At 32.8% G+C, this 141,146-nt stretch overlaps 1 protein-coding gene across 4 annotated transcripts; it reads right to left on the bottom strand.

Annotated features, from left to right (window-relative positions):
* Positions 1 to 28,732: 28,732 nt before the first annotated feature.
* Positions 28,733 to 138,713, bottom strand: LOC143249717 (lachesin-like). Of its 4 annotated transcripts, none has more exons than XM_076500031.1 (10): positions 138,499 to 138,713; positions 63,538 to 63,647; positions 47,020 to 47,227; positions 45,262 to 45,432; positions 43,134 to 43,262; positions 42,133 to 42,420; positions 39,943 to 40,014; positions 34,298 to 34,399; positions 30,932 to 31,021; positions 28,733 to 29,120 (listed from the first exon to the last, which is right to left on the bottom strand). In XM_076500031.1, the coding sequence occupies exons 1-10, from the start codon at positions 138,560 to 138,562 to the stop codon at positions 29,035 to 29,037; spliced, it is 1,320 nt and encodes a 439-aa protein (XP_076356146.1). In that variant the 5' UTR covers positions 138,563 to 138,713; the 3' UTR covers positions 28,733 to 29,034. The 4 variants fall into 4 exon arrangements, with proteins under 4 accessions (XP_076356146.1, XP_076356145.1, XP_076356147.1 ...); XM_076500030.1 differs by lacking the exon at positions 30,932 to 31,021 and adding an exon at positions 29,804 to 29,882; XM_076500032.1 differs by lacking the exons at positions 30,932 to 31,021; positions 138,499 to 138,713 and adding exons at positions 29,804 to 29,882; positions 94,624 to 94,741.
* Between the last annotated feature and the right edge of the window lie 2,433 nt (positions 138,714 to 141,146).

Here is a 141,146-nt window from a genome sequence, read left to right as displayed (position 1 = left end):
AAATACACATTTAGTAAAAATTACTTTTCTCTTATAAGCTGCTCTGTTAATATTTAATTAAAACTTTCAAATATGTGTACCAGACATCACCTTTAAAACATTTCATTAATTTTTGTTTTGTCATAAATAGTTATATTTAAGTTATATTGTAAAAATAAACTTAGTGTTCGTGTTCGGTATATAATTTCAGATAATGTGCTACTAAACTGTCTCCTCGAAATTTATCCATTTAATCATAATTAATTTTAGCTTACGTTTTATGCTCATTTGTGTTCAAAGGCATTAATATTGTCAAATAACTACAAAAACATTGTATAGTTACATTGGGATATATTATTTAAACATGCTTACTCACACTGCCATCTTATAATGATATTACCAGCAGCTATTATTTTCACAGTCCGTTATCCTTATCATACCTATGCTCCACAAACTGCATTTCTTTCTATCCTAGGTAGTAGATAATTTGAATGCATTCTATATACTATCATCTAGCGGAGTTAATCTAACAGTGTTAAACTACTTGTGCATTAATCTATGTTTATCGAATTAGTATTTGATACTGTTTGAGCTCTTAAAACCGAATATGTTTTTAACAGTCTGGAATAGAAATAGTTATTGGTAAAAACATTATTTTTATCCCGCTTCCCTGTAGACCAGAGGTAGATATGACGCAGAAACCTTATTGTATAGTTTTAAACTAAAAGTCAACAACAATAAAACAAAACTTTAAAATAAAATAAAAGAAACTTTGATGGAAAACAGTAGAAATGTATTGTACTATCTCACAAAATAATTGGATTGCTGCAAAGAATATACCTGCCATGTGAACTTGTTATCATTTGACTGACAAGTGGTGTAAGTTTAGTATGAAAGAAATATCATATAAGATGTTGTAAGCACTTATATCATTGTTTAGGAAGCTTAGACTTAAGCTAGGTCGTGGAGGAGTGTATTCATTATCATAAACAATTAAAATATTTAATTAGAGATGCTAATAAATAAAGATATTATTCTGTGAAAATTGCGACAGCAGTAAGTGTTTGTATTTATAGTTCTAAAATCAGGAGCTCGATTCCCTTCGGTGAACACAGCAGATAGCCCGATGTGGTTTTGCTGTAATAAAACACATATATTGTGAAAATTAATAGTAACTTCTTACATTTTTGCACACATACTATATATTATTTACATTTTTCCACACATACTATCTATTAATTACATGTTTTCACACATACGATCTATTAGTTACATGTTTTTATACATACTATGTATTAGTTATATGTTTCCACACATACTATCTATTAGTTACATGTTTCCACACGTACTATCTATTAGTTACGTTTCCACACACATTATCTATTAGTTACATGTTTCCACACATACTATCTATTAGTTACATGTTTCCACACATATTATCTATTAGTTACATGTTTTCACACATATTATCTATCAGTTACACGTTTCCACACACATTATATATTAGTTACATGTTTTCACACATACTATATACTAGTTACATGTTTCCACACATACTATCTATTAGTTACATGTTTCCACACATTCTATCTATTAGTTACATGCTTCCACACATACTATATATTAGTTACATGATTCCACATATACTATATACTAGTTACATGTTTCCACACATACTATCTATTAGTTACATGTTTCCACACATACTATCTATTAGTTACATGTTTCTACACATACTATCTATTAGTTACATGTTTCCACACATACTATCTATTGATATACAAAGTTGTAACATTTTACTACTCCCACTATAGCTATGGAACTTATATAACTCATACTTTACATCCGAAAAAGAATTGAAATCAAAATTAGCAACACAACTGGTTACTGCACTGAAATCATTATATTAGATAAGAATTGTACAACAAATATTCATTCATCAGTCAGCCAAGCCACGTTTTTTGTTCATTATGTTGGGTAAAGCAAAATACACACCTAAGTGTTTGTTTTTTTTATTATATACCAATAATACAAGTAAGAGAGTGACATTCGATAGTAACCTGTATTAGCTTCAGTATCACATCCCAATTTTTTGGAACAGACCTATACTTTACAGAACCAACCAGATCCTTTAAGTCGGCCCGGCATAACCTAACGTGTTAAGGCGTGCGACCCGTAATCTAAGGGTCGTGGGTTCGCATCCCCGTCGTGTCAAACATGCTTGCCTTCCCAGCCGTGGGGGTGTTATAATGTGACGGTCAATCCCACTATTCGTTGGTAAAAGAGTAGCCCAAGAGTTGGCGGTGGGTGATGATGACTAGCTGCCTTCCCTCTAGTCTTACACTGCTAAATTAGGGACGGCTAGCACAGATAGCCCTCGAGTAGCTTTGTGCGAAATTCCAAAACAAACAAACAAATATTCATCCATTTCGGACTTAAACTGTGGGTGGTGTTTTACGGACAGATAAGCATTAGCCTCTTTTATATATACATCGATGGACAGGTTAATAAATAAAAGACATACAAAATAATTTCAGTCTTCAAAGTTGTTAACTTTCTGTGTTAATTAGCGTTTTGCAAGAATTAAAACCTTCTTTTAATCTAATTAACGTATAGGTATCAGTTTTATTGAAGAAAAATATTTTCATACGAAATTTAAACTTGAGAACTGAACATGAACATAGTTGTACCTCATGATCTCCGGTACTGTTTGTAAAATAAATAATCAGTAGATTGATCGATGTTCTAGGAGAGGAATTGTGCAATATTGTTAAACAAGTATTTGAACGATTATGAAAAGACAGCGTGACAAGTTAAATATATCGACCAGAAAGATAAAAAAAATAATACATTAATATTTCATTAGACACATAAAAAGCTACTTCTTGTAATATCATATAAACTAAAAACATCAAAACTTATTGACTAACATTGTTTCAGTAACTCTGGTTTAACATTATATAATTCATACCTTATTGTCATGCAGTAGAATTATCTGAGACTAAATATCAATAATAATGATTTATCTTACAAACACAAATTTAAAAAACAGTGTTGCACTACGTCGTTATTAACCAAATTCCCAAAAGTTTATTGTATTCTTATTGCAAAATAATGATTTTGGATATTTTTACGATATTCTAACAGGGCTTACAAATATGTAGATTTTTGCAATGATCTACACCAATTTCTGAAATGTTTCATAAAGTTGATGTGTAAAAATAATTAATAATGGCTCAAAGGGATTAAGACTCAGTGATGAGAAGGTGCTAGTGTTTTAATTATTGATGAACTAGAAAAGAAACACTCAATAACAGCTGCTGAAATTACAACACATCGTCTCCACTAGATGAACACCAGGTAATAACAACAATGACTATTGCACTAGCTGACTCTATATGAACATGTTATCTAATTCCATCTGAAATAAGTAATTATGAGAAACGTTTGTCCTCGCTCAATCATACAATTACATACTGACAGACAGATTTTGTCACATTTTCCAAAATTCTACTAGGGCCAATTTATGACATAACCAATCTCAACAATAAAAAATAAATATAACAACAGTCTAGTTTATAACTGACAAATACTATGATCACGATATTGTGCTATACATTTTGATTCAGATTAGAAATTAAACCTAGATGAAGCAATTAGCGACAAAATGTAAATAAAATAAAGCTTTATAATTCTAACGCTAGATGGATATGTAGTTGATGCTATAAAATTACGAAATTTTGAGCAGTCATATATTTATTTTGATAAGATTTTCAAGTCTGAAGTCTGAAGTTACTATTTGTTTCACAGATTTGCACAAAACTACACAAACACTCTTTGTGCTGACAAGTAATGATTTTGAATTGATAAGATAAATGAAGGATAGCTAGTCATCAGTGCCCATCGTCAACTGCTAAACTTCTCTTGTCTTATCGAAATGTGAAATTTACATCCAAGGTTTCAAAGTGCTGAACGAGTTTTGTGAAAAGCCAGTCGCGAACTATGAATTTTCAGTTCACAGTCCAGAAAAATAAATCAGCACGCTTCGCCTTATCTCCGAAGCTATAGAAGAAACATTATTGAATCTGATCTCACCCTTGGGATCCACAGTTTCATCAAAGCAAATTAAAAGCGCATTTTAAAATGTCCTTAACTAAGTCTATTACGATTTCCTTTCGCTCTACACGTTTTAACAATGTATTTGTTCATACGTGACATCTCCCTGTTTATTTAATTTTTGTATGCGACGATTGTAAATTCATTTTTATATATGCTTCATTTCTAGTTAACAGTGTTATTTTGTCTACATCACTGTCTTAATTCTGTCTAATTTAAGCTAGTTTTTCGAATTCTGAAATTAATTTTAAAATTTTTTGTTAACGTAAAGGAATTCGGGGGCCCGGCATGGCCTTGCGCGTTAGGCGTGCGACTCCTAATCCGAGGGTCGCGGGTTCGCGCCCGCGTCGCGCCAAACTTAATCGCCCTCCCAGCCGTGGGGCGTTATAATGTAACGGTCAATCCCACATTCGTTGGTAAAAGAGTAGCCCAAGAGTTGGCGGTGAATGGTGATGACTAGCTGCCTTCCCTCTAGTCTTACACTGCTAAATTAGGGACGGCTCAGTGCAGTGGGCTAACAACCTACTCACTTAAATACTTGTTGAAGAATCCGCAAGCGATTGCGGCCCTGTGTTTCTAGATGGAATCTAATGGTGATAACTAACTAAAGAAATTCGTTCAAATATTTCTGACATTATCTGTATTAGACTAACAATTAAAAAAATATTTCAGTTTGAAAAACCTGTTTCAGTATAACCTGAATATAGTATTGTCGACAGTACGAAATTTTTATTGACTTGAGATATTTTAAATTATTTTTTAAAGTACTAAAAGTATATGTGATCACACTTTTATCCTCTTGTTTAGTAAACAATTACCTAATGAAAGAATTGTTTTACCATGTGATCACACTCTTATTATCTGGTTTAGTAAACAATTACCTAATGAAAGAATTGTTTTACCATGTGATCACACTTTTATTATCTGGTTTAGTAAACAATTACCTAATGAAAGAATTGTTTTACCATGTGATCACACTCTTATTATCTGGTTTAGTAAACAATTACCTAATGAAAGAATTGTTTTACCATGTGATCACACTTTTATTCTCTGGTTTAGTAAACAATTACCTTATGAAAAAGTTGTTCCACCATGTGATCACACTCTTATTCACTGGTTTAGTAAACAATTACCTAATGAAAGAATTGTTTTACCATGTGATCACACTTTTATTATCTGATTTAGTAAACAATTATCTAATGAAAGAATTGTTTTACCATGTGATCACACTCTTATTATCTGGTTTAGTAAACAATTACCTAATGAAAGAATTGTTTTACCATGTGATCACACTTTTATTCTCTGGTTTAGTAAACAATTACCTTATGAAAAAGTTGTTCCACCATGTGATCACACTCTTATTCACTGGTTTAGTAAACAATTACCTAATGAAAGAATTGTTTTACCATGTGATCACACTTTTATTCTCTGGTTTAGTAAACAATTACCTTATGAAAAAGTTGTTCCACCATGTGATCACACTCTTATTCACTGGTTTAGTAAACAATTACCTAATGAAAGAATTGTTTTACCATGTGATCACACTCTTATTATCTGGTTTAGTAAACAATTACCTAATGAAAGAATTGTTTTACCATGTGATCACACTTTTATTCTCTGGTTTAGTAAACAATTACCTTATGAAAAGTTGTTCCACCATGTGATCACACTCTTATTCACTGGTTTAGTAAACAATTACCTTATAAAAAAGTTGTTCCACCATGTGATCACATCCAAGAAGTTTCTGTTCATATATTTTGCCATAGAGTAAAGTTATACAACTAGAACGATGTCAAGATGAACATGGTTTAAGGATGATTTATATGATTATAAGTGTGACTGATATTGCATGTTAAACTTTGACCTTTACAAACAGATGAAGAGAATAAGCCAAGAAAATACCTCATTCTAAATACTGTATATTCTCTAAATGTATTACCGATTCAAGCAAAAATAAAACTGAGAAAAGTCGTTCGGATATTTTGAATGATAACATTCTTTCAAACTAAAGTGCTTGCGTTTATTATTTAGCATGTCCGATATAACCTGAAATGCTAAAAATTGAATAACCTATTCTTATTTTTGGGGATGATAGCTTATTCATCTCGACGACTTTAATGTTAATTCGACTGCAAAGTATTCAAATAAGTTTATATTAAATACGAAATGCAAATAGGCTATATATTAAGGGAATATATTTAAATGCTATGAACTTGCAGCTTATAGAACCCATAAAACATCGCAAGCAATAAAAGTAGGACGAGTTAACTCTGTAAGAAAACAACAAATGTCAGCATGTTCAACGATGGTTGATGAATTGGTTTGTTTGGAATTCAGCACAACACTACTTGAGTACTATTTGCGCTAATTTAGTAGTGATACATCACCCACAACTAACTCTTGGGTTACGGTTTTATCAAGGAATAGTAGCATTGACAATCTTACTATAATGTCCCCATGGCAGAAAGGAAAGCATTTCCAGGTGATGGGGACTCTAAACCGCAATCTTTAAGTTACGAGTCGAGCGCCCTAACCGCCACGCTATACAATAGTAGTTAGTGAAACAAATAAAGTATGTTTTGCCAATTGCAAAAGTATGGGTTTGGTGTACAAAATTCCTCTGAAAGGTTTTTGTGTTAAACTGTAAATGATACACATATATATATATAATATTAAAAGTCACCTTTTTGAGATAAAACACGACCGTAAAACTTATGCTTTGTTAAGGAGCTGACAAGTGAATATACACACATACATATATATATTCTTCCATTTCAAAAGAGATAATTTTTTAAACTACAACGTACAAAAATGGAATGTTATTTTTAGTTTATCTGTAGTACAGATGATATGATTGTTTCACGTTATAAAATGCATGGACGGTGAACAGAAAAGTAGCGGCACTTATTCCCATAATCAACCTCAAGCAACAGCTCAGAGTCACGCAATCGTATTGATTTTCCAATCTCTTCCTTATAATAATGTGATTCTACGATTTGGAAGCAAGGTCTTATATTTTACTTACTTCTTTGATCATGAAGAACTTTTTTGTTACGTTCTTTGGAATGCTGTACAACCAAAAGTTTCTTGGTAAAGTTTAAAATGGTTGATTCCTTTCAGTAAACCCTTAGAGATAATTTATACATTGATATTATATTGTCAAGTTTAGGCTTAGAGCCTCTTTAAATGGCATGCCTGTATTATGTTTTGATAGAAATAAAAAATACCACTCAAATATTGTGATTTCAATTAAATTAATAATACCTAAAACCCATACTAATTAACTCAATGTTAAATGTAATCCATGAGTGGAATTTAGATTTCATAATGACCTTTTATATATACACATAGGCTAGTTTTACTCTCAGGGTGCTGTTTAACAAATGCAATGCAATTGTTCATTACCAAGTACTTTCTAAATTGCTTCATACGTTTCTCAAATCATCGCTCATTAGTTTCTTTAAATAAAACCAGATTCGCATTATGTGCTACAAGAACTGTCCTATAAACTATCAACATAAAGAGCATATTGCATAATATTATTTATATTTTCTATTTCTTTAAATAGATCAAAACATGTTTTAGGGATTTATAACAGTGCACATCTAGTTAATCTTGAAAGTTATAATTGTTAAATATCTGACAGTGTATTCAGGTTATCAAAAATATTTTGATTTTCACACGTTTAAAGACTCATCTCACATTAATTCCGAGTATCTTGATTTTCAATCCTCTAACAGTGTCTCTCATGTTAACCTTTTTTTACGTTCATTTTCGTGCCTCTAGAAGCGTATCTCGGTTTAATAGTGACTATGTTCATTTTCGCACTTCTAACTGTGCATTGCATGTTGACGTCTATCATATTGATATTCACACTTTTAACTGTGCATTGCATTTTGACGTCTATCATATTGATATTCACACTTCTAACAGTGCATTGCATGTTGACGTCTATCATATTGATATTCACACTTCTAAGAGTGCATTGCATGTTGACGTCTGTCATATTGATATTCACACTTCTAACAGTGCATTGCATGTTGACGTCTATCATATTGATATTTACACTTTTAACTGTGCATTGCATGTTGACGTCTATCATATTGATATTCACACTTCTAACAGTGCATTGCATGTTGATGTCTATCATATTGATATTCACACTTCTAAGAGTGCATTGCATGTTGACGTCTGTCATATTGATATTCACACTTCTAACTGTGCATTGCATGTTGACGTCTATCATATTGATATTCACACTTTTAACTGTGCATTGCATGTTGACGTCTATCATATTGATATTCACACCTCTGACAATTCACCTCACGGCATACCTCTGGCAATGTACCTCATAATAATCCCGGATGTATTGATTTTCATTTCTTTAACAATGTAAACTAGGTTAATCTTGATAATGTTTATTTTATTACCTTCAATAGAACGCTTTAGATTAACGACAAGTGTCTCTAACACTGCACCTTAGGTTAAATCTAATTATGTTATTATTTTTTCAGTTACTACTTCATGTCAGTTCGAAATATCCTAAGTTTTACACTTCTAACAGTATACCCAATTTTAAATATCTTAAGTTTTACACTCGTAACAATATACCTCATTTTAAGTATCTTGAGTTTTACACTTGTAACACTGTACCTCATTTAAATCATGTAAATAGTTAGGGTATAACCTAGACACAGGCTCTGACTGGCTTCCTCGGGAGGAACAGGTAGAAATTATGATGTTATATAGACAGTAGAGACTATGACGTAACAGTTCCATAAAGTGGAATCAGATGACACTGTTGCCATGATTGGTGGAAACTGTCCAGGTAGTGTGTTGATAAAGTCATGTTATTAAGCCACCATGACAGGCGGAATTCTTTCAAAAGCGTGTTGTCAGTTCCACAAAGTGTAGCCAGAGAGCGCATTGCTAGGCTGCCATTGTAGTCTCTTCATTGAGTGTCTGAACACGTTATTAATCTCTAGATTTAATTATATCACAAGTAAAACTATTATTCTAACGACGCAAGCATAAAATCACTGTTACAAGTCAGTATTTATCACAAATCATATGAATGAGGCAAATACTATAGCTAGTAATTTACTTTATATATTTTTTTCACAATTATCTGTCATTTTATGTATAAAACACTTCACCACTTTTCATGTTTTAATTTCTATTTAAAAGCACTTTCGCTCTTTCTAGAGTGCATACAACATACTGATATAAGTAAACAAATTAACTAACTTAATCTTATCAACTTCATGATTTTCTCTTAAATACGTGTTATAAAGGCGGATGGAGTTTATATAGAGAAACAGGCTTATAAAGATTCTAGAAGTGAATACTATTACTGTAGGCAGGTGGTATTACTGGTTTAATTATGTATGTTTTATTAAAGCCCTTAGGATTGATTACAGGTTTCAACTATGTTTATAGTTTCATTTTCATATTATAGGTTTTTTATAGAGAAATAATGTAACAAAGGATATTGTTACCATAAATCGTAGAATCATAGATTCATCAATGGTATTTGAACTTATTTGCTTAGCATACTTTCTACAATAATCCATCGCTTTATGTATAAGTCATTTAACTAATTCATTAGTTTTAAAGTTTGTGCTTCTATATTTAATCATACTCCTTTAGAACTGAATAATGTACTTTTTCCATTGAAAGTACTGATTATAGTTGCTAAATTTGTATCTAGTCATACCTTTTTTCCATTTCTCAACAGAATGTTTATTTAAATCTCTAAATATCATGTAGTGGTTTAACATACAATCATACTTTTTCACTATCTTGGCTTCATGTTTTAACTATAGTACTCGTGTAAGTATAATTATTCTTAGCAAAATTATGCATTTCGCACATTTTATAGTTTTCACCCACATATGTTTTACAAAGGCTGATCGTGTTTCTGTTGGTAGACTGTACTGTTATTACAATGTTTTACCGAGATTTTACAGCTGCATTGTCTCACTAGGCATATTACATGGGTTTTACAAAGGCGGATGATGCTACCATAGACCTGTAGAGATGCATACAGATTTCATCTTTTTCTCATCTTACGTTCATAGTTTTTATTTATATATTACAAGAATTTTACAAAGGTGGATGATGCTTTTATTAATAGATAGTCTTGTTTCAGTTTAAGTTATATTTTTGTATTTACGTATTTAATAGTATTACATGTGTTTTACAAATGCGGATGGCGTTACTAGGTAGATTTGTTACATAGATTTTATATGTGCAATGTGTTACTAAGGCATAGCTTGTTTCACAACGTGTCTCAACTTGCAATTACGTAATCATATTTAGATTTCATTTTATCCTAAAAATTACAAGTAAAAACTGTTATTTTAACGCCTGACTTACTGTTAAGATAGTTTAGCTTTATACCATCCATATAACTATAATTTTTATTGTTCTAGAAAAATATTTTATTTTGTACCTGTTACTTTATAGTTTTTTTTACTTGCATATATTTTACAAAATTGGATAGTGCTATTAGGCGGATGTTCTTACTAAAGTTCTATATTTATGCATTGTTTTACTAAGAGGCATTTTGTTGCCAACATGTCATCAATGTGTAGATTTATATAATGTTACGGTCAATTCCACTATTCGTTGGTAAAAGAGTAGCCCAAGAGTTGGCGGTGGGTGGTGATGACTAGCTGCCTTCCCTCTAGTCTCACACTGCTAAATTAAGGATGGTTAGCGCAGATAGCCCTCTTGTAGCTTTGCGCGAAATTCAAACACAAACAAACAAAAAATTAACATACTTTGTTTTTTTTATTTTAGCTAATTAGTTTAGCTTGGACTAAACTTTACTATACATAACAAAGACATTAAATTAACTTATAATATTATTCTTGGACTCACGTCAGACGTTTTTTAAAACTTTGATAAGCTTTTAATATGTTGTTTATTTGTTGTACAAAATTCACACTAACATTTATTTATATCCACCATTTGCTTACATCAGTTGAAATGAAGTGCGCTGGCATTTTTAGGACAGACAAAAACTTGAGTATTATTATAATAGAGTAGCATCGTTACTTGGCGTCGCCCTGGTTTTAAAAAAAAATCTACTTTCTTTGTTTCCCTGGCCCCTTCGGTGGGCTGAGCAGATAGCCCGATGTGGCTTTGCTATAAGAAAAAACACATTCCCTGGCCCATATTTCGATAGCTAGACAAATATTTTGTGAATTCATGGAAAAACTAACAACTGTAAGTTTGATTTTTGAAAACAAACTACAAGCTTATTTTTAATTAAGGTTCCCTTTCAAACGAATTTTTTGCTTTCCTTCACTGGCAAGGATATATAGGCCCTTTTGGAAAACATTTAGATTATATAATACACGTATGATTCCAGTAAACAAGATAAGCTTAGCTCTATTACCGTTATCCCTCCTCAAAAATTAAAATTCGAGACATAAATATGTATGTAATATTATGTTGAATTTGTTCTAATGTAAGTTTAATATATTTTTATGAATCCAATAATGTATTCACATTATGAGATTGATAAACTGAATATACTACAAAAGAAATGCAATTCTGTACTTTATAGTATATCAAAAGAAAACAATCCACTTACGAGTATCAAAAAACCCGGAGGAAAAAGGTAAAATAGATACGTTCCCTGTCTTGACTTTAATCTCATATTACACAGTATTATTACAATGTAAGCTCCACTTTATTCAAGTAGTGTATTTCATCGTACACAGCATAATTTTATTTTATAAGCTGGGCGTGTTATTTGTTCTTTTTCGCACACGAACTCCTAATGCTGCATGTTTTTCTTTTGTGTGTGAGATTAAATATACATGATGTATTAGGGGACGTACAGTTAATAATCTATAACAAAATGAGCCGACATGCTATATTATAAATTAAAAGTTAACTCTAATTTAACAAGTTTTGTTTGTTTGTTTGTTTGTTTGTTTTGAATTTTCGCACAAAGCTACTCGAGGGCTATCTGTGATAGCCGTCCCTAATTTAGCAGTGTAAGACTAGAGGGAAGGCAGCTAGTCATCACCACCCACCGCCAACTCTTGGGCTACTCTTTTACCAACGAATAGTGGGATTGACCGTCACTTTATTACGCCCCCACGGTTGAAAGGGCGAGCACGTTTAGCGCGATGGGGATGCGAACCCGCGACCCTCAAATTACGAGTCGCACGCCTTAACACGCTTGTCCATGCCGGGCCCCTAATTTAACAAGAAAAAACGTCAAGTCTGCATAGAAATTATTTATGTAATGTATATGTTGACAATAAAATTACCGTTTGTGCTAGAGTAGTTCAAAAGTTGGCGGGGGGTGGTGATGACTAGCTGCCTTCCCTCTAATCTAACACTGCTAAATTAGGGACGGCTAACGCAGATAGCCCTCGTGTAGCGTTGCGTGAAATTCAAAACAAACAAACAAGCAAACAACTTTTCTGACGATTCTTTGTAATACTCTGTAGTTTTCCCTCAGAGTAGTATGCAAAAGTGTTAAGAAAAATTCAAAGATTAAATTTCAGACAATGTTAAAAAAACCATGAAAGGTGAATCACAAACAAAACATCAACATTTCATTAATCTTCATATTTAGTACAGCAGATACTCAGTTGAAGTTCTTGAGTTTAGTAAACTGTTAATATTTTATGTATTCTTCTTTTTGCTTTAATAACTGTAGACAGTCTTTTATGCATTGTTACAACATATTTAATCAAAGTGTTTTTTTTTATATTTTACTCCTTATGTTTCTAGTACACCTACATAAGGTTTCTTTGGAAGTAACTTTTGATTTTTCAAGTTTTTCATTCAAAAAAATCCTAGATCTGCTCAATTGGATTGAGACTGGAGCTCTGTGAGGACCATTCCATCATTTCTATGACTCCAGCAGCTTCTAATTCAGCTACGTAATTTCTGCATAGGTTAGATAAGCGTTTAGTGTCATTATCTTCTTAGTAGTAGAATCTTTAGTCAATAACACACAAACCACTGGGTATACCATGACGGATCGGTATCTGATGGTACTTCTGCTAGTCCATGATTACATCTATTTTACAAATATCTTCTGTCGCTTCTGCAGAAATAACACTCCAAACCATTACGCTGCCTCTCTCATGGTAGGTGTTATACATTTAGTATCTTTCACCTTTTTTCCACCGGACGTGCAATCTACTCTTTGAATCAAATATTTAAAACTTGTACTCATCCGTCCATAACACCCTTCTCAAGTAATGAACAGTCCAGTTAGTGAACGTTTTAGCAAATTTCGGTCTTTCACAATATTTAGAGATCGAAATAAATGTTTCTTAACTTCTAGATGACCAAATATTGGATTCTTATTGAGTCTTCTTTATGTTGGAGATCTGTACACTTTTCTGTTATTTAGTACATGGTTTTTTTATCTCATGCTTGAGATCAGTATTTTTATCTCTCTTCTGTTTCGATGGTTCCATAAACGAAGATACTTAATAACAGTATCATTGTTCTACCTTTTCTATTTGTTAATGTAAGCTCTTTGTTCTACTAACAATTCTTTACGCTTTTGGACCGTAGCATGACAACGGAACTAATATATAGTATTAAAAATTGTTTTTATGAAGGTTTATTTGTGGAGTACAATTAAATTGATTTCTTTCCGGTATCATATGCCAGCTCCTTGCCAGCTAGCCGCTATCTGTACAGTTAAGAAACTGCATAGAATATCATGACAAGTATATCATACCCTAAATTTGATCAGTATGTTCATTCAAGGAAAACCCAAGTACATGGGAATTTTTAAAAAGTGATAAAAAGGTTGAGAAAAGTATTCTCAACCTGGGTCATTCAGTTGTCAACAGGGATCAGTGAAGCATTACCATAATGTTGAAATTTACATTCTGTAATAGCATGGAAGAATTAGCATCATAAAAGGAAAGATTGACAATATATTCTTTTGTCCTAACACTTTTGCACAGTACTATATGCTTAACAACTATCAGAAAATTATCAGCTATCGTATATGAAATGTCGGATTTTTAAAGAAAAATGTGAAACAAGTACATTTCTTGTTGTTTAATTTATTTAATAAAAAATAAGCTTCTTTAGACTCAATACACTTCTGCCAAAGAGTTGTAAGTTTATAAATACCATATTTAAAGAATTGGATACCCTTTGATACAAGAAGTTCGTCGAAGACACTTACAAATGACCCTTGATTTGCGAAATATTTTTTTTTCCTTTAAAAATATCCAGGTGTTTAAAAAATGATAATCCATAGGGAAAAGATCTGATGAATATGGTGGATAAGGAAAAGTGTCAAACTGAAGCTCGTTTAGTGTTTGTACAGTAACACGTGAAACATGAGGTCAGGCGTTATCAGCAGACTATTGCTTGATATTTTCATGACAACTTTTGATGCATAATTTGAAGTTCCCAACAATATTTCTCTGCTGTGATTGTTTCTCCTGGGTTTAAGAATATATAATAGATCACACCTGCTGAAGACCGCCAAACACTGCCCATAAGCTTCCTAGGGTGAAGTTCTCGCGTGGTTTGGCATATGTTTCGGTACCACTTCATAGTCTTGCACTGTCCGAATCATCGTAGATTGTTGTAAAGAATACATTTTTCATCATAGGTGAGAATTCTATGGAGAAAAGAATCGTTTTTGTTGCGAGTAAGGATGATGAACAAATTTCGACTCGTCTTGGTTGATAGTTTCCAATCAATTCACCAACTACTTCAAGATGTCGGAAAACTGTTGAATAATGAATAATATGTTTATCGGCAAGTTTCCTTAAGGTTTGGCGTGGGTCTGACTGAGGCCTTCAGTTCTTCTTCATTAATGGCTGTCTTACGGCGGCCCCGAGGCTCATTTTCAAAGTTTGTGCCACCAAGTGAAATCTCCTAAACCAATGCCGTGCTGTGCGCTCATAAGCTGTGCTATCACCAAATGCATGATTGATACTATGAGGTGCCGTCGATGCAATGTGACCAAACTTGAACTCGTACAAGAAAATTGCACGGATATCAATTTGTATCCGTGGTAACAAAAATCAATATAAATATAATTTAGTTTCTGAAATAAAGAAATAAAGTGAGCTTGAAATAAACCTGGCAATATATTATATTATTCTGACAAATGTACAATAATGCTTTTATTTCAACTACTAAACATCGAGTTTGAAATTAGCAAATGAATATCTGACATTTCATATGCAGAGCATGATATATTCAGTTCTATCGAGTTTATCGAGTTCATTGTTATTTGTGGGTACTTAAAGTTAGCTTACTACCTTCTTTACAGTTTCTTATATAACACTTCATAATTGTTAAATTCTACTGATTATGATTTGTACATCTTAATACATCCACTTATAGTCTTTATATGTTAAAGTAGATGTAGTTTTAAAATACGGTGACTTAGTATTTATGGTTTATGTTTTTTATGAATGAAGAATATAAATAAATCGGTAAACAATTCTAAATTACATACAAATACCAAATGTGCATTCATTTATAGCTAGATAATAATCAGAAAATATTTCTAATCTTAAAAACTACGCTAAAAAGAGAAGATGAAAAAGAGTACGAACCTCATAACTTCACCGAATAAAGGTTAAGGTAACTCCTAATAATGACACACATGGATTGCACAGGATTTTGGATATTCTAATTTTGAACTAGCTCAGTAATAATGTACTACGTTGGTGAATTCAAACAATTATATCAGTTTACTAAAACGTATAATTCTGTAATAAAATACAAGCACTTATCATGGTAGATTAAAAGAGCGTTCGTATTTTCGATATGTGCTAATTAAACTAATCATGACTTCTTGTTTCTTAAAATACCAAAGACGTGTGTTTTGCCTTTGGATGAAAGAGACAAAGGTTCTTAACCGTGTTGAAATGCAGATAAAATATTTCATCCTACTCATGGTTGGCGAATGTTTGAAACATTTGCACGGACATTATTACAGTCAAAACAGAGCTCTGCATATAACTATGTGTAATCGCTTTTACAGCGGTTACTGATAGTTATTAACTATTGTGTGTGTTTTTTTTTACTATTTTTAAGCACGAGACACTGTTTGCAATTATTTTGACTGTAAAACACTACAATAACAACGAGAGAATATAGGCTCTTACGACATAACTACTTACGATCCAATAAAAAATAATTGCGTTTTTAAAATACAGTTGGAGTGATCCATAACTGAAGAATTAGACTATATTATTAAATGAATAATGATTACGTCGAATAAATAATTAAGTAAATAAAATATGAAAAACAACATTGTTTCTATTATAGAAGAATTTTGAATCTAAGGAATTTTATGGAACATAATTACCTAAATATTATTATTTTTTTAATCCTTTGTAGATGATTTATCTGCTTACTTCCACATATTATCGGTGAATTTTACAGCAAGTTTCATTATGAGCAGAAAGTTAACTGGATTACCGACTAAGAACCCCACTTTGAAATAAAACGTCAGTTTTCTCGGGCCCTGCATGGCCAAGTGGTTGAGGCACTCGACTCGTAATCAGAGGATCACGGGCTCGAATCCCTATCACACCAAACATTCTCACCCTATCAACCGTGGGGGCGTTATATGCGACGATGAATCCCACTATTCATTGGTAAAAGAGTAGCCCAAGAGTTTGCGGTGGGTGGTGTTGACTAGCTGCCTTCTCTTTAGTCTTACACTGCTAAATTATGAACGACTATCTCATATAGTTCTCGTGTAGCTTTGCGCAAAATTTAAAACACATAAAACCAAACTAATGTATCTCTTTTAATTTAGGGACGGCCAACGCAAATACCTTCGAATAGTATTGTGCGTAATTCAACAAACAAACATACATTACTCTTACGTAAGGAAAGTTTTACAACTTAAAAGCTTTATACCTTAAGACTTGTCTTCTTATAAATAACCGAATATATAACATCATGACGAAAATATTTTCGCTGTTGCCGTTGACCAGTGGTCTTGCCTCCCGCTAGTACAGCGGTATGTCTCCGAATTTACAACGTTAAAATCAGGGGTTCGATTCCCCTCGGTGAGCTCAGCAGGTAGCCCGAGGTAGCTTTGCTATAAGAAAATACCCAGTGGTCTTATAAACTCAAAATCGAGAGAGTCTCTAATATAGTTTTTGCAAGAAATTCTTAGAGAAACAAGTTCTGCCGGCTTGAAAACTATGTTAGTGAACAAAATGGCTCGCTAACAGTGACATACGACAAACATCTAATGCACGTCTTTTAGTAAAACTTGAATAATTTAAAACTTAGGACTATTAAATTATTATAGGTGTTATTCTCATGTCAGATTGCACTTACATTACCACTAAATATAACCAAAGTTGAATCTTAACATCCTTAGATTAGGTAGGTTTAATATAATATCAAATCTCACTAAAGTTTTATTGATTTGTTCAGATATCTATGGATTGTCACATTAACAGGTTCTGATCTAAACTCCTATTCTCTATGATAGTATATTGATCAGTATTTTACATTTTAAAGATTTTTCATTGAATTACATACATTTTTTATTGTAAACCGACTGGCAAGGTATTTATTACTTAACAAACTAAATAGAAAACAAAATTCTTCTATTTTACAATTGTTGGTATGTTGTGAAGGCAATCAAATAATTGGAATAATATTATAATTTGTTTTATCAAAATTATCCACTGCTAAGAAAGTAATGAATTTATTTTTATCAGTTTGAGCTAGTAAAAAAAGGTTTTAAATTATCCAGGTATTCGGGGATTACCTATTTAATAGGCACATAAAAACACGAATTTTTGATGTACTTGAATTATTAACAAAGGTTTTTATTTTTCTGGTTATATTTGACAAGCGCACGAGTGCTTTATGAGTTCGTGTTATTTAATTGTAGAGATTGTCTCTTATTTTTCTACTTGAATTTGAAAAGCAATAAAAAAGTGCTTTGCAGAATCATTCTCTTTAATTTTTCAGACAACCCTCTACATTTTTATGGTTATCTTTGGCAGTGAAATATGAACTCAACCTTGTCATTCTTGGTTTATTCATTTTAGCGCAGCGCTACATAATAGACTCCCAGTGCTGTGTTTCTCACGGAGATCTAACCCTAACCTATAAGTCCTGAATCTTAACGTTAAATCACTAAATGAACATTGATAATCTAAGCTATGATTTTCGATTATACTTACCTTCTTTTAAAAATGGACTTGATTGTTTGGTGCAACTTCAAAAAATTAAAACAATTTTCAAACAACTTGAGAAATAAAAATTATAATTTTCCAGGAATGAGTGAAATAACAGAAAAAGGATGAAAATTTAGAAAACAAACTTTTAAGTGAACAATCATACGGTATGAAAAAGAATGTCAAGGAATTTCCGTATCCAAGAACGGCTGTTGTGGGTATCAACGCTTTTATTGATAAGCAGAGAACAACGTTTTTCCCAGATCATCTTCAGGATTTCTAAACTTCCTTAAGACATTACTGAATGTATTGAAAATAACGACAAGGAGTTTGATTGTTATAAGATCACCAACAGAGGTTTCCGTTACAATTTTTTTTAGAGAGTGTGTGTGTTTTTTTTTCTTATAGCAAAGCTGCAACGGGCTATCTGCTGAGCCCACCGAAGGGAATCGAACCCTGATTTTAGAGTTGTAAATTCGTAGACATACCGCTGTACTGGCGGGGCCTTTTTTACAGCTTTATCATGAAAATCATTTACTGAGGGGTATATAAAATATTATATATGTGATAAATGTAATTAAAATATAAATAACTACTCATTGCTCATTTTTTTCTGTTACCAGGTAGGACTGAATGTATATATTTTTATATTTGTTACTAGACAATAATAACTGTACTTATTTACCTCTCTTTTCCTCATATAGTTGTTGTCAGATATTGTTAACAAAACAAATTGTTTATCTTATTACCAAAGATAGTTAGTGCACGCATGTTATTATTCAATCACGAGACCATGCTTACTGTACGTAAATTTAATTTTGTTTCAGTTACTTGAGGTCTCAGCATGAGCAGATGGTTAAGGTGATCGATTCGTAATCTGAAAGTCGCAGATTCGAATCTCCGTCGCACCAAACATGCTCGCCCTTTCAGCTGTAGGGCCATTATAATGGTACGATCAATCCCACTATTCGTTGGTAAAAGAGTAGCCCAAGAGTTGGTTGTGGGTGGTGATGACTAGCTGTCGTCCCTCTAATTTTAAACTAAAAAATCAGGGACGGCTGGTGCAGATAGCCCTCGTGTAACTTTGCGCGAAATTAAAAAAACAAACAAACAAAAAACAGTTACCTGACGGATGATATTTCGTACGTTGACTTTGTAACAAAGTACAGTTGGTTGTACGTATTTACGTGCTTGCTTACTTTTTCTTTTCTTACAAGGCTATTGTTTTTGTTGTTTGTAGTTAAGCACAAAGCTACGTAGAGTTATCTGTGCTCTGCAAACCAGGGGTATTAAAATCATGTTCCTAGCGCTATAAGGTTACAGCCATTTCTTTTCCATTTCCTGATAGTGTTATAGTTCCCTTCTTTTACTAGACAGTGCTAGCGGTATGTATGTTTAATATATTACCAAAAAGTACTGAAAGTTTGTGTTTCTTGTGGTTGTTTCTTTTTTTACTATTTTTTATATTGTTATTACAGTCCTGGTTGTACATATATTTATTTCCTTATCAAACAGTGCTAAGTGTGCATTTTGTTTTCCCTTTTCCTATCATATACTGCTGGCCGCATGCGTTTCTTTCTTTTTTACCAGAGAGCGCTAACTGGATGTATTTTTATTCTTTCTTTAGATACCACTGAATCAATGTATTTTTTAGTTTATTACCATATTGAGCTACCTGCACGTTATTTTTCATTCTGTTACCAGACAGTCCTATCAGTGCGTGTTATTTCTCTTATTTGTTTGTTTAGTTTGTTTGAGTTTCTTGCAAAAGCCTAATTCAGCAGTGTGAGTCTGGAGGGTTTTGTTTGGTTTGGTTTGGTTTGGTTTGTTTTGAATTTTGCGCAAAGCTATATGAGGGCTATCTGCGTTAGTCGTCCCTAATTTAGTAGTGTAAGACTAGAGAGAAGGCAGCTAGTCATCACCACCTACCACCAACTCTTAGACTACTTTTTTACTCACGAATAGTTTGATTGATGGTCACATTATAACGCCCTCACAGCTGAAAGGACGAGCATGTTTGGTGTGACGGGGATTCGAATCCTCGACTCTCAGATTGCAAGTCGAGTGTCCGAACCACTTGGCCATGCCGGGACGGTTCTTTTGTGACCAGAAATTACTGGCTGTACGCTTTTCTTTTCCATTTTCAGATGGTGGTCTGTATTTTTCCTTCTTTCGCGAGAAAGTGTTTGTGTATATAGTTTATTCAGTTACAAGGGTGAGCTGCTTGTGTATATAATTTATCCAGTTACAAGAGTGAACTAAGATTACATTTTTTATTCTGTTGCGAAACAGAACTTACTGTACTATTTTTTCATTCTGTAATCAGACTATGATCTCTAATTAGAATATAATCTGTGATCAGACTATGATGTCTGTATGTATTTTTTCTTCTGTTGTGAGCTTAACGTATTACTTCTTTTGTTACCATGCTTTACTGACTTCATATATTTGTATACTGTTACCAGAAAGCACTGGCAGTACTAGTGTCCATTCTGTTACGAGTGTTCACTTTCATATTTCTATTCTTTCCAAAGAGTACCTTCTCCACGTATATTTTCTTGTCTTACTTCATAGAGCTGACCGTACACATTATTTCATTTGTTATAAGGAAGTCCTGGCTATATATATATTTCTTTTCTATATACAGGTAACACTGATTTCTATTTTCTTTCCTCTCTACCAGAAAATAATAGGAATTTTTAATTTGTTATCAGAACGTACTAGGGATACATGTTCTTAGCCTATTAGGGAGAGATCTGACTGTACATTTATTTTTCGTCCGCTATCAGATTGTACAATATGTTCGTTTTTTTAATTGTGTTATTTTCCCTATTACCAGGCTATGATGACTGTATTTATATTTATTCTGTTACCAGACAGCGCTAATTGTATGTATTTCTTCTATTACATGTTTTTTATTTCTATAATTAGACAACGCAAGTTTAACACAGTTTTCTTCTGTTACGAGGCTCTACTGATGAACGTAGTTTTATTCTCGTACCAAACGTGCTAATTGTAAGCATTTCTTTATTCTTTTACCAGTCTACTAACAGTCTACTATTTTTATGTATGTATATTTTTCTGTTTCCAGATAATACTGATTTTATTGATTTTTTCTGTCACCAGGCACTTCTCTCGTTAATAATGTGTTTCTCTTTTACAGCCATTCGCTGTTAAACATTGTAAAAATGAGAAATTACAGGGAAATGTATTATAACCACTGGAAAAGCGCCACCTATGATGTTAAAAAACAAGTTATCAATTCCAGACTGCTTAAGCGGTAACTTGTCTACTATGTAATAAGTCTCTTGTATGTAAATATATAAAAATGTTTTATACATAATTTAAACTTATGTTTTATTAACACAAATTTGCACAAGTACTTATTTAACTCAATTCGTTAAAGCTCGTGTTAACGACATTCTGGATTATTAGAAACAAAACTGGATTATTATGCTTGCAGTCATCTCATGTTTAAATTATTTACACTTTACACATATGATAAAAAGGAATATGTTCAGTTATCTCATTCTATAGTCGGACAGATAACCATTTAAGAATCATTATTATTTGACCTAATACTTTCTCTTAACATTTTCAATTTCAGAGATAGATAATAAAATATATTGATTCTGAAAACAACCTCATAAAATACTTCAACTTTTATATTTGATTTGCGTGTTTAAAGAGGTTTCATGTATTTTATAACACCTGTGAAAAGCATCCAATCGTGAGGTTAATGCATTATAGTGATAGTGTATCATGTGAAACAATATATGCGGAAACAGAACTACAAAAATATCAATACCTTCAGTAACTCAGTATATTGTCAAGCCTCGGTTAGTATAAACTTACTGTATCGTTATTTTAGTATTTCTGTATAATTATATAATAAATAAATAAATATGCAAAATGAAAGATAGACCAAACGTATAGCAAACTTATACTCTCCCCTACGGTTCCAGCAAATTTAGAACTCCCAATAAGCCTTTCTCTATTTGTTTGATTTTTACTACCGATTAGTTTTATTTTTTAGAACTAATTGGATTTTCGACATATTTTTAGCATGTACATAACAATTAATAACTGACAACCATTAATGAGAAAAAAATAATTATCTTCTAACTCATCAAGCGTCAAGTAGTGGTAGATTAGTTTGTTGTGCTGTATTTCGCGCAAAGCTACTATAGAGAGCTATGTAAACTAATTATGACCTGATAAATTAGTGAGAAGATAACTAGCTGGTTATCACTTCTCGTCACCAAACTCTTGGACTACTTTAATCAGACCAAAGAGTTGGAGTCTACAGCCACTCTTCTAACATCCGCAACTCTAAAGTGTGATTTTGTTTTTGTCAGTAATGGAACTATAACGTAGAACGTCAATTGGATTTGACAGTCACTCTTCTAACATCCGGAGCCCGTGATTTTGTTTCTGTCGTTAATAGAACTAAAACATAGAACTTCAAGTCAACTACTGAGTTGCGATCGACCCAACAGCAGTATAAAAACCATAATTAGCATGAGCTTACTTACATTTGATTGCAAAATAATCATAACCATGAAATATGATACACCAGAACTAACAACAACACGTTTTTTTTAAATAAGAAACGTTGTTACCTGCTTAGGTGAACGGGTCTTCCGCTAGTACAACGGTAAGTCTAGGTAATTACAACGCTAACATCAGGAGTTTGATTTCCCTCGGTGGACTCAGCAGATAGCCCAATGTGGCTTTGCTATACAAAACACACACACACGTAGGTGAGCGGTTCAGAATTAGAGAAGTATCGTTACCTAGTCTGCACCATTGCAAACGTGTTACGACAGGACTCCACATTAGTGAGAGGGATAATCTGTGTTTTAGTCAGTACTAATAGTTTGGAGCGTGTAAATAAATAACTTTAATTTACTCTCTACGTGTAACTTCTCCTGGGAAAATGTTTCAAATCAATTTTTACTAATTAAATATAGATTATGAATTTTATTGTGTTTTGTTGTTCATCCATGAAAATCCTTGATAATTAATTTTAAAATTGCCCGACTTCTGGGTCCCCCTTTTAACGATATACATTATATATTCTTCTATTCAGAGCAGAGCATATTACATACCGAAAAATTTCAAAAAACAACAGCATTGAACAGTTTTGTTAGCAAAATAAACCAGTCTCTAAACTTACTGTTTCCTTAAACTTATTATTTCAGAAAAGAACTCATTAAAATGATACTTCCATATATATACATTTTTAAAATGTTTTTTTTTTTATTTCTTGGTAACTTTCCAGTTCTATTGGATCCTCCAATAACACAGTCTTATTACATTAAGCCTTCATATAGCCGGAAGCATCACACAGCGTTCGATAATCATTCTATGCCTAGTACCATCACATTTTTTATCATTTGATTCCATTCTGTCTCATTTCGAATAAGAAACGCCAAGTGAAATCATAGTAAATTTGCCGCTACTTGGATATATTAATGGGCTTACTTTAACTATCTTGCTGTTGCAGAAACTAACGCGTACAATTCATCAGAACTGATGGCAAGATCCTGACACAACTTTCAATTTTCTCTTCAATTCAGATGGAGTCGACTGGTGGCCTTTCCACATTCTATCATTTTCGGCGATCGACTATATCAGGCACAGACATAATAAGAGACTTCTTCTTATTGAGTTTCCGATAAAACTACTGCAGGCTAGGCGTGCCTTCACTGCTGTAGGAACGGGTATGCAGAACATGACTGGGATCGAAGATTCTACTTTATAGACGTATATCCAAAAGCACGAGAATGAGCAATCTAACACAATCACATAGCCTAACGTCAGCTGGTGACTAGCCACTCATTTGTTTTTGTAGTTGCGTGACAAGTTGGAGAGCTGCTTTCATTTGTCACACACTTTTCTTGATGACTTTCCGTAGAATATTTCTCTGCTTCTGTAACAAGCCAGGAAGTAGCGTCAAAACTTATTTCAATATAATGGAGTGAATATAGACTGCTTCTTTCTCGTTGTTGTTGTTGTTCCTTTTAGTACTCAGCTGCACACCATTAAAAAAATGCAAAGGAATGAGATGGGAAAGTTATATTTCTGAAAATAAAATTGTTTGGGTGTAAAAGCAAACAAATTATTCTTACACTTTCAAAATATAGAATAAACTATATTGTTAACATTTTAAAAAGTATTATACCAGGCTCAGTATGTTCTTTTAAATTTCAGAATTTCCGAACAAAGTTACACAAAAAGCTATTTATGTAATCTATTCTCATCCTCTTGCCGATAAACTCGAAGTTCAGCACCGTTTGCTAAGTGTCCTCTCGATATAGGAGGGAGTTTAACTTTTTTTTATATATATGTGCGCATATTCTTACTCATCTAGTTGATAGCAACACCACTTATTCTGCCAGTTCTTAGACTGCTGTTTTCAGATCGAATAATGAGATTTAACCGTCACTCTTATAACGCGCTTGAACTCTCAAATTGCAGAACGCGTTTCTGCAGTAAAAGGTCTCGAACCAGGAATTGACAGGTTCACCTTTCTAGTTCTCTAATATTAGGCCACGTTCAGTTCCTCTCAGTTAGAAGCTTATGTTTCCCACTGAGGTTTTATTGTATATTATATATATAAACCCGACACTGAAAGAAACGCTTGTGTGTAAATATGGCAGTAAAAATACATTAAGAATTACTTTCTCTGCCCAGCAAAGTTTTGGAAGTTGTTAAATTATTTTACGGAGCAAAGTAAAATGTCTAGGGATAACAAACGACTTCAATTCATCACAATGATTTCTATATCCAGATGGTCTACTGTTTTCAATTATAAAATGTAATTAATAGGCATAAAGTGTAATAGGTATTTACAACACATTGAACATTTTATTTCAAACTGATTAATTGTTCATATATATTTATGAATCTTATGCATGAATCTTAATCACTTATCTTCAGTAGAGGTTCCAACTTGAGAACATTTTGATTCTTGATTTTTCTCGTACAACTTAGTGTTTATCGTGCTTTAACTTTTGTTAATTGAATAACTTCCAGCAATTTGTTTTTCTCCCTTAGCTTTTACTATGCTATGCTTACATGTAACTTCTACCCAAACAGCTCGGATCTGGTAAGGATCCAAGTCGTAATTTAAACCTAAAAATGCGACTTTGAAATTATGCTGACAGTGTAAGGCAGTTCTTGCAAAAACCAAAAGCAACAGTATACGACTTTTACTGGAAATAATTCGTTTGTAGTAAACAGATGAACCTCACGCGCATTCTAAGCTTCAACGCACACATACCAGTTAAATGGTAATAACAACTGGAAGGTTTTGTTGAACTGAAGAGATTAAGAGTTTCTGAGAAGTTCAGTAGAAATGTGCTTGGACGACAGTTGAATGTCTCTACTTTACTGACTATACATAATTATACATTAGTACAATAACTCACGTAAACAAGTACCCCAAACATACTGCAGTGATATTGTTAACATAGTATTTGCCGAAATACTGTTAGCAAATTTTTGCAACGAGTAGCTAAAGTCTGAAACGAAATAACACTGAAAGAAAATAACAAAATCACCTTAAATTACTATCAAGAGAAATTGTTTTTGTTATATTTTTTTAACTACAAGAGATCGACTGAACTTCACATTTGACACGATATATAAATACAAGCATACAATGTACATCAGCAGTATCTGGACTAGGGAAATACAAAGTATATTTCACTCATATCAGGTATTTAGTATAGAGAGCATTAAAACATATAGCACGTGGATTAATTTTATGATAAATAGACAAAGTACAAAAAGCACATTCATATATATATATATACATAAAAAAATATACTAAAGCATAGAGACAAATAATTTTAAATATCAGGTGTAAATTACAAAGCCAGCCATATCCCAAGGACAAATAAAATCTATTTAGTTAAAGCAAACTATGTTGAAACGTAAATATTTGTATTTATATGCAACTAAAGAAATAAAACTGACGTCTTATTTTTCTTGTCTGTATTCATACAGCCAAACAAATTACAATAGAAACATGCTTTTCTAGAGCTATATTCTACGAAACTAAGTCGTTTACTGTTAACTCAATGTCTAGTTTTCTGTATCCGTGTTGTATTGTTATATCCAATTGTATTTGTTTTACAATATCTATATTTTCTGCGGCTCAAATAACAAGTATTAAGACTTTCTTCACTTGATACAGATGGAAGATCATATAGTCATGTCCTTCTTTATTTTATTTATAATATTGGACAATTCCAGAGGTATTTAAAACGCGATGACAAATTTGTTTTCTACTTTATCTGAATAAACGAACGTCACAGCTTTGTTTCTTTTATTGATGTTTCTGGATCTCACAGAGTAAAGACACTAATATTTTTATACTGCATCATAAATGAAACTACGAATATCAGCTATTTTTGTGTTTAGTTTATCTGTAATCCTTGACGCTGGAATCAGTGACGTAAGCATGCTGCTGTAACCCCCACAGTTTCTGGAAGCCAAAGCCAAAAAAGTGTTGGAAAACCTAAAAAATAATTGCAGACAAGAGAAGAGACTAAAAGCAGTTACACTAGTCTGTTGTGTTAATAATATCAGTAAACTAGAATTTTAACTACAATTATAAAGAAATAAATATAGTGAACCCAGTTACTTTTTATGTGAAAAAATAACGTTTATCGATATTGCCTTGTTTTTATCTTTACATACGTAACTGAAACAAGAAACTCCAGTGTTGTTATTTTCCTTTTCCTATATCCCATAAACCTTAAACTACGGATACCAGTGTTGTTCTATTTAATTTGGTTGTGTTCTGTGCAATTTAAGTGGCAAATACCAGTGTTATTGTTGTTACTTTACATATAACCAATATAAATGTTTTAACAATCTTTATACTGTTTGTCCCTGATGGAAAATAAAACCAATCCCTTCTTTAGATTACCAATATCTTATGTAGATTGATTATTGTTTATTTACAACATCAAACATCAAGTGTTTCGTTTTATATAATTATTAGAATATATGTTTGTTCCAGTGTAACTACTCTATCATAATATGTGCTTTTGCCCTATTTTAATTAGTTTACACAAACGAAAAACTTTATTTTCACTGCAAAGTAAACATACAAAATCACAATATTTGTTAAAATAGTTCTTACACCGCTTATTTACTATGTGTACTCATGTGATGAAAATAAATAAAATTCTAGCCGTTAAGCAAATTAATAAACGCATTTTATTTTACTTATCATTGCTTTGCATATTATTTTCAATATTATAGAATATCTGAACATTCACTGAATTATTTAGCTCAGTGAGAAAACTTAACTGCAGTTTATGGAGTTCAGAAAAAGTTTTCAAATTAACAAATAGACATAATTATACTTCATTTAAATCATTATAAATGTGCAGTCACGATAATTAACTCATTGTTTTAATGCCCAACGCACTGTTATCTAACGTACTCTACACAGCGACACAGTCATGATCATCTATGATAATAAAGATGTTTCTTTCGACAATTTGCACAAAATCAGCTTACTCCTTATCGGTGGCTGAGGATAACATGGATATGTTAGAAGTTTCGATTATAAGGCGATAGATAGTATGTAACACGATAACTAGCGCTACAGCTGGAATCACGACTTCTCTGTTGTACCATGTTCAGTTTATTACATATTTACATAAGCATTTCAAACAACAATAGAGAAGACGGTAAGAAAAGGAAAATTGAAATTACAAATTGTTTTATCCCAGCATACTCCAGACACAGGTTACTCTTCCTTGTTTAGTTTCTCTAAACTCATTTTATTTGTTCACTCACTACAGCTTTTTTATCCATATTACTTTCGTAAACAGGAAGCCTGACATATATACATTTCGAAAGTAAATCTTCCAACAGAATGTGTTTTAATTTTATAATCATAAACCTTTTTCATTTTGTTTTTCTATGCTTAAAGTCTGATATCTCTGTAGGAATTTCTGGGAAATGTTCCTTATTATTTGGAAGCAATTCTATAATCTAACGGTAAAGTGTAAAGTTGAATTAAATGCAATGACACAATAATATATTGGTTTAATACATCAAATATATGAAGTGAATTATCAGTTAAAGCCCATAGCTTTTTTTTATTCTATTTCTCTGTTCCTTGATATTTTTAAAAAACTGTGTTGTTCTCAGAATGCGGAATGAGTCACTGTAATACTCACCTTAAATCAAATCTAATAATTAAAACTGGATTTACACAGACTTTTAGTTTTGCATATCCTACAACAGGCTCTAGTCACCTAATACACTTGTACATATCACACATATTTACATATTTCTTCTTAATTTATGTTTCCAAATTATTTTAACTCCTTTGAAGAAGCTTAAGTTACGCACAATTTGAAATTAAAATAGTAATGAAATTAGAAATCCTACACCATAATATTTATTTGCTATTTCTGGCAACATACGAATAATAATGAATTTTATTTGGCTAAACTATTTTGTTTTTACTTAAGTTTCAAACCATTAAATTAAGTGGTTATATAAGTTTATAATTGGCACGTTAGAATGTTATAACCAGTGGCTTGAATTTGCACAGTACGTTTTTTTGTCCTCACGAGGAATATCTTCAGTGAAATTGTTATGTTCATCTTTTTAAAATGCGTTCTGATACTGAAAGTATGTCGTAGTCAATCTCATAATGGCCTAAGCCACTTTTAATGTCTGGTCCAGCATTTTCCTGCTGGTAACGTTCACAAAAAAGATTTCAGCAGCAAACTTGTACCAAGACTGCATTGACGATGAAAGACAGCCACTGTACAGTAGAGGTTTGTAGGTGAAATCGTGTAGCACCTAAAGCAAAAATACATTATACATGTTATACAAGTAGTTAACGTGTATAAGAGAAGCAGAGCTCTCCCTAAGATTTCTTTTCAACTACACAAATATATTTTAATTTCATTTTTAATACATGACGCCCTATTTCACCATATATATAGGCCTAGTTATAAATGAGTCAACAAAATGAAAAAATACTCCAGTAAATACACTTATTAATCAACTCTGGAATGGAATTTTATGATCTTAAATGTATTTTTTCAAACATTTATCCATATGAAGTTACTTCTGTAGATTCATTTTCAATTGCACAAATATTTTTACGGTTGCACAATTTGTGATCAACTGCATGCTAGAAAAATCCTTAGAAAGAAACATAACTAAACTGGCTAAGAACTTTTATATTCTCTAAAGCATGGTTTCATTTGTTTCACATAGAGCTTAACATTAATGGAAGTTAGTGCCGAAAATTATACTTACAATTTCAGAAAACACCCTTAAAATATAATTTTCAATACATAACGTTAAGAGAGTCTAGAAATGTAGCAGCAATCAAAACGTTATGAAGAGAAGAGACGGGTATGCAAAGCTGTACAATATATACTTACGTTTGCATAAGGTTATTATTGACAAATTTTATTACATTGAGCTCTAATGTTTTACAGGTACCTAAATAATCTATGGCCTACTTTTCTTACCATGCTAAACATCTAATATATTCTCCGAGTTTTCGTGTTATTACTTTCGAGAAATTGACTTCTCGCTTCTGTTTCCATTCTAAAAGAAAAATAAACTTAAATAGATCAAATCAATAGTAGTGGTTCACCCGTTAAAGTTTTCTCCTGATGACAAAAAGCTGTCCAAATCAACTAGTTTGTGGCTCTTCTGCTGAGTCCTCCTTATGGTGAAAACACGCTCTCCAATTCAAATAATATGGGTTTCTTCTATTGAGGTTTCTCTCCAGATGGTATAATACGTAGCTCTAATACTGAAGTGTCTTTTAGGTAACAATAATTTCTACAGATAAAATAATTTGTGGCTCTCCCACTGAGGCTTCCTTATGATGACACCATAATCTGAAGAGTCCATAATTTTAGTTTTCCTACTAAGTGTCACCTTTATAGCGATGACAATTCTCTTAAGGTAAAACAATGTTAATCTTCTTCTGAGGCTTCCTTATGGTGACACCGTAATCTGAAGAGTCCTTAATTTATAGTTTTCCTACTAAGTGTCCTTTATAGCTATAACAATTCTATTAAGGTAAAACAATATTAATTTTCTACTGAAGTTTCCCTAAAAACATTTCCTGAGGCTTCTGGACAATTTGTTTTTTGGGGCTTTCCTCCTAAGAATACAATCAAGTATTCACAGTCATTTCATATAGTTTTAACACAAACGTCAGATTATGACGTCTGTGCATGTTTTTCGGGTCTGAAAGTTATATAAATTGACAAATATATAATACATAAGATTTTACGAAACGTAAATATTTTCACTGTAGAGGTATCAAAGAGTGATTAATAAATACTTAGTTTACTAAGAACAGAAGATATTTTTCCTGAATATGTTCATAAAAATGCTCAACACGCTGTAATACGTGAAACAATAAAAGATATCTTATTTATTACATGAATTAGTATGGTCTTGAGTGTTAATAACCGTAGTGTTACAAAGAAATTATCAAACCTTTTAACAACTTAGCCTCTAGAATTTAGTCTTAATCATGTAATCGGAAAAAGCTAAAGTTATTGATATGGTTTAACTGGTTTGTGAAAAAAAAAATATCACGAGTGAAAGAAAAATAAATCCCAATGTTTCTTACGTACAAGAAGTATTATTCGATTTAGATCTATGTAGAGATCTTTCTTTCGTTCGGCCATTTTGATTCTTCTGTGAATTCTCAAAACGAGTGTGTTCTAAATCGAATAAGAATATATATATATATATAAATAGATATAATGTCATAACAAATTGCTACCAGCTTAATTTTTCATAAAAGCTCATCAATAATATTCACTTTATCTCAGCTCAATTTCTTTGTGTAAAAAAATATTTCATCTGACAATGACAAAGCAGACATCTATAAATATCTGTATGAAAATGCTACTCTAACTTTCACTACTGATACTGATATTTAAAAACGAATGCATTCTAGAAACTATCCTATATTTGTAAGACTATCCCACAGAATTGTAAAAACAGATGAAACAAAATATATTTTGTTAATTTTTATTCATAATACCATGTAATAGTGTGATACAAAGGTAAAAGATAAAAAATATATATCTTTTAACCATTGTTTTAATTAGCACAGTGCTTCTAGGAATGACCTCCTGGAGATTTACTAAGAAATAAATGAGATTTTCTAAATCTAAATCTAGTAACCAGAAAATTAGGAAAAATAAAATAAACATTTCTAGCGGTTAGGTTCAGTCCATCATAGTTTCTGATATATTGACAAAATATGCATCACGGACTTATTTTAAGTTTACATAATAGTATGTTTTTTGATATATAAAAGTATATATAGAATATTGTCTTCTAGAAAGATAAAGACCGAGATTTGTAGTTTTAAAGGCATACAGTAACTTATAATGTATAAACAAAAATGTTAATAGTAGATAAATAAATAATGCTGTGAAATGTAATCTACCATTGAATTTAGTTTGACTCTTACAAAACAATATCAGATTTGTATTGAATACAAGTTTTGAAAGTATCCACATAAATTTGTTGTTGTTCCGTAATACTGGATTAATTTCTTTTATTTCTTAATCGTTTTCATGTTCTACTTTATTAACATGTTAATATGAACAAACTGTGTTGTTTGTTTGTTTTTGAATTTCGCACAAAGCTACTCGAGGACTATCTGTGCTAGCCGTCCCTAATTTAGCATTGTAAGACTAGAGGGAATGCAGCTAGTCATCACCACCCATCGCCAACTCTTGGGCTACTCTTTTACCAACGAATTGACCGTTACATTATAACGCCCCCACGGCTGGGAGAACGAACATGTTTAGCGCGACGCTAAACGAGTCGCACGCCTTACGCGCTGGGCCATGCCAGGGTTTGAACAAACTGTAGAAAGTACCAAGAAATCAAATATTTAAAGGTTAGATTGTTATATCATCAAAAAAGTGTTAAAATAAAACACGACATAATTTTCTTTTATTTTGCAGATACTGTCTTATCTAAATGAGAATACAAATATAAAACAGAAAGTTTATTGTTTCATTCTGGAACATACGACTCAGAATCGTTTTATTTTTCTATTTCCAGTTTTGTTTTAGGTATTAACGGGTGACAAATAGAACTGAAGTTCAAATAATAATGTTACACAAAGCAACGGGAAGATTTGATAAAAAATATTTTTTGAATTTGTTAATTTTATAATATTAAAAGCTGCAAGTACTGTGCAAAAGTATTAGGACAAAGTCAAAAATTAGATTTCAGGTTTATTTGAAAGAACAATGGAAGTTAAATCACAGGCGAAACATCAAAACTATATTAATATTCATATTTAGCACAACAGAAAGTTAGTGGAAGTTCTTGAGTTCAGTAAACAGTTAATATTTATGTAACTCCCTTTACATAATAACTGCTTTAATAACTGCAGACAGTCTTTCAGGCATTGTTTCAATATATTTAAATGAAGTGTACTTTGGAATTTTAGTCAAGACGTCTTTAATACACTCACATAAAGTTTCTTTGGAAATAGCTTTTGATTTGTTAAGTTTTTCATCTATCATATTCCAGATCTATTCAAATGGGTTCAGATCGGAGCCCTGTGTGAACCATTCCATTATTTGAATTACTCCAGTAGTATCTTTCTTAGCTAAATAATTTCTGTTTAGGTTGGACGAGTGTTTGAAGTCATTATCTTCATGGTAGTAAAATCACTTACCAATACGCAAACCACTGGTTATACCACGACGGATCAGTATCCGATGGCACTTGTGCTGGTTCATTATTACATCTTTTTTCCAAATATTTCCAGTCGCTTCGGCTACACCCAAACCATCACACTGCCTTCGTGTAGCTTTTCGCGAAATTCGGAACAAAAAGTTTTGTATTTTTTAGCAAATTTCAGTCTATTATCAATATTTGGAGATGAAGTAAAAGTGTTTTAACTGCTACACAACCAAATACTTCATTATGGTTACGTCTTCTTGATACTGTAGATCTGGACACTCCTGTTACTTGGTACATGGTCGTTTATCTCATGCTTGAGATCAGTGGCAGTCTCCCTTCTTTCCGAAAGTTACATAAGCGAAGATACTTAACATCAGTATGATTTAGTTTAGGTGTTTTGCCTCTTTCTTTCCTATTTTCAAATTTACTTGTCTTGGTCTCACAATGTTAACAGTGATTTGGGAGCAATTTTCGGAGAGTTCGACTAGCATCACGAAAGGTTTCATGCAAACTCTCTGCTCGACTGACAATTCTCTGCGCTTTTTTGGGCCGTGACATGACAATGAAGCTTAATGTACAATGTTAAACACTCTTCTAATCCAGGTTTATTTGTCTAGTAGTATTAAATTGATTTATTCTAACATATACCAGCACCATATACTAGCATCTTTCTGTAAAGTTGAGACACTACATGGGTTAGTATGACAGCTATTTCAGACCCTAAGTTTGATCAGCATGTTTTTTAAACCGAAACATTTATAACATGCCCTTGGTACAAGTATATATACGGGAATTCTAAAGAACAAGTATTCTCACCTTGGTTCATTCAGTTGTCAACAGGGATCAGTGAATAATTATCATAGTGTTTGGATTTACATTCTCTAACAACATGGAAGCATTAGCTCCGTAAAATATGGAGACTGACAAAATATTCTCTTGTCCTAACACTTTTACACAGCTATGCATTTCACTACGGTAGTGTCCCGCGGCATAGCTTTGTGCTCAATTAAAAACACTTCAAATTGTTTTAAGAAATACACAACATAACCCTTCAAATTTATTCTTAAATTTCTTGAATCAAATAATACTAGATAATAGCAGCTTTATGCATTATTCCACCATGACATCTTCACACAGTAGCCACATCTCTCACAGTTTTGATATTCTATAGAAAGGTAAGCCAATGACAAACTAATAGTGAGACAGCTGTTTGATTATAAATAAATTGCTCAAAAACTAAATTAGTTATATATGAACATTAAGGCAATAATTGTATTTACCTGCCCGAAGGTCTTTGTAATCATCCATTAAGGAGTTACTGGTTGGATTTCCATAGCGTAATCTTGGGGTAAGTGTACTGTCATTATCATCGATGTGGGGTTCTGATTTCAAGCAAAGAAAAAAGAAAACGGTATCGAAGTTTCGCCTATTTTTATATAGTTCTTTATTTATACCACTGTTTTACATATTCACTTATGACACATCACAAACTACGTAGATGTGGTTAAATTGTATCATTTATATCTGCAGCCCACTTTCTTACTTTATTTGTATTATTTTAATGACTCCAAGAACTAGAGTACTTAAACATGCTTTCTAAATAGCTTATGCGTTAAATAAACTTAAGATATAAACAAAATAATGAAAATAATACGTATAATCCATATTTCAATCAGCCCCACTAACCATTGTCAGAAGTATCTTACTTATTACTGTCAGAAGTATCTTACTTACCTTATCACTGTCAGAAGTATCTTACTTATTACTGTCAGAAGTATCTTACTTACCACTGTCAGAAGTATCTTACTTATCACTGTCAGAAGTATCTTACTTATCACTGTCAGAAGTATCTTACTTATCACTGTCAGAAGTATCTTACTTACATGATGTATTAGAAAAATGAGCGACTCCGTATATTTTCTTTGGATTATGTTTTTATAGTAAACAATGTAATAGAAAAGACATAAGATTACTCATTATGAATTAATACACGAACCTTACTGGTTTTAAAAACAAGACGGTAATTTCAACATTCATACCTTTTTATTCAATACACTGTTTTTGTTTGTTTTGGTAAATTACTTGAAACATCACCATATTAAATAACTTTATAGTTTAATAAATATAATTGTTTACTTGTTTAAATTGCTGCAATGTAAGTAACATATTATTTTAATTACTTTTACAGAATTTATCAGATACTTCAATGCAAAAATAAGAGAATTTTGTGATGTATACACAGATATTCGCGAGATACACTGAATTACTAAATCTAGGTATTTAAAATACGCCATACATACCAATCATTTGGATTTCATAATAAGCAAAAATCATATTCTTAACAAAGTAGACTCAAATGAACATTGTGTAACCCTGAAACGACGCCAATAAATTCGACGTAATATTTACGATTGTTTTCAATAAGGAAATTTCCCAATCAAATTTGAGTATCGCATTTAGATGCTTATTCGTCTAAACATTAATTTTATCCAATTTATGTAGAGATTAAAACAAGCTATAAGGTCGAGTAGCACAGTTTAATCTCTATGACTTGAATATATCAGACAGCTATAATATTTATTATATTATTTATTAATGAAACGACGATAAATCGGTTATTTCAATAAATACGATAAATAATGCCAGGGGACGCTGATCTTGAATTTACCTAGTCGATATCTTAACGATGTTCAACATTATCAATATTTAAATTCACTGCTGCTTGAATTCGTGAGAATACATTATTCACCACCGAAGAATACTACGCGATTTCTAACGATTACGCTTAGTATCCTATAGAACCTTCACGTGTCTGAAGGTAACTGATGGGTTAGGGTATTATAACGTATCTTCCGAATCAAAAATAAGCGATTTATACATTGTGGGTAGGTGAACTTCTCTTTTGTGGAATGTAGAAATGACATCTTTGGTTTTACTTTTATTTCATCCTCCATTATAAAAATTTTACGTTCAATAAGATATTTGGTGAAAAATATTTTGACACAGAGATCGTCTTTCCCCGAATCTCATTCTTCTGTCTAAGAAATATTACAAGTCACTCTTCATAATAACTTTGGATATTACATATTAAAAGCATAATCTACATAAACATTTAAATCGCTTAATTACTTAATATTATTTAACAAAGTATTGAAATATAAATAGCTTTCAATTCTAATTTTCTGTATAGTTAAAATATTCATCCTCAAAAAGCATTTCGTAAACGACGAACGTGAGCTTTATGAGCAATACAATCTCAGAAGTGATGAATAATAACATGTATTCAGCGTTACGAACTACACACATTCCATTTCCAGCTAATTTCCACAGTAGCGCACCCTACAGTTCTTTTTATAATCTGGATATTCGATAAAAGTTTATCTACTACAATAAAAGTTTTAATGGCAACGGTTAACTTCAAAATGGAGGTGAATTGTAAAAACACCATTAAGTGAACTTGGATATAATACAGTTTCACATTAAATGAATTCGTAAAGGTATCTATACATATCTAGTGTGAAGTCTGTAGTTAGACTATGTTTAACTCACCAGAAGGTGAGTTAGTAGTCAAAATTCTGTTTAGTAAGTAAACTCTATTTAATGGAACGTTCCAAGTATATGCGGCTAGCAACTAAAACCTTAAAAATCAGTTGACGAAATTTTATGTATAGTGCTTTGACTTTTCTGTATGAATAGAAAAGTTGTTGGGAGACAAATCTTAAAGGATGATGGGTATCACAGGAAACCTTCTTTGTTCATGGATATGTGCTGTTAAAAGGCGTGAGGTTTTAACTGTGGAGGTAACTTTGTATGTACCACATGTGTGTGAGTAAATGATCCAAGAAAGAAGTTAGATCGGTATGTAGTCTTTTACATGGAAAGATGTTTTATCTGATATGTTTATTTAAAGACAATTTTCAGTTGTGTGCAGTATTTATGTAAAAGTATTATGAGCTGATTAAGAGTTAAGTTCCGTTTACCTAAGTAAGGAAACCACATATCTCGATGAAATTTAGTTGAATGGATGGCAACTGCCTGCTGTAAAAACACAAGTATAGAAAACAACGTTTCAAAAGCCTTCCACCTTTCGCCTTCAGATCAATGTATGCTAAGCTAAGCAAAAATTTTGGCAGTTATTTCAGGTTTATTAGAAAACCTGGAAGCAACCAAAAGTTCACGCCATTCCTCTTCGCTTTCTTTTCTGACTTTCGATAATTTTTACTGGTTAATAGTGGTTTCTCTGGACAGTTGGTTTTTCCTGGATCAAACGTGAAAAGAAGCAGCGAAGGTGATCATAATGGCAGTTATTTGTTTTTTTAATAATTTGAAGCTACTAGCTGAATGATCAACTAGAGATCCACAGTATGAGGGCTAGCGCAACCCCTCTCAGAGAAGGCGCAAGAGCAGAACCAGAGTTTATTGCATCAGAATGGAAACCTACATATTACAGTTTTACAAACAATCATTTGCTTAGAAGTTAACTTTACACACTTACATAATTTACGAAATGATCTGTCTATACAGCTCATAAACATAAAATATAAATTATACACTTATTGAAAACACTGAATACATCAAACGTATTTTTAAACCACAGAACATAACCACACTTTGAATGACTTATACGTTATACATATGAATTTTAAGAATAAATCAGGTCAAGTGTTCATTCCAGTCGGTGGCCTGAAAAATAAATGAGGTAGGCGCAAGGTAAAACGATCACGGTTATTTTGGAATGAGTGCTGTTTGTTCTGTGATGTGATTTAGGGTACAGATGAACTTGGTCCATGAGGCGGGTGTTTCTACAATATTGACGAGTTCTGTGAACAGTTAATTCGTTGGTGTTGGCGAGAGGGTGCTGCTAAAATTGTTTTTACGAAACATACTGCTCTGAATTTCTAGATTCAACTGAGGTTAGTGTATGTATGGTGTTGTCGGTCTTTATAGTATTCTGGTGGATTATGGAGGGTGTATTATGATTGGTTGGTTTATCCCTGTTCGATGATTGGTGAAGAGACTTCCTATAGATTCATCCAATTCCACAGCTTGTATTGGAAGTAACTAAAGCAATTCATCTACAATCAGCTTAATCGTAATACAACGAGCATTTTTACGAAGAAGCAGACGGTTTAGATAAGGGATAACCACTCCAATCATAACATGTATTTTCATGGACGACTTTGTAAAAAAAAAGTCCTCTCATCCATGCAACTAAAACAAGGTATCTACAGACAATATGTTGACGACACTTTCATTATCTACAGGTTTTCAGGTAAAGAGATAGAGAGAAAATATATATTTAGTACGTAATTAGGTAGATGAAGCTACCATAACATGTTTTCGTTGTCACAAGGGATGGAATGTTGTGAAAAGGCTATTTTTATGTCTCTTATTTTAAAATAATGCCATATATCTTGTTGAGAAGACAACGATTTTGTGTAGTACTTATGCAACAATTTAGTAAATTGACTATTTTTTTGGCTCAATACATAGTTTTCTATAGGGTCACTTTAACCAGATCTTAGCTAACGCCATTCTTTGTTATTATTAGTAACCATGGTTTGCCAATTAGTTGAGATGGTTAAATATGGTTATATTGCATTCTAAAGATCATGTACTAACATTTCCAAATTATATAAACTCGTTTCACTCAACATTAATTTTTACTTGTGAAACAGAAGACAGCCACACATTATTTTTCTTAAAAATTGTGATGGTAACATTTCTTTCTGCATCTACTTACCTCAAGAAAATCTTCAATGGCTTATACACCTGCTTCGATAGTTTCTCTCCCTCTAACTACAAACGTAACATGATCACTTCTTCACTTATTAAAGTTTTTAACATTTATTCTTTTTAAATCTCTTTATAACTTTTTCTTCAGAACAATTGGTGTCCTAGGCAAACTATATAAGTCATCACTTGTGACTCTTTCAACGGGAAACTTCATCCTTTTAGCAATATCAAAATAAGGACTACAGTAAACTGTCTTTAAATCAACGTATCAGATGAAACATTTTACGTATAAAATGCTATGTTCAAATCCCACTTCGTTCATAAATTATTTATTAATATACATGTAGTAAGTGAAAAGCTACTTATATTAGCAAAATCAAACACCATTATTCAACTCTAATAATCCATGCACACATAGGAATTTCAAATAAAAACGGTCACCATTATCATCCAGCTTTCTCTTCTATCCACACACTTTTAAACTATTGGACAAAAAATCTCCTCAACTGATTTTTAGGTTTCAGCTCATAGACTTAACTTTTCATTAAGGAAATTCTACATATTAAATGAAACCTCCCCAGTCTGAATAATAAGTTAGCTTTTCTTTCAGGTTTGTTTTCATTTTCTCTCACTAGATATGAAAATACATTTTCGAATTAATTTAGGATGAATGAAATGTAATATTTATATTTATTAATTGTCTTTTGCAGACCCTAAATTTTTATATTTAACATTCCTTATTATAGTAGATAAACTTTTATTTAATATTCAGATGATTATTTGTAATTATAGTTTTATATTTAGTGTAGGAATTAGTTGGAGATAGAATATGTATGTTCTAGAACGTTCAATAAATGTATATTATTCGTCACTTATGAGGTTCTATTGTTAATTATTAAAACCATTTCTAATTACAGTTTAATTTATCAATATGCATCACAATATAGTCCAAGCTTTATAAAAATACGTGCCTTAAAATGTATCTGTGATATACATACGTATTGTATTTAAACAGTATAAACCAAAACACTGTAGCACTAAGTTAAGCGAAAAAGTGGTTCGGAATATAAATTATGAGAAAAAAGTGCTGTCCTAAAAATATGAAAAAAAACAAATATATTCCCTAAATAATATTTCCAGAATAGAATTACCAAAGTTTATATTAAGAAAACAATGTATTAATACTCACCTTCTGGGAACGGGATGGGCGCCATGAATGTAGATCTTAGCATGTATGGTTTTGTCGTCGATAAAATTTCCTCTGAAAAATTCCCATTACAGATGTTTCGAGGAACAATATAAGATGCTAAATATTATTTCTATCAATGCTATCGTCGGTGTACATTGACAACATGCTGAGAAATGTACGTAACCGAGACGACTTCCAACATGTTTTAATAGAATACATCTATGAGGTTGTTGTTGTATTTTGAAAATCTGAACACTTTGATTCTTAGACACTATATTCGTCTTTAAACACAATGCGATTTTTTATTTGTGCATTTTAAGGTGTGCAGTGTATCAACAAATAACGCTTACGTAATGGATAATCTTTTGATCATATTTTATAATTTTAATTAAACTCTTTTGTTAGCATGAGTAATGGATAATCTTTTGGTCATATGTTACAATTTTAGTTAATCCCTTTTGTTAACTTGCGTAATGGATAATCTTTTGATCATATTTTATAACTTTAGTTAAATCCTTTTATTAGCTTACGTAATGGATAATCTTTTGTTCATATTTTAATATTCCTTTTTCTCGAATGTTAAAATCCATTACCTCACAACCTATTGTTCTGTAATAACGTTACAGGATAGTTTCAAATATAGTTTAAAGAGACAATCACTCAATCACTGCATATTTGCAATTGCCAAGCTATAAAAAGTAAATACATTTGTTACACTTCCGTAAAAACATTGAATGCTTTAAGTATTCTCATTTTCATGTGGAAAACAGTTTAATAGTATAATTTTAGTTAAACCCTTTTGTTAGCTTAATTAATGGATAATCTTTTGATCATATTTTATAACTTTAGTTAAACCCTTTTGTTAGCTTAAGTAATGAATAATCTTTTGGTCATATTTTACTATTTTAGTTAAACCCTTTTGTTAGCTTACGTAATGGATAATCTTTTGATCATATTTTATAACTTTAGTTAAGCCCTTTCTTTAGCTTACCTTATGAATAATCTTTTGATCATATTTTATAACTTTAGTTAAGCTCTTTCTTTAGCTTACGCAATGAATAATCTTTTGATCATATTTTATAATTTTAGTTAAACCCTTTTGTTAGCTTACGTAATGGATAATCTTTTGATCATATTTTATAACTTTAGTTAAATACTCTTATTAGTTTACGTAATGAATAATCTTTTGATCATATTTTATAATTTTAGTTAAACCATTTTATTAGCTTACGTAATGAATGATCTTTTGATCATATTTTATAATTTTAGTTAAACCCTTTGGTTAGCTTACGTAATGAATAATCTTTTCATAATATTTTATAATATTAGCTAAGCCTTTTTTTCAGCTTACGTAATGGATAATCTTTTGATTATATTTTATAACTTTAGTTCAATCCTTTTATTAGCTTACGTAATGGATAATCTTTTGATCATATTTTAATATTCGTTTTTCTCGGATGTTAAAATCCATTACCTTACAACCTGTTGTTCTGTAATAATGTTACAGGATAGTTACAAATATAGTTTAAAGAGACAAGCCTCCTCAAGTACAGAGGGAATGTCTCCGAATTTATAACGCTAAAATCAGGGGTTCGATTCCCCTCAGTGGGCTCAGCAGATAGCCCACTGTGGCTTTGCTATAAGAAAACACACACACTTAAAGAGACGAAATTTTCAATGATCAATGAATTAATGGAAGTATATAGATAATTACTGGTTCTATAGCTCGGCTTAGTGATATAGAAATTGTTTGTGTTTTTATTCTTCTCTGTAAAAGCGGTTTCTTTCATCTCAGTAATGAAACCACCATCTACGACATTGTATGGAGGAAACAACTATTGTTTGTGCTCTCTCAGTAAGATACGCTCTATACTTTCTTTAATATTAGTTTCATTTACAGTTTTGGATAGAAATTTTAATATATAGCTATTTTTATTACTGTTAATTTATCATTATTCTATTTTGTATAGAAATTATTTTAGATTGTTGGTTTATATATTCATTTAGTACTGATCTAAATATCCCGACCAAGCGAATGTTTGAAGTTGTTGATGAAACTGTAGCTGTATATATTGCTGACATGGAAGGTATACATTGTAATTATATATATGTATGTATATAACTAACCTAACTAATTTGAAATAATATATTTAGTTAGCTATATTCATCACGAAGAAAATGTAAACTTACCATAGAGTCGAATAAAACCTTCTTTTTCACCAAAACTGTTTCTAGCAACGCATTTGTAAGACCCAAAATCGGCTTCTGACAGGTGTTTTATTTTTAGACTCATGTAAGTGTTATAAGAATCGTTTTCCTCAATTAAATGATACATGTTGCTGTTGATAATGATAACTCCCTTATGTCTAACCCAAGACGTCAGAGGGCGTGGCCATGCTTGTACATTGCACTTTAAAATAACCTGGCTGCCAACATTCGCTCCTACTAGCTGATTTGGAACTCGTATCTTTGGACGAACTGTCAAAAGAAAACAAACACAACGATAACTTTCTGTAATACAAAACGCACATTATGTTAGTCAATTATTTAATCTACATCAAGTATTTAAATAATTTTCACTGTTCATTTTTCAAAGGAAACGTATTTAAAGAGTAGGAAATAGGTCTGCACATTCAGTGAAAACGAAAGACAAGTTTTATCTGAAATATATTCCCATGAGTATCTGTTTAAGACTTTTATCTTGTTAGAATGCGGTTACATTCAATCACTAAACATTAACACAAGTAAATTACTATTAATATTTAGCCATAAGTTTCCAAGAAATATCAACAACATGTGCTGGTAATTCGTCCCTGTTGTTGTTTCTAAGATTAATAGTTTGTGGTAGTGGGTAAGTTACACAACTACTGTATATGGACCTCATCTTTTTAAGTTGCTCAACACAAGAAGTATTTATTCATCTGAAAATTACTTCATAGAGAAGAAAGAGGTTACACAAGTTTAAATTAATTTATTATTTAATACTTTCTGAAACGCATAATGGTATATGTTTATTTTTGCCATGAAATGGTAGTTTTACTAAAGAAAGAAAGCATCAAACACAAAACTAATATAAAAGAGAACACAGTAGTTCAAGGTAATGTTGACAAAGTTTTTTGACAACTTGTATTTTAATGTACCTATATGAGATTTTAATCAAACGTATATCAAAAATAAACTATGAAACTTACAGTTCACTTCAAGCATGATCCTTTTGCTTACAGAAGGAGGAATACCGTTCGTGGCTATACACAAATAAGCACCCATCTCTTCCCGTGTAATCTGACTGATGTTAAGGTATTCTCCCTCTACCTTCGAAACTAGAATTACCGGTAAATACCATAAACATGTACAACTTATTTATTGATCAATATGTGGTTACGTTACATTGTCACATACATATATATATATAAGTGAATGTACATATGTATATATATAAACACATACATCTGTGTATATATACGTGTGTACACAGAGAGAGAGAAATTTGATTATTTTAGTTGAATGAGGTCTATTACAAGTGTTTCTCAAGTGACTATAGAAGAAATATAATCTACTTCTTGATAATTCTCACATATAACTGATGTATTATAAATTATTAAATTTAAAAAATCCATTAAATTTCTATATTTATTGTACAGCGAAGTGATATGTTACTATACAAAGTTTATTAACGGACAATTTAAGGTATATTATAATGTTAATTTATAAGCTTAATTATTTTAGAAAATGCAATATGTATTCAATCTTATCAACACTTTCAGTTTCGATAAAATAAAAACTGACTTCCAAATTACAAAAACAATTAACATTTATTCGAAAACAAACAGTATGATATCCTCCAAATTATCTTCCAAATACGTAAATTCTTTGTCTTTCCTTGTATAAAAACAAAACTTTAAATTTAATATCTGTGTGTTGTTAGGATATATATTGAAAAAATAGCTTCAAAACTATTATCATGTTAATTACATTAGTTGTTAAAAGACGATTAAAATCAGCACTATAAAATAATAATAAACATAATATAAACTTTAAAATTATTGTAATTTTCAATCGTAACCTTGAAGTCATAGCGAAAATTGTCTGTGGTAATAGCATTCAAAAAGCGTTGGGAATATCCCATCTACCAAATGCAATCCAAATGTCGTTGTCAAACAAATTAGCAATCATAGAAAGTCAAATAAGGGTGTGGAGTTAGATGCTTGTGTAGGTGTGTGTGTGTGTGTGTATTTCTTTAATTTTATTTATTGGAAATACAATGGGTACGTGCCTTTCAATATACAGTGGGTCATTAAACATATATATATATATATTGCATACATGCCTTATAAACTGTTGCTCTGTTGCTGCATATCTGTTTCACTCGTAATTCAAATACCCAAAGCAAGGACAAATATATAGAAAGTGTCTTTAAATACGTGGAAGATGAACTATAAGCAACATTTTAAAATATTTTATTTAAAAAAATAACAAAGTGCAATAAATGTGTGTGATGCAATACGTGTATCATATAGTGAATTATAATCACATTCAATGCTAAGTGTAAAAACTGCGAAAAATAAAATGCCAAACATGTTTGACTTTAATCATGAATAATGTTTCACACAAAACTACGACTAAGCAAATCCACCCAATTTAAAATATGTTTCTGGTTATGTAATCTGTCTAAGCCTGTTTATCTATTGAGCCAACAAAGCAAAATGTTGAAAACTATTAATATATTTAACCATTTAGGCATTCCAAATGTGATCCAGCAAATTTAAGATAAAAACAATAATAATATGCCGTTTAGAAATTTGATCTAGTTGGATGTATGTGTTATTATAGAAAGACTGGTTGTTGTATGTTATTGTGCAGAAAGCTAAACAATAAACTATATATGTTCACTACCAGTTAATAAATCTAGCCAGACAGAAATGCATGTTGGGTAAACACATTACAGTTTTTACTTTATGAAGCCTTGTAAAGAAAGTAAAAAAAAAATCCAGTGGCCATATATGAAACCTTTATAACCTTTGTGTAAAAAATACTAAGCGGGTATTATGATTCAGCCATCAGATTAGAAACTAACTGCTGTTTCTCTTACGTAACGCATTTTTATAAAGAATGTTTCCATGACATTTTAAGTCATATTTGACTTCCAGTATCTATCTTTATTTAAATATTAATACTGAAAGAAACGTGTTTAAATGTAAAAAAAAAGCAAAAAACATTCACACAACCTTAGAATATTAGTGTTTTCTTTCATCCATATTTTGTATGTTGAAAGCTTATTTTATTTGTTTCAGTGAAACAAACCCACATGCTAAGTCTTACCTGAGAACCTGCGGCCTGTGTATGACACTACACTGATGTCTTTCTGGTCTTCCCGCCTCCAGAATATTTTGGGCGTTGGATAACCAGTTGCTTGGCAACGAAGACTTACTTTAGACATCTCGTCAGCAATAGTATCTGAACTCGTCCCGTCTTCGATAATAATAGGCGGTACTATAGAATATCAACAAACTCTTTCTCATTTCCACGGGTTCTTTGTTGAAAATGACTAACAAACGATATTTCATAGCCACATAACTTACGGAATGAATTCATAACTAGCCAGTCATTTTTAAATTAAGCACTTTTGTGGAGCAAACTTTTTATCATTACATATAAACAGAATAAAGCACGGAGATCTCGTTAATCTGATTTTACTAAATAAATTCTTCAACGTATTAAAATTAATAACTAGATTTATTTTAAACAATAATAATTGTATAACTTGTCACTCAGTGTACAATTGCGTATGTCAGTCTGACTATACGTTTCATGGTGTCTCTTAAAGTGTGTCCTTATGTATGTTTACCTTTTTTAGTTTGTTGTAGAAACCTAGATGTACCGGGTAAGTTATTTTAAAATGTTGTAACTAATATAGGTACCTATAAATGTTCTCAAACTAACCTCTAATAGTTTCCAAATATTAATTATCAAATAAAAATATTTGAAAATATAATATGATTCATAATTAATAGAACACCTATGGTCGTCATCAGGTTTTTAAAGTATTAGACATATATATGCTTATACGTGAATTAAAGTTCACTTTTTCATAAATAAAAACTGATAGTAAAAATGTAGTCGATTCCAAATTATAAGCTGAAAAAATATGGAATACCGTATTATAACGATGGAATGCTGTGTTATAACGATGTAATGATGTGTTATAACGATGTAATGATGTGTCATAACGATGTAATGATGTGTTATAACGATGGAATGCTGTGTTATAACGATGTAATGATGTGTTATAACGATGTAATGCTGAAATTAAAAGATTTTTAGATTTGATGATAAAACGCGTCCATACTAAATAAATTATCAATAACATTTAGTCTTATCTTCTAAAGTAAGATAATGCTGTGAAATGTCTTACGTGCATATCGAATCATCAGTTCCTATAAAATTTTACAGCGAGAGCTATTCAAACTAACATAATTTTCAAAATTTGACTTCTTCCCGAACAACTTTATATCTTCAGTCATAAATAAAGCTTCTCAACAACCAGATCTATCAAGGTAATGATATATCTGCCATACCTATATATCCACCCTCACAAAACCTCGAAGAAGAAATTAAACGCTGTAATAAATGGAGTCTTTCTACAAATTCCCTTTAATGTATGTTTAGACCTTTATTAGGAACTTGGAATTCTTTCATATATATATATATATAAAGATCGAATCTAGTTTTCGCAATAATCATTTGTCATTTATAAATTTTGCTGCCCAACGTGTGGGTGCGCTTCCATCGAGTCAACTGTCAGAAGATTAGAATATCATTTAAAAACATATCTAATCCTAAAACTTTCTTCATTCTTCAGATGAAGCCGAAATTAAAAAAGGTGCGCTACAAAACTTTTACTCGCAAATTAGAAGTAATTTCAGTTAATAAAATAATCATCGAAAACTTAATTTCAGAGAACTGAAGAGAAAATTCAACAAAGACGTTCTATGTGGAACTATGATTTGTTCTTTATATGCTAATAATAATAAAACAAAAACCAATAGAGTATAGAGTTACAAGTAGAAAGAAACTGACCCATGACGTCTAGATACCCAGTAATACTGATCATTGGTTCAGTGTTAATTTGGCACATGTAGTAGCCTCGATCCTCTTCCTTGACTTTCTTGATGTGTAGAAACCACTGCCTCATATTGTTGTTACTGACTTTTATCCTAGGATCTCGAGTAATGACATTCATGTCTATCGTCAACAAAGTCTGGGTGTCCATTTTTATCCATGCCACCTGGCGAGTTGAAACAGAATAAAGCTTCAGTGATTTCTTGTTTAATTTTTTTTTCCACTTTGAAATATGCTTGACGAAAACTTAAATATTACAATATCTTATAACAACAATAAAACGTTAAAATAAAAGAGATGCACCAAATCTTTGAAATGTCTTAACGTCACTACATAAGTAAAATTTTCCCAAGATTTGGATGACATATAAAGAAAACAAATGTCTTGGGTTGTTTTGTTTTTTAGAATTTCTGCATAAAGGCTATGCAGATGATCTCTGTACTTAATTTTAAACTGTAGGCAATAGGCAGTTAAGAAACGGCACACACCGTCGACTTCTTATCTACTCTGGCCTAACCCAAATGTGGGATTTCTCCTTCCCTCTTATAGTGTTGCCACAATTTCAAACTTGGAGTTTAGTTTTACGACAAAGGGATACAAACTTTAAATCCGCAGACTTGCAGTCACCAAGAACGCTGATGACTAAGCCACATCCAGCAAATATGCGTTTGGCACGTGATAATGACCTTTTGATAAAGTAGCTTTTTACTAATTTATAATATATAGGGCAAGTTTCATCCCCCTATTGTGTGTGACAATTGAAATAAGTAAGAACATTTATATGGTAGTGTATTATGAGATCACCAAGGCTAACAACGTCACTGTTTTAAAATAGATCTTTGGAAACTCAAAATTTGTAAACCAGTTCTTGAACAACGAAATTAAATATCAATTATTACAATATTTTGAGAAGATAATCACAAGGTATTACTTATGACCTGGAAACATGCATTTGTATAACAAAATACCCGAAAAATAGCATTTTTATAAACTTTTTTTATAGTATTTTACAAATCTTCTTACCAGTAAGATTGTATTTAATGTACGGAAGCAACAATAACTGTATAACTGGCTAGAATAAACAAAATAATTGTCCTTTGTTCGAAGTTGTATGGTTTGTTTGAAATTAAAAGATCAGTTTATTTTACAGTTAAGGTACTCTTACTGAACTTTACTCGCTAAATCAACAACATGATTTCCATTTACTAATATTGTCTGCAGTACGTCATAATTTTTCTTAACGTGAAACTTTAGAAAGCTGAACCAACCAGAAATCCTGTTCTAAAAGCACTGAAAAATGGGCTCGTTATGAACTTGTAATCCTAGGTAAAATTATGACTAAAGTATTAATATGGTGAAATTACCTTCTGAAGAGAAATGCCTTTCGGTTTTGTACACTTATTCTAGGCTATAATCTCTGTTTAAAAAAAACCCACTAAAACCACACATCAAAGTGTCTGTCTTATATGGTTCCTTCGTTTATTAAACACCAGAAAAAGTGTTATATTATACATATTTTGTACAATGGTGTGATGTTTTCTTTTCGTCATACAATTAGCATTTTTACCAAACTAATGCTTTGCAGCCTCTGAAAACACCTAAATATTCTTAATACTCCATATTTCTTAAATTGTATGGTTTGCCATTTACATTTAAATGTGTATATTACCCACTAGTCTCTCATCATTTATTATTCAATGTGTTGCTTAGTAAATCATTTAAGACTTAAATCTCTTAACTTCTGATGCACTGAGGATTAAGCAACAAAGACAAAATACGTTAAGATGGTAATTTTCATCATTCAAAATACGTTAAGATGGTAATTTTCATCATTCAAAATACGTTAAGACAATAATTTTCACTAGTCAGAATACTTTATAAATACCAAAATAATAGTTTAAATTCCAATTGGTTTCTTCAAATCCAAACGAAAAATTTTTGATATTCTTAATTTTCGCAAAAACATTAAGATTAATATATTCAAGTAATGTAAAACCTTAGCACATAAACTTTTATTCAAATAATTTTAGAACCGGTTTTGCTATATAGTAAGAGTATTTTGAAAACGTGGATAACTTGCCTGGTTCTTTATTGTTCATTGCCATAGCTTCTTCCCCTTTTGTGCCTCTGAATTATCCCATGGAAGTTTTATTTTTATTTTTGTATTTAATCACATAGCTATACAAAGAACTATCTATGCTCTGTCTACCTGGTTTCTAGCGTTTCTTATGTTATTTTGTATTGTTACACGTTATAATTTATCTCAGATGTGTGTCCGATTTATTATTTCACGTACGATACGTATTACTATTTCAAATAACCAAAATATGAATTTGAATTTATAAGTTAATTAAACGTCGGTATATATTCAATTTATGACACTTCCCAACAAGATTGATATACACAATTTTCTTTCTTAACACAAATATGTTTTAATATACAAAATAAAACGAAAACAATATAATTTATATTAACAGTTATTACAAACAATTATTTATATGCAAACATGTTTATAAACTCACAAACAACATTCAGTCTTCTATCTGGTCTGGAACTGAATATTTTCTCGACATTCACAAAAAGCGTATTAATTTCATGTTGATACAGAGTACACTTCTCTTGATGTATTGAAGCATACAAGTTTTTAATCGACGACAATATCTAATGTTTTCGTAGAAGTACTAACGTCCGAAGTTTATTCTCTAAAATTGAACGACTCATAATGCTCTAAATCAATAAACGTTCCTGGTCAAATTCTGTAGTTTTCTTATTAATAAGCGTTTATCACAATTGTAGCTCTAGTTATAACATACTAACTGTAGCGACCAAATAATATTCTATTACTGTCTCTACATTTTGTAGTAGCTAGCTTTTATACTCATTAGGCGATATTCTCGAAAGTTCAACAATATTTAAAGATACACTAGTGTTTTCGTAAAACATATATTGTTTATATTTACTATCGAGAACCTTCCACAAATTTGGAGAATAGGCGGGACTTGCGGAATACACATTTAATACGTCACATGCATCAAACTAAAACACGCATAGGTATTAACTTAAATATATAGCAGTAAATTAGTTACAGTAGCTAATAGTTTGTTTCAGCAAGATAAACTGTGTGAGTTATTTGTGATAATGTTTGAAGGTTACGGTTTTCCTCATTTTACAGATGGAACAGCTTCACAATATCAATCCAGCCACAGGCTGAAGAAGGGAAGCTTTAGGTTTTGGCTTTTATATCTACCAATTAGTTACTATTTCTAACTTTTAAATTAACAATATTCTATGCCCCTGACACCGAATATATAACTATAGCACCATAAAATGTGACAGTTAGGCAAAATGTGTTTCTTATACAGCGTTTGAAGATAAAATAAAGGAATGCCTGAAACTTTTCCTTAAATATTTCAAGCAGCCTATTGGTCATCCCAATTCGTACAAGCTCCAGTGTTAGTATAGCCCAGATAATATTGTCCATTCCTGTGGAGTCTTCATATCAACAATAGTGTAGTTGGTGGTTATCATCGCAGGTGCAAGACAGAGTATAACATGTAATTTTATGTGCTAGATATAAGATATTGGTGAATGAATGTAAACACTAAACAGTAAAGTACAAAAACTATTTGAAGTTAATATTTATTAAACATAACTTATATTACGGCACGGCAGAATGCTCAATGTTTGGGTAATTAATGTACTACATGACAGTTCCGATAATAGAGTACACCACAAATAATTCTTCAATACTTCTGGAAAGAGCAACTGAAATAAGTAGGCCCAGTATTTGTGTTACTACTTGAGATTCAAGGATAAAAATGATAATTTTAGATCGAAGAATGGAGTATGGAGATGTGTACCAGTTATAAATTAAAGGATTTGCAGTACCATTGCTGTAACTAATCGTAACATGATTTTCAACCTGTGATGCAGCTTATGCTTCCATAGAACTCTCATGCTAGAGATACTTCAGAATTTGCAAAAGGCATAGATTAGGTTACACCAGGGTGTTAATTAGACATGTTAGCATGCAAAAGTGATTTTCCTGACCACATTTATATCAAATCATTGAGTAGTGATGCAAGCCTTGTACTGCTGTGTTCAAACAAAAAGTTGTTGGTTCCGTTAAAGAGACTCATTCTATATATATATATATATAGTTCTCTCAGGGATACTAACAAGATAATTTTTGTTTGATGGATATTATTGACTACTTTATCAAATGAGCCAAAACGTATCCAGTGGTTGATACATCAGTACAGTATGTCACTAATGTGTTGGAAAGACAATGTATTGCATTATTTAGAGCAACTTCAAAAATCCACACAGCTCAAGAAACTAGTTTCAACAAAAAATTACTTGCTAAGTTATGTGCACTGCTAGTTATGGTGAAGATGCTTATTTTTCTTTCCAATCTTATGGTTTAGCAAAGTGGGTAATCAGGTTATCTCAGCAGATTCTCGCAAGGTTTGTTATTTCCAGATGAAGTGATTGTACATCATGATGACATATAATCCAACGAAGCAGAAGTTCATTAGTTGCTCTCTAAACCTGCTGATGTCTGACTGAGAAACAAAGCTAGTCATGGAAACGATATATGGTCTACTCACAATACATATATATATCACAGAGAAAATATGTCAGTATGTTATGGCATTCACCAGTTAATGCAATGAAGTTATGAATCAGAAACTAGGAAAGAGTGCCATATTGGAAAAGATAGGTTATGATAAAGTAAGTACTTGTCGTTTATTGTACTCTTTAAAAAAAACACTCAGTCCATCACAATTTACAACAGTAGCTATGCAGAAGTACAATGAAATGACTGACAAACTAAAGCTGTATATCCCTGATAAACTTCATGTACTAGATCAAAAATCAGAAGATATAACTCTTTGTTATAATTTTAACTCAGCAGATGAAGCTGAAGATGCTGGAAGAAATATTCTGATTGTTCAAGAATTGTAAGGAGTGTAAACATTAATGGAAGAGTCAATGACCAGTTAAAATAATAAAAATAGCCTCCAGGTTAATATGCTGGGATTAACTGCTAGATTAGACGTTGGAATCTTCACTTTTTTTAAAAACTAGATGCTCTTTGTTTTCTAAACTATCAAATTGTGTACCACAATGAGATATACGTACTGCATCATGCCATAGCTACATGGACTAAAGCAAATATGTCAGTACAATATTATGCTAATTTGGCTACTGATGATTTGGGCCAACTAAGGCAGTAATTGTATGCTGTTGAAAGATGTATTTAACCTGTGTCACTTTCACTGTACACTGATGTATCCTGAATAATATAGCATGAAAATTACCCTGATTGACTGAATTTTAGCAAAAAAACAAAGACGATTGTTAAGTGATAATAAACAAATATATGTAACTATAACCACAAACTGGCGTGTCGGAAACTACGGAATAGCGAGATATTAAGTATTTTTGTTTGATCGTTTGTTTTGAATTTTTTCGCAAAACTACGCGAGGGCTATCTGCGCTAGCCATCACTAATTTGACGGTGTAAGACTAGAGGGAAGGCAGCTAGTCAACATCGTCAACCATCAACCCTTAGGCTATTCTTTTACCAACGAATAGACCGGCGATTGATGGTCAAATTATAACGCCTACACGGCTGAAAGGACGAGCATGTTTGATATGATGGGGATTCGAACCTGTGATTCTCAGATTACAAGTCAGATCATTTAGTATTTTAAGACTGGATGGCACCTTATGCGACACATGAGTTAATGGCCAAGTCCAAGAGTTGTTTTAACAGGAACTGAATTTAGTTTACGCTGTGGCTGAATGCATTTCTTTATTATATGACAGCATAAGTTAAAACAATATTAGAATTCATGACACTGCTTCCAGTTTCAAGAAACGGAACATTTTTGAAAGTTGTCATATTTTCAAAAATTATAAACATTTATTTATGGAAAGGAGATTTAGGACGACAATTCTTTCTGCAATTTATATCAGTCCTTGTTATTGGACCAGATGTGGCGTAGCGGTTCGTGTGCCAGGCTACAGATTGAAAACCTTAACACTGGAACGTGATACGACTCTGAACATGATTCGTACTTGCATTTGTGGGACGTTATATCTGACAATCAAATTCAATATTCAGATCAGATTAAACGTATGGGCAGCAGGTGCCGCTGGTAGTTGTTCTCGCTGTGATCGCTACTTCTACTAAACTTAAGAATTTCTGACTTAGTCGTTTAGCTCATGCATCGCAAAATGTGTTGCTAAAATTTAAGATGTAGTTTTTTGATACGCTATTTCGTGTTAGTTGTTTCTAGACATAAACTAGATTTAAAATGACTACCAACTGGTATTCAAGCACCAGGATAGTCTTCAGACATTTACTTTTTCTAGAGTAAATTTTAAATAAATGCTAAGAGTCCTAATAAACAAGTTGCTGTAAGATACACAATTTGTCGAAAACAAAAGAGATCATCACTCTTTTGTTTTCCATGAAACATGAAACAAATTATCCACAAAAAAAAGAAAGCCCGAAACGCCTCGAAACACCAAATGACTTTATCACTTTAAACCTTTTAATAATAAAAAGTGATGTTAATAAGTAAAAAGAAAAAATAATATTAAGCTGATTAAACTAAATGATTCGATGTGTCTTCTCAAACAGGCTGAATAAATCGTGCACGAGGTCTTCCAATTTCTGAATAAGTTTCAGGAAACTAAGTCGACTATTTTCATTATGTAACACCAAAGTCATTAAAAAACGGTCGCCTTGTACAAATAATTGTATATAGTTATGGTTTTCTTTCAGTCATTTTTAACCTCCAAGTAATTGAATTGTAATATTGGCCTTTTAGGTAAATATTCACGAAATTTGATATTTTACCTGAATTTCACTCTTAAAATATCGTATTAATTTGTCATTTATTTCTATTTGTCGTACTTTTACTTAGAACTTTTGGATACTTATCTCAAGACATTCCTAATAAATCACTCAGAGAATAGCCAAAATTTACAGCTATTTATGCTTATGATGGGTGCACTTGAATTCCTAAATAAATGAAAGAATCGTTTTACCATAATTCTCCGTTGTTGATTCGTTACTTAGTACAAACTGGTGCAGTCATATCTCTATTAAAATATACAGAGGTAAGAAGGAAGCATAAATTAATATCAAACTATAACTTATATCATCATTATGTATTAAAATGTATGGCTTATATCTTTAAAAAATAATAATAAAATTAGGTCTAAGATTGAATGTATAGTATGGGTAAAATTAAAACCAAGATAATTGAAAAAACAAAAAGTACAGAACTGTTAAATACTTTTTAATTAATTTTACCTCCTACAATTACTGAGGAACCGACATGGCCAGATGGTTAAGGCACTCGACTCGTAATCCGAGAGTCGCAAATTCGAATCCCCGTCACACCAAACATACTTGCCCTTTCAGCCCTGAAGGTACCATAATGTAAGGGTCAATCCCAATACTCGTTGGTAAAAGAATATCCCAAGAGTTGGCAGTGTGCGGTGATGACTAACTGCCTTCCCTCTAGTCTTACGCTGTTAAATTAGGGACGACTAACGCAGATAACCTTCGTGTAGCTTTGCGCGAAATAAAAGTAAAATAAGCAATTAAACGTACAGTACGTATCATATTGACTGATAGCATGAGCCCAGAACCTAAAGAAATTAAAGAGTGAAAATGAATTTTGATAACGGACTCTCACATATTTATCTTTAAAAAATAGAAAAACTGATTCCATACAGCAATATTTTATAAACATCAATAATAAAGAACAGTATCGGAAATCTCTTCCAAACTTATAGCTCAATACAAAGTTTTTAACGTTCCTATCCAATTTAATATTGAATTATTTTTTCTTTTTTATAAATCTACTTTCGTCTCTTCAGACTCGCCTTTATTAAACATTGAAGAGGTTCGTTTACCTTCGAATCCCTTGATCTACCGTGACACGGTAAATGTAACGAGATAACGAATCTGCGCCAAACCGGCGTTTAACGATAGGGTGTAAATTCGTATACACTTGATAATGTCTCCTTTTCTTCACTGAAAAGGTTATCTATTACAATTCATTATGCGTCAAGGAAAGTTTAAGAGTTCTTTGAAAAAATAATCTTTACCCAGTAAATAAATTCAAGTCTTTAAAAATAGCTTTTTTATTATTATTTTGCAAGGCTAAAATACATCTGTATGTGTGACTATATAACCAAAATTGTATTACCTCACAGTCTGATGACAACGCTTTATTTTAATAGATAATATGAACTTGCAGATTTAACATTCGTTAAATTAATAATTGTCATAGTACAATAACTTAACACAGTATTTCATCAGCTGCACATTTACGTTGGTTTTTAATTAAAAATCTACTTTCATTTTCAATGAATCTTTATTTATTCGTTAATTAATATGAGTACTTGCTAAGCGCGCAATAACGGGAGTTCAAGTCTAACTTACCTGTATTTTCGCTTCTCTAGAAAACAAAACAAGAATATCACAGTTCTGAAATCTCTGCCAGCTAAACGTGTTTATTTCAGCAAAAACGTACCACATGTGATTCATTTTATGATTTTACAAGTGATTTGATACAAAAGTAAAGTTCAACAGGAATAATTAAAATTAATAACATTAGAATATACTCTGTCGAATGTGACAATAAAGTTTATTTCTTTCTAACAAAAAAAGTAAAATTATAAACAAACAATGTTTCCACTATTCATTTGACATTAGTGAAGCCAGAGTTATATTCATTGTGGCAAGTATGTGACATTAAAAATGTGGAACTTTGTTATTCCATATAAAAAATATACAACTATACCCCTGAATGGATACGTGTCTTGACATTTGTATATTATGTTAAAATAATAAATATGGATGGTAAACGTCGAAACATGTAAAGTTCACATTTTAGAAATGTTTTAATCGTGTATTAATTTTAACGTTGTGTGTTAGTTAATTATTATGTGTGTATATATTTTCTTATAGAAAAGCCACAGATGACTGTCTGCTGTGTCCACCAACGGGAATCGAACTCCTGTTCTCAGCGTTGTAAATCCGTATACTTACTACTGTTCTAGGCCCGGCATGGCCAAGCGTGTTAAAGCGTGCGACCCGTAATCTGAGGGCGCGGGTTCGAATCCCGGTCGCACCAAACATGCTCGCCCTCCCAGCCGTGGGGGCGTTATAATGTGACGGACAATCCCACTATTCGTTGGTAAAAGAGTAGCCCAAGAGTTGGCGGTGGGTGGTGATGACTAGCTGCCTTCCCTCTAGTCTTACACTGCTAAATTAGGGACGGCTGGCACAGATAGCTCTCGAGTTGCTTTGTGCGAAATTCCAAAACAAACAAACAAACAAAACTACTGTCCTAGCGGGGAACGTTATTATACCATATCCCTGAATATTTACTTCTATCTGATTCTATCTGGGAACTAGTTTACTAACTATCTGAGAGGATAAACGATAATATTAAATGAATAGTAATTTAATGTATTAAATACGAAAATCAGCTTCATTCGATCTATGATTAGTTCCAAACCTGGGAACTAGTTTACTAACTGTCTGATAGGATAAATGATGACATTAAATTAATAGCAATTATAAATGTAAAAGAAATCCTATAGAACATTTTTAATTAATGATACACACTGTTTTATATGCGTATAAAATGTTTCTATGATATATAATTTTTAAAAGGATTACCGAAAGAAATTTATGCTACGTAGAAACCGATAAAAGTATTTTTTTTGAAATTGTTATCCCAAAGATTAAAGTTTACGGACTTCAATTTTTATGTAAATGTGATATCGAGTTAATATCCGCCGAATAGGAAAAATACCAAACCCAAAAGAAGCAATACAGTTTTAAACTTATTTTCATTTTGTTTAAAGAATTGTTTGTTTTTGAATTTCGCAAAGCTACGCAAGGACTAACTGTGCTAGCCGTCCCTAATTTAGTAGTGTAAGACTAGAAGTAAAGTAGCTAGTCATCACCACTCACTGCCAACTTTTGGGCTACTCTTTTACCAATGAATAGTGGGATTGACAGTCTTATTATAACGACCCCATGGCTGAAAGGGCGAGCATATCTGATGTGACGGGGATTGAAACTCGCGACCCTCAGATTACGATCGAGCGCCTTAACCACCTGGCCATGCCGGACCTTGTTTAAAGAAAGGAAAACGACTAACATACTGAGTAAAAACCATATATTAAAATTATGAGCTCCAAAAACCGAAACTATGGTACTTACAAAGAAAACAATTTCATGGACATTTAGAAGATCACGAACATAACAAAATCATTTTCCTACGTTCTTGAGTTTATGTATCAAATAACCACAGTATAACAATAGAATACACTAACGTTTTTAGTAACTAAACCAAAGTAAACAAGCAAAAATATTAAAGTAGCTCTTTTTTTACAAGAACGTAAACCAATATTGAAACAGCACTAAGAAACAGTTTTATAACTGTACCTATTATTACTTAACGTTAACCACCATATATTAGGTCAACTATTTACAATAACGACCCCTATAATCTTACATCTGTCATCACTTTCTTCTCCATGACACATGCTCAGCAAAGGTTTATTCTTTAAAATCCCATTCTCAAACTGATAATGACGTAATGAGGTCGAAACGTTATTTATTCTGTGATTTTAAAATAAAAAGGTTCCTATATCCATATCAATCAACTATACACTGTAAAATAATTATCATGACAAAGCCAATTTCTTTTTTTTAATTCAAACAAAGTAACAAATTTGTTTTTAAACTTTTTACATCTATAATATCTCAACACATAAGGCTGAATTTTAATTTGTAAAGTTTATTAAAGAGGTAAGAATATCTGAATAGAAATTATTTTATCAAATTTTTAACAATTATATAAAGGAATGTACAATAAATTACCTTAGAATATTTAAATAATTTAATTGATTAGAAAAAAACTTGACTAAATGATGATTTATCAGATCTATTTACTTCAATTATAGAAGCCTCTGAACAAATCCTAATTTAAGAATTTTCTAAAGAGGTTAAATTTCTCTGTTTGAACGTAAAAGTTACCAACGTGCGAGTTAAAAACATGTTTTTACACTATTTTTATTTTCTAACCGAAATAAGATATTTCGTAACTATAATTAAAGTAAACATAATAATAATTTCGAACTCTTTTTATTTTGTACGAGTTACAAAAGAAGCGAGGAACTCTTCTCCATCAGACAAGGATAAGAGTTCGAATCACTTTTGTGTTTATAAATATTCTGAAGTTTCATATAGAAAGTTATCTTTTATTATCAGTTTATTGAAAGAGATAAACATGAAGCTAAAATATATTTTGCAGTTATAATTCAGTAGTAAACGATATAGCCTTTAAACACTACACTCAGTGTCCACTTTATTAGGTACACTTATTTTGTACCGAGCAGGACCACCTTTTGCCTCCAGAACAGCCTGAATTATTCGTATCATGCATTCAACAAAGTACAGAAAACATTCCTTAAGAATTTTGGCCCATATTGAATCGATAGCATCACGCAGTTCTTGCAAATTTGTCTGCCACACATTCATGCTGTGAACCTCTTGTTCTACCTCATCCCAAAGGTGTTTTATTGGATTGAGATATGGAGACTGTGTAGGCTATTGAAGTACATTGAAGTCACTATTATGTTCGTAGAACCAGCTTGAAAGATGGCATGCTTTGTGGCATGGCGTATTATTCTGCTGCAAGTAGCCATTGGAAAACGGGTAGACTGTGGCCATAAAGAGATGCACATGGTCAGCAATAATGACATTCAAATAATGCTTAACTGGCTTTAAGGGGCTTAATGTGTGGCAAAAAAAAAAGCATTGCCCACACAATTACACCACCACCACTAGCCTTTACTCGATGACACAAGGCAGAATGAATCAAGAGATTTATGCTATATTATGACCATACCATCTGCATGTCGCAGCAGAAATCGAGATTCAACAGACCAGACAACATTTTTTCCAATCCTCAATCGTCGAGTATTAGAGACCCCGTTCCCACTGTAGCCTCATCTTTCTGTTCTTAGCTGACAGGAGTAAAATTCGGCGTGGTCTTCTGCTGTGTAGCCCATCCACTTCAAGGTTTGACGCATTGTACGCTAAGAGATTCCCTTCTGCACAACACTGTTGTAAAGAATGGTTATTTGAGTATTTTTTGCCTTCCTGTCAGCTTGAACGGATCTGGCCATTTTCCTCTGATCTCTCTTATTAACAATGTACTGTTGTCCACAGGACTGCCGCTCACTGGATGTTTATTTTTCTTTGCACCATTCTTTATAAACTCTAAAGACTGTAGTGTGTGAAAATACCAAAAAATCAGCAGTTTCTGAGGTGCTGGAGCCACCATGTCTGGCACCAACAATCATTCCACGGTCAAAGTCGCTAGATCACGCATCTTCCCATTCTAATGATTTATCGAACAACAACTAAACCTCTTGACCACGTCTTCATGCTTTATATATTGAGTTACAGGAACATGATTCACTGTTTCGCTATTTTCGTTAAAGAGCAGATATACCACTTAACATTCCAATACGTACAACGATATTTACGTAATTTTAGAAGCCAATTTAAAGTACTGCCTTTCAATGCTAAATTTTCAAAGTTATATTGTATTAAAATTATTTTAAACAGACAGTTCTGATCTATTGAACAACGTAACTTATGCCATTGTTTAATTTATTTTTTTTATAAATATATGTTTATAGAAATACCTTGCAAGTTGGTATTTTGATTTTCTGATGCCTTTTTGCAAACAAACATGCCTGTGTAATACATCATCCAAACATAATGTTTCTCACACTAACAAGTTAAAAACACAATTTGCAATTATTAAGTATTTGGATAAACGGAGTGTAAATATGGACAGGGCAGCCCAGTAGTACAGAGGAATGTCTGCGGGCTTATACTTCTAGAAACTGGGTTTCCATACCCGAGGTAGAGAAAACACAAATATTATTTGTGTAGCTTTGTGCACAATAGCAACATAAACAAACTATTCATGGTAGGAAATTGTATTTACAAATTTTATTTTAACTCTTTCGCCAATTACTTGTTAGTGTTTTGAACAAAATTTGTTTCATTAAGAAATATTAATTTCAAAATACATAATGAACTCGGGATGTCTCTCTTGTTATTTACGGCGAAAAGATGAAGACAGCTGTATTCATTTTTGCCCAGTACAATGTTAAATCTCGAATTTCAGTAAAGGTTTACATGAGAAGTAAAAATATTGTATAGTTATAATTAAATGAAATAGGGTTATAATTTAAATTATCTTCTCCCAATATCAATCAGACAAACGAATTGAAATCTTTCCCAAACAAACAAGGATAAAAGAATATTCGCGCTTAAAAATGGAAAATCTATTTTTAGATGTATCGAAAACAAAATTGCTATTCGTTGTTTACAGTTATTTCCGTAAGCAATATAGAAAGTAAAATGCCAATCGGTAAATACAGAATATTTAGTAAGTAAACAATACATATGAATACTTATACTATTATTATATGATATATAGTAGTCAATTAATATGGCGTTCATACATCTCTGCAACTCAGTCTATGAAACAGCCAATCATCTTAAAAAAATAATTACATGAAATGTAACAGGCTACTTTTGCAAGCATATATCCATTTTAGTCACGTATATTATGTAGCAAGCCAACTCCTGACACCTTCTTTCATTTCTTTAGTCTAGGAAGGTCACGTAAATATAAAATAATACTGACATATGTTGAATAAGTAATATTATTAGCTTTTTATTCCACTGGGTTGTCCATCAGCGACTCAGCGATAAGTTTGTTTTAGAACAGAGCCGCATTCAGCTATCTGCTAATTTCACGGCGGGAATCGGATTCCGATTTCTGCGTTATAACTACGTACAAAAATTGCTGTCTCACCGGGGACTCCAGGGATAAGTCTACGAAATTATAATGCTAAAAATCTGGTTTCGATACACGTAGCAAACAGAACACATATAGTCTATCATGTAGCTTTGTGCATAATTACCAACAAACAAACTCACGTGAACAACAAGAGATTTGTTCGTAATCTTTTTATTTCTCTCTATATACATAAAAGGAAAGGCAGAGTTAACACATGTATAGTATACAACTGGCAGTTAAGACTCATCGTGCATGACATTGAATTTTGTTTGTTTTTTACAGCTTTGAAATTAAGCACAAAGCTACACAATGGGCTATTTGTGCTCTGCCCACTACGGGTATCCAAACCCGGATTTTAACGGTTCGATTCCACAGAAATATCGGTGTCACTGGGAGGCCGATAGTGAAGTAATACTGTATTTAATCTCATTTCACCCAAATATGCAAGAAAACGTTAGGAGTAAATAGTACAAAGTATGTTCATTTCTTTATTATACCACTTGCACTATTTATTACACTGCAGTATTTTATCTCCTCTAAGCGTTTTATATTTTGTGTATCTTAGTAACGTGTATATATAATCAATATATTTAATTTAAATAAAGTAACAAATTGTAATAAATACGTCCGTTGAAAGTTTTGAACATATTTTACATAATTTTATCGAAATCTGATAAATGTATTTATTTACACATATACAGAGAGAGGGTTTGTGTGTTTTTCTTACAGCAAAACCACATCGGGCTATCTACCGTGTGTCCACCGAGAGGAATCGAGCCCCTCATTTTATCGTTATAAATCTGAAGACTTACCGCTATACTAACGGGGTACTATACAGACCACCAGTTAATATAAATTTAAAAAAAAACACTTAATATTTTCAAGTTCGGTTTTGGAAAATAAAAGTAAGATTATAAAAAATGAACGTAAAGAGTATTCTATCATTATCACGTATTAGTATGTTATCAATTCAAATGTTAGATTCTTAAGCATAATTTTATCATTGAATTTTTCATTGCCATTGCATTTTACCTTAAATAATACGCAGAATATTTACTTACACGGTAATTTTTCCCGCCATTTTTCTTAATTATTGAATTTGTATGTTTGTGAAAATCATTCTTGTCTTTAGTTATGTGCGATATTTTTTTGTATATATTTTTTTGCTGTATATTATCTTCTGACTCTTACAAGAACTCCCGAACAATTACTATGGCAACAAAGTTTGTTTCTTCAAGAGAAAGAAGTCTGAAAACACGCAGAAAATCAAAATGATAAACTTGTGCTACTTTTTTAGTAGAAAGAACTTAAACTGAATGTTTAAGAGAACAAGTGTTATTTAGGATTAAAGTTTGTATATCTTATCTAACAGCTACTCTAATTATTTCGACTTCCGTTGTTCTGTATCCGCCGTAGGGATTGAATTCTGAATATTAACGTTGTAATCGTCACGTTTACCACTGAGCCACCACGTAGTATATTTGTAAGAACAAACCACTCTTTTGAAAAATATGTTTTTGCCTATAACTCTATGCTAGTCATAATCAATTAAAATAATGAAATAGTGAGATTCAGTTGGATTGGCTTTAGTTTCGAGCTGAGTCATATCTGTGCTAGCCGTCCCTAATTTTGCACTGTAAGACAAGAGGGAAGACAGCTAGTCATCACCACTCACAGCCAACTCTTGGGCTACTCTTCTACCAACCAATAGTTGTATTGACCGACACAGTATAACGCCCTCACGGCTGAAAGGGCGAGCATGTTTGGTGTAACAGGGTTTCGAAACTACGACCCTCAGATTACGGGTCGAGCTCCCTAACCACCTGGCCATGCCGAGCCCATATTCCTTGTGACCGAGCTTTCTAAGTTATATAAATCAATATACACATCACATATGCTACATAAAATCAACTCAGATTTATCATTTCATTGATTTAATACTCTGTGGTGTGGTCCGCGCTTGAATGATGACCATTTTCACGTTTATTATAGAGTTTTTTGATGGTTTATATGACAAGTAACTCCTCCCACTGTTCTTCGCCGCCCTTTAAAATATAGAAACTTCATTTTCCATGTCATATGGAGTCTCTACTAAATTAAACTTACGATAAAACATTTCATTTTCAGGATGAATCTAGTGCATTTTGTTAACGTATCAGCGCTATTTATCGGTTAGTTTCACCGATAATGGAAAATTAAGAAATCACTGTGTATTTCAACAGTCTACTGCACTCGACTTAACCTATTAAAATATTAAGTCCTAATAAAATACAAACTTAAAAGATGAAATAAAAGCAATGCCACATATTGAGTTAAGAGAGCATTTAGGGTACAAGCATTATATTTAAAACATAATTCAACTTGGTTATAAATAATACAGTTCTACTTTCTCAATTTGCAAGACCAGCAATTCTCTGCCAGTTTTATGTTTGTTAGCCCTCTTACGTTATGAGAACATATATGATGTAGAACATTTAGTGTTCTCCACGTTCTCACGTTGTTTTAATGTATTACGGGAGTCAAGTTTCTCAAAACTTACTTTATACATTCCAAGATTTTCCACAAAGCATTCTAGAACTGCATCTCGGCTAACGGCGGTTGTGACGTTAGGAATAGGGCCGGCAAAATCAGGAGGAAGGGCCTGGCTTGCTAAAACAATAATCAACTTATTAGTCTGCTTATTCGTGAGTAAATTCTTGTTCAAATATTGACAAATTGAAATAATTCAATTTCATTTTATAAAAGTTAGTTGTTAAGGATCTGGTATATATTTTGTGTGACATAATGCAATTATAATACATATATAAGTTGTTTAATTTAGAAAAATACAATTCTTCATGAATAGATCCGTATCAAGCTTTCTGTTAAAGCTTTGTTATTACTTTAAGTAATGTTTTCATGGTCGCTGCGCAACTTCAGGGGATAAATCTAAGATAATAAATTATACATATCACTGCATCTGAAAACAAACTAATCTATTAGATCCTTAAAGGAAACAAGGATGGGTGGTTACCTATAAAGAAAATACACACTTCATAGTATAATAAAAAACCTGCTAAAATGTCATCTACGATCACAAAGTTACATTAATCTATGACTAGTCAGTCACTTAGATAGCGGCAAAACCATCATTTATTTCTGCTGTCTAACTAATGAGGCAATAACCTATTATGTGTATTATGAATAATGCCATACTATTTCTTTTCTCTTATGTTTGTTGGTAAATATATTCTGTAACTATAGGACACTCTATGGACAAATAAATGTGTGAAACTGTGTGAAAAAGAGACTAAACAGAAACCGAAAATAGAATGGCTTTGTTCAGTTTTAGATGAACTTACTTTATTAAATAATAATAATATGTTTTTAGAAGCTCCGTTGATGTTAGTTAAAAATGGTTGCAAACCGCGTGAATATTTATGTGTTAAACCACTGTTATTCTGTTACTACAAAAATGTACAGTTGTTATGATTGCTTCCCATAAATTTAATTATGAGAATAACCCAAACGCAATCTTCAATTGAAACAAGCCTTTTTATGAGCAATATGCTAATACAGTAAATATATATAAAGTAATTGTATGCCTGCGTGCGTATGAACACATAGTAAGGAATGGTTTTCAAGATGTTACTGAAACGCTGATCTGTTATGTGTTACAGTTGTGAGCATTACACATAAGCTCCAGTGTTGAACATTATACAAAACATGAGGCATACCACCAAAATTATTTGGTGCAAAACACGCCGAAGGAATGTGAACAATACTGTCGCAGAATTAAAAGCATTCCATCTAGATACTTGTGAGTCATGGAGTGATTATCTACAAAACGTCAACTAACAAGGAAACTGGTTCAAAACAGCCTCGATTAGTAGATTAGAACATTGTACTTTGTAAACGTTAGACACGCCAAGCACCAAGTATGTTATGTAACATGTTTTCATTGCAATTTCTCAACACATTTACAGCCTCTGTAGTTGTTTTATAGCCCATCTTGTAAATAACACCTCAGAGTCAATATTAAATAAAACTAACACATTTTGTTATAGCATGATAAAATATGAAAAGTTATTTTGAGACGACCTTTTATATACTGTTAGTTACCTTGTTGCAAGACCATCAACTTATTATTTCTCTGGATTAACGATAAAAAACAGGAATTTTGCTTTCGAACAAATTTTATCTAAGACAAGCACTTGGAAGATTGCTAGTTATAAAGTAGATATTTCAGGGAATTACATGTTGTTGATTTCAAACCATGTGAAATTATAAACGTTGCTCAGAGTTGACTTCAAAAAACACTACTGTACGAATAATTCTGCTTCTATAGAAAATATACAGTGCTTTTTTTCAATATATAACCTAAAAATCTTGCTTTTTAAATATTATTTTACAGTAAGAACGGTGATATATCGTTTCATAAGCTTATTGCCGAACGGGTCGAAAATTTACTGTTAACTATATGTGTTTATGTTCGGGCGTAAACCGTTCAGTTAAAGTACTTTCATTCAGCACACCTCAATAACGTAATTTGGATACATATAGCATGACTAATTATTGAATTTATAATCTTTTGGAATGTTAAGTGTTTTCAGGAAGATATCTTAATTAACAAAATTACATACTAGATGTCAAAGTTGACTGCATTATTAACTTTGGATTATTTAACAACTTCTTTCAGAATTTTAAAAACAAGTATCTCATATTTGAGGAAGATAATAAAACTAGCTTCCATTTTAAACTTTCATAAAAGCTTCATTACTTCTTTGATTTAAGATTTAATTAGTCTTCGCCTATTCTCTCCTCTATCTTTCTTACTTTTTAAACGCATACCGAGATTTCGTTAAATTTGTCCAACGTATTCTATGTGTTAAAGGATTTATAATGCATTTATTTGACATCATATCTTAATTAACACAGAGAAGAAATCAATTAAGAGATAGGTGAAATATTATACGTGAAAGTCATTTGCCAAAGTTCAATAGTTTGACATAAGAAAAAATACATTTTTTATTTCCTCTAGAAGGTAACTGCGTAGAATTTTTCCTACGGAAAGCAAGAAAACGTAAATATAAAAAAAAAATTCCCGCCAGAAACACCTGGAAACCGAGAAACCTAAAGTAATTTCAAACTTTACTTAGAAGACCCTAGACCATTAAGTTGGTCAGAAGCGCTGAAAGGTAAGGATGGCGATCAAAACCTCATATAACATTGAGGATGCGATGATTAAACTTTCAAGCAAACTCAAAATATAGAACATTCGCTTTGAAGCTTTACATATATATATATATATAATGAAATAATACACTTGGTATTCTCTACCTAAATGAATGGATTAACAATCTACAATTTATAATTGGTCTGTATGGATATCTAACAACAATATTTTTATGTTATTTAATCCCGGTATGCGAACAGTTCTGTTGTCTCAATATAAAATACATATAGCCAATATATAAAAACAAATATATGTATATATTTATATAACATATTAGTAGTTGAAAAGGTAAAATACATTGTTACATTAGAATTTATAACAAACTACATAAAAATTTTAACGTTCTAATAAGCTTAACGACATTACAGTGCATTTCAAAAATTCTATTTACGTATTTCATGTTGTTATGAGATAAATAAAATTAAATAAAATAATGTTATTAAAAACGACATTTTAGAAATGTGATATATTATAAACTCATTCCACACCACGCACTTAAGAACTGTTCCTTGTAACTAAAGATATTCACAATTTACCTACTAACCCCACACATTCTGGGAATCTACCAGGTGATTAAACTTTAAGTAGCTACTTATTTCGTTTTCTATTTATGGATTTCCGACTACATCAGTTCACAAAATGAGTTACAATATTAATGCGCCGTTTTTTTCAGGAAACAAATACACCAGTCAAGCATCAAATATGTGAAAAAGTTACAAATTTTTGTTATTTATTTATACTGCCTTCTTTCAGAATTCCCTAATTGTATAAATTAACCATAGCTGGTGTTAACAATGATTTTTTTAAGAACTTAGTTAAATCCTGGTAAAAATAAAATTACCTTTTTTCCCTAGTGATTTATATAAAATTATAATCTGAGCGTTTTGCAACTGTTTTGAACAAAATAATATGTATCAGAATTTCAAATTAGGGACGGGATATACCGTTATTGCTTTCCGTTGTTGAAAAATTAACTTTCTGATATTCTGAAAGGCTAACAAAAATGTAAAAGCAAATAAGAGTAGAATGAATTGTTGATATTGTTGTTTTGAATTAAGTACAAAGCTACACTATCGGCTATCTGTGCTCTGCCCACCACGGGTATCGAAACCCGGTTTTTAGCGTTGTAGGTCCACAGAGCGACTGGGGGGCAGATTGACATTACCTCAAGAATAGTGCGTCATAGTCTAAATTGTGTAAATGTCTTAAAAAAGATGAGAAATACTTTCTGCCTATTTAAAATATCACTTATAACAATGAAATGGTTATGTACCAGTTTTGATAGAAAATTCTTTATATACATATACTAGGTGATCTATTAATATTTATCGATCAGATGAAATATTTACAATAGAAAATGCAAAGTCAAAAAGAGTTCCAGATTTGTTAATACTATCATTTACCTTATAATCATCAGCAAGTGGCAAACCTAAAGAACAGAAGTTTTGAATAAAAGTATTCAGAACAAGTATGAAATTAAATTGAACAGAATTACTGAAACGATTTGTTTGTTTTTGAATTTCGCGCAAAGCTACACGAGGGCTATCTGCGATAGCCGTCCCTAATTTAGCAGTGTAAGACTAGAGGAAAGGCAGCAAGTCATCACCACTCACGGCCAACTCTTGGGCTACTCTTTTACCAACGAATAGTGAGAATGACCGTCACATTATAACGCCCCCACGGCTTGGATATCGAGCATGTTTGATACGACCGGGGTTCGAACTCGTGACCCTCGGATTACGAGTCGAACGCCTTAACACGCTTGGCCATGCCAGGCCCGAGTGCAGCGAAAGTAATCGGTTTGATAGACAAAATTATAAAGTAAGTTTTTCTTGTACTAGTATAATAATGAGCTTCTGATACATAATTATATTAAATAAGCAAATATTAATATTCCATATTTGAACAAGTTCTAAGATTTTTCTTTTTTTAGGTTAGAACCTTAATAAATAAAGTTTAAAGTGTCAACAACGTTACATCTTGCAGAATAACTATAGGGTACAGCTTATTTTATGTGTTGAAAGATACTGAGTATTTGTAACAACACAGAAAGTGATATGACTGAAAAAAACACGTGTAATTTAGTTTCTCTAATGAAACATACAGAAAACATAAGTTGAGTTTAAAGTGGTTGGGTTGGTATACGTTGGTAATCTGAATTAGGCGTCCGTAATTAAGCAGTGAAAAACTAGAGGGAAGGCAGCTAGTAATCATCACTCACTGCCAACTTTTGTGCTACTCTATCATCAACGAATAGTGGGATTGATCGTCACTTTATAACGCCAAGGTTGAAAGAAGAGCATGTATAATGAGATACAGGTTCAAACCGATTACCCTCAGATTGCAAGTTAAGCTTGCTGGCCATGCAGGGATTACGTTTCGATGTGTAACTTCTACATCAGTAATCTGTTCGTATATAACAGATTACCAGGAATTCATAATAAAAAAAAAATTGCTATGTTATGCTGTGGTAAATGTGTTGATCAGAAGTGGCTTAGCGGAATGTTTGAAAGCTTATAATAACACCAACATCTGAGTTTCGATACTTATGACTGGCACATCTTCTATAGCTCATTGTGTCTTTGTGTTTAACAAACAAGATCAAACGTGTATTTCATGTCTGAGATTTTTTGCGGACTTTCTGGGCCGAACTAATTACAAGTTGTCTAATATTTAAAGACAGTAATGAAATAAGTAACTACACTATAATGAAACCTTACAGTATCAACTAACCAAAAAAAATAATAAGAATTCTGTTCTTCTCGGGTGGTTGTTATGCTACATTCAACACAGTCTTGTTTATTCTCTAACCAAAATAAACAACAGGCAACTGACCAGGAGCAACCGTTTTGGACATTACTATATTTTAATTAACTACTTTCTAACATTTTAAATTATTTTTGTTTTAAATATCTCGTACTCAATATGAATAAGATAATATTAATTCTTTTACGACTACCTCAGATATACGATTGAAGAGTTTGTCATTGGCTTTGACATAGGATCCAGTAATCAACTCGAGTTTCTACTTGTAATGTTCCGAAATTCTATTTGATTTCAATACCATCTCTCCCTTCAGTATGCTTTTGTTCTTACTTCACTTCCATAATTTTACCTATTGCACAGTGGCACAGCAGTATGCCTGTGGATTTACAACACTAGAAACCGGTTTTAGATACCCGTGTTAGGTAGAACACAGATAGTCCATTGTATAGCTTTGTACTTTTAAACTAAAACAAGCAAATCTTCCAATTGACCAGCGTAGTTACTATTCTACCTTTTCCTGTTCCATCAATCTGCATGATATTTCACTGATGACACCATTCAGAGATTTTACTAAGTTTCTAGAAAGCTGTACCTTACCAGTTAGGTAGTACAATACTACATTGAGCCGTTTTCAGATTATTCTTTAGGTTTCTCAGAAATGTACTAATTATCTTGGTAAAAAAGCAATATCCAGTACTGTAATGAGGTGTAGAGAGTCTGTCAGGAGAAAGATCCAGATTTTATCTTCCCTGTTAATGGTCAACCAGATAAATGTGTCTTTGTAAATTTCACATTTTGTTGTGAATAGACTGGATCAACGAGCTTTTGCCACTGACCCACCAAACACTAAAGGGCTATCTTTCTAAATGGTTTCTGCTAATGCAGTCACATCTTTCGTGAATGAGCAACTCATTGTTATGGTTAGTGCCGATCTATGTTATATATCTCTCCTCTAACTTTGGAATGTGCAGATCATTCTTGACCTTTCCTGTTCTATATCTCTCCTCTAACTTTGAACTGTGCAGATCATTCTTGACCTTTCCTGTTGTATATCTCTCCTCTAACTTTGGACTGTGCAGATTATTCTTGACCTTTCCTGTTGTATATCTCTCCTTTAACTTTGGACTGTGCAGATCATTCTTGACCTTTCCTGTTGTATATCTCTCCTCTACCTTTGAACTGCGCAGATCATTCTTGAACTTTCCATCTACATCCTGTTGACAATCTTTATTGTGTTTAGCTTAATGCTATACGTCAGAATCTACTCAAGCAACTCCTCTAAGTCCTGACCCATCACTTGACTGATTTCAATCTTTGTATAACTACTTCTTTGCCGTCTCTCTCAAGTGCTGATATATTGAATGAGATATCGTACAGGTCACTCTGACTAGCACTTTGTTGACCAGAATTCCTTGTCTCTTAGCGATGCTACTAAAACTAACCAGAAGCCTAATGTATAAAAAAGTCTTGGTTTGGCTGTTCCTGTTGAAATCCTTATGGCTTTATTCTGCATATTACTACATATTCTGCATATTACTGTCTTTGCACCTAAATGAATTCCGTGCTCTATCTCGTTATAACTGTTGCTCTCATTAGATTGAAGAAACTCCTTTGCTGCTCTTTCTGGACTGCAACATATACGAAAAAGGTAAAAACTTCACTGATTTTCCTTTCTCTTATATAACAGTATATACAGACATTTTTGTGTTGTGATTCATAATAAAACACCAGATAACGAACACTTTTCTTATAATAAAATATTTTGTATACACACATAAGCATGAAGAAAGATGTATGTGTGTAAGATCTGGATATTTAAAGATCTTTACGTTTTTGAATGGACTTTTTCTGATCTACAGGAAACTGGCAAAAGCTTTATTGTTGTTGTTTTTTTCATACTCTTTACTCTCTCATTGGTATGTGTAAGATACCTGTGGTGATTAAAACTCAACGTGTGGGATCAGTCTAGAGCCTCACAATTCTATTGGCTTTTTAAACTGTGTTTATGTTGAAGAGGAAGTACTCAGCATGGATCCTTGCAGTAGGCCAGAACTGATTTTTAAAATATAAGAACTCAATTTATTCCATATTTTAAGTGATATAGTCTGGTGTTCAGCACAGACAGTATCCATCGTATAAGGATTTCTAAGACTCCCCGAGACATTAGCTTCATTACCAAAATGTAACTAATGTCAAATACGTAATGATACGTAGTTGGATGTTGTATGTAATTGCCTTAACGCTTGAGGTTGAGGACCTCTTTAGTTTCTCTACTCTCATCTTGGTAGGTCAACAATCTCTCTTCTATAAGTCTTACATCAGTCTTTTTTATATTATCTTTTCCACGAGCTATGTCTATACATTTAGCATTGTTATTAGTCTACAGCCTTTCAGTGTGTGATAATTTGAACGATTTGAGTAAAACTATCAATAAATAGTCGCTAATATTTGTTTTGGTTTTTTCTCTCCATCATCCATTTGTATTCATTACTTCAACAAGCTCTAACTTTTCTCCTATTAGAAGAGTTTTGAATTTGGAGTGTGTTTCATACCACCACGGACTGATGGAAAATCCCTCTTTTCTGCTTAAATAATTCACCGCAATCCATTTCACAAAGGCCTGACTATTTTTCTTGTAGCTGACTCATATCTCTCTCAGTTTTGAGACATTCACCTCTCAGACTCTTGGTCCCCTATTACCCTTATCATATCACTTGACACTCTTTTCATAGCTGCTTTCAATTTCTAAAACTGCTTTCATGTGCTGGAGTTTGATGGAACACGTTGCTAAAATTGGCTGGAATTCTGAGATATCTTTATTATATCCTGTTCTCATCTGCTTGATCTTACTTTATTACACCTTTTGGCATCAATCTATGTTTTACTGGCCTCAAACTTCTCTTTTCAGGTTTGTTCCATTTTTGCTACTTTCCATTTCAGTTTATTTTGGCAATCATATTTACTTTCTTTAATTCATTTGTTCCTTTCTTAGTCTCTTCTGCATTTGTTCATGTTCTATTTTTGATGTTTATAATTCGAGTTGGATTTTGAAATGGCTCTTTGTTGGCTATATGCATGCTTCTAGTTCACTGCCTACTAAAGACATTAGCTTTTTGGTGTAACAAAGATAAAGACTATAACATAGCTAAATCATAGTCTCCCCTTTCTCTGTTGTAAATGTGAAATTATTGTTATTGGCCAAAATGCTGTTGAGTTTTACATTGCTTCCTACAAATACCTTCTTTATAAATTTCAATCGGTGTACAGCCAAAAACAGTTACGAATATTAAAGTCACATGTAACGACGACTTTTGTTTCCATATTCAAGGGAAGATTCAGCAAAATATTACACTTCTTTTCATCTGTCATAATACTATCTGGAGTATACATGTTGACCAGGATGTATTCCTTGCCAGTGAGTGGTCGTATAGCTTCACTGTGAAAATCTCTGTTTCCATTGTGTTGCTAAGAAGTTCTTTGTAGCAAAAACTGTTGGTATCAACAAAAATGAAAAGTACTCTTCTGTGAATCTTAGCTTAATTTCCATATTGCTGTTGACGGCTCTATCAACGTACAGAACCGCTCAGGGATGGACACGGTTGCCTGATAATGGTAAGAATGAGGCGAACACTTCACCCTATTGGATTCAATACTCCTTCCATTGTCGTTACATGCATATAACCTCTATTGTGATATGCCTGGTTAATGTTATATCAATTGAAAGCTTATTATATTGTGTAAACAAACTAGAAACAATACTTTGCATTTCTGAATGATTAATATTTTACATTAAAAACTTATTGCACTATCTAAAAAGCAAAAAAAATAAAACAAATTCTTGGATTTCATAGGTACTATATTAAATGAAAGCTCTTTTTCACTGCTCTAAGCGAAACGAAAAGAAAAATATGCTTCTTGTATGATTAAGTTGTTAAATTATATAAAGCATGGTGTTTCGTCTAATCTATCTATTTCCTCAAATAGATAAATAGCAACTTCGATAACTGAAAACCATGTAGTTACAGCCACGATATGCAACGAAAAGACGTTAAGACCTTGAATTCGTTTGCATAATATCAGAATTTTAATTGTCTTTTTTACGTGAATAATCTTTACACACACCCAAATTAGACTTTGTATGTGGAAATAGTTTTATTGAAATATATATTCACAATTCCAAAACATTTCCAATAACAAGATCCTGCTTATCAGAAACACACTGCTATTTTCCATTTGGCTATCGATTGAAATTACACATAAACGTAACAAACAAGAAGTAAATAATTTATTTCTATTGTTTGTCTTCTGTTTATTTCTATCTTACCGATTCGTGCATTGGTATATCTAAATTCTTTAAAACTGTAATATATTATGTTATGTAAACAACAAACTTGAGGCAATTCTAGTTCTAATAAGCACCACAAGAACTGACAAGTTAGTTACTCATCAACTCTAACCTACAGGGTATTTTGTGACAATATTGATTGTGTAGAAAATCTTTATGAAACAGTTGATAATCCACACTTCGATCGTATAATATAATTAATACGAAAAAAACAAAGTAGCTATAAACTTTATGATTCTCTAGAATCATAGAGGAATCACGGATAATTCCAAAGCATATGATTATCTGTAATCGTTGAGTGTAACGTCAAATAGAAAAAGCTTCTCACACGTTATCACCACCTGGGTTTCACTGTTGGTTTGTTTTTGAACTGTTTAATACGCATACTTATGATTCAAATAATTAGTTCGAGTTTGTTTTTTTATATTTTGTACTTATAACATTTCATTAAAAAGTGTAAAGACAATTTATTTCTTTGGTCTGCAATACATATTAAAAATTAAACTGAATACAATTATTTTTTAATATTCTAAACATTTTGCTGTATTTCGTTACCGCTTATTTGTCAAGAAACATTAGAAAAAATATGCAAGTATTTTTTATGAAATTTGTGAAACCAATTTTCTTACACTGTTGATGAACTAAATAAATTTTGTTATTTTACTTTAATCAACTCAGTTTTTCATATATAATCCCTCCCAGTGGCACAGCGCTATGTCTGTGAAATTACAACACTAGAAACCGGATTTCTATATGTGTGGTGAGCAGAACACATTGTATTGCTTTGTGCTTAACTACAAAAGAAACAAAAACATATGTCACACATTCTTCCTTTTTTCTCTCAAAAATATGTTAAGTGCAATTGAAATGTAAATTATTTTTCCACCATGGGGCAGAAAGCCGTCTGGAAGGATTACTTGATTGAAACATTCGCAGTCTGTCGGTTAGTCAGTAGACACTAAAATGGCATCACATGAAGAACACTTAATATAATTGGCCAAATTTTTTACTGTCGTGTAAAACATATTTAAGATATGAATCACGAGAAAAATTACTCACTTCATAGGCTACAACATAATAGGACATGTGGACTTCAAGAGCAAGAAATGAAAATAGTTTTTACCCTTAATTTTGTTTATATTTATTCCTGAAACAGAACGCTTTCGAAGACCCTGCAGAAGTCCATCTGGTATATATGTGAAATTTGGAAAGCCGTCCCACCTCCAATTTTCTGATGTATGAATTGTTTTAATCTATATAAAATAGACCCCCCATAGTAGCTCGGCTATACGTTTGAGGGCTGATTATGCTAAAAATCAGATTTTGATACTCGTGATGGGACAGAAACGATAGCACATTGTATAGTTTTGTGCTTAATAACAAACAAACATCTATATAACGCTCTAAGTCGTTCACAGAGCATTTTGGGTTTCGAATGTAGTTCATTAATGACAATACCTAATTTCTACACTGGAGAAAAAAAAAGAGACAAAAGATATTTTAAACAACTTTAATACAAACTTTCAATAAAAGAAATGAGTTAACTCCAGAACTGATACTACTTTTCACTTAACCACTTCTATCATGATTTCCAACAAATGTAACAGCATATCTGAAATAGTATATTTAAAGCAAAACTTTACAAGGTATGAACGTATTGTACGTTACTTGAATAAAGAAAGAGAGAGATAACAAACCACTTTACTCACACATACATTGTATGTGAAAGTGCCAGTAATAAAAACGGATTATTTTCTTATTAAAAAAAATGCTAAAGTATTTCTTCACCTCTATAGAATTATAATTATCTCGACAATTCTGGCTACTTTTTCAAAGCAAGAAGCGTTTATGAATGTAATGAATACATATCGTATTAGATTAGGGGTTCCATTGGGATGTGTTCAAAGATATAATAGAGCACTATTTCTTCAAGCAGTCTTCAGCTTGCTTCCTGTAAGTAGCAGTTCTGGCGCGGTGCGATAAGAACCCTTTCTTTTTCGTAAATTAAACTTAATATCCGAGATATAATATTGCGTATAAAATAGATGTAATGCCATCGAACAAATACAGAATTTAATGGAACACAATGATTTCTGGGCGTATTTTGATGGCTCTCGAAAAATGTGACATCTAGAGTCAAAAATGCCAGACAGATATAGAATGCAAAACTTTGCTCTGAACAAGTGTGTCTACATATTCTTATATTTTATGCTGGTGAAAGTACCTCTTTTTGGGCCTTCATTGACATTAGGAATAATATTTGAAGGCACATCTTTTATCTTTTAATAATTTCAGCTTAACTATATTTTATAAACAATATAGATGGTAGTTAACTGATATTTTTTGTTTTGTTTTTTTTATTTTTGTCGTTAAAAGTCTGTCGCTTAGAACATTTCATTCCGAAAGATTTTGATTTACAAATCACTAGAAACATATTTATTTATTTATTCCATATTGTAATTTTTTCATATTTATATTTTAAAGGTAATTCATAAATTCAACGAGGAGTACATTCGGAAGTTATATCCGTTCGGACTGCGTCAACAAGATATTATTTGTTTGTATTTTTTAATTTCGTGCAAAGTTACACAAGGGCTAAATGCGCTATCCGTCCCTAATTTAGCAGTGTAAGACTAAAGGAAAGGCAGCTAGTCATCACTACCCACCGCTAACTCTTAGGCTACTCTTTACCAACGAGTCGCGGGTTCGAATTTCCGTCACACCAAACATGCTCGCCCTTTCAGCCGTGAGGCGTTATAATATAACGGTCAATCCCTCTATTTGTTAGTAAACGAATAGCCCAGCAGTTGGTGGTGGTGGTGATGACTAGCTGCCTTCTCTATAGTCTTATACTGCTAAATTAGAGATGGCTAGCGCAGTTAGTTCTCGTGTAGCTTTGCGCAAAATTCAAAAACAAACAAACCATCACGAAATATGCTCTTACTTTCACCCCTGGGAGGGTTACAACGATTGACGGCCAATCTCTTTATTCAATTAGAAACCGATTTATATTTACATATTTCATTTTAATTCCTGAGTTTTATTAAAGTGATATCTAATTACATTTTACTATAGTTTCGTCACTTCTCTTACACTAAACCTTTGCTATATGTTTACTTTGAATTTGCCAGCTGTCTTATAATTATCTCTCTTTACATGTTTAATATCATTCAGTCATTTTTGTTGCTTCAGTCGCTGTTTACATTAAGTCTGAATTCTGCCAGTTGTATTACACTAAACCTTGCTTACATATTTACTTGGAAATACATAGCTCTATTGTTATTATCACGGGTTAACTTTGTAAGCTTTAATTCAAGGAAAAGCCTTAGCTAATCTGTTGTGGTTTCGATTTGTGTTTCGTTTGTTTGTTTTGAATTAAGCACAAAGCTACACAAGGGCTATCTGTGCTCTGCCCACCACGGGTATCGAAACACGGTTTTTAGTGTATAAGTCCGCAGACATACCACTGTGCCACTGGGGAGCGATTTGTGTTTCGAGAGTTATAATTAATCAAACGGGTAAAAAAGACATATAAAAACTTAAACTTGCTAATAAAATAACATTAAACTATTCTCGCGATCACTACTATTTAAATAGAAGTTATATTTAAAAACTTAATGAAACTTAATAGAAGTTCTATATAAAAAGAATATTTTAAACAATTTAAATATATATTTTTGCAGCTATGAATTTTTCACACTGTTTAAAGTCTTTCTGTCTCCTATTTGACATAATTTTTATTTCACGTAAAGTTCGTTCGATGTAAATTAAAAACAAAAATGCAAAAACAGCCGTCGCAACAGTGTATTATATTTTCAAAAATGCGTCTTACTGTAGAAAGTAAACCACTATACACCTTCTTACTTGGCACTCACTACCCTACCGTGAAACAAAAAAATATTGATCTCCAAAGAACACGTTGCACACGGATATATAAAAATTGCCTTCATATTTGAACATAAATAATATTTTCGTCTCCTCACTTGGCGTAGATGTTACCAAAGACAATTACATGAAGATCGAGTTACATTGATCTAATGACAACTACGTTACTTGCTTCACGTTTTAAATAAAATATTCAAAAAAATCTAATTAGTTACAAAAAGCGCTATAGTTGTATTGATCAGTTCGTTGTTGGTAAACGACTTTTTTTTTAAGTTGCATGAACTTTTTGTAAATATCGTGCAACTTGAAACGTTGCAATAACAAGAAAGTTCAGTGATTAAAGCCAATCACTGTGTGAACGTTGTTCTTAATAAAAAAAATGCAGTAGCAGCATACATAATTTATCAAAGACCCGCTTTACAAAGAAAATAAAATATTTATAAATGTTCAATTTATTTTCAGTTCATAAAATATTCATTATACAATCTTATACATGTAAAATACCAAACGGCTATTGATTCTACAAAAATGTGAAGTGACCTTTGTCTAAGTAAGATAGAATGTTTAGGTACGAGTACTTAATATACAAATTTTGTATATGAGACACGATGGTTGGTTTTGAATTTTGCTCAAAGTTACACTAGAGATAGCCGTTTCTAATTTAACAGTGGAATACAAGAGGGAAAGCGGCTAGTCATCATTACCTATCGCTAACTCTTGGGTTACTCTTTTACCAACGAATAGTTGGATTGACCGTAACATAACACCCTGACAGCTCAAAAGAAAAGCACGTTTGGTGTAACGAGGATTCGATCCCGCGACCCTAGGATTACGAGTCGAGTGTTTTAACCACCTACCCATGCCGGGCCGTAAGAGATAAGGTTTCTAATGCTAAACATTACTAACATGGCTAAATAATATTCGGATATACATATTTTGAATCCAAGATGCTCTCCGAATTGTAATTCTTTGGTCAATGATACTAAAGCAGATAAGATGTAATGTAATTACTTTGAAGAAAGCACTCCAGTAGTCAGGGATATGTCTTCGGACTTAGACTGCTAGAAACCGGGTTTTGATACCCTTGGTGGGCAGAGCACAGAAAGCACAGTCTGTCTGTTTGTGCTTAATTCGAAAGAATAAAATAAACTTTGAAGAAGCATCAAATAAATAATAATTCTTAGAAATATTCGAAAAGACGCCACCTATTGGCTACAATTTTAACTGATATGTGATGAATAAGTCTTGAAGGTTTGGAAGAATCCTTTTAAACCTTTCCACAGATCGAGCATATCTTTTGTGTAGTTGTGTTTCCAGCATTTTCAGTGTATTTCTCATATTACTGTCCTCACGTTATTTTTGTTTTGGCATGAATTTCTTCCTCCTCTTTGTCAATTATAATACCATTATTATCCTCTTCAGAGTTTTTTCGTCCGTGCTAATTTTGATTTTTTTATCCAGTTTATTTTCTGTCCACAGTAACTCAGTTTTACACGCATGCGCCCTTGATTGTCAACGACTTCTCACTAACTTATACGTTTCAATAGTTTCCATTCTGATCTTCGAAAGTCATTCTCGTTACACTTAGAATTCGCGTCTACTTCTCAATAGTTTTATTCTTGTTCTGCTCTGTTCCCAAGAAGACTATAACGGTTTGTTTCGTGCATAAATTTTTCTTCAGAGCTTCAAGATGACCTGCAATTTACCGGTTGTTAACTTGACGTTAAAGCTAACCTTTTTCTTTATTATAGCATATATCTTTCAACACTGTTGAACTTCAGCTTCCTCGTGTTTTTAGAATTACTACAAAGACTACTGACAGAAGCTTTAGTATTGCTAAAGTCAGTATTAAATCAAAGAACAAGCCGAATCTTTTCACTCTTTCATGGTTTTTGTAAGATTTTTATTACAAGGATAAGAAACCGAGTGTTAAACTTCTGTACATCTTCAGATGAGTCTGTATTCAGTTTCAAACCCAGAATAGTCTTATTAGTTCGTCCTTAGCCTTCTAACACTAAGTTCCCTACTGTCAAATCCAATGAAACTAACTCATCTTTCAAGACTCTAGTCTCCACTCAGACCTCTTCCTTCCTCTCCCGTTCTCTCTCAGTCATGTTTCTACTGACACATTTCCTGTCTCCTCAGTATATCGCTGAAAATGATTTCAGTCTCACTGGTTCTGATCTGTTCATGAATCTTTAGATAACAATGATTCCATTATTGTCTCAGAAGCATGGATCGCTTAACAAAAATATATTCCTATTTAACTACGAATATCTGTGAATTTTGTCGTTCTATATCCTAGATTCCTTATGGTCTCAATAGTTCCTCAAATGTTAAAATTTTCTTTGATGTTTAAACTATTTTCACCCCCCTCTGTGCTTTCTTAATTAGCTTCTCTTACTCTACACGTTTGCTATGGGCTAAGCATAATTTAGTACTTAGCGTAATTACATTGTGAATCCAAAAATTCATTGTGTGTGATCTGTCACCAAAAACTGCTATGCACTTTGGTCAGTCGAATCCCATTATTCCTTCAGGAGTCCAAGTGATCACAGGAAATGTTTCTTTCCCTATTTTCTACTTCTTCAAAATGAGGGATAGTGATGGGCAGATAAATCTTTTGTAGCTCTGTGTCAATCACTGAAATAAACAAACATTTTTTATCTGACTTGGACTGTTTGCCATTGTTTTCTTCTGCTGTTATTTTGGTTTTTACTGCTTCCTTTTACTTTTATACTTATCTTTTGTCTGATTTCCACAATTTTATTTTCTTAGATCATTTTTTCTCAATTTTTATATTCCCACTATTGATTATCTTTTCATTAAGCTTGTTTGTTTACTGTTAATTATTCATAAAGCAACATATACATTGCATCATCTGTGTTCTGCCCATAGCGGGTATCGAAATGTAAATTTTGGGGTGAAAATCCCTCAGAGATAGGAGGCTCATTGAGTGAAATTAAACTGATCTGTCTTCACATGTTTTGTATATACAGTCAGGTGAAAAGTGAAAAAGTTAGAACACCCTATGAAAGCCTATGTATTTTTGTAACATTTTTGGATATATAGATATTTAATCTCAATTTCAACAATACTGAGAGATTATAGGAATATAACTAAATAATTAAAACTGAAGAAAAGACTTTTTAAGATCTTCTGCAAATGTAATTCTACAAAAATGCATATTCCAACTGAGGAAAAGTGAGGACACCATACCCCCTAATAGCTAGTGTTACCTCTTTGGCTGAAATAACTGCAGTAAGACGCTTCTTGGAGCCATCTACCAGTCTCTGACATTGGTTTGAAAAAGTTTGTTCCACTTCTCAATTCAGAATTCTTTCAGCTGTGAGATGTTTGAGGGATTTCTTGCATGTACAGCCCGTTTCAAGTCACCCCACAGAATATCAATGGGATTAAGATCTGGGCTTTGACTCGGCCATTCCAGGACTCTCCATTTCTTACTTTTCAGCCAGTCCTTGGTGGATTTACTGGTATGTTTTGGGTCATTGTCGTGCTGCAGGGTCCAGTTCCGCTTCAGCTTTGATTTTCTTACAGATGGTCTCACATGATCCTCAAGCACCCTCTGATACACAGTAGAATTCATGGTGGATTCTATGATTGTGAACTGTACAGGTCCTGCTGCAGCAAAGCAGCCCCAAACCATGACACTTCCGCCTCCATGCTTCACAGTTGCTATAAGGTTCTTTTTCTGCAATGCTGTATTTGGTTTACACCAAACATGTCCTCTATTCTGGTGTCTAAATAATTCAATTTTGGACACATCTGTCCAAAGAACATTATTTCAGAAGTCCTGGTCTTTGTCTACATTCTCTCTGGCAAATTTTAGTCTGGCCTTGATGTTTCTCTTAGAGAACAAAGGTTTCCTCCTTGCACACCTCCCATGCAAGTTAAACTTGTGCAGTCTCTTTCTGATTGTAGAGGCATGCACTTTCACATCAACAGTAGCCAGAGCCTGCTGTAGGTCCGTGATGACATGTTAGGGTGTTTGGAGACAACTTTTAGCATCTTGCGGTCTGCTCTCGAGGTGAACTTGCTTGAACGACCAGACCTGGCTATGTTAGCAGTTGTTTTGAAAGCTCTCCACTTGTTGAATAATTTACGGACATTGGAATGACTAATTTCAAAATTTTTTAGGATATTTTTTTAAAATCCCTTACCAGGCTCATAATTTGCTACAATTTTTTTTTTTCTAAAGGCCTCAGGCAACTCTTTTGATCTCACTATGGTGCTGACTCTCATTTCAACAGTCAGGAGCACACCAAACTAAATGTCTGAGGTTTAAATAGGGCAAGCCTCATTCAAAATGCTGAGTAACGATCTTCTAATCATGTGCACCTGGTGTGATATACCTGTGTGTGAGTTGAGCCATTTTAAGTGGGAATAAATGTGGGGGTGTCCTAATTTTTTCCTCAGTTAGAATATGCATTTTTGTAGAATTGCATTTACAGAAGATCTTGAAAAGTCTTTTCTTCAGTTTTAATTGTTTATTTATAATCCTATAATCTCTCAGTATTGCTAAAATTGAGACTAAATATCTATATATCGAAAAATGTTAAAAAAATACACAGGCTTTCATATGGTGTCCTAACTTTATCACATGACTGTACGTGTGGGGTAAAGATCGAGAATTTTTCTTTGCTCTCCCTGGACTTTGACATAAATATCTACAAGGTTTCTAATTATAATTTTATGTCTTTAATTTTTTTCTTGTGGAGCGTTTTGAATAAATACTATCCTTTTTGTAATTATTTTTTCGTCTTAAGCTGTGTCCATCGGGGAATCTAACCTCCAATTTTAGATCTTAAAGTAGCGTTATACAGTTTTATTTGTTAAAAACATCATTATCCTTCATGAAATGGTATACTGTTTTACAATAAAATATATTTGTAAATATTCCTCTGTAAATATGATTCACAAACACAATTAAAAGATATGGTTCCTGTGAATTTTGGGTAAAGTTTATACATATGTGTGTTTATGAAGCATTGTAAACATTTTGTTTTTTGTTTTTAAGAAATGTCTTATATAATTCAGGTTGTTTTATTTTACATTTAATGAGAGTCATCAATGTATCAGTTCCAAAACCAAAACCATGAATGGAATTAAAAATACCTACTTAAACCAAACACTGAACTATTGGTGAAATATTGCACAGAAACTGAATTTTCACCAGCAAATCCAAATTTTAATTTCGACTCAAGATGATGAAATAAAATTTTCGATGTCAAAATATGCTGTATAACTTACTTAGATTCATTTATCGAATTCTATTATAGATTTATTTTATAAAATAGATATTTCTGTTTCTATTACAAAGCATTAGAGTTACATAACTGAGATCCAGCAAGAATTATGACAGGCCCAGCTATGATCAGGTGATTAAGGCACACGACTTGTGATCTGAGGATCGTGGGTTCGAATCCTCGTCACACCAAACATACTCACCTTTTCAGCCGTGGGGACGCTATTATGTGACGGTCAATTCTACTATTCGTTGGTAAAAGTGTAGCCCAAGTGTGGGCGGTGGGTAATGATGACTAGTTTCTATTTCTATTTTAGCAGGCTAAATTAGGGCCGATCGCGCAGATAGCACTTGTGTAGCATTGCGCGAAGTTTAAAAACAAACAAACAAGAACTGTAAAGTCATATTGCAATAATACATTCAGTAAGGAATTATTAATTTATTTTACACCTGCAACCAAATGGCTATTGTTAAAAGAAATTTTTATGCCTTGCTTTCATAAATATGAAGGTCCTTTTTTTGCAAAAGAAAATAATGAGAAGGTTACTTGATTGTTCACTGTAATTTCTATTTTCTATTAAGACACCCGCTAGTACAGCGGTATGTCCACGGATTTACAACGCTAAAATCAGGGGTTCGATTCCCTTCGGTGGGCTCAGCAGATAGTCCGATGTGTCTTTGCTATAAGAACACACTCCTCTACTGCATATTATTCATATTTCTCACCTTTATAGATAACACTACCGTAATATGGTGACAGTTATCAATTCTTATATTAAATATTTCTATTTTCAAAATAAGCAATACAGCTTACTTTTTTTTTCAAAAGGTTAATACCACGTGACTGAAATAGCTATGAGATAAATAATGTTGGTATTTTCTGCATATGTAACATTTGTGGCAAATTATTTGTAATACGATCCATTTGTTGACAATCTCATTCTGGAATTAGTTTAATAATCATTTATAATTATTGAAAGTCTTTCTGCTGTTTCGTTTTTTAAATAACTGCTGATAATGAACCACATAAAACGAATATATGGAAGCATTGTTTTGATAAGCATATATTAGCAAATAGAGAAACAGAATTGTAAGAGTAATTTGAACTGAAAAATAAAGTATTAATTTGTTATTTAATGTCTGTTCATTATATTTCATAATCGGTTAACGTTTAGTGAAATAAATTTAAAAAAATTATCTTTTAAAACCAGCGAATGACGCAGTCTTGGGTATTTGAATAAAATACAGAAATTTATTAGTTAGAGGTTCAACATTTTTATACAACTTGCGTAAAATCTCGACTAAAGTTAACTGTGCGTATAGTAAATTTATACGTATACTAAAATAACTGAAAGATAGATAGATAGGTAGACATTTCTTTAATATCAGCCATAATGAGATTCCTTTCATTCTTTACGTAAAGCTATTCATACGTGTAATGTATTTATCGATCGAGCTTCTATAGAAAGAGCGTTTGTTTAGATTTAATTACCTAAAATTTGTCAATGTAGTTGTCAGAATAAACAATAATTCTTTCAATTACCTTGCGCTACTTGCAGCCACTTTTTCTATTAACAAAGAATAGGAAAATGCCTCTAATACTTATAATAATTATTCATGGATTTTTTATTATGATGTGCCTTCCATAAATGCTGGATTTTCAAAGGAATTTCTGGATATTTTCTAGACACATTAAAACTTTTTTATATTTAAAAATGAAAATAAGAAAACATGAGCTGAGAAGTTAAACGTGAATAATAAATATATAGAACGGTAGCGGGCGATTGACTAAAGTTGTTAGATCTATGATTAAATATTGAAGGCATATATAGTTCTTAGAATTATTTACTTTTTCCATTTGTTTCCTTCTTTTCGAGAAAAAATAGATGCATGAAAAGTATATAAAAATCAAAATTTTTGTAGACCTTTATCGTTTATTCAAACTAAAGTAACCTACAATTGATTTAAAGTTGTTTAAAATTAAAACATTTAACTTTCTGCCAGACAGATAAACCAATAAAATTCATTTTAGATCTCATTTGAAAATAAACTCATAACCTTAAATTTTCATTTCAATTAGATTGTTTTAACTTAGTGCTTAAAAATTATTAAAATTAGAAATTCTAGTTATTGACGAAGCTTATGATTATACATCATAATTTCAAGTCCTATGTTGTTGTTTTGAATTAAGCACAAAGCTACACAATGGGCTATCTGTGCTCTGCCCACCACGGGTATCGAAACCCGGATTTTAGCATGCAAGTCCGCAGACATACCGCTGAGCCACTGGGGGGCTTCAAGTCCTACTAAAGATAAACGCTCATTACCAATGTCACTGAAACGAAATACAACAGTAACTCTTAAAGTACTATTCTCACTACAAAAAACGTACGTGATAATTTTTTTTATGTATCGGACTTAAATAGCATTTTTTTAATTTCGCGCAAAGATACTCGAGGGCTATCTGCGTCAGCCGTCCCTAATTTAACAGTGTAAGACCCACCACCAATTTTAGGGGTCCTCTTTTACCAACGAAAAGTGGGATTGACTATCACATTATAACGCTCCCACAGCTGACCGGGTGAGCATGTTTGGTGCGACTGGGAGTCGAACGCCTTAACACACTTAGCCATGCCGGGCCCGACGTATATAGCCGAGAGCGTGAGATAAGTTTTGATTTGTCAACTTTACTGAGATAGATAGCTTTTAGCATTAACTGTAATATATGGAAAACATTACGCACGTCAAGTTATGCGCCACGTCAGAGACCCCAAGTTTCGTGTTTAGTTGTTTCTAATTCACATTTACCTTATGCATAACATATTTACTCAAGTAAGATAACATTGATTTTTATGTTTAATAAAGTAACTCACGATTAATCATGGATATACATCCAACGTAAAAATTTTTAATTTGTCCATATACTTTATACTACCCTTGAAGCTCGCAAACTGGATCAGATTGAGTAATTTATAAGATCCAGACGCTCAAGCTGGTCACAAGCAACCAACGCTTATGTGTCTAATTTTACATTATGGTCTATTGACTGGCACAGTACCAATGCTATCGTAACAAAAATGGCGGAGTGTGTTAATAGCTCTTCATGGCTCAGACTTTAAACTTTAGTATCAATCTCACACTGAACATTAATCAAAATCTGCACGAGTGAACAGTAAACATCACTGTTAAACAACAATCTTTATAGGATAAATCGTTTGATGGTACCACAGTATCTGGATGTTACGAGGAGGAGAGACTAAAACATTTTTAATAATAAATTTTAACAAAGTCAAATCAACTTAATATTTTAAATATAAATATAGTGTTGCAGTAAACCTTTAAGAATTCAGTTGAATACAATAAACTGTACTACAATTTTAAGAGCCATTTTAATAGCAATAAATATGAGAATATAAATATTTGGCACCATCTATTTGGATAAAAAGACAGCACATAGTTTTTAATCTTACAAGAATGAAATGGTAAGGTTCGTTTCGTGCACCAATATTACCAAAACGAAAGAGCATTGTAACTTTTAATGTACAGGAGTTTCGACGGATGTAGTATTATGGAGTATAAGTAAGTTTACTTTCTGAACTACATTTGACTCCATCTACAAAGATAGAACAAATACAAAATAAATGCAAAACAATAGTTTTTTATTAAACCAAGTACAAATGAAATAACACAATTCAGTCACACAAGACGTTTCAAGGGCAAGAACTTTTATGGATTTGTTGAACTGTTGAGACACAGATAAAAAAAAAACTCGTTAATAATTCTCTTAATAGTCCAGTGTACGCACCAATGTTAGCAACACTAATATGAACGAAAGCAACACTTTTTTGTTTAACCAAACGAGTTAAGTCCAGAATCTAAAACAACAATTATCACAGAAGTTTCACAAAATTTATTAAAACTATAAAATTTAAATACCTCTCTGCAAAAATCCTACCTAAGAGGAAAGTACTTTGCTTTAAATACAAAATATAATATACAAATAGGTTACTTACACCATATCTAGTGCCACACACATTCTCGTATAGGGGCGCGGAAACCCTAGGTTATTATATAATTCGCTAACAAAAAAGACAGCCCCGTCCATTTTACGACTTCATGATATAATAAGAATTATCTTCCCTGCAAGAGAACATGGTTAATGACCAATTAGTGAATCCAAGTCCCGTGTGAAGCTAGAGTAAGAAGAAGCTATTTTGTTTACCTGAGCGAGTCTCTGCCTCTAAACTGAAAATAAAAAAATAAGCATTTAAAATGTATGGTACTGGCTTGTACCCTACCAGCCTTACTAGATTGAAATGATAGAATAAGTATAGTTATCGCTCTTGTTACGTTGGCAAACAAAGGGAATGAAACACAAAATTAAAGAAAAGACTCACAAGTTTAAGACATTAACTTGATTGGTATGATAAGAGGTTTAGAAGACTATAGAAGATCAAGAAAACTGATCAAACAGAAAGTTAGGACATTATAAAGGATATATGAAAAATGTTTGGTTGAAAATTTAAAAATTAACAGTAAGGATTTATTTACATTAAAGGTTAACAAACTGCTATAATAAGGATAGGATTCATGAAGGATAGATGAAGGCTCTTATGTGATGATCATGAGATGGCTGAGTTATCTAATTCTGCCTTTTTTCAGTTTTTACTAGTGAAAGGTCAAGCAGTATTCCTCATCATGAACAACTAACAGATGGGAACGAGATCTTACAGTACAGCTGTATTAATTTTGAGCTTGTTAAAATAATTGGAAAGTTTTAAAAAAGTATAAGGTTCCTGAGCCAGATGATATTTTCCCAAAGCTAAGGACTGAATATGTGAGTTACTTGCTACTATTTTTTGTAACTGGCACAACGGTGTGCCTGCGGACTCACGTCACTAGAAACAAATATTAATAGTAAGAAATAATAGTCCCCCGCTGGTACAACGCTATAATCAAGGATTCCATTCCCCTCGGTGGACTCAGCAGATAGCCCGATGTGGCATTGCTATAGAAACACATACACATACACACACAGGAATAATAGTCGTAAACATATACACTGTCTTTAGATCAAAAGCCATCTGACGGTTTGGCCAGGTGGTTAAGGCACTCGACTCCTAATCTGAGGATAACGCGTTCGAATACCAGTCGAACCAAACATGCTCGCCCTTTTAGCCTACGAGGTGTTATAATGTTACGGTCAACCCCAGTATTTGTTGGTAAAAGGGTAGCCCAAGAGTTAGCGGTGGGGGTGACGAGTCGCTGCCTTCTCTCTAGTATTACACTGCTAAATTAGGAACAGCTAGCGTACTTTGGCTTTCAAGTATCTAAAGCTCATTTGAAACTATTTACAGTAATAAACATATACCGCATGAAATAATGTTAACTTGTCCGATAAGAACAGTATCATTTGAAACAAGAGTTTTCAGCTGGTTATATGTGTTTTGTTGCTTAAAACTAGCTTTAAAGCTTAAGTTTTGTTTAAATACCTAACGAGAAAACTGAAACTAGTTAAACGCTAAGAACAATTATTTTAAGTGTGAATCATAGAATTTTAGCTTTGTATTTGTCGAGGCACAAAGTCACGATCATTTCAAAATAACCTTTAACTATAGTTGAAAACTTAGATATCTCTCCAAGTCTTCAAGGATGTTTATAATTTTTGTTTCATCAAGAAAAAGAAAACAAGGAGGGAAGAACAATTTTTCAAGTACTTGGGGGAAATAGAATAACTCTTAGAAATACCACGTAGTAGAACTTAATCATCATGAACAGAAATTAGCTGAATCATATAAAATTATCGTAAAATTTAACCATGTTTATTCTTATGCGATAATTGTAATTAATACTGAACGAAATATGAAATGACAAATTACTGAAAATTATCGGCTCGTAGAACTCACATACTAAAAAGTGTCAGCATATAAAACATTAATTCCTGGTAACGAAAGAAGAAGAAAAAAAACTGTTATTCTTGTACCACCACCTCGAGGAAATCAGGTGTTATATATCGCGGTTGAGAAGAAACTCTTATGTTTTTTACAGGTGTGACCCTCAACACACAGAAACTTCTTATAAATGTTTGAAAGACACCACAGGCTTAGATTCATGGCGATTTAATAAGGTAAATATTTGTACTGACAAGTTAGTAGTGTGCATATCTAAAAGCACATTAAACTTTTAAACGATTTAAATTGAATACTTTTCTTTTAAAAATTGTTTCTCATCTTGGAATTTTCAAATGAATAACCTACACAATATTTATTTAATATTTAATTTACATTAACAGTTAATACATATGAAACATTCTCATTAGAGTTGTGATAACATTTTTCTATCTTTATATACAAGTCATATTTTTGAACAATTAAAAAGATTTAATCGCATTATATAAAATTATTTTAATTAGAAAGCATCCAGTTTTGTAAATTATAATTTAACTTCATATTGATATTTGTTTTCCCTGTAGAACAGCGGTAACTTTATGAACTTGCCACGCTAAATTCTGTGATTCGATACCTCGCGTTGCTCTAAAACAAAAAGCAAAGAAACATATTGATATTTAATTAGAAATACTTCCAGTGGCTCAGCGGTAAGTCTGTGAGTTTATACCGCTGGAAGACAGGTTTCTATACTTTCCTTGAGCAAAGCTCTGATAGTCTATTTTGTATCTTTGTGCATAAAATTAAACCTGAAGAGACAATTTTGTAGTGGTTATCTGTCTACTGTGATAATAACTGTCTTAAAAGTGCACCAACAAATAACTTCATTTTCTACAGATCTCTTAAAAATTTGAAATTGAGAAATTTTCCTCTCATTTAAAATCATGTTGTTTGCTGCTTAATGTCAATCTTTGATAGAAACACTATTTCAGCAACAACAAAATACCCTGGTAAGAAAACTACTTCTGCAACTTGCTTTTATTTTTTCTCTTTTAGCGATCTTTTTAAGAGCGTATTTCCATCAAAAACATTCTGAAAACAATACATTTTATTTATCTTAACGTTTGTAATAAACGTTCCAACAAAATAAATATGTAAAACTACCTCAAAGCTTCCACATTTTACTATAGCATTCTAGAGCAACCTAATAAGAACCCTGAGGTAATTTTGTAAGATTTTATAATGAGCTTTTGTTTAAGACGTCTACTTCTATTTGATTGTCTGTTCGTTTTGAATTTTGCGCAAAGCTACACGAGGACTACCACTAGCCGTCCCTAATTTAGCAATGTAGGACTAGAGCAGTGGTTCTTAACCTTGTTGGAGGTACTGAACCCCGGAAGTTTCGTACTTGCATTCACTGAACCCTTCGTAACTGGAAAAATAAAATATGATTTTCTCAAATTCAAAACATAAGTAGATATTTTATCAGTGCACAAAATGAACCATGGATCAGTTGCATACAATATCACTGTGTTCAAAGAACAAAACCAACAAAACATGAATTTCACACAAAAACATAACTCAATGAATATTTACTGCACATCAATATAACTTTTGCTGTTTTCTTTCAGAGACAAGTTCAGAAATGCGTGGCTTCACCTTGGCAAGTGCAACTCTCATATCATTTTCGCAAGAAAGTATGTTCCTTTACTTCGTTTTTATGTCTACCATCCTCGAAAAAGATTGCTCGCAAAAATACGTTGTACAAAAGGTATGAGTATCTCAAGGGCTTTCTTAGCAATAAGAGGGTACGCTACGATTTGGTGACACCAAAACGTTGAGAGCGTTGTTGTTCTGAAAAGTTGCTGTTGAACCTGTCTCTGCTGAAGTTCAATGATTTCGTCGAGGTATTCATCATTGACATCTGCTGTCGCAACACTAAACGTGAACGGCTGTCTCACCCACGCTGGATATGACTCTCTGGTGGGGAAGTATCCGTCGATAGACTTTGCGAGCTCATCTAAGTGCATGGCAATTGCTTGCTTCAGTTCCCCGGGTACAGAAATGTCTCCGATTTCAAACACATCTTCGATCTTACACAGTCGTCCAGCAGGGGAAAGATTGCGAAGTTATAATTCTCTGTTCGTCGTTTCCATAACGGTAGTTTTTTTTTAAAAGTCTTCAGGTTTTCTTCCGCTTCGATGATGTTGCCTCCATCGCCCTGCATCTGTTGATTGAGAGCATTAAAGATATCGGCCATGTACGCTAAAATGAGAATGAACTCAGATTTTTCGAAGCAATCCGCATGACAATGTTGGTGCTCTCGCAAAAACAGAGCGAACTTCACACGCATGGCAAAACACGATTCAGCACCTTTCCCCGGGATAACGACCGAAGGTTAGAATGGTACAGAAGTACCTTGAATTCAGAGTCCATTTCATTAGTCAGCTCTTTAAAGATGCGGTGTTTCAGGGCACTATTTCACACAAATTTCACACATTCCACTACAATTTGTAATACTTCTGCCAGTTTTGAAGGCAAGGTTTTTGTTGCCAACGCATGCCTGTGCAGAACACAGTGCGTTACAATGATGTGTGGTGCATCGGCTTTCACCAGCGCACCAAAATCAGAGTTTCGTCCCAGCATGACTGGAGCTCTGTCCAAACAAACTGCAGAAACCATATCCCACAAAAGATCGTTGTCTCTGAAGAAGTCATCCACAAGTTTCTTCACGTCGGCTGCCTTAGTTGTTGTTGTAAGAGGCTTACAAAATAAAAAATCTTCTTTTATCTCGTCGTTTTTCACACAGCTCACGAATACAACAAGCTGGCTTTGAAACGTCGGTGGTTTCGTCAACTTGAAGGCTAAATTTTGCTGGGCTTGAAATCAGATCTGCAACTATTTGAGCCAAGATGTCATCGCTCATATCATCTATTCTGCTGCTGATGGTGTCATTTGAAAGAGAAATTTGGGATAACTTATTTTCAGCAGCTTTTCCCAGCATGATCTTCGCCATCTTCAACGCAGCTGGTTTTACGAGTGCTTCACCAATGGTGTGTGGTTTTCTCTGCTTTACGATCAAGTACGCAACTGAGTACGATGCTGTGAGGATCGGTTTGTCGATGGGTACAAAGCTGAGAACAGGTAAAGTAGCCTTTTATCGAACCTGGCTCTCTTACCTTGAATTCAGCAAGCGTTGTGTTCTTGTATTTCCCATATCCATGCAGCTTTAGGGAGTGTTCTCTTAGTTTTGCCAGTGCTAGACCAGAATTGCTCAACTTGGCATTGCAAATCATACATTGAGGACGCTGACTCTCATCATGTTCCGTTACACACGTGAATCCATATTGTACGTATTCGTCCGACCACTTTCTGTTTTGGCTCGACATAGTTAGTATAAAGGGATTGAAAGATTAAGAAAAAATCACAAATGACGCACGATTACTACAGTCACAAGTCGACTGCTAAGAGCACGAAGTTCCCTGCAGCACAAATATTAAGGCCAAGTGATGTGACGTGATCAGCCGCAGCCAGTGATGGCCAAGTGCAGCTTGACGTCACGAATCATACGAGTGGGGTAAACGGAACGGACACATACACAATGTGTGTGTCTTGACCTCCGCCGAGCCCCTGAGACTGACTCACCGAACCCCTGGGGTTCGATTGAACCCAGGTTAAGAACCACTGGACTAGAGGGAAGGTAGCTAATTATCAGCACCCACTGCCAACTTTTGGACTTCTCTTTTACTGAGGAATAGTGGGATTGGCCGTCACAATATAACGACAAAAATGGCTGAAAGATGTTTTAGTGTGACAGGCGTTTGAACTCCACGACCTTCAGATTACAAGTTGAGCGTTCTAACAACCTGGCCATACCGGCCTAGTCTACTTCTACCAACATTAATTCATCCAAGATATAACAACACACCGACAATCATGTCTCATCATCATCGTTGTCTCCCTATCATCTATTAATACAGCATCACTCTGAAAGGTAGAAGTAAGAGTCCTCTTCTTTGAACACAAGTAAACATTATTTTGTGTCTATAGAGTTCTTTAATGTTTCCTTAAATTTCTCAAACACCTTCGTTAAACTGCATATCAAAAAAACAGCCCCTCATGTCGCAGTCTTCACGTCTATGACAGAATCATGCTAATAGTCCTTAACATAGAGTTATTATTACATTTCTTTTGGTTACTTCAGCAATGATACAAACTTTGAAATAACGAAGAAATCACTGATTAAAATACTGACCTTAACACATCATAACAGAACGTCAATGAAATTCTCAGCCATTTTACCTCAGTTTGTTTGGCCTAAGTTCCATGAAATGAGATTTTAAATATGTCCATCGTAAATAAAACTATTAATGTAAAACATCTATATAATGTCACACGTGGCCTGTATTGTCACCCATCTACCTCTAAAAGTTAGAAGTGCCATAAAAACTTACCTTTCTTGCACTTTTTGACAAATGCACTTCGCAAGAATTTTTCAAGCAGTTGTGAAAATTAGCAAAGATTTCTGGGAGTTTATCACATATTAATGTTAGGATCTTTGTGGTTATATTCTCTGTAAACACTGTATAGTGTAGGATATTATCTCTTTTCTTAAAATAAAAATAGAATTTTTACCCAAATTTTTACCGGTATAAAAATTGTGCTCATCAAAGCAGCAGAAACGTTTTACAAACGTTTCTAACACTTTTCATCTACACTTTTTTGCCTATAACATAATGAAAACGTAAACGTAAAATTTAGCAATAGTGTTTGTTGACGTTGAACTCTAACGATTTTTTTTGGGGAGGGGAAATTCTCAAACCCTTACTTCAACAATTCTTTTCTAGCAAGACCATAATACTATTTTCCACCTTTTGTTCTTTGAGAAGTAAGAAAAGAAATTTGATCTGTTAACAGAACCAGCATGGTTCATAAAAGTCCATATCCAACTGTTCAAGAGGTTTTGGTTGTTCCTGTATTAACTCCATGTCCTATTTTTATTTTCATTTCCCTGCGGCTCGGCAATAAGTCTTAGCCTTGTAACTCTATAACTCTGGTTTTGATACCCGCGAGAAGCACATCACTGATAGCTCATTATGCAACTTTTCAGTTGTTCAGCGTTAAGTCTGCATGCCTTGGACGTTAACAATTTGGTTTCAATACCCGTAGTGAGTAGAGCACATAAAAACCATTTTGTAGGTTTATACTTAAAAACAACCGAAACAAAGATTTTATTTTTATTACATTATCCCACAAGTGAAAACCAAAACGTGGCACGTTTTGATTAACACTGTGCTCGTCATCGTTGGTGATTCAAGAGTGCTTATTACCCTTGTTTCTCCAGGTTATTCTCATCTTAACAAACAAGATTTATAGGAAATTTTCCTTATGAAAATATAACTTTGAATCATCATTATTTACAGAAGGACAAATGCCTTCGAATTTATAATTTTTTCTGGAGAAACAAATCTGAAAAAAACTGTGTATGTAGTTTGTCAGTTTGGGGTTTTAAATATTATATTTTGTCCACTGCTTTTATTACGTAATGAAAAACTTATATTTGTTTGTTTGCTGTTAATAACAAAGCTACTCAATGGTATATCTGTGCTGTAGCCACCATGGGTATGAAGCTCAGTCGTCAGCGTTGTTAGCTTTAAGAATTACTGCTGATTATCTGGAGCTCAAATACATTTGTATATATTTACAAATGAGCATTTAAATCACGAATCAAGAAGTTTATGAACAAATTAGGAAGTTAAAACTTAACAAGTTAAAAGCAGCTTAATATTTTTTTTTATCTAAATTACTTTAATATTCTTTTTATTTTTTCTGTAAACTCGTTTTCTTTTCACTTAGCAATAAAATTTTTAAGATATGTTTTTCTTGAACAATGTAAGCCATTATCAACTAAGTAAAAAGATAAATATTTCAATATAAAAAACATTTTCATGATGCTTATGTTTATTCACCATCTATATATGGTAAAGTGTGTATTTGGTAAAAAAACAGGGTAATATATATGTCATTTCATATTTGTTTCATATACGTTTCTACATTTCATGATCAATCAACACCAAACTCGACACAGTGATTCAGGATAACAAAATGAAGGTCATGAGGGGGTTAGCTCCCCCATCTAATTTCACACTGATAGGTTTGTTAAAAGATCTATGCCTTACTTTATGGTATGAGGTACCTTTATGTATTTTATCACACTTTTAATGTTTATTATGTTAAAAAGAAATAGAACCGCAATTTCCTACCTTTTGTTACAAATGAGTTTTTGTTCCACCTGTTCAACTGAAGGGGACTCCAGTCAGTGATTTTAATCACAAAACAAATGTTATACAACAAACCAACATATTATTTAGTTTACTGAGGTTTCACCAATACTAGTTTTATACAAAAAAAAAAAGACAAATCATAAGAAAATCCTGAATGTGCTACGTGACTTTCTTGAATCAGCCGTGTAAATAATTACATAGAACTGTGGGTAATTCTAAAATAGGACACTTTGTAGTAATCTTGAGTTTTTCGTTCTAGGAAAATTGTGTGTTTTTCCCGCCCTTTACTGCGGTTTTATTTTATTAACATATAATAAAGAATAACAAAATATTAATCATTAAAATAAAAATAACTAACTTGTTATTAAGTGCCACGTAAATCAATGATTCCAAGAAAGTGTTCCTGAGTAAGTGCTTCTTGCTTTTTGATTCTACCATACTTTCACTGACAAAAATAAAAATATTAACTTATGGTAAATAAACTTGTTTTCTTTGTCAATATTTGTATAATGGCAGTACTTTAACTCTCACGTTAACGACAGTTTATTTACACTTTCACTAATGGCGAGGTTCGCAAACTGCATCATACAATGTATTTTTTTTTTTTTTTTTACTTTTCCTGATATAATGTTAAACGAAGTGATCACTATGGGTGAATTTGCTAATTTATAAATAAAATACATAGATATTGGCAACAACAGTTAGTGGAATTAATCGCAAAATTGATAGTAATTTGTTTTATGTCTCATATATATATATATAGATATATAAATTTAACAAATATAGTCATAAACTTACAAAAAAATACATTTGAGCAATATATTAAACATACTTGATATAATCATACATGCACATGATTGACACTCTCTGCTCTTTAAATCATTGTTTTTATTTGTTTCAATTAAACTGTTTGTTATGGGAAACCTAATTCAATAATCCTTTTGAATATAATGCCATTTTCCAATTATAAATGTTTTTCAACGACATGAACTCGTTACAACATGAGAAAGAAAACATAAATGTCAGTAGAAGCTGACATAGTAAACATGGTAATAAAAACAGTGTCCAATTATTTCATACACCTTGAGGTATTTTCGCTTTTGGTACCATGTTGGTATAATGTTGTGTTATAAAATATAAATAAAATGAACATTATCATAATCAGACAAAAAATAGTGTTTGTTACCAGGATATGTACTAAGAAATTGTTTCTCTTAAAACACGATGTCTTGACGTTAGGTGTTAGAAAAAAAATAAACATGCTACAATTTTTGTCAAAAACTCTTGCCAAAATTTATGTACCACATTATACTAGAATTACACTGAACAGATTCAAAATAATTCCTCTGTATTAAAGGAAACAAAATAAATGCTTGTTAAAAACCTGGAGCACTTAATACCAAATCAAGGTGTAAAGAATTTATCCGTCATAAAAATTACAATGTTTCGATATTTTAAAACGTGCTCTGTAACACGAACCTCCCCGCTAGTACAGATGTCTACGGATTTACCACCCTGAAATGAGGGATTCGAATCCCCCCGGTGGGCTGAGCAGATAGCCCGATGTGGCTTTGCTATAAGAAAACACACACTGTAACACGAAAATATTTTTAAAATGTAACGATATCCCAACCCCTGATTAAAAGGTTTATAAAAAAAATGTTTATTTAGAGAAAGTTTGAATTATATTTTCGCGGGAAAGCTGTACTTTTCACCCTCCCTTAAATTGCATTTTTTTCCAAAACAAAAAGAAATAGAAGGGAAAGAAAAAGAATTTCGAACAATAGATACAATAATGGAAAGTGAGCATGATATGTGTCGCTGTTGAAACTAAATATATTTCTCGAGCCGATATGATGGCTGTCATTTCATATATCGTTCCAACCGTAGCATGGTGAACACTCGCAGAGCTGACAGGAACAACACGTTAAACCTCTAACGTTTAGTGTAAATAGTAGTATTAAGCAATCGTGTTATTTAATCAGAGTAATACCGCAGTCATTCCTAAGAAAACTGTTTGTAAAATAATTGTCAAATCATGTTTAAAAAACTATTAAAATTCAATTCAACTGTTAGAAATCAAGTATGTCAAGATGATACTCGTGGTTTGAGTTACGGCTTTACTCTATGCATTTAATGATCTAGTAGTGAATACTTTTATCTTGTTTCATTTTAAGTTCATCTTAAATGTATCATAAATGTAGAAAAAATGTAAAACAACAAAAAATGAATAACACTATAATTTTGGGGTTCTACTCCAGGTATGGATCATACCAACAATAAGAAGATCAAGTTTTTCCCTATGAAAGTTTCAAAGTATGTTTCCTAAAACTTAAAAGTCATAGACTAAAAACTATATTTAATTTTTATTAGTCCGAAGAAAGTGACCAAAAAAGGAACAATGATTAAAGCAAAACCACACATTATTGAACAATTTCTTCATCCTTACTAACTGATATTAGTTACATGTTTGATATTAGTTACATGTTCTTTATTCATTCTTATTTAATGCCTATTTAGAATTCATCAGTTATATTACACAATAATATTTCATTGCTATAATGTACATAAAGGGTGGAACGGGTTGATCCTGTGCTAGATCTCTTAATTTCGAAACTGGTAAAGTCAGCTCGAACTTGTGCGATACCACGAAATATTCTACACATTTTAACCTGTTTGGTCATTTTAAGAGGAGAGTCATTTGATTAGCGTAGATGGTATGGTAATATACTTCTGAGTGACTGCTTTCCGTTTTGTCACTAATTCAAATTAGAAACGAGGTGATGGCAGATAGCCTTTTATAGATTTGCCATGAATACAAATAAATCAAAACATCTGAGCCCAATTTAAGCTATTTATAGAATTGTGCATTAATTCCATCAAATGCCCAAGTATTTCACTAAATTAAGTTTATCTTTCCTCGTATTATTTGTTATCTTAAGCGGATCCTAATTCATCTATAACGATACATTCAACTAACAGAAATTTGAAGACTCTATTTACAGAAAGAAATATAGATTTATTTTTAGAAACTGGAATAGCATAGTGGGGCTTATAATTCTTCAAAGATGTATTTTTATCACAGCGTCAGTTTAAAAATAAATCTTTTTTAACATGGAAAATTTTCTTTCTTTAACAGTTAACCACCATTTAGGCATGCATAGAAAATATTCGGATTATTTTTGTGAATCCTAGTTTTAGTTTAAAGCATCAGTTCATTTATAATAAACAGATTCCCACTTAATAAATTTTCATTTACAGCTTTAAGTGTAAAAGTTTGATGATAAATATTCATAGTGAATAGGCAATTTGTTGTTTTTAACCTCAGCACTCATTAGCTAATTGTTAAACCTAAAGCTGTGAGACATACTCTTAACTATGTCAAATTATCTTGGTTATAAATTGATTTCGACTGTTACTTTACATTTCTTATTGAAAAACGAAGAGTATTGTGGATATTGTACATGAAAATATGTAAATATGCATATGCATGTGTACATATTGATAAACCCAAAAGTTTTGACACTGTGATTCCATTGTCTGAAATTAATGATTTGTCCTTAAGCTATCTGACGTATATATTGATACATTTCATATATCTAACAGATATCACTTCCCAAACATTTAATGAAATAGGTAATTCCCTAGCTATTTGGCAGCTGTGTGGAAATTCATTAGCAGTAAATAACACGTTAAAATAGTTTCTGAATTGAAAATTTCCGCTATCGAACATGGCTCGCCTTTCACACGTGCCGGTGTTATGTTGCGACTGGCACTCTCATTATTTGTTGGTAAAAGAGTATCCTAATAGTTGGCAAGCGGTAGTGTTAACTAGCTGCTTTCCCTCTAGTCTATCATTGCTAAATTAGGGATGATTAGCACAGATATCCCTCGAGTAGCTTTGCGGAAAATTCAAAACCAAATCATCAAGATTTTTCCTTATAAAAATCCACTATGCTGTAACTGCCAATAGCAACACACTGCAAATTACAAAGGGTGTCCTGAGTATAAGGACATGGAAATTCGAATCTTTAATATCCAAATCAACTCTAATCCAAACGACACAACACACAATATCCAGAAGTAAACAGAACAGAAGGAAAAACGCCTCTACTACCAATACCACACACTACAGAAACTATAACCATTAATGTACAGTCTTCAACTTGCACAAACACAAGATCAACACATGAACAAATGAAACAAACACAACCACAACCCTCCAAGCATTACAACACAACAACAAAACAATATACAATCCAAACAAGTAGTGAACAAACAGTAATCCCCGTTACAGAAACACACAAAAATACGTTATTTAAATTCATGAAACAATACCATAATCCATAAAGTCAAGATGTGGTGTATCACATTATTCGCAACATTTGACAAACAACACCTCACACCATTATTACCTTAGACAGTACAATTATTCGTAAACTTAATAAAACAAATTCCATAAAGCACAACTACAGCGTACTAAGAAAGCAAACAGGTCATTCACGCCCAGAGTATTCAACAGTAGTAATCTGATGAAATCCATGGACATGGTCCTGTAAAGGAATGAGTACCAGAAGATACAAATTATTACTTATTATAATTTATTTCGGACAATTCTCTGATTTATTATGCCATGTAGGCTACGTATTACTATTTAAAAGAGCCAGAAATTTTAATTTTAATTTAGAACTTAATTAAATGGCCTTGCATGGCCAAGCGCGTAAGGCGTGCGACTCGTAATTCGCGGGTTCGCACCCGCGTCGCGCCAAACATGCTCGCCCTCCTAGCCATGGGGCCGTTATAATGTTACAGTCAATCCCACTATTCGTTGGTACAAGCGTAGCCCAAGAGTTGGCGGTGGGTGGTGATGACTAGCTGCTTTCCCTCTAGTCTTACACTACTAAATTAGGGACGGCTCGGTGCAGTGGGCTAACAACCTACTCACTTAAATACCTGTTGAACAATCCGCAAGCGATTGCGGCTCTATGTTCCTTGATGGAATCTAACTAACTAACTTAATTAAATGTTAAAATTTATTTATTTTTCTCAAAAGATTGATACACACAATTGTAATAACAGTTACTAATAGTTATTACAAATGATAGTTTATGTACATGAGTTTTACAAATTCATATGCAGTCGAAAACTGAATATTTATCGAAGATCCAGATTCAAGACGAGCAATTTAATTCTGAGTTGCCACTGTCACACCTCACTTTAGCTAGCTAGCTTGATTGACCTCAAACCGCTTATAAGTTTGCTTTTTACCGACAAGACATTTAATGATATTTAATGTCCACGTAGAAATAATAACGTCCAAAGTTAATTCACTGAAGTTAAACGGTTTGTAATGTTTGAACTTTCTGATCAAACATTTCTGATCAAATTCTGTAATTGTCAGATTAATAAAACTGCACAAAAAAGTTTTTGCACTGTTGCGTGTTCCTTATAGATTTTTGGCTGCTGATTACGAAAATCACATCCATATTTGCCCATCATGTACTGTTTCGTCGAAATATTCAATTTTGCTACAATGGAAAAACGATATCACGGCAACTGGAATTCGTCAATGCTTGGTGACCACTGTTGGACACTGCAAGGTGATACACCGGACATTGAATACAAACGAAAATCAGGAGCACTTTTAATTATGTTAAACTTAATAGCGTATTAGAAACATAAACGCATTTAAATACGTTATTGCCGGTACACAGTTAACTGTCTATTTCTCAGAGTTCCTACGTGATGAAGCAAAACCAAAACTATATTTGTGCATACCCACCAGGTACCTGTCACAATCAGCAAAAACTTTTCAGGAAGCAAAACTTTAAAAAAAAATTGTTGTGCAGTGTGAGCGTGAACCACAATTATAACTTCCGAGGCTCATAACACTAACTGTGACTGAAAAACAATGATAATAATGCTTCTTGGCACGTTTGTTTATATAGTTTAAAGCGCGTTTCTAGAACGTTCAACAATGTTTAAAGACACACAAGTATTTTTGTAAAATAAATATTGTTGATTCTTACTCTCAAGGATCATCTAGAAATTTAGAAAACAGGCGAGACTTGCACAATACATATCTAGCAATATACATCATATGCCTTAAACTGAAACACACATAGGTATTAAAATAAACGAACGTATAATGATTAATCCGTCACAAAATGAAATACACTACCAGTACGCTAATTACCATATTCAAGAATAATTTTAACAATAGTTTAGGAGGGAAGAAGAAGTCTAGGCAGAACCTGACCCTCCCAGATCAATCAAAAGGTTCTAGAACCCGATGTCGATACGTGTGTCATTGCATATTTCGCTCTTGTAGATATATTTTAAATATGGTGGAGCAGTAACGTCATGTTTGAACTTTGTGCTGATACTTGTTCTGTTATTTATACAAAATCATTGAATCTGTGTCTCACGTTGTGTTTCCTGTTCACAGTAATGACCATTTAAAAGGATTAAACGTGTAACTACTACGTCTCACATGGTATCTTCTAGTTTGCAATGCTGACAGTTTGGAAAGAATTGAACTAAATAGGTCGTTTGTTACTTACCTTGAAAACTACATTGCAAAGTAAAACATCTGAAAATATGCGTTTATTTATGTGCATGTGTTTTTCTGAATAGCCATGTCATATTTTTTAAACCATTATATGTGTTTATAGATCGTCAATTGTTGTAGGTATACCCCAAGTATATTCCAATAGAACAAAGTAATAACAAAGACATTAGCAGTGATGCATTGAAAGGTGGTCGTAATCTCTATTAACTCCTAGGACAATTTTTTTCTTGTTTCTCTTTAAGCACAAATCTCAAATCTGTATTCTGCCCACCAAGGTATAGAAACCTGGATTTTAGTGTTGTAAACCTGCAAACGTATTTTTTGATTCACTGGACGATCCCTCCTACAGAACAGCTAATTATTAAACGGTTATCTAATACGGCCTCCGTATTTACTAATTCATTACACATTTAGAGAGTCATTTCTTAAAGATATATTGTTGCAAATCAGCAGTGTGTGCGTGGTATGCAAGCAGGCCAGTCATTTTTTGTCTTTATGTTTAGAAATGTTACAAAACGTTTCGCTTATTTAGAATTCCTACAGTTTTGCATAAATATTCGTGGTCCAGATAACCCTTGAGTTGGCTTTTTCCATTTCCAGGAACAATACGTGCTCTTGTGTTCCTGTAAAACTACAACACTGTTCAAGGGTATGAACAACAACAGTGACCTTTACTGGTACGGCAAAGGATGTCTAGACGTTGATAATTGAGAATGAGCAGCAACATTAGTAACACAATGAGTAAATCCTACATTTTCCCTTAAGCAACAAATGTTACGGTCAAACATCAGTACATGAATTTCAAGTGAGTTAGTCGATTGAAAATACTATTAGGGTAGTTGAAGAGGTCATAAGTTCAGCGAGACGCAACTGTCTAGCGTCCAGAAAGCATGTAAGTTCTTAGTGGTTTGTGTCTATTGAATTAATAAAGATTATTTTCATTTTGCATTTGCATTACACGTCTTTTAGAAATTCAGCATTATGTTACTTTACAATTTATCTTGTCTTTCCTCCTTTTATATTACATCCTTATATAACGGTTTTTTGTAGATGTCGGTTTAACCTGAAAATACCACATGTGAAAGGTCACAGAACTTTCAACTAATGACAAAAGCTTCATTTTCTGTGACGATAAGGCGTTTCATATTGGAGACACGATTACAATTCCAACGATTTACATATGAATGTAAGGGAAAGTAACAAGAGAAATCACCTACAATTGAAGTATTGGAAGGACAATCTTCTTACACATGAAATGATGGGTCAACACTCCCTCACGACTTTGATCCTCCAGAGCTATACCGTTGGATACTGACAAGCTTCATTTTCTAACAGTTTACTTTCTTATATTGTTATATTATCCAATGGAATGAATGTTGCTTTATCATTAGACAAATTTACATTTCCACAGGAATATTAATTCCTCAAATAATAGGTCAATAATCAATCTACTAGATAGTATAATTTAAAACGATGTAAGGTATTAAACTCTCGAGGAAACAAGTAAATGATGTGAGTATACATCATATCTGTGCGCTTTGTAAATGTGTGTGTTTGTGTTCTTCTTATAGCAAAGCCACAAAGGGTTACCTGCTCAGCCCACCGAGGGGAACCGAACCGCTTTGTAAATTTCCTACAAGTAGTGAAAAAAAAATCATCTGGTAACATAGTAACAGTAAATTTCATGAAAAACGTATTATATTAATCACTAGAATAAATATAAGCAGAATATGTTTATTTTCAATGAAATACATTAATAAAATGCCCTGAGAAATGTTATATAACCGAAATCTTAACTGTTTTTGTTCTGAGAGTTTTAGCTTTTTTCATTTCCAAATTTACCACTTTGTTGTATACTCCATTTTGTAACCAGATGTCATATCTAAATTCAACTTAAATTGATTTATTAAAAACTTAGGTAACAAAACGCAAATAAAAACTTTTCAAATAAATGTTAATTTTTCTTAGGCATACTTTACTTATGTCCAAACCTAGTAAGAATAACACTCATGTTTTAAAAAGTATAATGATTTATTTGTTTGTTTGTTTTTTATTTCGCGCAAAGCTACACGAGGGTTATCTGCGCTAGCCGTCCTTAATTTAGCAGTGTAAGACTAGAGAGAAGACAGGTAGTTATCACCCCTCACCACCAACTCTTGGGCTACTCTTTTACCAATGAATAGTGGGAGTGACTGTAACATTATAACGCCCCCAAGGCTGGAAAGAGAGCATGTTTAGTGTAATAGAGATTCGAACCTACGACCCGCGGATTACGATTTGAGTGCCTTAACCACGTGGTTATGGCGGGCCAAAATATATTAAACTTGAAATCTTTTAGTTTCATTTACTGAGAAATTAGAAAGAAGTATTTGTGATATTTATTATATTAAAATTTATTATTAATAAGAACATTTAAAGTTTGTTTTCTTATAATATGAAACAGAAGCTTACAAAGATTATCTATTGTGACAGTTCTGAAATTTTGATCATTTTTATTTTTAACTTTTACATCTGTATTATACTGAAACTATGATGCACGAAACAAAGATACTAAAACAACGTTTGCAGTGGTCCTCAATTTCTCATAATTTAATATGCCTCCGCTGGTACAGCGTGTAAGTCTTCGGATTTACAATGCTAAAATCAAGGGTTCAGTTCCCCTCGGAATTGAAACAAAACAAAACAGATCGCCCGATGTCGGTTTGCTATGATAAAACACGCACATAATTTAATGCAGTTTTTAGATTTTGGCTAAAAGTTTATCAAAACCAGGTCATTATTGAATAATTTACTGAAGTAATTTTCCAAATGTATCCTTAGAAAAGTAAAAAACAAAAATAAACACTACAGTACTTTACTTCAAATGAGCTGTGCCAATCTCATTTTTGTTCACATCCATTTCCCTAAATCCTATTACTGTAATTTCGTTGCGCTCTTAATTCGTATGACATATATCCTCATAAATCAGATTTTAAATAACCCATAAATATTATATTACTTACAAGTAGAAAATAGCTATTAAAAATATTTATACATATAATTGTATACACTTTTTAAGTGAATCTAACAGAAAACTAATTAGATGAAGTTTCTTTTCCCAATGTTTTAATTATTAAGATAACAGAGTATTTTTAAGGTAACTTGAAGCAATACATGTATTTGACTTAAACAAGGTTTTTGTCAGTTGTTTATAAGTTTTAGTCATGGAAACTACAAAATTATATTTCTAAACGAAATTTCTAACATAAATTGCACATGAAATTTTCTATTTTTTATCCAAACATTCTATTTCCTATTGTTATATCTCAGTTTACAAATTGGGATAAAAAGTTCCAGGAAACCAAATGGTTTTGGAAAGTGCTGTTACAAGTTGTTTAACTTTATTTTACATACTATAAAATTCTAGCTTCGGTCAACGTCATCCTTAGATTTTATGTGTGAATTAGAAAAAAATGCTATAGAAATAGTAACTACATTATTTTTCTCGTATGTGTTCTATCTCCACAATTGTCTGCAATATTAGTTACTGACTGAGTTTGCAAGCAATCTTAAAATCGATTAAACAGTTTCGATACTTTGTATTTCAGTAATTCCGCTCTGTAAATAAGAAAATTATACACCAAAACAAGGGCCTACACCAATTGTTGCTTAATGTATTCGGTTATGGGTATCGTAAAAGAATGCTGAAATTTTAATTTAAGTTTTACAGGTGAAATACAGAAAATAGTATGTTATTTACCAAAAAGATGTGATGTAACTGTTTATATGATAAAAATTACACAGGTCATTACATTAATTAAATAAATGTTTTAACGTGTGGTGTTTTTCTTATAGGGAAGCCACAATCGGCTATCTGCTGTGTCTACTGAGAGGAATCAAACCCCTGGTTTTATCATTGTATATCTGTAGACTTACCACTATCCCAGCGGAGGACAGAATGTTTTAATTTAAGCATAAATTAACACAAATGTCATAATATTTAATTATTATATTAAAATTACCCCATTCCAAGTCAATTAGCTGGTACATAACAGACACAAACACATCATGTTACTTAAATGTAATTGAGACTGTTAATAAATTGTTAAATGGGTTATCGCTTTTGTTTTGTTTTGCTGGTTTGCTACAGACGACAAGAGACAAAAGTTATTTAAAACAATATATGTATATATATATACAGTTTGTTTGGTTTCAAGTGCATAGTTGTATAATGGGAGTAGTTATTGGAATGCACCTGTGATCAAAGAATGTAACTTGAGGATTACATAATAAATTTAATCCGAGGGTCACGGATTCGAATCCCGGTGGTAACAAACATACTCGCCCTTTCAGCCTTGGGTGCGTTATAATGTGACAGTCAATCCCACTATTCGTTGGTAAAAGAGTAGCCCAAGAATTGGCGGTGGGTGGTGATGACTAACTGCCTTCCCTCTAGTCTTACACTGCAAAATTAAAAGACTCTTTTAATTTCAAGTCTAATCTTAATCAACTTAATCATAAAGCCTTAATGGCCAATTTCGATGTTATATCCCTCTTTACAGAAGTTCCAACCACTGAAGCCTGCAAGATAGCCTTAGAACTCTATATCCGAGACCCTAACCCAACTATAGAAATTCCCAGTAACCAGTTAGCAACCCTCATAGAATTCACCACGAAAAAAGACAAACTTCATGTTCAACAACCAAAACTATATATAAACAAATGGCCTAAGCATGGGCAACCCAGTATCACCAGTTCTAGCCAATATTTTTATGACACAAGTTGAAACACAAGCAATTAACACAGCATTACATCCACCACTATACTGGTACAGATATGTAGATGACACGGTTGCGGGATTCAAATCTACAGAACACATACTTAATTTTTTCAATCACATTAACTCTATACATCCCAACATTAACTTCACATGTGAACAGGAAGAAAGCAATCAAATATCATTTCTTAACCTTAAAATTACAAGAACCGACACACAATTCAAAACAGAAATCCACCGAAAAATCACCCATACTGGACTATACATTCCTTGGGACTCAGCACATGAAACAAAACAAAAACTCAACATACTAAGAAACCAAATAAACACAGCCATAAAACTATGCTCACCAGATAAAATTAACGATGAATTAGATAAAATAAAACAATACTTCATCAACATCAATAAGTTTCCTCCACAAACCGTAGAAAACATTATACGCACACACCTAGACAGAAAGCAAAATCAACCAACTAAAGTAAATATATCTCACGAATCAAAAAACCACGAAACCATATACTGCTGTATACCATATATTCCTGACATTAGCAAACAAATAACCAACATTTGGCAAAAATTAGTAACAAAATATGACATCCCAGTTAATACCAAATTTATTCAAAAACCAGGCACAAAACTGAGGTCTATACTATGTAAAAACTACACTGACAAACACCACACCAACATTATTTACAAAATACAATGTGATAACTGCCACGACTTCTATATTGGAGAAACAAGTAGAAAAATGGAAACCAGATTCAAAGAACATAAAAAAGTCACCTTCACACGTTTTCGAACACTGCAAGTCAAATAAACACAACATGACCATAGAAAACACTCAAATACTAAATAAAGAAACAAACATAAACAAACGCAAAATTAAAGAAACCTTACTTATACAACAACTTAAACTCAAAATATACCAATATAAAGGAACGCCTTTATACCTATATTAATATAATAAAATAAATAAAATTATATATTCAAACATCTAACACCGCCCTCTACATTCCAACACTCAGTTACACAACCCCTTTCAAACATGTGGTCAGCTTCCGGTCAGTTACCTCTTTCTTTGTGAACCTGACGATGACCGAAGAAGATCGAAACGTTGTTCGCTCTTCTATGTAAAATATTTTCTCAACCCAAACGAGCCGTTTTTGCATATAAAAGATGATATAATAGTTTTATACCAGAAAGTTTTATATATTGGCGGATGCTATTGCCACTAATCTGCTCAATAAGCTTTGGTCTTAAAAAATATACAAGGCAGGACGTCAAACTGAAAACATTTTTTGATATCTTGTGTTAGCTGAAACAGGTAACACTTTTATTTGAATGTAGAAACTACCTGACTGAAATTTTTGCTGAAATTTATTAAAACAAAAGTTGAATAAGTTAATTATAATATATTATGGCTATTGGTGTACTTACATTGTGCTTATCAAGCTGAGGTACCTATTCTTTCTCCGTTTTATGAACTAAAAATGTGGGGTTGAATGTTATGGTAAATATCACAAAAATCCTTTCATACAATTTATTTACAACCTAACATATTATTACAGTGTACATTACTACTTCACCAAACTTTTTCTATAAGCTTTAAGGACTCAAAATGTGTATAATTTAGAAATGGTATACACTGTAAGAAGTTCAAATTGCCTTTGTATAAAGAGGTAGTCGCCAAAATAGTAGCAGCAGGGATGTCTTCTATTATTTGCTTTCAAACACAGCTCATAATGTCCTTCCTCGATATTTCCACGTGATTACTAAATTAACCGTTAGTTAACTTGGAAGTACTCAGAAGTGTTTCATTTGCTGATGTTCAAAGGTCACGAGTCAAAGTAGAAAATGAATATAACTCAAAAATAACTCTTCATATCAGCCTCATGGTTGCTCTTGAAGTAGAAACTTGATCTACGTTTATATATTATTGCAATAGCAGCGGGTACTATTTGTAATTGCATTCCTACATGGAGAGTACTAATGAGTATTCTGCAATATATATATATATATACACAAGATGTTTATGTATTCTCCCCCACTCTATGTATTTTTGTGTTATAATTACTTGACGTTTTAGTGGAAGAAACTGGCGCCATCTATGAATATAGTTAACGTTAACTATATTCATTGCTCAATGACAACTATAATGAATGGTGGAGAAGATTATAAACTTCCATTACCATGCCATTAATTTCAAACTATAATTATCCCACAAAGTTTGATTGAGATTAGTCCAACAACCTAGAAGTAGTTCGATTACAGACAAACAGACTGATACACAGACTTTTTGTGTTTTATATATATAACACACTATTACAGTATTCATTATTACCTCACAAAAAATTAGTATTAGCTTTAAGAACTCAATATGTATTTTCTTAAATCATGGTGTGAACTGTGTGATTATCAAGGTGAATTTGTAGAATTTTGTTTGGTTTAAATTTCGTACAAAACTACACGAAGGCTTTCTGTGCTAGTCATTTCTAATTTAGCAGTGAACATTTTGGGGGAAGGCAGCTTGTCATCACTTTCCAGTACCAATTATTGGGCCACTGTTCTACCAAAGAATAGTTGGATTTACCATAACATTACAACGCCTCACGGCTGAAAAGGCGAGCATTTTAGTGGTACGAGTCAAGATCTGGCCATCCTAGGTCCAACTATATAAAAAGGTGTATCAGATTATGTAGTGGCAGTAGGTGTACTTTCTGTTATCCGCCTTCAACACTTGCTCCATTACCCGAGTTTGTAGTTCAACTGTCAGATATAAAATCAGATGCCTTATTAACTGATGTGACATTAATGATTGATTGATTAATATTTTAACTGACACTTTGATACATTTCCAGTAAATACTACGAACTGGGGTACAGGGTGATAGGTCTGGTCTAGCATCGACAACAATTTGAACGTACTCAAATCTTTAGAAAGTCATCATACATTTAGCATAGATTCAATATAAGTTTTTTGTAACTCTGTATGAAAGAAACTTCGATAATCTGCAAATTTATCTGAACAGTATCTGCATCACACCTCGAGACTGTCATTAAATTTTGGGTCCCCTGTTCCTGTCTTTTTCTTTTCACCGGCAGAAATAATAATGTAATGCCATATAATCAAAGTTATACACCTATTTACTGTCAAAGAATTATTGTTATCGAAACCACAAAACTACTTTCAAAGTCGATAACATTCTCTCGTTTCAACAGATACATTTTCCTTTAAAATAAGAACATCGGTAACTGCGATAATTTCTCGTGAATTTAACTAATTCTACTACCACAGTGAACATTACTAAATTTTCTTAAATCTTATAACAAATTTGTTGACGTTTAAGATGTAAAAACTAAAATTCTATGATGTAGAAATACTTACGTTTATAAGAAGGATGTTAGTGAGTTATACAAACAAAGTACTCTTTTACCAACGAATAGTGGGATTTTTCGTAACATTATAACGTCCCCATAGCTGAAAGAACAAGCATGTTTGGTTTGACGGGGATTCGAACACTCGACCCTCAGATTACAAGTCGAGTGCCTTAACCATCTAGCCATGCTAGGCCGATTCTAAAGATAAATCTAAATAAGTTGGTAAATGATTTTTATGTCAATTTACAGGAATACTCTTTATAAACTGATTTAACGTAAAGGATAGAGACCTTTTGTTGTAAAATAACAAACTTAGAAGTATATCACAGTATTGAAAAACATCCATTTTTATATTCGTAATACTCACTTTTTCAATGATAGAGTTATGTATCAAAGTATTCGATTCATTCTGTCATTAATATCATACTAAAGACACTAGAGACACAATCAGTGTTCTGTGTTGTTGTATATCAGATGAAACATATTACGTTTTGTTTCCAATACCCGATAGAGAATGGATTGTTTCTCAAGAGTAATGAGGTGTCTAATGAACAAGGGTCAAAGCATTGGACGCAGTATTTTACCCTTTGGCATCATTTCCTAGAAAGTTTCGTTGTACTGTATTACATGTATATAAGTGTGTAAAAGTAAAAATTCTTTCAGACACGAGTTATGAGTATATAATTAGCAGTAAATATTTTCAACATGTACATTCATGTGATCATTTTTGTTTGGTTTGTTTTGAATTTCACGCAAAGTTACACGAAGGCTATCTGCCCTAGCCATCCTTAATTTAGCAGTGTAAGACTAGAGGAAAGGCAGCTAGTCATCACCACCTACCATCAACTCTTGGACTACTCTTTTACCAACGAATAGTGGGATTGACCGTCATATTATATCGCCCCCACGACTGAAAGGACGAGCATGTTTGATGTGACAAGGATTCGAGCTAATCATTTTGGTAAGTGTCCTATCTGTTTTGTTCACGTAGATGTGTTTTATTTACACATTCATATGATCGAATATTTAAATATTCCCCAATTACTAGTTCACTGGGCCACTGGTATTACACAAAATAGATAAAATGTATTTCAAATGAAAATTCATACTGAAGAACATAAAGATGGAGACGATTTTGATTTTGATTAAACGCATGAAATGTAAAGGAATTCAGGACTATCACATACTAAAAGAGAGAAAGTTATTATTGCAACTATTACCTCTATTAATGGCCCGGCATGACCAGGTGGGTTAAGGCGTTCCACTCGTAATATAAGGGTCGCGAGTTCGAATCCCTGTCGCACTAAACATGTTCGCTCTTTCACCCTTTAAGGCGTTATAATGTGACGATCAATCCCACTATTCGTTGGTAAAAAAGTATCCCAAGAGTTGGAGGTGGGTGGTGATGACTAGCTGCCTTCTCTCTAGTCTTACACTGCTAAATTAGGTACGGCTAGCGCAGATAGCCCTCGAGTAGCTTTGCGCGAAATTCAAAAACAAATACAAAACCTCTACTGTTGAAAAGTTTCTCGCTTTATATATATATATATGCACAATAAACATCATCATTAATTGTTGTTTGATTTATTTTTAAGATTTATATATCTTTCTTAGCGAGACTAACTTCGTTAATGGTGTTGATGTTTATGAATTTTCAAGAATGTTTTGATAAATATAAGATTGTATCTCGTATGTGTTTTAGTAACTTTCATAAATATCTATTAGTTTTGTCTTTCAACTTTATCAAAATAACATTGAGCTAGACATATGACTATCTAATCTATGAATTTTAGTCAAACGTTTAGTATACTTGTACAAAATCTGTTACATTTGAAATTGAACACCGATCGTAACAGACAAACTTATGATAAAATTTGATGTTGTTCTTTGTGCAAGTGTAAAAGGCATGATGTGACATGTTAACGTAACATTGTTTCAAAATATTTGTCAAAATGTCTCATGATATATTCAATATTTGTTTATATAAATAAAAAATATATACTCCAACTAAAATAGTAACATCGCTGTTATATACAAAAGTTATATGAAAATTAAAACAGTATTTTATAAGATATGAAGTTTATAGTATATTAGTGTATCTTGAAATTATGTTAATAAATATTTTAGTACGTTTGTTAAATGTGTGTGAATTTACGTACATATAATAATCGTAGCACTGTGCTGAAACATTAGTTTTGTAAAAAAAAACATATATGGAGACCTGTTCGAAACTAATATTAATGAGGTGTAATATCTCATAAAAGACTATGCTAAACATGTATAGTTCAGTGACGTATAAACTAAAATGGCTTCTTAAACAGTATGTTAGTCTAACTTAAAGTTTTGTTAACTGAGAATATACGATACTTATGTCTAATATTTTGTCTTAGTTTTTTTGAATAAATGTTTCAATGTGTTTGACAATTGTTTCATTTAGAGTTTGTGATTTTACACTGAAACATCAATGAACAATTATAACAAATAATCAGAAGCTTGTTCATATTTAAAAATAAAAACTAGACTATTTGTTATATTATCAATACTACCCAGAAACAACGAACTCTGTTACCATTCTTTATTTAATGAAAGCTCACATAGTTCATATGTCGGTATCTAAATAGATACTTAAAGTAGAATCCAATCGATCTTTGACATTCAAAAATTCTAAGTCAACTGATACAATCTAAACGTTTGATCATTTGTTGTATCTCAGGCACAGTAGTGAGTAGAAAGTATGCAAGAATTATATGCTAACTGAAATTTCCTATCAGATATTGAGAAATAGAATATCATGAATACACATCTAGTATTTTGTATCATTATGTAAAGTGAAATAACGATGTTTACTGGCTTTTAAACTCAATGACACACTAAAACTTTAGTTATAGTATATATTTAAGTAGCAAATATATGATTATGAAGGGTTCGGATCTTTTATTTTCAATATTGAATATAATGAAAATACATAAATAACCACAATGTATTATAATCGACATCTTGAGCTTTTGTTTTAATATTTTTTCTGTCATATTTATCACTTTTTTTTCAGTAAAATCGTAAGTCGGGTGGAATGTTCCACATTCAAACAAAAGTGTTGTTTGTTTTATTTAACATAAAAGGTCAAAACTTTTCTCGACTTGATGTCCTGATTTGTATATTTTCTAATATGAAAGTTTATCGAGGTGGTCAATGCTCTTGAGTATCCAACACATAAGTAATCTCAGAAATAGGCTAGAAACAACCATGCAAACGTACAGACCATAAAATATTGGTATGAAACAAGATTCACTGGACAAAGATGTAGCAACAATAACTGTTATTTACGAAGGTTATTTAAACTGTGTAGACTTATAAAGCTAAGCATGAAAATAGTAACTCAATTTATCTATTGTAATAAACATTCTGCTGTTGAACCATGATATTAGCTTTCCCTAAAATAGCCGCGCTCTCTGTTTCAACTTTATGTATGTCATTATTTAAAACGTCACATCAGTCTATCATGACGGTCTAGCCATGCACCCTCTTGTGACATTTAGTACAACTATTATATCTATGATGTTACTGTTTCTACCTGGGCCCGGCATGGCCAAGAGTGTTAAGGTGTTCGACTCGTAATCCGAGAATCGCGGGTTCGAATCCCGGTCGCACCAAACATACTCGCCCTTTCAGCCGTGGGGGCGTTATAATGTGACGATCAATCCCACTATTCGTTGATAAAAGAGTAGCCCAAGAGTTGGCGGTGGGTAGTGATGACTAACTGCCTTCCCTCTAGTCTTACACTCCTAAATTAGGGACGACTAGCGCAGATAGCCCTCCAGTAACTCTGCGCAAAATTCAAAACAAACAATATCTGTTTCTACCCCATCCTCAGAGGGTAGCCAATCAGCGTAAAGCGACATGCTTTGGACATAGGAGTAATGCCCTAACTATTAATAGGCTATCTGTACTAGGACAACCACGGAGATTATACTCCAAATTTTAGTGTTACAAAATGTAAAGCTTATCGCTGAGCCTCAAGGATGATATCAAAAAGATATGAAATTAAAATAAATGTAATATAAAATCACTGTTGGCTGATGTACCTTCACATGTGCTATTAAAACTATTATTACATAATAACTTTCGGTGTGTCAGGTTTTTTTCAGCACAAAACTACATAATACGTTACTTATGCTTTTGTCACCAAACTTGTTAATATCATTTCAAAAGCAAACCATTTGATGTAGAAAAGTCTCAGACAAAATACTTAGCTTGGTACATCTAGGCCAATGATCTTTAGGAGAATGTCTCTAAATGTTTTTTTTTTATTTTGCGCAAAGATATACGAGAACTATGTGTGTTAGGTGTCTCTAATTTAGCAGTGTAAGACTAGAGGGAAGGCAGCTAGTCATCACCAGCCATCGCCAACTCTTGAGCTACTATTTACCAACGAATAGCGGGATTCACCGTCTCATTATAATGGCCCACGGCTGAATGGGCGAGCATGTTTGGTGTGACAGGGATTAAAACCCGCGACCCTTAGAATACGACTCGATCACTTTAACCACCTGGCCACGCCGGGACCCTAAATAAAAAGGTGTTGTCATGTAAAGATTTTAATCATGTATGGTAACATACAAAACCCAGTTTATCTCCTCCAGTCAAACATCAAATACGACGCGTACGTGTGTGTGTTTGGAAAATTCAAAATAAATTTAAAGAATGTCCCTTTAACAGTATATCTCTAAAATGATATCAGTAATGAGCCTTTGTGTGCCTCACTTATTCCAGCGCATTTTGCAAAATCAAAAAAAAAATTACTTTAAGTAAGCTTTCAAAGCTTGTCTACCGTACATGATATTTTAAATATATCACAGGAAATTCCAAGAAAACGTTTGTTTTACAGCTTAATAACAGCTTTAAGATAATTTTCAAAACGTACGAGTGAACCTTCGTTGCCGAAAAAACAAGAAAAAACTTTAATGTAGATCATATGAATATTCTAAATAAATTATTTATTTGCAATACTCTCCATTTTGAGTCTAGATATATAAAATGCATAATAACTAAACTTTTGATACTGTGTAAATAAATCAATAGACAACATTTAAATACTAAATCATGTTGATAATTTTTCACGTTCACAAATCATACCATGTATTCATTCTTCTAATTATCCATTCATAAAAAATAATAAATAAGACTAATAACAATAATCAAAATCTGATCTGACTAAATTACTCCAAAAGTAAGTATCAGAGTAGAATATTGTTGAAGGACGATAAATCCATTTAAATGCTATCCAGTTACACGTCAACAAATCACAGCTTTAAAAATTTTAATAATATGTGGTTGCATGATGAATACAAGTACCGAAACTGACGAAATGCCAAATGTTAAATATATAAGTTATTGGCATATTATTTATAATGTAAATACTGAGGAAGTTGGTTGTGGTTCAACATCTCATTAATAGACTTAAAAAGCAGACGAAACAAAATTAATGAGGAAGATTCAATGTCAAAATTTCTGAATTAATTTGTTGTTAACGGCTGTTTACATAGAAAACAAAATCAGAAAATTACACCCATAATATTTAGCTTACGACTGTTATTATTTAAGATACTATCATAACGTAGATAAAAGAATTTTGTTCTTGCTGGTTAAGATTGCTTTTAGAATTAGTCCATTCATCCTAACTGTTTAAAACAGATGATGAGGCTGTCTACAATATTTTCGGTTTTTTTATAGAATGAATGTTTTCTCCCAGTTTATCATGTGAAAAATAAATATTTTTGGGTTTTGAAAATACATTAACCGAAATTTGTATGTAAAATGGGTTATTAAGATTTCTTTCGATAGAACAGCCGGTTGCCAAGCGAAAAATATTGAGAAATATGGATACATTTATTATTGTTATTCTCTTACAATCAACGAACAAATGAAACATAATATGTGTTTTTAGTTTCGTCTGAAGAAATAAATTTATTAAAATAAAAGAACACGTGAAATATAATTAAATAAATATAAAACTAACAACAGTATCCCTTAATAAATATATTTAAATATACTTAAGAACGGTAAACATGCATTTGTTTGTTTATTTTTAGGCACAAAACTAAACAAGTTAATACCCAGCACGGGTATCGAAATCCGGTTTTTACCATTAAAAGTATTCGGACGTACCGCTAAGCCACTGGGGTTATTAAATATGTATCATAACGTATTACTTCAGAAATTACTTCTAGTAAATAAAAAATACATATACGAGAAAAACGACCTGAACAACAGACAAAATGATACAATTTTCATATAATAATACAGTGCCCAAAGCTTGCAGATGAGAACCATAACGTCACAATGATGTATTTAGCACTTATATATGGTTTGATCGCAGAACATTTCCTACTATTCCATAGTATTATGCTAACTGGATGAGTTATGGTTGAATGATATTTGATATTCCTTTCTGCAGACTCGCCAGTGGCACTGCGGCATGTCTGCGGAATCACACCGCTAGAAACTGGGTTTCGATAACCGTAGTGGGCAAAGCACAGATGGACCATTCTGTAGTTCTGTGCTTAGTTTTAAAAGAAACAAACAAACTTTTTTGTAGAAAAATATTGTTATAAAGAGATAAGAAACAGACGCAAAGACTACTGTCTACAACACAGTGAACATTATCAATAAACAAAGGTCATTACACTATGGGTTATATAAACAATATACCACGAAGTTATCACCGAATTTGTTTACTGGTCGTCGAGGTAATCTTACATGCAAAGTTTTTTGTCTAGTAAGTTAAACACATATAGCAATCACGTACACGTTCACAATATAATTCTCAAAAGATTTTCCCTTGTTAAAAAACACAAAAAATACGTGTTGACAAGATGTTTGAAACATATATATATATACCTTGCAGTTAAGAGCTGAGACTTTGTGACAATATTGAACGAGTATAAAAGTTACTTGATCAGTTGCAGCTCGGAACAATCGGCTTAGCATCAGTTACAAGAATATAAAGACTTCCAAACGTTGTATCTGTCATAAGATGTTTTTTTTTTCATATATCTTCACAAAATATACAGTAAAACAAAAACGAATTTTAGTTGCTATCAAGAACAGCTAAAAAGCACATTTGTGCTGGAATAAGTTCCTGCATTTTGATCAATACACAAAGAAGATGTGGCTACGTAGGAACAGTGTCAAGTTGTAAGTCTAAATGTTCAACAATATGCAACTAAAGCAAATGACATCAATGTTAATCATATCCTTTTCTTTACCCATCAACACCTGTTCCTGAAGGTAGTTCTAGAAACTGGCGTCCGTCTAGAGTTTGGCTTATGGTAGAAAGTTGCCACTATATAAATTAGTGTTGAGTGTACTGAACAAAGGCGTAGTAATAGCTTAGTACGGAGAATACTGTTCTCATAAAATACGAAAACGCACTGTTTGTGTAGTTAGTGTTGTCTGCTGTTATATTACATATAATTGATATTATGGATGCCTTATCGTTCTTGAAGGTCAGATTTAAGATAGTTGGTTCTTGTAGAGTCTAAGAAGTCTAAGTCCTTTGCCATGCGGTTTTTGAATGGTTTTGAACAACTTCTTTAATATAAAAAATGTATATAATATCAATAATCGAAATAACCTTAGGTGTTGGAGAGTATTTTTGTTTGTTTATTTTGAACTTCGCGCACAGCTACGCGAGGGTTATCCGTGCTAGCCGTCCTTAATTTAGTAATGTAAGACTAGAGGGAAGGCAGCTAGTCATCATCGCCCACCGCCAACTCTTGGACTATTCTTTTACCAACGAATAGTGGGATTTATCGTAACATTATAACGCCTTCAAGGGTGGCATGTTTGGTGTGACGGAGATTCAAACCCGTGATAATCTTAATTTCCTAATAAGAAATAAATATAGGTGAGATTATTTTGAAAGAATTAGTTTTATTATTTACACCAATTCAACTTTATTTCTTTCAACATCTGTAGTATGTTGTTTGTACATATTTGTATCATATGTGTAGGTGTATTTTCATATAGAAAAGCCACATCAGGCTATCTGCTGAGTCCACCAAGGGGAATCGAACTCCTTTTTTTAGCGTTGTACTTGTATCATAGTATTGTTAAGAAAAATATTAAAGAAAATCTTTCATTGAGACCAATAATGAATGACACAAAAAATGCTGAACTAAGTGCAAATAAAGGTATATAGAAAATACAAACTCTATTCTCCTCCCCCAATAAAACACTAGCACATCTTAATACCTCAGAAGCATTTCAGACCACGAACATTGCTTACCCACAAAAGTATTTACGAAGGCTTTGCAGTGTAAATATCATGCAGTCCATTATCGAACCATTGCTGTTTTTTGTTGATTCTTGTTGTTTGTAATTAAGCACAGAACTACACAATGTGCTGTTGTTTTCTGCCCACCAAGGATATCGAAATCCGGATTTTAACTTTTAAGTCCGCAGACATACCACTTTGCCACTGAGGGTCATTTACAGTTGAAATATTCCAGCTCCACAAGGAACCTACAGACATCAACCAAGCATGAAATTGCCTAAGAAGTACATTAAAAGACAGTCATGAGTGAACAGATGGTATAAAATCACCACTGAGAGAATTCCTCATAACAAATTTCATCGTATGGAACAGATATCTAGTACCTCTATGACCTGTGAAATTCAGGCAGATTGTAAGGCACACAATAAATGTCAGCACCTATTTAAAGACCATGGTGAATGTTTTCCTATCATGACAGTCACAGATTCCAATCCAAAGATAGCGAGTGAGCTGGATGAGTATTCACTGTCTCGTGGAGCAACTATATTCTACGTAAGACTTGTGGAAAATTTAAGTTTTCATAACCACCACTAATATGGAACTAAAAGTCATAAAGCAAGCTTTCCTCTGGATTGATGAAAGAAATGAACTGCATATGGACTATGTGTTACTATGTGTCACCAACATAGTATTTGCGACGAATCACAAGCAATAAAATTCAAAGAATGTTTTTTCTTAAATGGATGGAAGAAAGCAAAAAAAGTTCCAATGTCAGACTGTCATCTGGATATATGTGCTAGGACATGCAGGGATGAAGTTAAACGAGGAAACTGACTAGCTAGTAGAAGAAATCCCTTTTTCAAATCCAGCATAGCTCTAGAGGCAAAATATCGACCTCCAATGCACTCGTAAAACGAAAACAGCAACCATGGAAGTTCTTCACCGACAGAACTGATGATGGTAACTGTGTGACTGAATATAGTCGAGTGAAAGTTTTAATGGAGATTTTATCTTTCATTGTGTCGAAAAAGGTAGTTTTTTTTTAATTCCTAATATAATAGTACAATCTGCCTGAAACAAAATTACAGATATAATTCTTGAAGATAATACATAGTTGCAAGAAAAAGAAAGAACATCATTGCTGAATTGTAGCATGAAAAAAAAAAACATGCTAATACGAATGAACGTCTTAAATGAATAACAACTTACAAAAAGAGCAAGCTGTCTATATGTATATATATCGGAAAAAACTTCTACCTAGTAGTTAACGCAGGTAATTTAATGTAGTGTTTCTACTTATAATAATTAACATGCATTCTTGTATCATTTGGTTAGCCTTGCTTTTAACAATATTTTGACCTTTTCAGCTGTCGTAACTGTTATAAATAGCTGTGTAAAAAATACATATTTAAAGATGTGTAATTTCGACGTACATAAATTATTTTTAGAATTTTATTCAAATAATATGTACCAGCAATATATAACACCTTATGAAATAACATACCAATGTTCCTACTTTTTCACAAAAACTGTCCAGGAAAGACTTATTTGAAGAGTGATGAAACTATACTTGCTAATTAAGTTTATGAACGGTATTGATTGTTGGACTCGAAACTGTTAATACACTGGTTTGGCTTAATCACTAAAAGCCTAGTAGTGTTCAGACCAGATATCTCAGATAACAAAAATTTATGTCTTCTCATGTACTGGTAATTCGTTTTACAGAAAAGAATTCAAACTAAGAAGAAATAACCATGATATTATTTTTGTATAAAGTCAAATTTGTACGTTCTACTAACTCATTAGAATATCCTATATGAGGTATAGCAAACGATTTTATTCATTTGAAAAAGCTGACAGAACACTGTCATTAGAAAATAGTGCAAACAGGTTTGATTTGTTTCGAATTTCGCGCAAAGCTGCACCAGAACTTTTTACTCTAGCGACGCCTAATTTAACAGCGTCAATTCTTGAGTTACTCTTTTTCCAACGAATAATGGGATTAGCCTAACATTATGACACCACCACGGCTGAAAAGGCAGGCATGTTTGGTGGGATGTGGATTCGAAACTGCGATCCTCAGACTGTGAGTCGAGTACCCTAACCACCTGGTCAGTTCAAAGAGGAGACACAATTAATGATGAATGTTGCTTTGGGCACAAAAACACACGTTTATTTGAAATAACCTGTTGGCTGATACATAGGTAAAAACGTACTGAAATTAGTATCCGGGAGACTCTTAACTAAAGACAAAGATATATTGAAAATAAATATGTTTTATCATTGATAATCCAATCTTCTCTTTCGCTGAAAGACATTTTTCTGAAAAATTATTTAAACCTGACACGATGGATTAATACTAATTGCAACCCAGTTAACAGTTAAAATTAAATAAGTGTATGGAGCTGTAAAACTTTCTGTGTATTTTTTTTAGTGCAGAATCTGTTTTACAAAGTCCAATAAGCAATGCATGTTGCGTTGTAATTACCTACAAAACAAAGAGAATGTATTCAAGTCTCAAACTGTTATAAAAATAATATGCCTTTCCAAGATTCTGTTAGTTACGGAAGTCTAAATATTTAAGAGTCAACTTTCAATCAGATTTATGAGAAATATTATTAGCTTTCCCTTGAAGAAAAATGAACAGTGAATTCTAAAACAGAAATCAACAACATATGAATTAATTTTCTAAAAATAAACTGTTATCAAACCTTTCTGAGAACTCAAGAAAAATTAAAAATATGTAAGTGTTTATCATTTTAAAATTGTTCAAAAAATCATGCAAAACTTAAAATGTTATAGGTGTGTTTACCATCCTGAAATCGTTACGGTCATAACGTTTTACGTTAACATATAAACAAGCCTTTCCAAGAAACAAATGTGTGCTCTCTTAAAATCGTTATATTGATACTTGTTTCTAGTTAACAAACAGTCAATACTTATATTATCGTTTTACCATTCCACTTTAAAAAAATAAAGTACATGGTGAGCCTATAACTTTTTAACATTAACAATGATAATGAGAAACCTCAAAGTAAAAATAGTAAACTCGAATATAAAATACGGTTTTACATTAAATTATTTCCATCATAACATTAAATAATGGTACAATGTATTTTATCTTTGGATGAGCTCTTTTTTAATTATTTGGCAGAAATAACGAATTAGCTTTATTCTTCTTTAATGTCTATTTGACCCGGCGTGGTCAAGTGACTAAGACACTCGACACTCGACTCGTAATTTGGGAGTCGAGAGTTCGAATACCCGTCACATGAAACATGCTCGCCCTTTCAGCCGTGGGGACGTTACAATGTTGCGGTTAATCCAACTATTAGTTGGTAAAAGAGTAGCCCAAGAGTTGGCGGTGGGTGGCAATAACTAGTTGCCTTTCGTCTAGTCTTACGCTGCTAAATTAGGGACTGCTAGCGCAGATAGTCCACGTGTAGCTTTGCCCGAAATTCTAAACAAACAAAACAAACAGCTTAGAAATATATCCTTATATGTATCAAATGCCCTGAGAATAAATGGGTGAAAGTGCGGCTTCCTGTTTAAGGGAAGAGTTTCAGATCATAAAGGGCTTTCGAACACTAGGGAGAATTTAAAGAAACATCGATTTATTTGTACCTAGTAATATTAGATAATACCGAATTGGCTAAGGAACTCTTTGGTAATAAGTACCACGCTTATGTAGGGAAGTGAATTGAGAGTTTATTTATAAAACTGTAAGAATTTATAAATTATGGAACCTTAAAACTATACAAAGAGAAACTGTGAGGTGTATAATATCACAATAGCTCACTTATTTACGAGAATACTTGTAATGTCGTCTTGTTATGTCTAATGTTGATGTAGTTACACTTACTAAACAATACGAGCATCGACGGAATCATCAACAAACTTTTAATTGTGAAGTTATTAAAACTGAGCACCGCAATAGACCTGTGCAACATTATAACCAAATAGAGCAGTTGTCTATGTATTGTCCCAAAACAATAAAATATGTGAATATGAAACCAAGGAACAAAGTACAGTTGTAAGGAAATGCAAATATGGATCAAAGAAGAAGGTTTTGAGTCCAGTGAAAGAAATACCCTCCATCAAGAATTGAACAATAAGTAAAATGTATTTGCCACAGCTAATCCAACAATCAATGGTATAAAAGTAGTGGGTTGTATAGATACTGTGTCGGATTACTCAGTAATAAATGAAAATCTATGGCAATAAATCAAGAGAAATTATCCAACGCTTCAACTACAAACTTAGAGTAAGGGTAACATATATTGTTCTGCAAATGGAATGAACAAACTGTCAACCGTTTGAATATTTTGAAACTAATCTATTTGTTACAAACAGCACTGTGAACCAATGTTTTGTTGTCTTCAAAAATTTGACTGCATTTTGTCTAATTAGACGATATTTTATTCAGCAAAAAGAAACAAATTTTAATTCACAAATGTTCTTGAGCCAAATGTGCCATCTGTCAGGCATGACTTTAAGACTGAAAATATGCTGCTAAAACATAAATTGCTGCAGTCCATTTACAGTAGGTCCAACATGGGCAAATGGTTAAGGCGTTCGACTCGAAATGTGAGTGTCACAGGTTCGAATCCTCGTTACATCTAACAGACTGGCTCTTTCAGCCGTGAGAGCGTTATAATGTGACGGTCAATCCCACTATTCGTTGGTAAAATAGTAGCCCAAAAGTTGGCGGTGGGCGGTGATGACTTGTTGCCTTCCCTCTAGTCTTACGCTGCTAAATTAGAGATGGCTGGTATGGATAACTCTCGTGTAGCTTTGCGCGAAATTCAAAAAACAAACAAACAATTTACAGCAGTCAAAAAATGGATTTCCTCTATCGAAATTATCAACATAAATTACCAATATTCGCTACTTAGATCAAATGTTGAAAACGATTATGATGTAAATGTTTTATTCTGTATTTTGTTTGGGAATTTCGCACAAAGCAACTCGAGGGCTATCTGTGCTAGCCGTCCCTAATTTAGCAGTGTAAGACTAGAGGGAAGGCAGTTAGTCATCACCACCCACCGCCAACTCTTAGGCTACTCTTTACCAACGAATAGTGGGATTGACCGTCACATTATACAACCCCACGGCTGGGAGGGCGAGCATGTTTAGCGCGACGCGGGCGCGAACCCGCGACCCTCGGATTACGAGTCGCACGCCTTACGCGCTAGGCCATGCCGGGCCATTTTTATTCTGTAACCGACTGACTTACTTTTATAATTTCCTGTCGTTTTATCGATATTATGTTTTAAAATTTTCCGTCTGGTTCTCCTTGACCTTTTTTATCAGCTCAAATAAAATTTTGATCTCACCTCGTATTTTCATCTTGAAAGTTAAATTTTACTCAACGTTTTATTTTATTTTCACTAAAACACGCCCATTTTTGACACAAGTGTTGTAGCGTATTTTATTGCTCAGTGTTTTGTTTGTTTGTTTTTACAAAAACAAAGCAAATAAAGTCAACATAAGATTAATGAATTAATTGTTTCTTCAATGGCGTTTTTTAGGGGCGAGGGTTCACTTTTACTTTGTAGGTCTGACTTTACAAACAGTATTGACACACAAATTTCGGGGCGCGGCATGGCCAAGTGTGTTAAGGCGTTCGACAAGTAATCCGAGGATCGCGGGTTCGAATCCCGGTCGCACCAAACATGCTCGCCCTTTCAGCCGTGGGGGCGTTATAATGTGACGGTCAATCTCACTATTCATTGGCAAAATAGTAGCCCAAGAGATGGCGGTGGGTGGTGATGATTAGCTGCCTTCCCTCTAGTCTTACGCTGCTAAATTAGGGACGGCTAGCGCAGATAGCCCTCGAGTAGCTTTGTGCGAAATTCAAAAAAACAAGCAAACACAAATTCCGGAACTAATGGTATGGTTTAACTTACAAATAACTTACTTATAGAAATTCCTTGCTAATCCGTTGATTAACTGAGTAGACGCGACAACTCTTACTTCAAAGACTGAACAACTTTACTGACAATGAATTGAATAACTTTTACCCAGTAACTTTTCATTAATTGAACTCTTCACTTATTCTCGTATTTGTAATGCACTCTTATTCCTAGAAACTTCTAAATTATTATATCATGAAATTTCTAGATATTACATCATTATTATGATTTGCATCTCCCTCTATAAAAAAACTCGATTATAACATTCAAAATATTACTCACAACAGTAACTGGAAACAAGCAATTTGACATCTAAGTAATTACCCCTAGTATCTAATTTGAAAATATCATTCACATTGATCATCACAGAATACACAACTTCCAACAAATGTAAACCCCCAGGGGCACAACGGACTCGTGATGGGCAGAGCACAGATAGCCCATCGTGTGGCTTAGTGCTTAATTTCAATTAATCAATCCAACAGATATAATACTCGCTAGATATGGTTATTCTAATTTATAACGAAATATTTATTTGTTTCCTTATGTTGGAAGATTTGGAATATATAATATTGTTGACTTCAATTAGATTATCAAAAATACAAATGATCATTCGTTACATGGCCAAAATGTTCACGTTTAGCTATATAAACGTATTTCTATTATAAAATTATGTCTTCATATTACGTTTAATGTAGTTAACACGCAAAATAGGTCTTATGGAACTTGAGCATTATTATAAATCCGCAAAGACCTGGCATGATCAAGTGGTTAAGGCACTCAACTCGTAATCTGAGGGTCGCGGTTCGAATCCCTTTCAGCCATGGGAGCGTTATTATGTGACGTTCAATCCCATTATTCGTCGGTAAAAAGTAGTCCAATAGTTAGCGGTGGGTGGTGATGACTAACTGCCTTTCTTCTAGTCTTACACTGCTAACTTAGAGACAGCTAGCACAGATAGCCCTCGTGCAGCTTTGCGCGAAATTCAAACCAAATCCGTAAGATATTTTAGTAATACTTACTGTCTATGACTATATAATAGTGGACATTTTAAAATTTCACATACTCATATATTATAAGCGTATTTTCCTAATGAAGAAAAATAACAAAAGTATTTATTTTCTTTGTGTTTTTTTTTTCTCTTTTGAGTGTCTTAGGAATGTAGATAATTTTCCCATACTTAATATTAATAACAGATTCATTAAAAGTAGCTATCCAACCAAGTGAAGCGATAAAACCTGCACGTGCACATTTTAAGCTATGTGTCAAATACTCATTCGTCAAACAACAACCCACACTCATTAAAGACGCATTACCAACCACTGTTGTTGCTCGCTCAAGAAGAAATGAACCTTTTCCTAAAACATCCATGTCCGCCCTTTTAACAAGCTTTTATTGATGTGTATATAATTACAGTCTTGAGTTCAAATCTGACACATGAAAATAGTTTCTGAAATATTATGTTCCCGCATTGCCTTCCAACACTTTAAAAACAAATAAACTACTGAGAAAAGTAAAATCTCTTCATATTTGAAACTGTTCTACAAATGTAAGCTAAAAGCTGTAATCATGGAGTCTAATTTGAGCTTCAAGTGAAAATTTCTTCAACTTGATTAGGTGTTAAAGTATTATAAGATTTGAACGCTTGAGATAAAATACGCGAGGACACAGTTTACATAATAAATTGCATTTAAAATAATTTAAGAAAAACTGAAACATTTATAACTTCTAAGTTATCAATAAACAACATCATTTAACGAATGTTTATAAGCCTTACTGTTTATCGCTACTTTATTGAACGTCAGCACATATACCAATTAAACAAAAGTATTTTCATTCATCTGAAATCAAGATGTGATCCAAAAATGTGAGTTCTTCGTATTCCAAGAAACACACACAAACATATACTGACGATTTACTATAAACATTTTTATTGTATTTTGGAAACAACCTCATATCTTCAAACACTCCCAAGCTTGTTTCATCAAATGTAAAATCAATTGTGTTATCCAATAAACTTCAATATTTTCAGACAGTATCGTATACAACATCACTTTTATATTGTATTCTTTACTGAATATAAGCTATTGTTTGATACTTATTTTTCAACAAGTATCTATTTGTTACGTACATAATAGATAGTTGCGTTACGTAATAGACATGTCGTTAAAATATGTACTTAAAACCCGTAAACAAAGCTTGGACTATGGAGTAGGGTTTCTTCTATATGTTTATTATAAATTGAAATAGAACTTTTACTTTATATTACTTAAACATGCATTATTTGAATATGACGAATAAATATGTTAAGGGGATTTTGCAGAATATTTTTGTTTTTGATTGAGAACAACTACTGATGTTGTAGTGATGCCTTCATTCTGTGTATATACTTTGTTTCCTTCAAAATGGTGGTTTGATCAAGACACATCGATAAATGTAAGTAATTTTATATATGCTTGGGTAGTTTACATTCATCGTAAATCTGAAAATTATCCTAATGACTTGCTTTAATATCATCATTACAATGAGAAATTCGTTAAAGTTTTAATGTTATAAAATATGTATTCAAACTGAGCGTTAAATGTATATGTAAAAACGGCTCGTTTGGGTTGAGAACATTTTTTTTACGTAGAGGAGTGAACAACGTTTCGACCTTCTTCGGTCATCGTCAGGTTCACAAAGAAAGAGAGAGGTAACTGACCGGAAGCTGACCATATGTTTGAAAGGGGTTGTGTAACTGAGTGTCGGAATGTAGAGGGCGTGCTTAGATGTTTGAATATATAATTTTATATTATTTAATTTATTATTAATATTTATTATATTATATTTTAATACAGATATAAAGGTGTTCCTTGGTATTGGTTTATTTTGGGCTTAAGTTGTTCTATAAGTAAGGCTTCCTTAATTTTGCGTTTGTTTATGTTTGTTTCTTTATTTAGTATTTGAGTGTTTTCTATGGTTATGTTGTGTTTATTTGACTTGCAGTGTTCGAAAACGTGTGAAGGTGACTTTTTATGTTCTTTAAATCTGGTTTCCATTTTTCTACCTGTTTCATTGAGCGTTAAATGCTCTCCCTTTAAAAAAATAATGTAATGACTAATCATACTGTAACAAGTAACCTTTTTTTTCCAGATCAAAAACTTGTTTAACACTTAATATTTTACACAATAACGGTCAGTATTTGATATTTTTAACCTAGACATCCTCTTATGTAACACTTAAGCTATATTAGCTGCCCCTAATTACAGGTGATGACCAGAGGAAGGTCATCAAATCAGCAGCATCCGCCGCCTATGTAGCTACTTTTAATGGAATTTTAGCAGGATGTATTGCAATGGTTGTAAAACCCTCACAGCTGAAACTATTTGTTCAGTACGAAGACTGACACGTTAATCGTAGGACACATACGGTCAGTTTAGATTGGTTCCATTTAAATGTTCTCCCGCTGGAACAGCGGTAAGCTTACGGATTTATAACGCCAAAATCGCAGGTTCGATTCCACTCGGTGGACACAACAGATAGCCCGATATGGTTTTATTATTAAAAACACACACACAAACATTTAACTTGTAGGTTAAAATGGCAAGAAAATGGACACTTAGACTAAGAACATTCTAGAAATAATTATTAATTATATTCTACAAAATAAACTACTGAATTACTTCCTCCACAACAAGAAATGAGACATGATGCTTTAACTTTTTGTTTACATTTCACTCATATTTTACACTTGTACCTGTAAGCTTTGATTTCTGAAAGAATCGCTGTTGACTTCTAACCACGTTTAAACTACTTCACTCATTTTTGTACCACTGATATTAATATTAATAGAGCTTTCAAAGTAAACACTTAAAGTTTGTTTGTTTATTTTGAATTTCTCACAAAGCTCCATGAAGACTACCTGCGCTAGCCGTCCCTAATTGTGCAGTGTAAGACGAGAGGAAAGGCAATTAGTCCTTACCACCAATCTTTAACTCTCGGGCTACTCTTTTATTAGCAAATAGTAAGATTGACCGTGACATTATAATACCCTCGCGACTAAAAGGACATTTCAAATTGCGAGTCGAGCACTTTAACCGCCTGAACATGCGGGACCTCACTTGGGATTTCAGTTCAACTGAAATTAATTTTTCTAATCTGCAAAGCCTATAATAATTCAAATGCAGTTTTCTGTTGTTGCAAATGTACTGGAGTTTATTTTCCTATCTGCAAATATCAAGTACTGTGCTACAGTTTTTGGTAGCTTAAATTTTGTTTTTTAAGTGTATAAGTACTAAAATCGGTAAAATATTTTCTAAGGACTTAAATAGCACAGAGTGAATAGCAGTGAAGTTACATGTTCTCAACCTAAATCTTTTCATCTTTACGGAAGGGTGTGTGTGTGAGAGTTTTTCTTATAGTAAAGCCACATCGGACTATCTGCTATGTCCACCGAAAGGAAACGAGCCCCTGATTTTAACATTGTAAATCCAGAGACTTATCGCTGTCCGGGGGGAAGGGCTTTTACGGACGGACTACAAATTCTTCAGTTCTCACACCTTGTAGAATAGACGCCTTCGACGAATTCTCTCAGATCTAATGCGTTTCAGAATTATTTGTAAATGTTACATATTCACGAGTTTTGTTAGAAAGGAGTTCTTGAATATCGTCAGATTGTCATATTCTTGACTAATATATTTGTTTTATTCGCATGTAGGATATTAAATAAGGCTCGTCTACGACCTGTTTTACCAAATCAACCTGGACTTACTCCGATAGACATAGTTGACTATTTGCAGAGCTTCTAGAGACATACATAACTCTAGTTTCGGTGCTTGTTTAGCTTTTTTTTGAAATTTCAAAAGAATAGGATTCTCGAATTTTCATACATTAAATTTGTTTAAAACTTTATTCAAATGTTAAAAAAAACGCTTTTAGATATTGTACTCGACGATTCGTTTGTTCATGTTGTTACTATATCCTATCCTAGTCTGGTGGTTAGAATACTAAACAATTGGGCTGTGGGTCCAATATACTCGTCCCGTTAGTTCGAAAAAGTTCGCATTTTGATTTCGGGATTCAAATCCTACTATTCAATCAGACAGTATTAACCTGGCATGGATATTGTGGGCGTTGTTGGCTTATGGCTTTCCTTTCAGTCTGTTAGTTCAAAATTAGAGAAAGATAACTTAGGCAGCCCTTAATAACTTTGCGCGAATGGCCGAAAATAAAACTTTTTTAACAAACAGAAGCATAGCTTTCTCCAGTTTAATTCTATAAATGGCCGAAAATAAAACTTTTTTAACAAACAGAAGCATAGCTTTCTCCAGTTTAATTCTTAAAACGTATAAGAACGTTTTTATATAAACCACTGTTTTTAAAGCCTTGTGAAGTATACTTTTCTTTGTTTTTATGATTAAGAGTTTATGATCTAACTGAATTGGTTACTAATAATCTCACATTCCCATCAGAATTAATCGCATCTTAACTCATTTCTCACGTAAAAGGAGTAATATTGCAGTGAATTACATTTTATATTTAATTAAATATTTAAAAATGTCTGAGAACTTAAAACAAGTAAAAATAACACAAAGAATGAAAGTCATGCATGTATAGCCTACCTACCTGTTATCATAAAACAATATTTTTCACATTTTTAACGCTTACCATTTATTGATTATTTGAAATTAAGCACAAAGCTACACAATGGGCTACCTGTGCTCTGCTCGCCAAAGGTATCGAATTTCCAGTATTGTGAGTCCGCAGACATGCCGCTGGGCTAGTGGGGGTACTTGTGATTTAAAAGAGCTGTCAAACAAATAATTATTTAGAACTTCTTTCATATTGATAACGAAAAAGAACTCATTATTTTGCTAAAATTTCAATGATTCAAACAGCCTGATTTGCAAGTTTTGAACACACACTGCTGGCCAAAATCTTAAGGCCAATGAACATAAAGAAAAAAAATATGCATTTTGCGTTGTTAGACTCAACCACTTATTTGAGAAGAGCTTCGAAAGATGAAAATAAGAAAAGGAAAAATAAAAATAAAAAACTTTTTAGCATTTATTAAGGAAAATGTGAAGACTGTGAAATTAGCCTAAATACTAGCTTGTTAAAAGTTTAAAACCTTACCAAAAAGAAGTCCTAAACAGAGTAGGAAATGTCAAACAAGAGGTCTCAGTAGTGAGTTGCACGGCCGTCATTGCGAATAACTTCAAACATTCGCTTTGGCATGGTCAATATAAGCGTTTGCAGAAGGCTGGCTGGAATGTTATTCCAAGTGGTGAAGATGGCTTCATGAAAATCATGCACTGTTTGGAATTGACGTCCATTTCCACAGACTTCCCTTGCCATTCACCTCCAAACATTTTCAATGGGGTTCAATTCGGGCGAACTCTCTGGACGGTCCAAAATAATCACGTTATTCGTCATGAAAATGTCCTTTGTCCTGCGGGCTTTGTGGATTACAGCGTTGCCCTGCTGAAAGATCCAGTCATTTCTACACAAACTAAGGTCTTCAGTCAATAAGGATACTCTCTCCAACATGCCAATGTAGCCAGCTGCTGTTTGACGTCCCTGTATAACCTGAAGCTCCATTGTTCCATGGAAGGAGAAAGCACCTCAGATTATGATGGAACCTCCTCCACTGTTTAGTGTAGAAAATATATTCGGTGGGATATTCTTATCGCACCAGTAACGTTGGAAGCCATCTGGACCATCCAGGTTAAATTTTTTCTCATCACAGAACAAAACCTTCGTCCACTTTTCTACGTTCCATGTTTTGTGCTTCTCAGCAAAGTTTAACCGAGCTGTTTTGTTGTGTGGAAGGAGGCGTGGCCTTTGACGGCGTTTACGGTTTTTAAAGCCTTTCTCTCGTAGATGCCGTCTTATTGTTCTTGCGCTGGTTTCTGCATCCGTAAGGGCCTTAATCTGATTCGACGATCGGTTAGTGTCTTGCCGGACAACCCGTCGAATCCTCCTGCTCAACGTTGGAGACATTTTCTTGGGCCGACCACTTGTAATTCTCGTTTCGTATCCCTAAGGGTCTTTTAAGAAATTTGCAACAGCAGTTTTACTACGCCCAATTTCACCAGTGATGGCACGTTGAGAGAAACCTTACTTTTAAGGCTCGACAATTCTGCCACGTTCAAACTCTGTCAACTTTCAAGCCTTTGCCATGTTTTTACCCAATGTAACACAGGAGATGTCAGTAGGAGATGTTGACAATACTAATGCTTGAACACAAATGACTAAATTTCGTTATGTGTTTACCGATTAACGCTTCGTTTCAGTATGGTCTTAAACTTTTGATCAGCTAGTATTTAGGCTAATTTCATAGTGTTCACATTTTCCCTATTAAATGCTAAAAAAGGTTTTTTCTTATTTTTCCTTTTCTTATTTTCATCTTTCGAAGTTCTACTCAAATAAGTAGTTGAGTCTAACAACGCAAAATGCATATTTTTTTTTTATATTCATTGGCCTAAAGATTTTAGTGAGCAGTGAATATAAAACTATCGAAGCAACAGATTTTTTTAAATATTCTTTCAAATATTTTTAAAAACTTCAAGTAGTCCTGATATAAATTATATCAAATATCTAAACATACTCAAGTTTATGAAATTTGGCAGAACATCACGTTTCTCTGCAAATAATTTTAGCACGTATTTCAAACTAAAGGTGCGTAAAAACATCGTTTTGAGTCTACCTTGTTTCTTGTAGAATCCCTTTGAGAGAATAGTTATATTTTGTACACTGCAAGCATTAATCAACCATAGTGAACTGTAGCAAGCAGAAATCTATTTGAAATATTCTTTTTGTGTATTTAGTGCTGATACCTCAGTGTCAAGCTTGCGAAGTATTTACTACGGGTGATAAGATTTATTATTTCAGGTATATCATTTTAGCTTTTAAAAAATCCACCCTACCAAACGAGTGATGGAGAAATTAATATGTAGAAAAAGTATGCTTCGGAAAATGTGAAAACAAATATCTTAAACTAACATTTAGAACACGTTTTACTCATATTGATAAGATACTTCAATACCATTTGAAAGTAGAGTTCAATAACATTTCATGGAAGAAGATTGTTTATTCTGTAGTTTCTAAGTTATTATTAACCAAAACTTTTCTTCACGACTGTAGGATTCTACGACATATGAGTGAGTTAGGGGAACACGATATCTCGTTAGCGAGTAGTAAACAATCAATAATTCTGATCCATATTTTCGTGGTTCATCTGAACGCAAGTCTATCCTGATGAAAACTCTATAAAGCACGACTAATTTGTTGTTGGGATCAACGCGCGACACACAACAGCATCAGTGCAGTCTTCAGCAGGAACACCAGTGAAAACTATAATATTAAGAAAGTTTTCCAGAATTTTCTCTGGCAATCCAAATTTAATCAGAACTAAAAGTATTATAATACATCCGTTTTGTATTAAGCCGTTAAGTTGATCATTTGTAGCTGATACGTCACAAATTGCTTGCATCAGTACATCTGGATTCAAAGAACTGCTGAAAAATGTAGTTCACCTTCGTCTGTACACTCTCGCTATAAATATTCATGAATTGTGGCTCATCCACCAATAATTGTAAAAGGTCGATTCGATTATACTTAGTATAATGTCAAGTATAAGATACTTAACCTTATCAGATTACGTTATTACTTTATTTCATTAAATAAAAGCTCGTTTTATTGATACATAAATAACTTTTAAAGCTGTAGAAGTCATAAAATAATCAATTCGTTATCGCGTAAGAAAAAGAAATCATATCTCATAATTACATAATAATAACATTTCATTAGAATTGGTTTGGTTTGGTTTGAATTTCGCGCAAAGCTACTCGAGGGCTATCCGCGCTAGCCGTCCCTAATTTAGCAGTGTAAGATTAGAGGCTAGTCATCACCACTCACCGCCAATTCTTGAGCTACTCTTTTACCAAAGAACAGTGGGATTGACCGTCATATTATAACGCTCCTATGGCTGAAATGACGAGCATGTTTGATGTGACGGGGATTTGAAACCGCTACCCTCGGATTACGAGTTGAATGCATTAACCATCTGGCCATGCCGGGCCTTTGTTAGCATGAGAAGAAAGTTCCACGCGCATTATTGATTTGAATACAGCAATTAGTTCTCAACATTACACGTAAGAACATTGTTCACTATCCTTTATTACCCTGCAAACTATTTCATATAAGACTGAACATGATAAATTTGGGTATAAAAATATATACTATTTCCGAACATCTCATGAGAATAATATTCCTCAGCCTTGTAAACTACTCTATCCGCAATCGAATGTGCTCCATCTGACGTTCATGATTATTTTCCAACATATTATATTGTAATACGTTCTAACTACATTTTCGAAGAACAGCGAAATCATTCTTAGAGCACACCCATCGCACCAAACATGCTCGCCCTTTTAGCCGTGGGGGCGTTATATGTTACGATCAATCCCATTATTCGTTGGTAAACAAACAAACAAACTTAGACCACACATTGTCATTGTGCACGGACTGGATTCGAAATCTATATTTAATCAAACCAAAGCTATACAAATCTGTTAAAACTCGCTTGACTCGACAGGTATGTGGTTCGGTGAGATTAAAGAAATTCCGTTTTCATTGATTCAATTTTCTAATTAAAAACTTTGAAAGTTTATGAAGTTTATCAACTTGAAATCCTTAGTACCTTGTTAACGGTACTAAGATACATCTCTAACATCATCACAACAACTTTTTTGTGTTAGAGAGCTCACTGTCTTCACTTTACAGAAGGCGTTATTGTGTAATGAAGTGTATTTTCAAAGCCCTTTGCAGTTCTATGCGCTCTTTCGTATGCGTTTTTCCGCCTCCATGTAGGTAAAGCTCCTTTCTTTCATATGTTGTGTCTTTTGACTTCTTATTGGTTAACTCTCTATCTCTCTCTGACTATGGCCCAGCACAGCCAAATGGTTAAGACGCTCGACTCGTAATCCGAGAGTCGCGGGTACGAATTCCCGTCACACCAAACATGGTCGCCTTCTCAGCTGTGAGGGCGTTATAAGTTACGGTCAATCCAACTATTCGTTGGTAAAAGAGTATCACAAGAGTTGGCGGTGTGTGGTAACGACTATCTGCCTTCCTTCTAGTCTTACACTGCATGCTCTTTCTCAAAATTTGCCTAATTATTAATAAGTATGCTCACAAATAACTTATCAACTTCTAACAGTGATTTTCTTTTCATTTTAGAAACAAATGATATGATATGTCCATTGAGATTTAAATACTAATAAAATAACAAAATTGTTATAAATATTTACTGCTATATTAGTGGCGGCTAGTGCAGATAGCCCTCGAGTAGCTTTGCGCGAAATTTAGAAAACAAACTCTCTGAATATTATTCTGCGAAAAGAGGGTGACATAATATATCAACCTAATGGTTATCAGTGGTAACATTACACTGTTGAATGGTAGTGTCGTAATTTATTACCCGTGAGCTCCCATCTCACACAGGAGGTGACATGTCTGAGTATTTGCCTATATGTATCTTTCATAGGAGGTTTGAATTGCACTCTTAACGTGTGTGAGTGAGGTAAAATCCTTTTATTTTCGAGGTTTTCTACGATTATTTCATTAACTAGTTTACCTTCAAACAACGAATTCAGAAACAACCAGTATTTTTCAGTTTTTATTAAACTTATCTTTACAAACTAACATACAAGAAAAAATAACGATATATGAGTAAAGGATTTTTCTTTCAATAGATATATTTATCTATATCTATGTAAGCATGTCTACTGGGGTACCCGGCACGGCCAGGTGGTTAAGGCGTTCAACTCGTAATCTGAGAGTAGCAGGCTCGAATCCAGGTCACACCAAATGTGCTTGCTCTTTTAGCCGTGGGGGCGTTATACGTGACGGCCAATCCTACTATTTGTTGGAAAAAGAGTAGCCCAAGAGCTGGTGGTGGGTAATGATGACTAGCTGCCTTCACTCTAGTCTTACACTGCTAAATTAGGGACGACTAGTGCAGATAGCCATCGTGTAACTTTGTGCGAAATTCCAAAAAAAACAAAAAAAAAAGCAAGCATATCTACTGTAACGTCCTTAGAACGATATTTGGTGTTTTAAGGTACGATTCACCTCAGAAAAGAAAAATCCTTATTAACTTAACATAATATTTTTAAGAATGATGTACTTTCTTCAAACTCTTTTGTAAATCGCTTAATTAATGGTTAGTTGATTCAAAGTACATAAAAAGCGGACCCGTAAAGACTGACAACAAAAGAGCATTTGATTTTTATATCATCCTACTTAGTTCCAAAATTTGATTTTTATAGCAATTCTCTGGTAATTCAAAAAGATTTTAATAATTATTAGTGATGTAAAAAGACATATTTTAATTAATAATTACTAGTAATGCAAAAGCATATATTTTAATTAATCATTTTCACTCTCTATTTCAGCTTATTCAAAATTTGATTTTCTCCTGCTTGAAGCATATAGAGATGGAATAGAATTTGCTTTTGGTGAATTATATAAACTTCTTCCTCTAAAAGAAGATTCTGAACGTTTTCACAGTAACTAGTCATAGACGTTTTTAACAGTAGCTAGTCAATTTTAGACGTATTTAACAGTAGCCAATCAATTTTAGACGTTTTTAACAGTAGCTAGTCATTACTAGACGTTTTTAACAGTAACTAGTCACCTTTAGACGTTTCTAACAGTAACTAGTCACTTTTAGACGTTTTTAACAATAACTAGTCACTTTTAGACAACTGATTTTCAGGATATTTTTGTTTTCCCTGTTCTTGTTTCAGAACACTCATGTAAATAAACTCATTTTGTTGCTATGACATTCTTTGCTTTGGTTAATCTTACAAGCTAACTCGATGTAACCAAGACCTTAAGGTATTGTTTTTTTTTGTTTCTCTGTATTATAACGTTTGAGTCAGAAGATCTCCATCAAGACTAGTGAAGACCCTTCAGGCGAAACCTTTTTGTCTTTCTCTTAAAACAACCTTAACCATTTCCTTCTCATTTTAGACTTTTATCTTACTGTACCTATACTTATTTTCTATCAAATGCTTATGCCTTCAGACAAAACTGGTTAAGAAGCTTTGCTTCCAACTTAACTGAACCTGGCTTGCAGGCTTCACTCCAGGCTGAAATTGACTGAGAGGTTTGTTCAACGTTTTGCATCATGTGTCATACGCGCTCTGTGTTTGTATTCTCTTAACTGTTACAACAAAATCTTGAAATTTAATTAGAACATAAATAAACTCGTTTCGTAAAAGGTATACAAAATTATTCAATCCTGAAAGGGTCCTTAATGGACTGCAGTTGTCCGAGAATTTAGTTTGAAGGGGGATCGTCGAGGTATTAGCGCAAATTTTCATCATCTAAAAATGTCGCCCCAAGAAAAACTTTTAAGTAGGTCCAGCCTATTAACAACGCCTTTCAAGTATATTCTACTCTGTCTACATATCTTTTTCAATACAAATTATAGTGTTTTTCTAATTGTTAATAAACATCATCCAAGCTTTTCTTCTGTATGTACCTTGAGAACTTGGGAGAGCGTCAATCTGTATGAAAATATTAATCTCTGCGTGAATCTTCTGATTTGGTTTTGGTTTGAGAAACCACAATGGGATGCATACACTATGTGCCGCTTCTTTTCCATATTTATGCAACATTTCTATGGCTTACGTGAAGACAACCTGAAGATAAACATTGAGAACTGCTGTTCTGAGAGAATTTTTATCATGAACGACTAGCTCCTCGGTTTGAATTGGTTTTCCACTTGCCTACATCATGCGCTTATTGTCAACAATGTTATTTCACATAATCCTTATATTAACATAAGAAAAAATTTGGTACATATTTTCATTAATACGAAAATAAGATAAGTTATATAAAAATGTCCAAGTTATAAGTTTGATAACCTCAATTCCTTTCTCACATAACAATTATCCAATTTGAAGGGAGTAGCGGCTCCATCTATCGCTCATCCATAACTAGTTGGACTGAAAAAAATTATCTATAGAAAACAAAAGAAATATAAATAAAAAACTGTTGTTGTTTTATGATAGAACATGGAATATCTTAGTAGTATCAATTGAAATAAAAACCCTATGACTCGAGCGTTTCCGACAGATGGACCTTACTTTACTGGCAGTTCAGTTCGCTACTATTTTTATTTTAGTATGTTTATACGTGGAGGATTTCCTAGACATTGACACAGGAAGATATACAAGAATGAAGCTCAACGGCATGTAAAACATTCATCAGCCTCGGTATATCCTTAGAGATCTTACGCCAAATTTTTTTAATCACCAGTAAAAATTAAAATGTGTCGAAATAATTTTCTCCTCGTCACATCACTCCTAAGAATTCAATCACTATCTTAACCCTTGTGGGACAGCTACAATAACTAGCTACTTGTTTGTAGAACAGAAGAAGAAAGCGAAATATTCCACAAAAATAGCTACTTTAGGTTCCTGTTTCACTAGCTGATTTAAAACTTGGAACATATTTGTGCAATAACATGTAAAAAAAATGCTTTTTCAACTTAAATTTCCCGAGAACAAAATAAATGTTCATTATATTTAATATTTATATATGCGCATGTGTGTGTCATGTGTTTTTAAACAAAATGTCAAATAATAAGCAATATTTTTTTCTTAAATAAGTGTTAGATTTCCAATGAATAAATAAGAATTGGACATACTTGTCCTGTCTGAAATATTATAAGTCATAAATATTTATAACAATTTTGTTATTTTATTAGTATTTAAATCTCAATGGACATATCATATCATTTGTTTCTAAAATGAAAAGAAAATCACTGTTAGAAGTTGATAAGTTATTTGTGAGCATAATTATTAATAATTAGGCAAATTTTGAGAAAGAGCATGTAATTGTTTTTTTTTTTAAGCAAAGCTGCTGCCATTACCACTAAGGGCGCAGCAGCATCCGATCCAATCTTTTTTATTTGTTCACCCTCAACCCTCCCGTAAAACCAGTGTAGATGAAATGAATTGATATAGAAATTATTTCCTTATGTGGTGTAAGTTTAATATTCATCTGCACAAGTCTGTTACCTACCTAATTTCACCAAATTTTAAGTGATTTCTATTTGATAAGTAGAAAGTTAGTTAACAGAGATAATTTTGAAAGAACAGTTTTCACTCATAGGCATAATTCGTGCTTGTCTTTTGTGCTTCATTTATAGATTTCGTTCCGTTTTGAAAGCTGTTGACAAATACTTTGAGGCTCCACCTGTAGTTTGTCTGATTGCCTAACATTTGTTATTCTTATTCTATGAAATATTTCAAATTATTTTTATTTCATAAGGAATATTTGAATTTTTTTCCATTATATACCTTCTAAATTACCGATTTTCAAATGTTCGTCACTTGTCAATTTCAATAAACAGACATGAAGCCACCTCATTTGCTGTAGCCAATAAACTAACTGAAAACTAAAAGAGCGTCTTAAGTAATATTCGCTTATATTCACCACTTTATTTTATGATATTGTGGTAGTGAGAGTGAAGAAACAGTGGTAACACTTGAACCTTATGTATAGAATTTATAACAACTGTGAAAACATTAATGTGCTTCTCAATAAGAAAAAAAACAACAATACCAGAGCAGTTTACCACTCTTTATGGGTTTCCATTGTTCAGATCCAAAATGACAAAAACATATTAAAGCTTTTTTTTTTCTATTATTTAAAAGTTTCTACTTCACTTGAATGTATGAAACTATTAAAGTTACATGTCTCTAACTGTTATCTTCTTTATTTTTCGGGTATTATCTTTCTTTATTTAAGTCGTTTTCAGCCGGTGACGAAATAATTTCAGGTTTTAAATTATTTATATTCAGTTGGGATAAAATATTGAAGTCTGATAAAATAGTAAATGATATCGTTTTAGAACGGTAAAAGCACGAGGTAAACGTCCAAAAATAAGAGAAACATCTTACCTGAAGTGTTCAGTAGGATTGTAGCCAAGGTCAACAAGACGAGTGTGGAAGTAAAGAACGACATTATTTTACAGAATGTCTAAGCGAGTTATCAATTGTTCACACTTATATCCTCACATACATCAAACAAAATATTTCATCTAGCGTGAACATTACTGGTTACCTTTGAAATCTAGCGGGTGGACGTATGCTGCCGAACGGGTCCTTTATTCTGACAGTATGCGATTCTTTGAGCATTTTCGCGCATAGCAACGTGGTAATCCAATCGGTCTTGCGCATGCACAATGAAGATAGAGTAATACAACAGTTAGGTTGCCGTGATTGGTATGGGCTGATTTTATTACACGGACCAGACGTTACATGGCCCACTAGTAATTTCCTCCATGCTCTAGCACTGACAACAATAACGAACAACTACTAATCGTCACAGGGACAGATTCGCGAAGGTGAATCGACTTGATAGGATTGTCTATCAGTTAACACCGGCGCATCGTAATATCTTCAGAATACATTTTGTATAAATCTGGTTTTGACATATTGTTTTGCAACTTAAATACAATAGGTTATGTAAGATTTTCGCTTGAACGTAACTAAAAGTAAAAAATAAACTTGCATAAAAAATATATACATATATATAAACCTAAACTGAAAAGGACATGCATGGAATGTACGTCGATTAGATAAAGTAAATTAAATATTGACTGTTTTTAATGCCAAAATATAATGATTGGAAGATAACCTCGTAGACGTCTGTCGCGAGATATATGGTCAAATACGGATATCTAATAATAATAAGAAAATATAACGTCTGTTAAAAATTTACAAAATCTTGGTCGATAATTGCACCTTCATGTATAATTTCTGTAAAGTCGGATGCATATTTTCTATGCCCAAAGTGAGCACTTGAGGCGACTAAATAGAGATTGTATTTTGAAGGGATTTACAAACCAATAAATTTGCTCATAAGAGCAAAACTGTACTCCCACAGGTATCGCTTGGTTTAGTTTTATGTTTATCGAGCTTTCAACGGATTGTTTGTTTTGAAACATTCGCGCAAAGCTTCGCAAGAGCGACCTGCGCTACTCCTTCCTCATTTTCAGCTGCCAGACTATAAGTAAGTCAACTATTCAACAACACCCGCCTCCAGCTCTTTACTTACAGTAGTAGAATACTGAATTTGACTTTTACTCTTATAAAGCACCCGCAGTTTTACAGCAACGGATCATGAATTCACGGATTTACAGCTCTAATAGGGTGCAGACTGGCCACGCCCGTCCAAGTATCAAAAACATATCTTGCAATTCACATATAACTAACAAACATGTTAGAAAACTCCTTATAAATTCATTAAACAGTTGTAAATAAATATAAACATAATTTAAAGCATGTCACAGAAATAAGTTATTTTTGTTATATTTGTAATGACACGTAGCCCTATTTTTATATGGATTACTATTTAATCAAAATATCCTCTAGTAACTCAGCGGTATGTCCCTCAGCTTAGGATGCCAAAATCATGTTTTGCTACTCATGGTGGGCACAGCACACTGTGTAGATTTGCGCTTAACAGAAAATTTGCCAATAATCAAAATAATCGATTCTTCAAATATTATTCAAATATTAATCGATTCAATCAAAATAATAACAATTTAATTTAAATTTCAACTTCCGTTTGAAATTGCAATATTTAATTTTTTTAAATTAGTTTTCTCAAAAATTTTGTATCGTATGTAAACTGATGAGTTATTCGAATACCTAAAATATTTACAAAATTTGAAATCTGTAAAACCTACCGCCTATCTATAAGTCAGTGGAACTTCAAATAGCGATATTCTGAAAAGAAGTAAAGTGAATGTGTATGTGTTTTCTTACAGCAAAGCCACATCGGGCTATCTGTTGAGTCCACTGAGGGGAATCGAACCCCTGATTTTGGCATTGTAAATCCGTAGACATACCGCTGTATTAGCAGGAGACGAGTAAGGTAAAAGAATCGTTTCTGTGAACATGGTGATGAATATTAACATGATAACAAGGCAGATAGATTGGGATAAGCTAATCATTGCCAAGTAACATACATACTGAAGTACCTATTATTTTATTACCAGATTTGGTTATTATTCTTTACTCATAATAATTAAGCAGAAGGTTGAATGAAATCAAACGTCTTTTCATGAATAAATTCTAAAAAACGGAGATGAAAAGATTATATTTTATAGAAAAAATAACTTCTAAGCAAAACTAAAGCCTGATTCAGATTAAAAGTAGTAAAACAACACGAATATGAGAAATTTTACAAGAACATTTCGCACAAAGCTACTCGAGAGCTATCTTTGCTAATCGTCTCTAATTAAGCAGTGAAAAAAAAATGTATTGCTAGTCAACACTACCCACCGACAACTTCTTGGCAACTGTTTTTATCAAAGAACAATTACATTTACTGTCATATTATATATCTCCCCCCCCCCACAATTGAAATAGCTAACATGTTCAATGATGGGGATTCGAAACAGCGACCTGCAACTTTCGAGAAGAGCGCCCGAACCACAAGACCGTGTCAGGGCCCATCGAGACACATTAATTGTTTATTATGTCATCTCTGAAAGAAGGAACTATATTTTCTTTCATCTTCTATGTTGCTTTAGAAATTA

Source organism: Tachypleus tridentatus, chromosome 4 (assembly GCF_004210375.1).
Source record: "Tachypleus tridentatus isolate NWPU-2018 chromosome 4, ASM421037v1, whole genome shotgun sequence".
NCBI lineage: Eukaryota > Metazoa > Arthropoda > Merostomata > Xiphosura > Limulidae > Tachypleus > Tachypleus tridentatus.
This window is presented reverse-complemented; position numbering and strand designations above follow the sequence as displayed.

What these genes read in the sequence shown, in the direction of transcription:
- LOC143249717 (XM_076500030.1), bottom strand. Translation starts at nt 138,562, where the DNA reads ATGTCGTTCTTTACTTCCACACTCGTCTTGTTGACCTTGGCTACAATC. An exon ending in GATCATGCTTGAAGTGAACT is followed by an intron (nt 42,421 to 43,133) that starts GTAAGTTTCATA and finishes TTCTTTTGACAG; the next exon opens with TTCGTCCAAAGATACGAGTT. An exon ending in TTACAAAGACCTTCGGGCAG is followed by an intron (nt 29,883 to 34,297) that starts GTAAATACAATT and finishes TTTTTCTTTTAG; the next exon opens with AATGGAAACAGAAGCGAGAA.